The sequence below is a fragment of the Acinonyx jubatus genome, chromosome C1, assembly GCF_027475565.1.
Source record: "Acinonyx jubatus isolate Ajub_Pintada_27869175 chromosome C1, VMU_Ajub_asm_v1.0, whole genome shotgun sequence".
Classification (NCBI taxonomy): Eukaryota; Metazoa; Chordata; class Mammalia; order Carnivora; family Felidae; genus Acinonyx; species Acinonyx jubatus.
The window spans coordinates 69153781-69297959 of record NC_069381.1 but is presented as its reverse complement, the minus strand read 5'-3'; the positions used below and the strand labels follow the sequence as shown (position 1 = coordinate 69297959).

The 144179-nt window shown below is 39.2% G+C and overlaps 1 non-coding gene across 1 annotated transcript; it reads right to left on the bottom strand.

The window, feature by feature from the left end:
• Positions 1-19687: 19687 nt before the first annotated feature.
• On the bottom strand, positions 19688-19794 carry LOC113599731 (U6 spliceosomal RNA). Its single transcript, XR_003420631.1, has one exon. It is a non-coding gene; the product is annotated as a U6 spliceosomal RNA (small nuclear RNA).
• Positions 19795-144179: the final 124385 nt, after the last annotated feature.

Sequence of the window (144179 nt, the reverse complement as noted above, 5' to 3'; positions counted from 1 at the left end):
TGTTGTTTTGTTTTGTTTTGTTTGTTTGGATGTTCTTGCTTTTGGTGAGCTAAAAAAGTCGGCCTCTCTGTACTTCATAATCACTAACCTTCATTTGCCTTCTAGGGTAACACGGAACAAATCGACCTACCTTCTCCACTTGACAGCTTTCCAAATATCTGAGGAGAGTAACCACATCTTTCCTTCGCCTCCTTTTAGCCAAGTTAATCATTCCCGGTTCTTTCATTTGTTCCTCATTTGACATGGTTTCCAGATTCTGCCAGACATTTTCCCTCCCCACCGCCCATCTGGACTGCCAACTCTGAACAAACTCTAGTTTCCCAATGCTATAGAATATGGTATCAGAGACGGAACACAATTCTCCAAGGTTCCAGAGCTGACACAGAGATAGCACATGACCTAGAATTTGGTATCTATACTTCCTTTGATGGGGTTTGCTAGCTACCCCAGCTTTCTTTCGGTGAAAATTTTTTAGACATACTGTGCATCAAGCATGGCACTGGCGAGACAATAATGAACAAGACCCAGTCCTCACCCTTGAAGAATCTGTAACAGAGATCCACTCACCTATAAACATCATATGAGGTGAACACACAGCGATAGGCCCGTGGATAAGGTACAGGAGGGAGAGGTTAACAGTGACGGACTTTGCAGAGGAAGTAGTACTAAGCAGAGATTCGACTGCTGCCAAGCCAGGTCTTTCCTTCTGATTGTAGATTTTCAAGTATAGAAGTGCACTTTTTTTCTGGTAGCTGTCAAATGACAGACTGTTCACTTTTAAAGGGAGTTCAGAGCTCCAACTTCAGTGACTATGGAACTTCAACTCCACCTTCTCTAGGATGAGACCAGCACAGCCAGTGCACCTGGAATTCTGAAGAATTCTGCTAGTAGATATCATTTTGTTACTTAAAAGGCCTCTAGAACTTATACTTGACGTGATCTTTTCGCCTGGTACCAGCATCCTGTTAGGGACCCTTGGTCTTACTTCTCCAAAAGGTGATAGCAAAGGTTCAAATCTACAAAGTCAACCATGTTGTTAAGGAATACACACTTGCAGATGCCACTTTGGGAAAAAAATGTAAACATGAATTTATAGCAAAGGTCTGTCACCAAATTCTGGCTTGGTGACTTACCCCAGGAATTGGGTGGCTGTTAATAATTTTCTGCTCTCTTATCTAAAGCTGAAAGCAGGGGTGCCTGGGTGGCTCAGTCGGTTAAGCATCCGACTTTGGCTCAGGTCACGATCTCATGGTTTGTGGGTTCGAACCCCGCATTGGGCTCTGTGCTGACAGCTCAGAGTCTGGAGTCTACTTTGGATTCTGTGTCTCCCTCTCTCTCTGCCCTCTTCCACTTGCACTCTGTCCGTCTGTCTCTCTCAAAAATAAATAAACATTAAAAAAAATGTAAAGCTGGAAGCCGAGATAAAGTGTCGAAAACCAAACTTTGCATACTGAATAAAACAAAGCAGAAAGATGTGTTTAGTGCAAGGCTTCAACCTGCAAGCCAGGAAACTCAGAGCTATAGGAACAATGAGCTGGGTTGTTTCCAGATTAAGGGATTTTTGGGGGGCGGGGAGTAAATGCAGAAGTTATTTGGCTTTTCAGCTGATTGGTTTCCCAGTGGGCTTCTTTCTTATTTGGTTCAGGGCAGCTAAACAAGGGAACAAGGAAGTCCAGAGATGGCATGAATAGATTTGGCACTTAGGGCTTGACTAGTGTTCTCTGCTGATATCTGAGAAGAGTTATAAATTCCTGCAAGGTTAGGTTAGGTTTCCTTTATGCTCCTGTGTTGACCGTCTCCATTGTTCCCCTGACATACATGACTCCATTTTAGTTTGGTTCTGTAAAAGATAACCCCAACCTACCTCTATTGTGCGCCCTGCCTGAAGACAGGAATCAGTTCCGTATGCATCTTATCACCTTACTCCTATTGATTTGCAGTTTCTTTGCTTTTCCCATTAAACTCCAGCCCTTTACAGTGGCCCATTTTGTTTCTAGCTTACTTCATTGCCGCTTTTGCTGTGGCTGAGGGTGGGCACCAAGGGAGGGTTGATGAGTGATGTAGTGAAGCGGGAGGGAGGGTGGAAATGTGGGAAGCTGGACAGAGGACTTAAAATTTCCTTGAGGGTAAATACTGTGTATAAAAACATTTCTGGGGATTGAAGCCCAGTGTATGTGGCAGGAAGCAGAAAACATTTGCTTATTCTGCTTGACAAGGTCTAGCCTATGTGAGGCACCATGAGAAAAATACTGGTTGGCCACCTTTCCCACATACAGTTTACTTTGCCTTCTGTGTGTACTACTGCTGATAAAGTGTAGATGACCATAAGGATCAAACACAGGGGGATAAACAAAAACACTCAAGGAAATGCTTTATTTATGTTGCCATTTACCTCTGTAATCATGGGCATAGATCTTTCTTACATAGGTTTGAAATACAATTTCATCTTCTGTTGTTAATCTCTGAGAGATTGGAGTTTTATGGCTCTGGGCTTTAATTCTTTGGCATCAGAGGTGACCTTGACAATGCCAAGTTATAAAAATGGCTTAAATTTGTGCAACACTTTAGAGTTTAATAAAAACACGGCACAGGATAATGTTTGCACATTATGCCACTTTGAGTTAAATAGAAAGTTGCTATTTCTGTCTTACAGGAGAGGAAACTGAGGCTCAGAGGGGCTCAGAGTTGCTTCAAGGTCATCGGTGGTAAGTTACGGAGTTGTTGGTATGTGCAAGTCTTTGCATTCTGGCTCCAGAGCTTTCTCTGCTGAACAACACTGCCTCTACTTGTAGTAGTGGTTATAGTTTATAAAGTCTCAGTGCATGTCTTATTGTAAGTGATCCTCACAATGTCCCTCTAAGGGAGATTAGGCAGACATTATAAGGCATATCGCTTCCTTTGCTCAATCAATTAACAGGCTAAACTAGAAAGAATCATGCTTAATTAAAAGTCAAAGACATCTTTTGATATCCATAGTATTTTATTTGGCTTTCAAAGCTCTAAGGCTCTTTCATACCAACATTCATGCAGCATACCTACTATTTAGGGAAGTTCTATGGCTAGTATCAGTTTTTATTTGAAGAAAGAGATACTACTAAGTAAGAATTGACACTCTGTGGTTTCCAGGTAGGTCTCCTGGATGAAAGCTGGCTGGCAAAATGTAAAGTCACATTGTTAGTCTTTCTTTCTTTTCTTCCTCTTGCATGGCTACACTCTTCTATTTCTAATAACATTCAAACTCAGTCACCACCAGCAGCTTATGACTTGTCTACACTTTGAGATAGTCATTCATTACCAGAACAACGTTCTGGCTACCTGTGCATTTTTCCTGCTGTGACTGCCAGCTGCCCCCACCAAAGTTCTCTGCAGATCGGCTCCATGGGCATGTCATCCGTGCAGCTGCATGGGACATCATCCTCAGAAAGATCCCATGCTTGAGTGCTCCACTGTCACCAACTTGAAATTTTTACTAATTTTGAACAAGGGGCCCTGCATTTTCATTTTGTCCATGGCCCCACAAATTATATAGCTGGCCTTGGCTATCCCACCAAACTCACTGCAACATACACAGACATTCACATTCTTGTTCCCTTCATTTAGTTCAGAGGTGTAGACGTCTATCTAAGATACCAGAACTAGTCTTTGGCTGAAAACATTTTCTAAAATACAAGGGCTTGTGGTTATATTTTCTTTCTTATAAGAAAACAGAATTACACAGCTATCTTTTAAAAAGTTCTTACAGTAAAACTCGGGCTTCTGTTGCATAAGAAAGTGCTCTACTAAAGAGGTGTCCTGGTTGACATAGACAGAGAGAGACAGAGACAGAGAGAGAAAGAGTGCCAGATAGGGAGAGGAGTCATCTGCAGATAGTTACAAGTGAGTTTCAGACTCCTGTGCTTGGGGACTGAAAACCTCAGAAAACTGGAAAACACAGGAAATGTTGAACTTTTTCTTTTTGCTCTCTCCTTCACTCTGGTGCTGATTTCTCCATAATCCAACCCCATTGCTTTTTCTTTTCCTATTTTCTAGTTCCTCCTCAATTCCTTTTGCCCTCCTCTTTTTCTTCTCTCCTCCTTCCTCTCCATGATGCATATTCTTTTATTTGGGTTATTGACTATAAAGGTATGTCCTTTGTTCTTAATTCAAAAAACAACTGACCTGCCATATGATCTAGTAACTCCACCACTGGGTATTACCCCCAAATAAAAAAACACTAATTTGAAAAGATACACACACCCCTGTTTACTGCAGCACTATTTAAAATAGTCCAATTATGGTAGCAGCCTAAATGTCCACCAACAGATGAATGAATAAAGAAGATGTGGTACCTACATACAATAGAGTATTACTCAGTCATAAAAAGATTCAGATCTTGCCATTTGCAACAACATGGATGGATCTGGAGGGTATGACGCTAAGTGAAATAAATCAGAGAAAGACAAATACCATATGATTTCACTCATACGTGGAATTTACGGAAAGAAACAAGTGAACAAAGGGAAAAAGAGACAAACCCAGAAACCGACTTAACTATAGAATAGCTACCAGAGGGGAAGTGGGTTGGGGGTTGGGTGAAATAGGTGAAGGGGATCGAGTGCATTTATCATGATGAGTACTGAATAATGTATGGAGTTGAATCACTATATTGTACACCTGAAACTAATATAACATTGTATGTTACCTGGAATAAACATTTTAAAAAGAAAGAAAAAAAATAGAAATTTTATACATTCCCTTTTTTTTTTTTGAAGCGCAAGCTGAGGAATAAAAAGCTAAACTAGAATTACATTGGAAGGAAATACTTAAGAAGTTGACTAATTGAAGAGCCCATGATTTTGTATAAAATAATTGTTTTCTTGTCAGTTGCTCCTGGTTAGTTATCAAGTTCTCCAACCCAAATTTATTTAATGACTATATAAGCATTTTTTACTACATCAGACTGCCTTCTCATTAATGGAATTGGATTATAGAATTAATTTAAAAACCCTAAACGTAGCACATGGTTATCTAGGTTCTATAGCTAGTGAAATTTGCATCTTCCCGATCTGAGTAGGGCACAAAGAGAGGCATTAGAGTGAATAAAATGAAAACGCACGATCCCTCCCCGAAGAAATTTACGGAGTAGTTGGGGGAAAATGCACCAATAATTACAGTGCAACGTGAGAACCGGTAGTCGGGAAACGGAACCACAGTACAGGAACAGGGCCTTCAAGGATGTGAGTATCATTGAAGTCTTGAGTGAGATCGGAGAAGGCTCTTGAACAGCACAACTAGCAAACAAGGAGGGGCATGACTTTCAGCAATTTTCAAAGTTATGAAAAATAAAAAAAAATCACACACTTGAATTCTGATAGGAACTGGACTCTTCCTTTTGCTGGGAGTTTAGAAAGGTTTGATAAGCACTGTTAGTAAGATAATTTTGGGAAAGCGATGGAGGGTAGCACAGCTTTTTAGCTCGCTCCTCAGGTCTGTGACAAATATTAGTAATTAATATGATTTAGAGTAAGTTACCTAACCTTTTTTATGCCATTACTTCCTTACCTGTAAATGGGTTTATGAAGAGTATTTATCTCATGGAGAATTGCTATGAGGATTAAAGGAATTTATATGCTTAGCAGAATAAAAGTATAGTCAATATTAACATTATTATTATGTTGACAGTTTCAAAGGAGTGTTCACTCTTACAGGAATTTTCTTCATAAGCAATCAAGTCAGATACAGATTTTTTTCCCTTCATCTTTTAAAGCTGAGTGTCTGGAAGGCAAATTTGAGGACATTTTCTTAATCAGTGGCATTGATTCTCACTTTTTCAACATATCATTGCTCGTTTGTATTGAAACTTGATAGTAAATGCTAAAAAAAAACCTGTTGACCATTGGCTGGGTTACTGACAGAGTCATGGAAAGAGGGCCAATAATTAAGGAGGAACTTGGCTTCACTGGCTGGTGAATGGGGCCACGAAAAGAGTATTTTCCATGGTTCACACATGAGTGAAAAAGGTGGGCATCAGAGCCTAGGAACATTTTGTGCTTTCCAGCCACAAAACCTTGGGCAAGTCATTAAGTAGCTTTGAGCCTCTGAAAGAAAGAAAGAAAGAAAGAAAGAAAGAAAGAAAGAAAGAGGAAGGAAGGAAGGAAGGAGAAGGAGGAAGGAAGGAAGGAAGGAAGGAAGGAAGGAAGGAAAAAAAAGGAAGAAGGAAGAAGAAAGGAAAGGAAGGAAGGAAGGAAGGAAGGAAGGAAGGAAGGAAGGAAAGAAGAGAAAGAAAAGAAAGGAAGGAAGGAAAGAAGGCTACTCTGCTTTCTTCACAATATTATGTTGAGCTTTAAATGGAAAGATGTGGGGCACCTGGGTGGCTCAGTGGGTTAAGCCACCGATTCTTGATTTCAGATCAGGTTATGGTCTCACAGTTGGTGAGATTGAGCCCTGTGTAGGGCTCTGGGCTGGCAGTGCAGAGCCTGCTTGGGATTCTCTCTTTCTCTGCCTCTTCCCCTTTCTCTCTCTCTCTTTCAAAATAAATACATAAACTTAAAAAAATAAATGGAAAGGAGTGTATAAAAGTAGCATATAATTTGGCCCTAAAATTTTAAATTTTTTTTCATAAAAAACTAAACTCGTATGTGAACAGTAAAATTATGTTTACCTTTGTCTGTGTCAAGTGTTTCATTCTTCCTCCTGCTTATTTCTTAGTCATGGATAATCTAGGTGAGCGTTCTGTTACAGTGGCAGCACATTGGAATACCTCAGGGGTTTTAAGAGATGCAGATGTGTGGGCCCTACACTTAGGTACCTTGACTTACATTTTCTGAGTCCAGCTCAGTCACTAGCAATTACAGCAGAGGAGAAGGAACACAAGCTATCTTTGTGAAACATTTATGAAAGAGGCAGGGTTGGAGAATGGTTGAAGCTTTGAACTAAAGAGGAATTCACAACATGTTCTGCTTAATTTTCTAAAGCACCTTTTCAGAAGCATGACCTATGAATTAAAGCAGGTTGGTGGTGGACCTTCTCACCATGATGACTTTGCTTTGGCTTCTCTTGTTTGGCTCCTCACAGCTGTACTGAGAAAAGTTCTCATATTTTCTACATACTTAAGTTCCATAGGTGAATTCAGGGAATGCTATATTACCTACTTGTTTTGCAGGAAGTCTTTTCCAATGTCTTACCTGTTTTTTGTTTGTTTGTTTGTTTGTTTGTTTCGACTCAGAATCTCTTCATCTTCCTCTCCACAGACAAGAACTTTTGCCTTCTGGGATGTCTGTATGAAACTTTATTAATCCCCCTTGGGTGACATTCTGTAGCACACTCCACATTTCCCGTTCTTTGCAGTCTACCCTCTTCTCCCTACCTGCTAGTCAAAGGGTAGAGACCATGAAGTTTCCTCTGGGCCCAGGGCAAATAGAGAGGTAATAAATGAGCATTTTGTAAGCCCCAGTTCTGGTACCGGTGATTGTCTTCCTTTATGAGAAATCGAGAGGCCATATCTGGGTAAGGAATGGGGTCTCCTCAGAAAGTGAGTAGTCAGCAATTTATTTCTGGATTTGGATGCCCAGGAAACCGGAGAAACCTGCTTTACCAACATGATTTGTTATCTAGCATAAAGGGCATTTTTTTACGGCCCCTGGTTCCCTGTTCTGAGAGACTGGCTATAACTTTCAGGAGTATCTAGTTTGTGGCCAAACACAGGTCCATTTTGACTTATTAGGAGAAAAAGCAACTTGGGGACAAAACAAACTGCTTTTAGAAGGGAGAAGAGTTGCTTCTAGCCATAAAAGTAATCCACACTCATTGGAAAGGTTTTGGAAAATGAAAGAAGATATATAGAAGTAAAATAGACTGAATATTCACCAGCAAGAGAGACAAGAGTTGTTAGCATTTCGCTGCATTTTATAATATATTTTCTCTACGCATGTAGAATATTTTACAAAATTAGAAAATTCTAAATATGAAGTTTTGTATCCTATTTTATACTTAATTTTATCTTATTAGCATTTTCCACATCAATAAGTATCAGCTAAAATTCGCACTTTTTTTCCTTAAGTAATCTCTGCACCCACTATGGGGCTTGAACTCATGACCCCGAGATCAAGAGTCGCATGCTCTACTGACTGAGCCAGCCAGGTGTCCCTCAAAATTGCACTTTTAATGACTGTATAATATTCCACTGTGCATGCTCTTATTTTTAATAATAAAAACCTTATATTTTTAAATATTTGGGGTCTTTTTATTTAGTATAAATGAAGCCTAAAATATATCTCCATACACAAACTTTTAATGGGTTTCTCATTTTTTAAAATGGGTCCTGAAAAGAAGGACTATGCGCCCTTGGTGCATGTTCCAAGATTTCACTGGGGTGAGGTTGTTTCTGCCTCAGAACATGCAGAACATGCAGAACATGCGTTGCAATCTACCTTTGCTGAGCAAGGCACACTTTACTCGAAACCACATTTCTGGTTCATTTCCCTATAATGGATTACAAAAAACAGAAAAACCCAACCTAAGACTCCATCAGTTCTAAGATGTACCATTATGTAATACAGCAACGAGAAAGAAAGAATGCTACTGATTCAATTAGGATGCACCAATTGTAGGACGTATCTAAAATGCAAAAATGTTAATGTTTGTAAAAATGTGCAACTCAGAAAGGAATATGCCTTTCATTTTATTCTCTTTGAGAGCATTTCTTTGGACCTTTTGCAAGTGGATCAAGATGGATCTGACATCAAATTCAGGGACAATGGCTGTCTTTCTCTGATGCACTGACACAGCCTCTCTGCCTTCTCTCCGTCACTTCCCCACCCCCAACCCCTCTCCAGGACTATCCCCACCATAGCCATCATTACAGTTCTTCTGATGACCCACCTGTTGTTCTATTCTCTTCATTATGCTTCAGAATCATCTGGCTGGAATTAAGAGAGCTATCTAGGGGTGGTGGGGGGAGTAAGAGTAGAGTTTGAATATTGAGTCATTTGAAATTTTAACCTACCCATCTCTTACAACATATATGGATTACTGAGTTATTTTTGTATGACCACCATGCTAGCCAGTTTTTGCTTTTATAGGTCAATTCCTACTGTTCTAAAAACTAACTCCCAAATTTAATATCTATTCTTCCCTATTTACACCAGGAGAGAAATGCACACACACACACACACACACATAAGTTATACCACCTTCCCTCTTCTCTCTGGAGTATGTGTATGTGATGTAGATACATATGTACATATCATATATACATATACACTTCTATATATACTTGTATATGTATACTTCGTGCTTATAAGTATATATTTTATACTGTATGTATGCCTTATACTTCTTGGAAGAAAGAGGACACTCATATATATGTCCATATTGAGAAACACATATCCATACTTTATTAATCTACATATTTCATAGAAAAATGTACACATTTATCCATAGTCAGCACCGTGGAAGAGACTTTAGCTATATCCTTTTATTTTGTTTTGTAAGTGGGTCAATATCTAATACCTTTCTTTTCCCCACCAGAGTTCTGGGCTAGTTGAGATAAATAAAAGGTAGATGAAGGTAAAAATATAATTTTATTTCTAATTAAGCATTGAGCTGAAGAATGCAGTATAGACATGAGGCACAATAGGCTTACTACTAAACATAGCCCAGAATTCAAAGAACTCTGCCTTCAGTCACAGAAACACTGGACCACTACAACGTTCCGTCTCCCCCAAGAGGGGCAGAGACTTAATCCCAAAGGTACTGCATGGTGCAGAGCCGATGAGAAGATGTGCTTTCCAAGGGCGAGTCATTTCCTAAACACAGTGAGGGGGAAGGGGTGGGCCGGCCATGCCTGCTTTCTCATGCCTGCGTAACTCATCTATTACTCATGTCACTCCATGACTGTGAGGAGTGGTGCAGGAGACCAGAAGCATTAGAGAAGAAAACGCTCCTCTTGGAAGCCTGATGAGTGGGAAAGACAGATTTCTCCCCCAACACTGGATTTTATTTTAGAGGAGAAAACTGAGGCCAAGAAAATTTCATCCACTTTGTCAGAATCATGTAGCTAGTTAATGGCAGAGTGGGTCTTAACATTTTTCTTCTCCTGACTCCTACTTTCCTTTTCTTTTTCAGAGGAGAGGGAACCAATGGGCTAATTCATAATAAAAATAAAACCTAGTAATTCATTCACCTAATACTTATCGAACACCCACTGTGTGCCAGCCACTGTCTGGTCTCTGGAGATAGTGCTGAACAATTTAGAACAAGTACCTGCCTTCTTGAAATTTACCTCCTAACTGGGGAGACAGATAATAAACAACCAGCTTCAAGTAGGCCACATGGTACAAAGACAAGTGAGACAGAGTGAGAGTGACAGAGGCTACTCTTTCCAGAGAGCATCCTGGGAAGGCCTCCCCGAGGAAGTAAGATTTGAAGAGAGGAACCAGCTATAGAAATTCTGCAAAAAAAGCATTTAGGCTGAGGGGATGGCTGATGTCTTGAAGACCCACTGAGTCCCAATGTGTTGGGTTTTGAATGCGTGTTTGTGCTAATTTAAAGAGAGGAGGAAGGACAGAGAAAGTAACAATCAAATGAGTAGACACTTTGGACCCCACATGGAGGATGACTACTTTTCCCTAAGGCTAATCTTGTCAGCAGATACCAGTGATTAGAATCCTGGGTGAAACATCGCTAGAAGACCTTGCAAACTCTCCATTTTAATTCTCAGTTGAGCAGTGTTGCTCTAGGCTACTCATCTGGAAGAATGCCTTGGAATGATCTTTATTGTCCTTTGGTTCTCCCACGCTAATAAGGCAGCATGCTCTCCAAGCAGGGAATGCCATACACATTCAGGGCTAGAGTCTCTCAAAATCCTGAAGCCGGCTGTATTGCTGGTTTACTGTCATCCCTTATTAGTGAAGGTGTCACAGACCTGACTCATGTCCCGTTGGGCATTTGGTATGTTTCTAGTGAATGCTTATATTACATTGATTTTGAATCACCAGTGGTATTAAGCGGTAAACAACACAGCTTTAGAAGAAATCCTCTGAGCTTTTGGATATTAAGATATTCTTAACTTCTGCTCTGTTTTTGTTACAGCCGAGTCTCCAGTAAGTTCCAAAGGATTGTATAGCCTAGCTCATCATTAGGCTTGGGATCCATAAAACTTATGTTTCAAGCTAGTTACTACCGTCACTACAGTGTGACACGATAGGGACCCGCAGTGGTGTGAGATTTCTGGGAAACTGCACATTAAGAGCCAATCCATTCAGTTCACCTGGAAGAAAAGTCGTTGGGCAAGAAGTGGGAGGGTAGCAATGCCCAGGAACATTAACTTGCTCAGCATGGTGCTGAGCTAGTGTCTGCCAGGGGGGCTACATAATTAAGGTACATGGACTCCCCTAACTATGGGAGGGGAGGAGAGGTAATGGGGACCGGAACAGATCTGGAAAAAGCCTAGCTGTGTATGCATTAGTGTCTTTCAAAAGCACAGGTGAGGGAAATGCCTCTCAGAAGTAAGGGAAGAGAATTGAGGTGGCTAATCACATTCCTCTCTACGTTCCATCTCTCTGTGAAAAGCCAGGATAGAAAAGATGGGGAGATAAAAGTGCACTGTGAATTAACAACGAAGGAAGAGCCCTGGGTTCAGGCTGAGTGTGCCGTGGTGCCCATCGTTGTATTCTCCCCTCCCCCAGCACTCTCTAACACAGTGCCCCGCGACAATAGGAACTTGATTCTTATTTATTGAAAGAGTTAGTAAATGAGTGAATAAATGAATGAGGTATGGATTAGGTACCTCGAATCAAAGTCCAGTATGCTTTTCAGGGCCTACCTGATAAATTAGTCTTTATGTAAAAATGAATTGTATAAAGGCAGGCTATGTAAGTGAACTCCAAAGTCACATTATATTTGACAGGATGACTTTGAATGTACTAATCTCATGCCTTCAGAAAGTTTAGAGAGGACTGTGCTCATGAGGCAGAAGAATAAATATGAACCTGTTCCTAGATTTAATATGACACAGAAATATTTATACGAAGTCTTTCAATGTAAGGTTTGTTATACCACTCAATTTAATATGGGCAAAATTTTGCTATTTATACACACAATTCACTTCTGCTGAGTTTAGCAGGAACTTCAGAAGTGCCTCCAAGACCTATGTAGGTTACACAAGATCCCTGAGACAAAGAAGGCCTTATCCTCTCTGGCCAGCATATTACTTACTTGTACTCAATTATCTGGATAGGTGTACATTTATTCACATCTATCCACCCAGCCTTCATATTCTTATCTATCCATATCCATCCATGTATCTCTCTACCATTTCTCAAATTCTCCATTCCTGAATCTATCCATACATACATCCATATATCCATCCATGGATCCATCCATCCATCCATCCATCCATCCAATTCATACTTTATAAGCACATGCTATATGCCAGGTCATGTGTATTGGGAATAGACATCACAAAGACGTGGTCTTTTGTCCCAATAGCTCATTATCATTTTTGTTATGAGCTACATCTTGGGTTGACACAGCATGTTGTTTAAACTTCTATTGTACTCTAATGTGGTACACTTGCCCATTTGCACAACTACAAAATTAGCTGATTAGGACCATGATTTGTTCCGATTTTCTGATCATGTCAATGAGAAATCTGTGCATCAGGGGAAGTATACAGTTTGCCTTAAGTTCTCCCAACTGTTGATGGCAGAATAGAAACTAAGATGTAGATGTTCTTTATTATAATTCAGGGTTCCTTCTATCACCTCCTGTGCGTAGCTAAAGTGGGTGTTCACTTCCTGAACAGAATGTAGCGTCTATGGAGAGTCAGAGGTCCTGGGTCTAACTATCATTCAGGAAGACCCTGCAAGCCTAGAGACCAAAGAGTCTTCAAGAAGCCAAAAAGAGATCGGTGCTACAGCATCTTTTAATTTTTCAAAGAATATTTATGATGTGTCATTAGAAGCTTTCAAGCTTACACAAAACACTGCATTTACACATGACACCCACTTCAGTAAGAGCCTAAGGGGGGACTCATTAGCAGACAATTAGTTATTCAACTTGTTAAACATTAATTCCTCTTATGCCTCTGGTCTGCCCAGTGAAATATAACAGGGGGAAATATAGCAAACTAGAGTTACTGGTCCTTGTCAGCTGGCCTCCTTTTATTCTGTAGGTCTAAATATTGCTTTGGTATGTCCTTCCATACCCCAGGGGCTCATGGAGGAGGAGGGCCACTAAAGAGAGGGGTAATGTTTTCTTTAATTTTTTTTAAATTTATGAATGGATGCTCCTTTGCATGCAAGTACCATGGTAGTCTCAAGCTCCCACCATAGAGGACAGTCCCAGATGTCTCGGATGCTAAAGTTTTTAAGACTTTTGGCACGTGAGGCTGTTGGTACCCACTGACATAATGACCATACTATGGGAGAAAAGATGATCCAGTAGTGAAGATTTGGCAAAGGAAGTATGGAGCAGAGAAAGGGAAATGAGAGCACAGATTCTAGATCCCCAGCATCTAGGGATCTTTGGGCAGGAGAAGGGAAGAACATGTAGGGAAAAAGAGGCAGAAAGGCAGAGGACCAGAGATGCTGCGTTCCACAATGGAAAGCTTGCAGAGTCATGTCTGCAGAGGCATGGCAGCTCTTCTGAAGCATGGTGCAGGGTGAGGCTGATAGGATCCAGGCAAGGGGTCAGGGCATAGGCTACATGCCACAGGTATGGGGCAAGGCTTCAGAATCAGCAGTCCACAATGTAGCTAAATAATCAGGGAAGGTTGGGTAGAGAAAGACCACCATCTTGCAGGGCCAGAACATTTCCAGGCCTGCTCCTGGTTTCTGAGCATCCAGGTGGTCTGCAGGGCGAAGATGCACTGGTCTGAAATGGCCTATGTACTAGGTGGTAAGGACAGTGAAAGCCAGGGATTCTCAGTCTTATGAAAGAAGCCAACAGTTTGGAGACAGGACGTTGACACCAAAAAAGAAGGAGAACCAAGAAATGAAAGAACGGGGACAGCCTTGGTGATATTAGGAGGAGCCTTTACCCAAAGTCAACTGTGCCTCTAGACTCAGTTGTAAAGAATCAATGCATTCTCTCCTTCTGCTTAAGTGACTTCAGTTGTCCTTTGTAGCATTTGCAACAGAAAGTGTCCTGAACTAGCGAGTTCTGGTTTCTTCAGGTTAGGACTCGCCTTAAGCTAAATTTTAAGAAATCACTGTTGTCATTCTCTGAGCAGTTTCTGGACCAGAAGTCCAGGACATACTCACAACTCCTCTTGGTAGAGACCCTTCTTCTCATTTTATAAATAGGAACACCGAGTCTCAGAAAGGTGGTCTCTTGCCCAAGGCTACAAATCTGGCAAAATTGTAAAGCTGATTCCAACCGACTCTGAAGTTCTGGTGTTTTCCCCCCTGCCATATTGCCCCCAGCCCCATCCCCCAGGTGAGGTTAATCCCCAAGATTTCTGATGACTCTTTAAGGCTTCCATTCCACTTTCCTGCCTGCAGCACTGTTAGCTTTATTTCTCCCCTTTTCTCTACTCATCAACACATACGGTTCTCAGAATAGGCCCCCAGGATCCTTGCTCATGGCTGGGGATGGCTAACTAATTATCTGTGCATAGCATGCCAATGAGCAAAGACACCCATTATATATATATATATATATATATATATATATATATATATATATGTGTGTGTGTGTGTATCTATATATCTATATCTATCTATCTATCTGTATATGCTATTATATATACATAGAAGCTCTCTCTAGGGGCACTTGGGTGGTGGATCAGTGGGTCAAATGTTCGACTTTGGCTCAGGCCATCATCTCCTTGTTTGTGAGTTAGAGCCCGCACCAGGCTCTGTGCTGATGGCTCAGAGCCTGGAGCCTGCTTCAGATTCTGTGTCTCCCTCTCTCTCTGCCCCTCCCTCACTTATGCTCTGTCTCTCTCTAAGATAAACGAGCATTAAATTTTTTTTTTAAAAGCAGCTCTCTCTCTATATAGAAGTTGCTGCTCGGTTGATGTTGGTGATATAACTCAGGAGGGGCACATATTTTCTCTTGGAAGCATTTACTGAACCCCAAGGCATGATGCTGATGCAGGCTAGGGGCAATAGGGTCTGGAGAGGAGCCCCCTGTCTTCGCCTCTCTCTCTCCCAGCCTCATCTCAGGTAGCTGAGCCGTGCCCTGCATGCCTGTCTGCCAGCCTGCCAGGTGGGTCTTCCCTGTTAGTGCCAGCCTGCTGCTTTATGTGGCACCGTGTGACTGATTTGATGACCTGTGACCTGATTGTCCATCTGGCCACTCAAGAGTTCGCCCGGCTGTTTACCTTTTTTTGCTGTGACTGAATTTCCATTGCCTCTCTCAGCATCTGACTTGCAAACCATTCTGCTCTGTCTGTTAAATGGATGAAAAGAGAGGGTGACCTCCTGCTGCCAGTTCCGCCCTGTGCCCTCCCCGTCTTCGATCAGAATGCACCTGTGCTTCGGAGGCTTCCGCTTTCTCCTGAACTTGCCATTGCCTCCACAGCCGCCATCCCAGCTTGCCATGTGTGCGGTGCTCTGTGAAAGGAGAGACGTTTCATTTTGTACTTGGCAGGCGCTGAACTCAACTGGACAGTGAGACCCAGGAAATATGACACCATCTGCTTCCTGCCATGTTCTGGCTCCGGCACTTGATGTCAGGGCATCAGCTGTTACCTGAGTGCACTGGGTCCTGTGAAGTGAGCCATTCAGGAAACACCTTTGCTAACACTTTCCTCAACAGCACAATTTATACTGGCCAGCCTGCACTGCTGAGCATTTTTTCCTTCTTGACTCCCAAAGTAAAAATGTCTTCCTGCTTTCTAAGTTTTCCAAACAGAGTATATATGCATAATTATATAGGCACATAATAGAAATGTTTGCTTATTTGGCTATCCTTTTGTGTATGTGGACTTTTTTTCCGCTAGAGAGGTAGCTTTCTCAGATCAGTCCCTGGCTGCCTTGAAATGTATCAAGTGCTCTGTGCTTTGGTCTCCTCCCCATTCCAGGAGGTAGTGACATCCTTAACTAGTGGTTAACTGAGGATTAGGTAGTCCAAAAGGAGGATTAAGCGAACAACTGTGTCATGGAAAATAGGAGAGACTGGTTGGGCCTCCTCCATGCTGGGAGTATCTAATCCAGCTGGCAGCACTCAGGGCTATAGGAAGGAATAGGGACTGTTTCCCTCTTGCCATGGTCCCTGCAAATCTCAAATTTCCCTGAACCCCTGACCTGCTGCTCTTTAGTTCTGGAAGCTGCCAGGCAGGTGGCATGGGTGATGCATTCAAGGCTGAGTTCTTTCCTGACTCAGTGGTTGTAATCCCATTGTGGACAGACAAATCAAGCCACCTGTGCGGAATATTAAAAATGAAACAAAACGCAAAAAACAACACTGCCGATCTGTTAATGAATTTTCAGACTCAAAGTATGCCATCTGGAATAGACACGCTGGCTTCTGGAACCTGTGTTGCTTCTTTCCTCTTTCTTATGATTTTGACATGGCTTTGGTTAGCCATTTCTATTTTGATGTTTAAAGAGTGATATTATACAAAATCTGAATCTTAATTGAAAATGTATGCTTTTCTCATTTAAGTTGCTGACTCTTTGAAGAATTATAGCATTGCAAAGTTTTCCTGGTGGGGTTCCTGAGAAAATTCTTTTTGGTCACCAGATTGTTTCCTGAATTAGCTGAAGCCTCTAGGTCCTAGGTCATAAGAAAAAATGAAACAATTTGTCACAGTGTTGAGTATGACGTTAGAGAAAATGCTGTGTATGAATTGTAAGCAATGCATTGTTTTTTGTGAAAGACTAAGAGAATGGGTGGGCTGCTCATGAACATACGCTGTAGCCCTGACAGCCAGACCATTACCATGACTTTTTAAAAAAAGTTTATTTATTTTGAGCGAGAGCACATGAGATCGGGGGAGGGGCAGAGAGAGGGAGAGAATCTCAAGCAGGCTCTGCACTGTCAGTGAAGAGCCCAACGTGGAGCTCGAACTCATGAACCGTGCAATCATGACCTGAGCCAAAATCAAGAGTTGGATATCCAGCCAAGTGAGCCACCCAGGCGCCCCATTGCCGTGATTTTATAAATTTTTTTTTAATGTTTATTTATTTTTGAGACAGAGAGAGACAGAGCATGAATGGGGGAGGGCAGAGAGAGAGGGAGACACAGAATCGGAAGCAGGCTCCAGGCTCTGAGCCATCAGCCCAGAGCCCGACGTGGAGCTCGAACTCACAGACTGCGAGATCGTGACCTGAGCTGAAGTCGGACGCTTAACCGACTGAGCCACCCAGGCGACCCCCCCCCGCCCCCCGCCGCCATTACCGTGATTTTAATAAGAGTCATGGCTATACTCAGCCAGCTCCACCACCCACTGGACTTTCCTCTGGGAAGCCTGATGAAATGCACGTGAGCACCATACATTTATGTGTGAACACACACACACACACACACACACACACACACACACACAGTGTATCCATGCCATTGTTTTTACACCTGCTAGAACCTATGGACAGAACTGCTGTCTCCTCCCTGTGACCGATGAAGACAACTCAGAGCCCCTTCTGATCCATCTGCCTCTGCCAGGCTAAATTCTCCCTTTTGTGGGATGTTGAAAACCATAACCTATACTCTGGTCCTAGAGATGGCAGAGGTGGCATTAAAAATTTGCTCATGTTTTCAACTCAGAGGGTTAGATAATTATGTGGCTTGAATCATCGCATAGACTATGGTTTGCTTAATTACTAATTTCTGGTGAACCATGTTCTATTGTTTAAGATCCTATTGTTTAATATGTCCTGGCCTTTGGACATTTGTAGAAATATCTGTGTGAACAGCACGGTAGTTCTTCACTGAAAAGAAGGCAATACAGGCGTGGTCCTATGCAGCAGTGGCCACTTTGTTGGCACTAAATGATAACTACTTTGGGCATCTTAGAGGATGCCATGTTCTCTTCAAAGAGCCCACCACACACGGAGAGTAAAGGATTAGGAGTCCCATAATGGAGATCCATTAAATGTTGTAGTGTTAGAAATAATTAAGCAGCATTTTATGATAGCACCAGCAGGCTAGTCAAGTGAATAATTCTTTTCAGGGTTTGCTCTTTCTCTCCATAGGTAAAGGATTTAGATGGATTTATGACATTGGCTGAAACGAATCAGTGGATAAACGATTATAAGATTTGAATGTGGTTAAGCCAAGATTAATGCTGCCGATTCTTGAGAACATAGGAGATGACTGTCACCCAAGTAAGTGAACTTGAAGTTCAAGATGTACTGTTTCTGGCCAACAGTTCAAATTCTCTGGGCACATTGACGTGCACACACTCTCTCAACCCAAACCCAGCATTCCCGTGTCACACTGTGAAGGATGGTAAGCAAACAATAATGATAGAGGGCTTGAGATGTGGTGAATAAAGTACTCAATGTGACTAAACTGCTGCTTACTAGCATTCTCAGGTCACCAGGGTACCATTTAGGCCGGGGCCTTAACGAGGTCATTTACCTTTACCTACACCAGAACCATTACCTTAATTGCTACTCAGCCTTCATGAAAGTGTTTATGGGTAAACAGTTTTCACCAAGGGAGTTATTAACTACCCCCTGGATTACCATAGGATCAGGAATCATAAAAATAGTAGCAATTGTAGTCATAATAACCTATGTTGTGTAAGTATCTGTTATAAATGTCTTAAATTTTCACCACCACCATCACCACCCAGAGCAGCTTTAGGGTAAAGCACAGCATAAGAAACAGAGCACTGGTTATTAAAAAAACATGGATGGATAAGAGGGTCCTCCTTATTCATCAAGTCTGGAAAGCATAAAAGAACAAAAGGGCTGCCATACCTTAACCTACCTATTATCTCTATCTTTTTATACTTGTGCTGAGGAACTAGTACTAGACATGTGGATTGTTCTCACCTTAAAGAGGGGGGAAATGTGCTAAGTAAATATATTTTACATGTGTGCCCAAGGTCAAGGGAGAGCCAGAGTTTTGCAAATAGTGTCAGTTCCATCGTCATTGGCTCATTCTATGGCTACATGGCACCCAAATAAGTTGAAAGCAGATATTTCAATCCATGCCCCAGAAGTTTAAGTAAATTAAATAGGTGGGGGCTGTGGAGACCTAGCTATCTCTTTTTGTGAACTGCTTTTCCAGTCCCTTGCCATGCATCTACTTAACAGTAGATTTCCTGTAGACTGAAAAATACCTAGACTGAATTCTTGGTTGAGTCAACCTGGAAATATTTCCCACATCAGTCCTAACGTGTCTAAGCTGATGTTCCACCCATATGAACTCATAAAATCCTTTCTGCTTCTGGACCATTGTGATACGCTTCTTCTCTCTCCTTAGTTGTCTGCATTACCTACAAAATAAAACTCAGCCTGAAAGAGTTTCATTCCATACACTCTGCTTTGGACCCTTACCCTTTTCTCTAGCTGTCACTTACAACTTCCCTACACATGTAGCACTCTGGATCATTTATGCCTCACTCTGTATGCCTGCCCTACCAGAAGAAAGCAAGATAATGTAGTTAAAGAATTTCTCAAATTGATCAATAAAGAGATCGTCTTTAAATGAAACAAATGATTGTACATTTCCATACTGACTTCTTAAGTACAAATAAAAAACTTGGTATGAGCTTCTTCTTCTTCTTCTTCTTCTTCTTCTTCTTCTTTTAAATATGGAATGCTTCACGAATTTGTGTGTCATCCTTGTGCAGGGGCCATGCTAATCTTCTCTGTATCGTTCCAGTTTTAGTGTATGTGCTACCAAAGCTAGCACTGGAATGAGCTTCTGCAAGGACCCTATAGACTGAGTATGATTCTCTTTCTTGGTCAGTAGCGAACTAGATGGTTCTTCTTCCAAAGGGAGCCTTTGAAATATTTGAGGAAAACAATCATAGATCCTTCAAGTCTTTTCCTCATCAGGGTAATATTTCATGTTTCTTCAGCTGCTACTTACAGGAAATAGTTTCAAATTCCCTTCCATTCAGCTTACTTCTCAGATGAAATCCAGTTGTGTAATGCCTTTCTTAAAGAATAAACAGTATGGCACACAGACATGTCATTCCCTTGATCCGGATTCCACATTTCTAGAGTTGTCTTCTCAAATTGTTAAAAGATGTTTTTGCAGCCACATCCTATACGATTAACCCACGTTGGTCTTGCTGTCACCTAAAAAGCCTATATCTTTTAAAAACACATGCATGACTATCTTGACGCCATCCCTCCTTCATTCTGTATTTATGCAGCTGGTCTACTGAGCATAAATGAAGGCCTTCACATTTATCCCTGTTGAAATCCATCTTGTTAGTAAGCCCAACATTCTAGCTTCTCAAAGTCTTTGATGATCCTGGTTCAGTATTTCGATCCCCTAACGAGTTCTCTCAGATGAAAATTGATCTACATACCATTTTTGTACTTGGAAAAATGTTGCTGTCACAGCCTTACACTCGAATCAAAGGAGACCTGTCTCAGCCTAGGTTATGAACTAAAAACTCAACATCTACAAGAGTGAAGAGGAAGGTGATAGAGAGTGGTAAGACCAGAGTGTGTTAAGGTGTCTTAGTTCACACCTGAATCACAATAACAATATGTGGACCAACAATACCAAGTGAGCCTTGGCAACTGGTGAGTAAAAGTAGCTGTGTTTCCATGGGGTCACATTCCAGTGGCATTTAAAGTATGTCGAAACTAAGGCCAAATAGCTCCTGCTGTTTTTGACAACTCAAGCTGCAACAATGTGCAGTATATTTTTCATCTTAAGATAGTGCTCATAATACAAACTAATTAAAACAGGGCACAACAAAATCATGGACTGATTCTCCTACCACGCAAGGTTATATACCTTGCTCCTGCCCTCATGAAATTCTGCCTAACAACAAGGAGATCACAAGGAAGAACCCCCTGGAGACAACAGCCAAAACTTTCTACATTGCTAGTGGTAAATGTGGCCCAGAGAAGGGGCAGAGCAATTTGATTATGTATCACTGATTAGGTGAGTGTCCAGACACATGAACAAAGGGGTGATTTCTCAGGAAAGCAATAACTGATCCACACTGTTGTTGTTGTTGTTGTTTAATCAGACAGACACACACACACACACACACACACATACACGCACACACACTGAATGAATGAATGAATGAATGAGGAAAGGGCCTATCCAAAGTAAGCTGGGATAAACTCACTGCTGTTTTCCCAGGTAATAAAGATGGCTATCTTTGTCCAGAACAGATGCTATGAGATCATGTCTCCAAGAGATGAACTGAGAATGAATTCACTTAAATTATGATGCTTACAGAGAGGATTTTAGCTGAACATTTGTTCATATGATTTATGGCACCCTCCATCCGGTGGAGTCAATGTGAAAAAATGAAACTTAATTACAGCATACAGACAGTTTGCTTAAAAGAGAGCTAAAAGTTTGTGGGGATTTTTTTTTTATGAGACAGGAAGCTTATCCTAAAAGAAAAAAAGAAGAAAGCTTTATAAAACATTTGCAACTCATCAGAAGTGTGGGTCTGGTCCTTAGTGTTGGGGGAGGGGAGGGTTTGGGCTGTGACTCCCCCTAGCCTCTAAGCAAATTACATCCAACCCCAGGTCCTTACCCAACTCCTACTCCAACATTAGCCTCTCCAGGATTCTCTTTTACTTTAGCCTCCGCTTTCCCTTTAGGGAAGAGAGTAGTATTATTGTCCTTTCTCGTTGGCAACTCAAGTCTGGAATTTTAAATTTATAGCGAAAGAACAGTTCCGGGTTTATATGGCTCAGAGGGCGTTATTATCAAATCCAATTAAAAACATTCCTTCTGCTAATAAAAAAGCCAGCACCTTCCCTTTAAACTAGGACCCACCCTTAAGTTAATTAATGGCTGTTAGCCCCTTATTTGCTTTCAAGGGTCTCTCGGGTACCCAGCTTCTGAGGCAAAGCAGAGTCTAGTTGGTAGGTCAGTGGCTTAGTTTGATTCACATGCCTGACCCCCAACTTGTTCTACGTCTGAAGTTGAGTCTCTTAAACTCTTTATGTCTTGAGATCTCCTCCTGAGATCCCATCCAGAGAGGCCAGGTTAATGGTACTTATTTGGCAGAGTTTTTTAAGATCTACAGATGAACCTGTCTGATGAATAATACTAATGCTTAGGATACTCATCGAATGATAATTGGCCCTCTTTGGACCATTTAGGATTCAAATGCCTCCACCCAATCATTCCGTGAACAGCAGCCAGCCTCTAAGGGTTAGATTTAGCTTTTTCACTTAAATTTGCAAACTGGTACTGCTTTCATCAAGAAAGAAAATACAATAACGAAAAGATACTAGCTAACATTTGGATAGCATTTTGTATTTTCAGCATGCTTTCAGATAATACATTATGTAACTCACAAGCAAACAGCATTTTATCTTTTTCAGGCATGCGAAGACAGCAGGATTCCTGAATTCTCAAAAACTAATCATGAGCACCTCTGAGACCGACTGTTGGGTCTATTTTCAATAGATTTTGCAGTTAAAAAAGTGATCGATGATTCCATTTCCTCTCCAAGAGTCAAGTGAATTTATCAGCTTCTGATTCCTGCTTTCACCTAAAATAAGGTGCTGGTCTGGGCGTTCAAGCTCAGTTTCGGGGGGAACCCACCCAATTCATCCTCTTTTCCTTATTACTCACCTACCAGTTCTTTCTCACCGCCGTTGCTGCTCCGGTAGCTTTAATGGAGGGCAGCAGCACCGAAGAGCTGCTCTACAAATGCAGGTTTCTTCCCTGCACGGAGGAAAGAGGAACCTCTATCACTGAAGCCTCACCTACAGACAATTTATCTAACAGATTCTACTTCCTGCATGCCATTTGCCAGTATTTATCCTGTGTGTGGGCTCCCATGGAGGATCCTCATAAAGGATGGTCTTGATATAACCTAGAGTCATGTTTTTCCATCTAAATAATGAAGAGGCTTCAGTTCCCTTTCTCTTTTGTTTCCTACAGCTTAGACAAGATGTCCATAACCAGAATGGTTAATATGAAAGTTGTCCTTTTTTTTTTTTTTTTTTTTTTTTTTTGCCTAGAAAGGGGCCATATTTGTACTTTCCTTAAAAAAATTGAATTTGACAAGCATCCTTCCTTCTTTCCTTCCTTCCTCTCTCCCTCCCTCCCTCCCTCCCTCCCCCTTCACTTCCTCCCTCTTTCTTCTTTCTTAAATATCAATAGCCAGCTTTTTCTATGTCAAAGTGTCTTCCTTTAGAGATTAAAATATACAATAATAAAGTGCCTTTTATGTATAATCACTTGACAGGTAAACTGCTTTGTTTGACAATGTTTTAAATTAACAGTAACCTAAAAAGCATGCAGGACTCTCCATAAGGAAGTTTCTTTCTTCTTCTTCTTCTTCTTCATTTTTTAGTCTTCCAATTGCAAGCCATTCATTTTTACATTTCCATGTTAAAGATAGGACACTAAAAGTGCATTACCTTAATAATCAATAACTCAGTGGGAGGTCCTAATGGGGAGAATTCACTGGAAGCTACATTCCAGTTGAAGTAGCAAAGGACCACCATAGGCCTGCAGGCTATAATTAGACAACCATAAAACTAGGAGGTAAAGGGTGGCAGACTACATTAGCAGTAAAATGCTAACTTGCAAGTAATAAGTCTCGAATCTTTCATGTCTACTCGAGTGTCACTTATACTTGAACAAGGAAAATGTTATGTTAAAGAACAAATTTACATTTAGGATCCCTAAAGCTTAAGGACTGGTGAAGGTTAGTGTGGCAATGAGAAAACAAATGAATACAAATCTGCACACTTCACAATTTTCCCTCAGTGCTCTCTTCCCTCTCCCTTTCTTTTCCATCCACCCGTTTTTCATCCCCCTCTAGGGTCTGAGAAACATCACAGAATTTAAACACAGGAAACCAATATAAAAACCCTCTCATGCAAAGAAACAGTGCGGCTGACTTTACATTGTTTCTATTCATGGCTCGCTAGTTTTACATTTTCTGATCAGTGACTGCCACTGAGACCAGGAAACCAGTTTCTTCAAGAGCATCAGTGGACTGTCTGAAGGCCTTGCATTATTGATTTTCTGCTCGTAGATTCCAGTTGCTCTGTCAATCATGGGCCAGAAATACAAGATGGCAGTCAATAAGCAAAAGGACTGAGCTCCCATGAAGACAGCAAAATAATTCAAAAGATCTGATTGAAGCAGAAAATGCCAAAATCCTCAAGAGAAAAGAAATCAGATAAGCCTTTCTGGAAACGAAAGTCTATAGTACCCCCAAAGGCACATTGTTTTCGAAGGGGAAAATATTCTTGCCAAGTGAGTCTGAATCTGTCCACCAAATGAATGCATTAATGCAAACATGTGTTAGGCAACATTATAGGTGGGGATGTCATAATGAGGAATATTATTCTGCTGCCATTGGATAGAAATGTATAGGGCAAACATGAAGTTGTAAGAACATGTGCTGAGGACTGTAGTAGAGGTAAATACAAGTGGATTTGTGACTACAGAGGAAGGAGATGCGACAGCCTGGGCAAGTCAGGAAAGATCCAGGTGTGACAGTTGAATTGCATCTTGAAGAACGCTTAGGAGTTCTACAAACAAAGGGGGAGCAGAACACTGCAGGTTGAGGACTTGGCATGCGGCCATCACCCTACACTTGCTTACGTTTATTCATACAGATTAAATGAGCATATGAATTATTGAAAGAGGCATTCTTTAGACTAGAGCTATGAACTGAACACTCTCTTATGTTGGTTTTCAACTGTTTAATGATTTTTTCCCCTCGTCTTCTATGAGCTGTAATCCCACAGTGTCTATCTCATGCTTTGTGCAAAGAAGCTGCTCAATAAATATTTGTTAATGGATTGATCAGGAAGAGAAAGGCTAAGCATGAACTGAAGGAAGGCAGCAAACTATCTTTAAGGAGTTATTAAATGTCTTTAGGATCCTTTAATGTGACTAAAAATATTAAAATTACTAAATGATGAAAAGACAAATATGAAAATTCAAGAGTAAAGTATCTGCTACAAATCCAATGTTTGGATAATGGGGTTTTCTGCTTGATGGGATTTTCTGGTTAAAGAAAAGCTATCCTAAATCTTTTAAAGTTGTATTTGTTCAAGTTACTACCATACCTGCTAGATAGGGGGCTAAGGGTTCTTCCCATCGTTTCCTGAATAATCAGACTCCACTGCTCCCACCTGTCAATCTCACTCATTGGACTCCAGCCACAGTGGCTCTTGCAGAAGATGCCAAGTGTCTTCTCACTTCAGGATCTTCTTAATACGTTATTCTTTCCACCTGAAACATTTCTTCTCCTACAAGGTATGAGGGGTTTACATGCCCCGGTGAGGGCTTAGGCTCAATCTCACTGAGTTCAGCCTGTAGCACTAACTTCTAGGAGGTTGCCACTAACGTTTACAGCTGCCTAGATTGCACGGAAGCAAATGACTTGCAGGAGCTCACCTCAAATCCTCTGCAAACCTCCTCTCTGCAGTCTGGCCATGAATCTTTGCACCTGCCACTGGAGAACACCACTTTCTCCTCTTTCTCTTCTTCTCTGCCTTCCATTTATTGTCTAACTCTAAACTGGGTCCCCCCCAAAGGAAGAGGATTCTGGGAAATGTAGTTCCTCATTCTGCTAAGCAGTGAAATTGCAATAGAAGAGGCGGTGGCTAGGTTGAATTGACTACAGATAATCCAACACCCTGGCCAACTTCTACCCATCCTTCATTTTCCCAGACTATTTCCTGACCCCTAGACAAGATTATGCTCCTCTGTCATAGTATTTTTCTTATTGACACTTAACACAATTGCAATATTATGGTTATAGGTGTAACTATGGATTAAATGTTCCTCTTATCCACTAAAAGCACTCGCTCTTTGTGTTTACCTAATATCCTCTCACCCTCTGCCGCCTACTAGGCTCTCCATACACATATACTGAAGGCACGAATGAAGTACCTCACATTTCAATGATTTATACTCCTGCAGTGCCTGAAAGTCATCCTTTCTGAATGTTGTACACAGGTGATGTTTTGATATTAAAGGCAACAAGGGGAAGGGACTGGCTTAAATCAATGATTGAAGGATAAACTTGGGAACTGTTTTAAAGGTTAATAGTAGGGGGGACAATTTGGCATTCTCTATCATAAGTTTTTAAAATATGTCTGTCCTTTGACCTAGAAATTCTAAGAATGTATTCTAATGACATTTTAGGCTGTGAAAGAGATTGATGTATAAAGATTATTCATTCCATTATTCATTGCAGCCTCTGGAAAGCGTTGTCCTTACTCTGTGTTTATACTTCAACACCTCCCACTCGCTTCTTAAACCACTATTGTATGGCTTCGGTCCCCATAAACCCACTGAAAAAGTCTGTCTGATGCCAGTAATGACCCTCTTCTCATCAAGAAACCCAATGGATATTTATAGTTTGTATCTTACTTGACTTCTCAGAATACTTGGCCTGTGGATAGTTTTCTCCCTTTTAAACATCCTCTCCCTCTGGCTTCTAGTACTTGACTACTCTTCTGTCTTCCTGGCCACCCTTTCTCAATCTCAATCTCTGCTTTGTGTTTTTGCTCTGGGTTTTCATCCCTTTCTGCTCTCTCTGGGCAAATCCATTCTTTCCTGGTATTTCCATTACCTCTCACATGCAGAAAAATCTCAAGTCTATCGCTAGACTGAAAGGATTTAATACATGCAATTGGCTATTGGATATCTCAATTCGGCATGCGAAACTCAATTTACTTTAAACTGAATATACCTGGGGCACCTGAGCGGCTCAGTCAGTTAAGCACCCAACTCTTGTTTTCGGCTCAGGTCATGATCTCATGGTTTGTGGGTCTGAGCCCCAAGTCAGTGCCCTGTTAGCGCAGGGCCTGCTTGGGATCTCTGTCTCTCTCCCTCTCTCTACCCCTTCCCCACTCTGTCTCTCTCTCTCTCAAAATAAATAAATAAACTTAAAAAAACCAAACTGATTATGTCATCATTCCCAGCAAATGTGCTTCATCCAATTACTTATTCAGCCCAAAGTAAGTAAGTAAGTGTGTGTGTGTGTGTGTGTGTGTGTGTGTGTGTGTCTGCGTGTCTGTGCATACGCTGTGGAAATGGAGATGAAGGGTCTTTTTACTTACTTTCAGGTAGGCAAGTGAATGAGCAGCAGGGCATAAGTAGTCCATGATTATTCTTTTTAATCTAGTTCTGTTTTCTTCACAGTTAGTAAATTCATTCCGGATTTGGTCAATATAGTACCATCAAGCTCTAATCTAGAGTGTTTTGGGTTTTAGACTCCTCCTCTTTTTGTGAATATTTTAAGACATTTTAGATAAGACGAAGAAAGCTTGGTACCTTTCAAACCAGAATCTATAAGCTTCACCTTTAATGGCTGCATAATTCCATCATATGGGAATATCAGTTTATTTAACCATTCTCCTATTGGTATATTCTGATAAAAAATGAGTTCAGAAGCATTCTAGTGAAGCAGCCCAGGTTAGTTAGGCTGCAGTGAGGGTAGGCTTCATTATATACTAATGTTCACATGAGTCTGAAGATATTTAGAGTTTGATTTGAAAAAGGAATTTCTAGCAGGAGTATATTCACCAGTATTTCTGTGTTCCTTTAAAAGAGATCTGCTTCAATATTCTGAAATAATCTGTCAGAAATAAAATAGAACACCATCTTTACGAGCTTGGGGGATTATTGTGTGCTCTATGCAAGAAGGGCTTCATACTTTACATAATTATGGGAATGTTTGGCTCTGCCTTGGTTGAAGATTACAGAAGGATAGTTTTCAAGATATTTTTGCCTTATCGACATTTCATAAGTCAATTCAAATATGAATAAATCTCTGGAAGCTTGAAGAGAGAAGGAAGATGGCAGCTTACTTTCCAGAGGAATATGACTTTAGTTTGATTCATCTGAATAATAAGTGAAGTTTTAGGGTGATTTTTAGTATGGTCAAATAGCTGTACATCTAGCTATTCCATGGCTTGCCTTTATGTCGACTGAGAAAACACCAACATATATGCATAAGGTTTAAAGTGACACCAAGCTCTTGCTTGCCCCCACTATCTCTCCTTAATGCCCACATTTGCCTCTCAGCAAACTTTTTCTGGCTTCTTATAGTAACTTAATCAAGTAGCGTGTAAATAATAAAAGTTTATTCTGTCACCCAGGCTAAGTATTTGTTATAAAGTACATAAAGGTACAAAATATCGACATTCTTCAAGGAGAAAATAATGTTACTGAGAATGCATGAAAGAGGTGGAATATAACTTAAATACATTGGCAATCCTAAGCTGACGATGGAAAGACTGAAAGACTTGGCAGAATAAATGCTGCAATAGTGGCCGCGTGAACTGAATGATTCAAGATGTTCTGTTGTTATACCACAGGGTGGGACTGGAAAAGGAGTGGGAGTTGGAGCAAGTTATCTTGGAAATTTAAGTCAGAACTGACCTGAGAGCAGAATGGCTCGTGTTGAAAGACAATGAGTTTCCTATTACTAAAGTCATTGCTGGATAGGCACTGATTGATGCTGTTATGGAAGGGGTTCAGGAGTGAGACAGGAAGCTGGACGGGGGAACTTTAAGATCCATTGTGACTCTGAGAGTCTATGCACTGCTTACAAAGCAGAGATCATGGGACTTCCTAGCAATTAGATAGTGTATTTTACAGTTAATGCAGAACTAAGACATTGTTTTAATAGACTTGAGTGAAGCATTTCTGTTACTCTAGAAGTAACAGGTTGTGAAACTGTCATTACATGCATTTTTTTTTTCTGGGATATTATCTCCTGGCTTTACCAGATTTTCAAAGTTTCTACACTCCCAAACACATTCTGACCACAGCAAGAGAAGGTTCAGCTTAAAAGCATTTACGCCCACCCCTCATTTTGTTTCAGCGAGTGGAACTTCAGGTCTGCTAGTGGGAAAGAAGAACAGAAAGGAAGTTGTGAGACCTGGCAGTGTTAGGGAGTGGGGGTGGTGGTGGTGGAGACCTGGAGGGGGTATGACTTTTTTTTTTTTTTTTTTTGCATTGGCTCAAAACTGAAATCATCTTCCTTCCTCAGGGCAGCTCCCTTTCCATTTCCACAAATTGTACCACTGCACAATTTGTACGGTGTAATGTCAGGGTTCTCCAAAGAAACAGAATAAAAGAAGATATGCATATTTATGTTTATATATGTGCATACACATATGTATACACACATATATATGTATATGTACATATATACACATATATATTATAAGTGTTTATGTATGTATATATATCCTTGAAATACATCTCTTACATATAGTAAGTACCTCTTACATAATTGGCTCATGTGATTTTGGGAATTGGCAAGCACAAAATGTGTAGGTCGAGCTGGCAGGTTGGAAACTTGGAAGGCATTGATGCTGTAGTCTTGAGGCAGAATTTCTTCTCCTCCGGGAAACCTCAGTTTTTGTCGTGCTCTTCAACTGCTCAGATGAGGCCCACACATTTCATTGAGGCTAACCTCCTTAATTTAAAGTCAACTGATTGTAGATGTTAAACACACTTACAAAATACTGTCATAGCAACACTGGGATTAGTGTTTGATGAAATAACTCGGGTGCTGCAGCCAAGCTAAGCTGACACATAAAGTTAAGCATCACAGCCACTATGCTACTATCTTCAAGGCCAAAAAATTTAAAGTGATCATTCTTTGTCATGAAATTTCATTGTGCTTTTATCTTAGGAAGGAACACGAGAAAAATTAGTTTTTAGTGGAGGTGGAATGCGGTGAATGGAATACCAAGAAAACACACAGAGCCTCTTTCACAGTTGTGTCTAGTGTTGGCTTTGGTAAATGGAGTTAGCAGTTGCTAAGCTATTTGCGCCTCTTCCCAAGAAGTAGCAATAGATGTACTCTTATTCATTTTATTTTGTCTTTGTGGGATGGACGGCTTAGATTACACATACAATTTCTGGTTGAGTGATGTAATCCCACTCTAACCCACTACGCTGTCCGGAGAAATAGCAGATATTAACAAAAACCCGTTAATTTTGCACCTGTAATATATCACACGAACATCACAATAATAGCTGCAGCAGTCGGTTGTCGCTGCATATCAAACAATTGCAAAACCACTTATTTTCACTGGTGTGTGTCTGAACCTGCCTGAGTTTGGCTGTAGGTTCTGGGTTCACTTCACATGTAGTCTGTTACTACTGGGCCATCTGAGACACATCCATTTCACAGTTCCAGCAGAACAGCAATGCAGGAAGGTGGAAACGGGGATGCCTCTGAATGCCTGGGCTTGGAGCCTACATACTGTCACCCCCACCCACATTTTATTGACAAAAAAAGTCACACCACTGGGCTGAGGAAGTGCATTCTGTCTCTAGTGGGAAAAACTGCAAAGTTACAGGGTGAAGATCATGGATCCAGGGAGAGGTGAAAAGTTGGGCCATTAATTTCATCTATTAAATTTGTGATAGGGTCCTCGTTTTCTATGGTTTCTTTGATAAATTACCACAAACAGTGGCTTAAAACAACAGAAGTATGTTCTGTCACAACTCTTCAGGCCAGAAGTCTGAAATTAGGTCTGGGGTGAGATTAAGATGTCCTAAGAATGTGCTCCCCTTGGGGGCTCTAGGGGAGAATCCATTCGCTATCTCTTCCAGCTTTTGGTGGCTGCTGGCATTCTGTGACTTACGGCTGCTTTGCTCCAATCTCTGCCTCCATGATCACATTGCCTCTTCCTCTTCTGTGTATGTGAAGTCTCCCTCTGCCTCTCTCTTTAAGGATACATGTGATTGCATTTAGGGCCTATTTGGATAATTTAGGAGACTTCTCTCCATCTCAAGATCCTTAACTTAATCATATCATTTGCATATAAAGTAATATTCAAGTGTGCAGGATCTAAGGCCTGATATCTTTGCAGGATATTTTTCAGCTTATCATGGATAGGAATAGCATCCATAGAAAGCTCACCACATATAAGATACTAATCTAAGCTTTTACATATGTTAACTCACTTAATTCTCAAAACGACCTTTGATGTTGTTTTAGTTATTATCCCCACTTTCTAGATGAGAAAAAGAAGGCAAAGAGAAGAAAAACAACAACTTGCCCAAGTAGAAGAACCAGGATTGGAGCCCTCTGGCTCCAGAGTCTCCCTTAAGCACTACACTCTACTGCTTTTCAACTTTGCTTGTAAATCCACAGAAATACAGATGGGAACTGTAGCCTCTAACACTGGGACTTTTAGCGCTGAGCTTTCCATATCATTAAGTGTTTTGGTTTCTCATACTGGGAAATACGGAATGAGCTTCTTAGGAGTTCAGGGAGTGACAAAAAGAATGCCGTGGATGCTGTCAGCAGTTGTTCCAGAACTATTGGACTGGGAGCAGTAACCGAATTCCTAGGTGATATTCCAGTGGCCAAGTGCTTAGCAGAGCTCCTCAGTTTAGAACATTTCTGCTTTGTAAATGCTTTGTTTCTTCTCTTCGAGATTACTGAGATTGTGATGAATGTCTGTCAGAGTTTGTGTTCTTGCTTCCTTCAGAATGCTGAATCCAACGAGGCTTAATATGCACAATTTCATAGGAAGCAAAATTGAGGGGGGATGATGGTTCAGTTATTTTGAACCAGTCATTCAACAGAATGATGTGCTTCTTAAACACACAGGCATTTTTCGGGATGGAAATGCTGAGTTTTCGTAGCTTAGCTTCTGATCTACCCTCCACAAGGGATACATTAGTTTCATATACCAGTGTGTTTCCTATCTTGGTTTAAATATTCACAAAATCTAATTTATTATATTACAAAGAACCCTAACATTTCGTAAGAAAAGGTGAATCTGACCAGATGTGGTGTGAGCCAAGTAGGGATTTTTCTACTGTTTATGCTTTACAAGGACTTTCCTCCCTTCACTCTTTAACTGACATGTTTTTGAAGGTCATTAATTGGCACATCGTTTAATAATTTGTCCCCAATCAATCAAAAATGTTTTATATGTAGGTAGATATTTATTTCCAAATGGCTCTCTTGGCTCTTTAGGTATGCTAAAGATTGTTCTACTACACATTAAAAGCCACTATTATTTTCTCCAAGAGTAAACACATTTAGATCCATGAGCTTTAAATAGATTCCAAACTTATCAAAACTACATCCTTAAGTCTGCCAAAATGGCTGAATGGCAAAAAACAATTCTCACTTAGGCTTCTGGAAGTTGAGACAAAAATCAGTTTCTAAGGTTTATTATAAACAGTAAACTCAGAGCAAGACTTTTCCTTCAATTTTTCAGTTTCTGTCATTTGTAGAGAGCTATCATTTGGATCAATCCTAAAGAGAAGACAGAAGATCAAGGCTAATAATTGAATATCTGCCATAAATGGAAGTGCCAAAAATTAAACAAGGTGCACGAATCAGGGAAGCAGAGGGGGTTTTATATCTACCTCTTCCCTGAATATTACTGTAGGCACAGAGGAAAAGCATCTAAAATACTAGGAGGTTTGGGATGTTTGTGTGCAGTGGATGGTAATGTATAGGAATTTCAGAAGGAACATGAACCCTCAAGATGATGGTGATACATCAACATGAAGCTCGTTCCCATGTCAGATGTGAGCACTCACTCTCCTCCCTTACTGGAAGGATCTCAAGTCAGGTAGTCACATGGTTCTAACCCTACTTCAATCAGATCTCCACTCAAAGAGTTCTTTGAGGTATGGACAATCCTATGAAAAGTAGCAACTCCTGCCACCCTTGTCTTCTTCCCTTCTTCCCTTGTCTTCACCCTTGTCTCTGTTTATTTTTTCTTCTTGATATTTATTACTACTTCACTTTATTACTACTTCACTTTATTATAAAGCTTGTGCATATTAAGCTAACAAGCATATTAATAGCTTGTGCATATTAAGCTAACAAGCTGGTGGTTAGCTTGTTTATTTTCTGTCCCCATCCCATGCCACACACACACCTGGAATAGTGCCTGGCACAGAGTGGGTGCCCAGGATCTATCTGCTGTTCCTGGTTCCTGTTGAACGGTCATCCTACATACACTTCAGTTATAGACACACTCTATCTACTTGTTTGCTTTTAATGGAGTGCTTATGCACACTTTGGAATTCAGAAAAATTCATTTGAAATATTCCCCCAAATTCAAAAGCAATGAACCAGGGGGCATAAGATGTGAGAGGTCATTTTATAGATAATGAAAATGAAGCTCCAAGAGGAAAAATGAATAGTTCAAGGTCACAAGGTAAAGAATTGGGAAGTTTTGAGGTTTTATCCTACTGACAAGCTAGCAAATTAGCCTTCCGTACTGTCATGGATGCCGGCAGAGGCGTGGCATTCCTGGGTTGGAAGCAAAGGACTTTATTCTCTTGGCCTAGCAAACTTCACGGACATTACATTTGCATCATTTCTCCTTGTTCTCTCTACCTGCCCACCAGCCTCATGGGAGTGAAGTGGAAAGTGCCCAAGTGGATGTTACATGTACACACAGTGGGTTTGTGTCACAGCTGAGGAGCCCTGAGCTTAAAGATTTATATCTTTTATAATAAGCAGTAAGCAAAGCTGACCCTTGTTTCAGAAGAGTCACTACCTCTATCATTCAATGCTGTATAACATACATGAGAAGATACAGGGAGTTCATACTGCTGTTCATAAGACATGAAGAAACGCTAGAGATCCATGGGGAATTGTCTCCCAACATAAGCTAGTTAGTAAGAACAATGGGGAGTCATGTTCTCTTTAAAAAAAAATTTTTTTTTAACATTTATTTATTTTTGAGAACAGAGAACAATCAGGGGAGGGGCAGAGAGAGGGAGACATGGAATCTGAAGCAAGTGCCAGGCTCTGAACTGTCATCACAGAGCCTGATGTGGGGCTCGAACCCACAAACCGTGAGATCATTACCTGAGCTGAAGTCGGACGCCCAACCAACTGAGCCACCCAGGCGCCCCTAACTCTTAATTTAATCATTTCTTTATTAAATTACACACAATCTGTATGGCACTTAGCACATTGCCTGGCATAGTAAATACTCAATAAAAGAGCACTTTTCTCACTTCCCAAACTGCCTTTTCATCTTTGGGTTATATATACATTTCTGCTTTATTTCTGATTATGTGTATCATAGATATTGGGATCGGCTTGACTTTGTAAAAAGATACACTTAAAAAAAAAGAACCAGCCATAATCTCAGCAACATTGAACTCTATTCTGAACATCTCAATACAAGAAGCCCACTATAAGCAATCAGTAAACAAATTTAGATACATCCCGAATGTTTCATACCTTGTAAACATAATAAATACGTGGGATCTTAGAGTGGGGACCTTAAAGATCACCTCTCCCAACTTGCCCTTTCCCCAGATTTGCCCATTTTCTAGTGAGGGAACAAGCTGAAGGTCTGGACAGCTTGTCCACAGACATATTGAGTTAATAGCAGAGTGGGGAATGTAAGAGTCTTGGTGTAATAGCATGCCTGTAACAATAACTTGAGTCTTATCTTCTCATACTGCTTTTTAAAAGGGCATTCACAGTATGAATGGTCTGAGTTAATTGCCTCTTTAAGTACTTATTCAGGATAGTGAGGGGCTGCCCAGTTCTGAAGGTGATGAACTTGGGATATATTGCAAAAGAAGCCAGTGGCTGCATTAAGAGTACAGATTAAATGCTATGAAAAATCTTAAGAGTATCAATTAATCAGTACTTATCTACTGAGTAGGAGACACTACATCATAGCAGATGTAAACTCGAGTCGGATGTGGGTGTGAATTCCTATTTTATTTACCTCTTTAAAGTTATTTAACACTGCTTTGCCTCAGATCCTTCATATACAGTCTGAACATAATAACTTTCTTAGATGATTAAATGATAAAGGCATACATACTATTTAGCATAGTACAAATATAGCAAGCAGTCAGTAGTATTAGGATAACTTACATATTTTGTACCCTAGATTTTATAAATCATTTGGAATGGGAATTATCTGTTGCTCCTTTAGATTCTTTTGCCAGCCTTCTCCACTCTGCTTTGTGCACTTGGAGAAAGAGCCATATGGGCCACCTCAATAAAAACCTTGGGTTCAAGTCGATGGGGAGCCCTGGCAGGGATTAGAGAAAGTAAGTTCCCACTGTGTCTCACTGTGAAGTCACTGAGAACCTTAACTTCCATCAGACTGCCCTCTCCATATTACCTTCTGTACTGCGGGCGTTCTGGCAACTGTTCTCACCTCCTTGCTCATCACCTACTAATACCAGCCACGGGTAATGCATTGTCTCTTGTGGCCTCCTAATACGTTGCTCTGGCTTTAATAAAGAATCCCTTTGTTCAATATTTCTCAAATTATCTGAATGTGAATGTGCCCTTTAATTTTTGCTGATTCATCATCTCCCCATTTGATCTTTACAACAACTCCATCAGTTGAGCATTATTTTCATTTAATATAGGAAGGTACTAAGGCTCAGGCAAGTTAAACTAATTTCCCAATGTCAATTGACTATTAAACGACAATGTCAAGACCAGAATCTAGTTTTTCTGGCTCCAACGTTCATGGTCATTCCAATGTGCCATGTTGATATGCATCTATTGCATTCCCTAGATTATATTCCTTAAGGGCAGGACCAGGGTTTATTACTTTTTTTAAAGTTTATTTACTTTTGAAAGAGAGTGGGGGGTATGATGGGCAGGAAGAGAGTGAGAGAGAATCCCAAGCAGGCCCCTCATGGTCAGGGCAGAGCCTAATGAACTGTGAGATCATGACTTGAGCCGAAATCAAGAGTCAGAGGCTTAACTGACTAAGCCACCCAGGTGCTCCTAATAATCTTAGTATGTATTCCCACTTCTTTCCAAGTACATAGTTTATACTCACTATATACTTTAAGAATGTCTATCAAATATAATTTAAAGGTTATTTTGGGGGGAGGTGTATGCTACTTAATCAACATTACAGTTCATATAGTTTGAACATATTGTTTTATTATACGATAATAATCTTATTACTCATTGACTGCCGAAAAATAGCACACAGTTGATGAGGGAATGTTGTTGGTGGGTGGTAGGAGAAAGAGGAGGATGACTTCACAGTAAGCCTGGGGAGTTTTCTGGTTGAATTCCTCAGTTTTTTTCCTGGGTTTGGCTCTGAAATGTAAAGAGCTCTGGGACTCCGGCTGCAGATGAAAGAGAGGTGGATTTTTGTTTTGAAAGAAGCTGAGAGGGGTGGGTGTGTTTTTCTGTGTTTGAGTTTAGTTCTTTTCCTGCATTACAGAATCTGATTTCCTACAGAAAAGTTCAGCATCTGTTTTGGGATTGATGAATGGCTTTGAGCTGTTAATTTAATTGCTTCCTAGTAAGACACTAATGACCTTTTTTGTTCCACTAAATACTAGTGTGTTTAGTTATAAATTAACCATAACTAAACACTTGGAGCTCTAATACTTACAATTCATATCGCTCAGGTTTAAGTTGTAGCTACTAGAGTTAGAGACAACCATGGTCTGTGGGTTTTGCTTCCAAAATCTCTAGTTGGTGGGAAGGCCACTGACTTGCTCACAATAGCAAATTTAGGGGAATTCACTGCAATATGAGTAGACAAAGGAGAAGAAAAGAGATAAATACCCCAACACATTTCTAAGTCTAAGAAATCCCATTTGACGTCCTCAGACCAGGAGTTGGAGGGTGGAGTTTGAATCTTTCCAATCCCAGTTACCTGAGAATTACTTGTTCTCTGGTAGCCGCAACCATGGGGTAGGGGAAAGGGAGTTGAGCTAAAAGCTGACTCTCATATTTACTTATTGATCACCAGGTTTCAAATGTTCTTTCCAGAGTGAGGACATCTTTATATATTTCATGGGAATAAATATTAATTCGGCACTTTTCCAGGTCTTCTGTCATGGTCACTGAGTGTTGATTTGATTGGTAATTGAAATTAGGGCATTGCAACTCCCACTGGACTTTAATCAGCTTCCTCTTGGAATACTGCCAAGTAAGATCTTTCCCTGAAGGGCCTCAACTAAACAAGGAGGCCACGGAAGGTTCGAGTCTGCCTCTAGCAACTGGAGTAATGCAATTGCTCGGGACGTCTGTATCATCAAGAGATTTATTTCCTGCCTCCTTTGAAATAGCACTTTCTCACCAACTAGGAATTCTCCCCAAGCTCCAAGATAAATATTTTTGGAAACGTAATGATATTTGATTTTCTCAAAACGGAGACAAAGATAAGGTGCATGTTCGGGAAGGAAATAGGCAGGAATCTCAGTCCCCACTCCTAGCTGAGGCATATTTAGTTTCCAAAATGGAGCAGTTGAAAGAAATTCAGAACAAACTGTAGCTTAAGTCAAAGGGTTTCACTGCCCCTTCATTCCCTCCTTCATCTCCAGGACGTAGGGAGGGCTGCTGCATGGAATGTGGACCTCCCAGATATGGAGCTGATTTTATGTCAAAGCTGGTATGAGAAACCAAGGGACACTTTCACCAGAAGGAGCAAGCATTCTTTAAAATTGAAGGTTTGTGTGGTGTGTTAAGAGAAAGAGGGAATAAGCGAGTAGCATGTGAGCAATCTTTTTCTCTTTTTAAATCACCCTTACCTCCAAAGTAAAAACATTTTATTCAGCATTTCAATTATCATATTATGCTTTAGGTAAAGTGATACCTTACTACTGAGATAAATTTGAAGCCTTTTAAAGGAAGCCTATGAGGATTGATAGCGTTAAACCTCAGGCTCCCTATCTATTCAGCTATTAGAAAAGAATACATAACCACATTTTTGAAGGAGTGATTTAAATTTTACATTTTTCTGGAAAGATGTGTTTCTAAGCTTAGAATTCACTCATAGCTCTTCATGTTAAGCACAGCCATGCAGTTCATATTAAGGATGGCTTTTAACGTCTCTCCAGGTAAAACTCTACATTGAACATGTGAATCAGTAGCATCGGGTCCATCAGCAAATATTGTTAGTTCAACCGTCTAATCAATCTAGAATTAAACTGCTTCTCACCACCGTGCTGCTATCATTCTGGTCTGAACCACTGTAACCTCTTAAAATCACTTCCTGGCTGGACTCCCTGGTTCCAACTCTGATTCCTTTTAGTCTCTTCTCAACTCACATCCGTTTTTACCAAAATAGAAGATTACCCTTTTGCTCAAAGCCTTCCAAGAGCTTCCCACACCACTCAGAGTAAAAGCCAAAGTTTTATGCTGGCTTTCAAGGTCCTACATGATCTGCTTCCTAGCCTACCCTGTTCTCTTCCATCTCATACTGGGTTCCGTGCAGCTCCTCTGGTCTCCTTGCTAGTCATCAAATGTGTCAGGAAAATCTCAGCCTTAGTTACGTCCTTTCAGAAACACTCTTTCCAAGGTGCTCTCTCCCTCTCTCCCCCCACCCCTTCTTTCTCATGTCTTTCAACTCTACTTAAATGTCACTTTCTTAGTGTGGTCTTTCGTTACTATTCGATTAAAAATTGCAACCCTCCCCTTGGCTGCTTCTATTTCCTTTGCCTGATTTAAATTTTTCTTAAGATTGCTACTCAATACAAACAAACTTTTGTTTATAGTCTGCCTTTCCCAGTGAGAAGATAAGTTCTATGAGGGCGTGCTTCCAACATTGTGGGGTTCATAGTAGGCATTCAGAAATATTTTTGAATGGGTGAGTAAGACACTATATTTTTATTCTTTGCAATCCTGCTAAAGATTCTGACTCCAAGCCCACTTCTGATCACCAACACAATTCCAATGTGTGTGTAGGGGGGGTGACCACACCAATTGCCAACAACAGCTGGGTGTCCTGAAATTCAACTAAATTCTGACACTATCTACTGGAAGATAGCATGAGATTCTGCAGGTTAAGGACTCAGTCCCTCAAGACTGCTCCAACCCCCCCAACCGTCCATGTCCACACCAGATGAAAGAGGGGAAAACATGGGGAAAGGTTATGGAGCCTTCCATGCCTTTTCCAGGCATGCCAGTCTTCTTGAATCTCCATGTGTTCACCAACCTGGAGGCTCTCTAAACCCCCTCCTTTTGCGTTTCTACTGGGGGTTCCATTACATAGGCCTGGTTGATTAAATCATTGGCCCTCGGTGATTGATTCAAACTCCAGATCCTCTCCACTCCCTGGAGGTCAGGTGGGTGAAATTGAAAGTTCCAACCCTTTAATCATGTGGGTGGTTTCTTGGCAACCAGCCCCCATCCTTAGGTATTTTCCAAAAGTCACCTCATTAATACAACAAAAGACACTTTTATCTCTCTTATCACTTAAGAAAATTCCAAGTTTTAGGAACTCTGTGCCAGAAACAGGGTTGAAGATTAAATGTATATTTCTTAGTATAAAACACAATATCACACCTGTAAAGTGTTCTCAAGGTCTAGTCTAAAGAGGGATACAAAAATACAAGGTGCGTGGGTATGTAATAATAGCCCAACAGAGCAATTCTCCAATAACAAGCACCCACCTGCCCAATACATACTAGGATCAAGCAATACCAGAGTTTTTAACAATATTACATTTTCCAGTATATAATTGGATTCTTGAGTGTCTCGTCATCTTAGCTCCTATCTCAGCAAATTATGATATCTCAGGACAAACCACAAATCCAACTCCAGGTGCATTAAAGACTAATCTAGATATTTCACTGAAGATTTCTTAGAAACACTGAAGAATATAACATTTTATGTTGGAAAAAAAAAAAAACCTTCCTAAAAAAGTACTGCTTAACTGCGGCGCCTGGTGTCTCAGTCAGTTAAGCATCTGACTTCAGCTCAGATCATGATTTCATGGACCATGAGTTCGAGCCCCACATCAGTGTCTGTGCTGATAGCTCAGAGCCTGGAGCCTACTTTGGATTCTGTGTCTCCCTCTCTTTCTGCTCCTCCCCTACTCACGCTCTCTCTCTGTCTCTCTCTCTCAAAAATAAACAAACATTAAAAAAAAAAAAGTACTGCTTAACTATCTTCTCTTTCCAAGACTTCATTCTAGGGCTTTCCATACACTCTCTTGTCTCTCTCTCTTATTTTATGGTCCCCAGCAACTTCTTAAGATAATTTGGAGCCATGACAATACCTAGATCAAATCCCCTTGGCCAGATTCTGGTATTAATCACGCCATTATTGTCCAATATTTCTTCATTCATACATATAAAGTATAGTTCCCTGATTAAAACTTGTCTATTGCCCAGAGTATATAGTATAAACTTAAAAAAATGTTTATTTATTTATTTATTTATTTTGAGAGACAGAGAGAGTGAGAGAGGGGCAGAGAGAGAGAAGATCCCAAGCAGGCTCTGTGCTGTCAGCACAGCACCCGACAAGGGGCTTGATTTTACCAATTTTGAGATCATGACCTGAGCCAAAATCAAGAGTTGGATGCTTAACTGACCAAGCCACCCAGGCACTGCTGTGGTACAAACTTTTTAATTTTTTTTTTTAACGTGTATTTATTTTTGAGACAGGGAGAGACAGAGCATGAACAGGGGAGGGCCAGAGAGAGAGGGAGACACAGAATCTGAAACAGGCTCCAGGCTCTGAGCGGTCAGCACAGAGCCCGACGTGGGGCTAGAACTCACGGACCGCGAGATCATGACCTGAGCCGAAGTCGGCCGCTTAACCGACTGAGCCACCCAGGCACGCCGGTACAAACTTTTTATAGCAATCTTGACATTGCAATCTCTTGACGCTGCTAAACTTGCCAAATTTATCTCTAGCAGGACTCCTCCCAATTTAAGCTCCAGTCATACTGGATTCATTCCATTCTGCAAATATGGCCTTTCATATTTCTTAGCCTTTGTTCAGTTCCTTCCATGTGTAATAACCTCACTTCTCATCCTTCTAAAGGATTTAAATGTTTATTTATTTCGTGTGTGAGAGAGAGATCGCATGAGGGAGGGGCAGAGAGAAAGGGAGAGAGAGAGAATCCCAAGCAGACTCCATGCTATCATCACAGAGTCCTACACAGGGCTCGATCTCACAAACAGTGAGATCAGGACCTGAGCTGAAATCCAGAGTTGGACTCTTAAATGACTGAGCCACCCAGGTGCCGCTGAAGGATTTTTTTTCTCTAATTTTTAATGGTTATTTATTTTTGGGAGACAGAGAGACAGAGAGAGACACACAGAATCTGAAGCAGGCTCCAGGCTCTGACCCATCAGCACAGAGCCTGATGTGGGGCTCAAACCCACGAACCGTGGGATCATGACCTAGGCTGAAGTTGATGCTCAACCGACTGAGCCACCCAGGCTCATGTGGATTTAAGTGGAGAAACACCTCACCTATGAATTTTGTTGTCATCTTTCACAGGTAGAATTGGTCCTACTGTCCTCTTCACTCTTCCTCAAATACACAAAGCCTACTCCTACGACATTTGCATGTGCTATTACTTCTGCCTGGAATACATTTTTGCTCACTTAGCCACATGGCTTACTCCCATATTTTCTTCAAGATCTTTGCTAAATATTATTGTACTAGGAAATTGTTCTTCACTGGATTTATAAAAAAGAGCTAAGCCTACCCTGATCCTTACTTTGGCACTATCCATTCTCCTACCATGCTTTATCTTTTCCACAAAGCACGAATATCTGTATGGTATACATGTACTTGTTCATTTATTCTCTTTCTTCCTCCACTAGAATGTATGCTCTATAAGGCAGATTATTTAAATGTTCTCTTCACTGTTATTTTCCCATAATTCAGTACACAATGTTAGGCGTAGGTGCTCAATAAATATTTGGTGAATTAACTGATGAATCAATGTTTAACTGTCTCTCTTACAACATGGTCTATAGACTCTGTGAGGACAGTTACTAGGTGCATTTTATTCACAATTATACTACATAATGTTTGTTTAATGACTGGATAGATAAATAAAGGTATTTTATCTTGAGTATTAAGCACAAAGTTTGCCACACTGCAAACATTTTTATGCCTATATGAGGAAAGACTCTTCTGGGTAAAGAGAACATCAAATTCAAAGATCAATGGTACCTGTACACTTCACATATTCTAGGAATAGTAGTGTCAGGGTGGATGGAGAAAATTGAGAATAGTAGGAGCTGAGCTTTAATTGAAGTATATCACTTAGAACATTGTAGGGGATTTTAAAGAGCTTAAATTTTTTTAAAAAATAAAAAGACACTGGAGGAATTTGAGTACAAGAGTTACATAATATGGCTGAAAATTTTAATAGGACATTTTTTACTTGTTATTTTAGGATAGTAGATAAATAGATTGCAAGTGGGAGAAGGGAGGTCAATTATAAGACTACTGAAATAGTCTTTGGGAGATCATGGTGGTTTGTACCCATCATTATTTGGTAGCCATAGAGATGGTAAACAATGGTAAGATTCTGGATACATTTTAATGGTAAATCCAATAATAATTTCTGATGGATTGGATATGGAAGTAAAAGAAAAAAAGTTTATGTTAATTATGGCTTATGGACTTCCACTTCTGAATAACATGGAATAACAGACTAGATTTATATTCTCACGTGAAACAACCAAAGGAAAAAAAAATAAAATATATGAGACAACAGTTTTCAAGACCCTGGGTATACCAGGCAATGAAAGATGATCTATGAGGGAAGGAAGACATGAAGTGAGCCCAATACTTGTCCACGGTTAGTAGCTTACTTTTCAGGTTGTGGTACAGGGAGGGAGAACCCAGGATAATCCCAGAAAACTTATTTAGCTGAAATGGAGCTCGAAGTCTGGGGACATCAAGGTGGTTAGAGTTTGCAGGACAGAATAATGCAGAAGAGAGAATGAGAAGGAGAGGAAGAAGGAGAAAGAGAGAGATAGAGAGAGAGATCTGGAGAATTGCAGAGGGTTCCTCTTGATTACTCATCAGAATATTGATTAGTACAAGTATGCATGCATGTGAAGAAACTACCTGAGGGGCTGGGGAAAGAATCTTCCAAAGGGATCAGAGATAACAGTATCCAGTATTCACAAAAGACTAGGGGCAGCCAACCTGAAAAACATCATAATTCATGGGGCAGTGGGTAGAACCCAAAAGTCTTGCCTCAGTATTTGGGAATAATTAGCCCTCAATTAAATGCTACTCTGGTATCACTTAAGAAATCTTAAAAGCAAGACCTAAAAGTATTAAACTCTTTCAAGTAAATTAACTGCATTTAGAACAAGGCTTAAGAATATTTATAGAAATACAAAAACAAGGTAAAATTACAATTTCTAACATTAATAAAAGATTATCAAATATGAAAGAAACAGAAAAGTATGACCTTTAATGAGGACAAAACTCAATCAGCCAAAACTCACCCAAAACCGACACAGGTGTTAGAATTATGGATGAGGATATTAAAACAGCTATTATAATTGCATCCCATTTGTTCAAAAAGTTAAATAGAAACATAGAAGATATGAAATGGATCTAAATGTAATCTCAAGAGAGGGGTGCCTGGGTGACTCAGTCGGTTAAGCCACCATTCAGCTCAGGTCATGATCTCACAGTTCATGCGTTGGAGCCCCTCATCGGGCTCTGTGCTGACAGCTCAGAGCTTGGATCCTGCTTCAGATTCTGTGTCTCCTTCTCTCTCTGCCCCAACCCTGCTCTGTCTCTCTGTCTCTCTCTTTCTCAAAAATAAATAAACATTAAAAAAGTAAATGTAATGTTAAGAGGGAAAAAAAACTACAATGTCTGATGTCGAGATGAAAAATATCCTGTGTATTATTAGCAGATTATATCAACTTTCTCAACCTTTCTTATTAACACCCTCAAGGAACTTTTTGGATATTCCCCCCACCCTAAAACCTCCATCTCCCATGACATTTATAATCACACATATACTGTAAAAGACATTTTTACCTCCCAAGAACTAAATTTTGCCTTCTTGGAGAGACAGTCCCTCCATTGAAAATGCATGGATTTAATATTGCCAATGGAAAGATGAATGAAATTGAAGGCATATCAACAGAAACTATCCAAAATGAAATACACAGAAAGAAATAATTTTTTAAAAAATGAAAAGAGCATCAATGAGCTATGGGACAACTTCAAATGACACAGTGTATATACAATTGAAGTGCTTAAAAGACAGGAGGAAAGAGGGAGACAGAATGAAAATGTTTGAAGAAATAATGGCTGAAAATTTCCACATTTAATGAAAATTGTAAAGCCAAAGATCAAAGAAGCTTCTTAAACCCCAAGTAAAAGAAACATGAAGAAAACTACACAAGGAAACATCATGATCAAATTGCTCAAAGCAAAAGATAAAACAGACCCGTATAGCAGCTGTGAGGAGGCACATTAAAAACAGAGGAACAAAGATAAAGATGACAGCAGATTTCTCAGTGGAACAATGCAGTAAGAAGGCAGTGGAGCAACATTTAAGGAATGTTGAACGTGGGGCGCCTGGGTGGCTCAGTCAGGTAAGCATCCAACCTCAGCTCAGGTCATAATCTCCTGGTTCGTGGGTTCAAGCCCCGTGTAGGGCTCTGTGCGGACAGCTCAGAGCCTGGAGCCTGCTTCAGATTCTGTGTCTCCCTCTCTCTCTGCCCCTCCCTCACTCATGCTCTGTCTCTGTCTCTGTCTCTCAAAATAAATAAATAAACAAAAAAATAAAAATAAAGAACACTGAAAGAAAAAAATATATGAATTTAAGTTAATCCATCCAGTGCAAATATCTTTTTACCAAATAAAGTAAAATAAAGATTGTTTTCATATATACAACAACTAAAAAGTCTCTTCAACAAATGGCATTGGGAAAGCTAGATATCCACTACGTAAGAATGAAGTTCAACCTTTCCTGTATTCGTTTCCTAGTGCTATCATAAGAAAATATCACAGACTGGGTGGCTCAAATGATAGAAATGTTTTTCTTATAGTTCTGGTAGCTAGAAGTCCAAGATGAAGGTGTGGGCAGGTTTGGTTTCTCCTGAGTCCTCTCTCATTGGTTTGTAAGTGGCAGTCTTTTCTCTGTGTCCTTCCATGCCCTGTACTCTGCTTGTGCACTCTGGTATCTCTTTTCATAAAGACACCAGTCCTACTGGATTAGGGCCCCACCTTATGACCTCATGTAACTTCAGTTACCACCTTACAGGCCCTATATCTCCAAATACAGTCACATTGGGGGTCATGAGTTCAATATATGAATTTGAGGAGGATGAAGTCAGTGTATAACACTTACTTTAAACCACTCATAAAAACTAAGTCAAAATTTACTAACAACCAAAAGGTAAGGCCTAAAACTACAAACCTCCCAGAGGAAAACATAGAGGAAAAGCTTCATGATTTGGATTTGGCGATAATTTCTTGGATATGACACCTGAAGTACAGACACTAAACGCAAAAATGGACAAATGAGACACATCAAACTTAAAAACTTTTGTGCATCAAAGAAAATAATCAGTAGAGTAAAAAGGCAACCTATGGAATGGAAGAAAATATTTGCAAACCATATGTCTGATAAGAAGTTAATATCCAGAATATATGAAGAATTCCTACAACTCAACAACAATAACAAAAATCAACTAACTTGTTTTTAAAATGGGCAAAGGATGGGGCGCCTGGGTGGCTCAGTTGGTTAAACTTCTGACTTCGGCTCAGGTCATGATCTCTCAGTTCACGGGTTTGAGCCCCGCATCGAGCTCTCTGCTATCAGTGCGGAGCCTGCTTCAGATCCTCTGATCCCCTCTCTGTTGCCCCTTCCCAACTCACTGTCCAAAGAAGATATACAAATGAATGACAAGTGAATGAAACAATATCCAATATTACTAATCATTACAGAAACGCAAATCAAAAACCACAATGAGATATAACGTCCCGTCCATTAGGATGGTCATTATAAAAATGAGAAAGGGGCACGTGGGTAGCTCAGCTGGTTAAGCATCTGATTCTATGAGATCTAGCCCCACGTGGGGCTCTGAGCTGACACATGGAGCCTGCTTGGGATTCTCTTTCTCCCTCTCTCTCTGCCCCTTCCCTGCACACTCTCTCTCTCTCTCTCTCAAAATGAACAAGTATTTTTTAAAGATGAGAAAATAACAAGTGTTGGGGAAGATTTGGAGAAATTAGCACCCTTTCATATTGTTGGTAGAATGCAAAATGGTGCAACTACTATGGTAACCAATATGAAAGTTTCTCAAAAAATTAAAAGTAAAGCTACTATAGGATCTAACAATTCCATTTCTGGGTATATGTCTACATAATTGAAATCAGGAACTCAGATTACACACCCATGTTCTTTGTAGCATTATTTACAATAGCTAAGAGGTAGAAACAACTGAATGCTTATTATGGATAAATGAGTTTCAAAAATGTGGCATATAAATACAATGGAATATTATTCATCTTTAAAAACAAAAACAATCCATCATATCTTATCGCATGACTGAACCTTGGGGACATTATGTTAAGTGAAATAAGCCTGTCACAAAAAGAAATATATTAGGATTTCACTTATATGAGGTATCTAGTCAAACTCATAGAAGCAGATAAAATGGTGATTGCCAAGGGCGAGGAAATGGGGAGTTGCTATTCAATCAGTAACAAAGTTTCAGTTTTGCAAGATGAAATAGTTCTGGAGATCTGTTGCACAAAAATGTAAATAACACTGAACATTACTGAACTTAAGATGATAAAGAAATAAAGAGACAAATAATAACCTGAGAGAAGTCTTTGTCAGTAGGCTCGGGAATTCTTTGCTGATAGACTCACACTATAAGAAATGTTGAGGAACTGCTTCATGCAGAAGGAATAAAAGACAACAGATGGAAATGTGAATTGACACAAAGGAATAAAAAATTTTAAATTTCTTTAAAAGATTATTGTTTTGTCCTAAAGAAAATCAGTATTTTAGTTAGAAACAAGAACCAAATTATAATTATTTTCAAATGTATTATATGCTATACTATATAATTTTCATTTTATAAAGTTTATAAATTTCAAAGAAAATTCAAAATATAAAAAAGCAAAAGGAATGTCACCCATTATTTCATGATTGATATAACAAGAATGTTAACATGTTAACACTGGTAAAAGAATGTTATGACATTTTATTCCTTTCAGTAATTTTTCTATGCATTTTTGTGTTGCAATTTTTATATCTAATTTTAGTGCTGTATTTTAGTTTTTAGAGCTTATGAAGATATTTCTTTTAAATTAATTATGTCATGGTAAGAACACTAACATGAGCTCTACCCTCTTAACCATTTTTTAAAATGTTTTTCTTTATTTTTGAGAGAGAGAGAGACAGAGAGACAGAGACAGAGAGCAAGCTGGGGAGGAGCAGAGAGAGAGCAAGACACAGAATCTGAAGTAGGCTCCAGGCTCTGAGTTGTCAGCACAGAATCCCACGCGGGGTTTGAACTCAAGAATCGTGAGATCACGACCTGAATTGATGTCAGATGCTTAACCAACGGAGCCACCCAGGCGCCCCACCTCTAAACAAATTTTAAGTGCACAATACAGTATTATTAACTATAAGCACAACCCTGTATAGCAGATCTCTAGAACTTACTTATTTTGCATAACTGAAACTTTAAACCAGTTGAATACCCACTCTTCATGGTCAAAAAGAGAAGCAATCAAAATAGAAATTAGAAACTACTTAAAGTAGGTGAAAATAAAAGCACAACATATCAGAATTTGTGGAATGCCACTAGAAGACTACTTGGAGAGAGAAACTGATAGCACTAAATACATCAGAAAGTGAAAGTGGTCTCAAATCCATGATCTCCGCTCCCATCTCAAGAACTAGAAAACAACAACAACAAAGTAAGCAGAAGAAAGAAAATACTTATCAGAGCAAAAACAAGCAAAAGAATTAGAAAACAAAAACAGTCACTGAAACCAAAGGTTATTCTTAGAGAAAAAGCAATAAAACTGATAAACCTTTTCCTAAATTAATACAGAAAAAAGGAATAGTTTCAAATTATAATATCACAAATGAGACAGGTGACATCATTAAAGATTCTATAGATATTACAATTATTATAAAGAAACATCATGATTGATTTTACACCCAAAAACACCACAATTGAGAGGAAAGTGACAAAATTCTTGAAAGACACAAACTTTCAAAGTTTGTTCAGGAATAATGAAATGATCTAAGTATCTCTATATCTGTTTAGAAATTGAATTTATAGTTAAAAACCTTTCCACAAAGAAAAGTCCAAAGAGATAAGGCTTCAGTAGTGAATTCTACAAATTATTTAAGAAAGGAATTATACTAGTACTACACAAATTTTTTCAGAAAATTGAAGAGAAGGTGCACCTGCGTGACTCAGTTAAGTGACTTTGGCTCAGGTCATGATCTCACGGTTCGTGGGTTCGAGCCCCGCGTCGGGCTCTGTGCTGACAGCTCAGAGCCTGAAGCCTGCTTCGGATTCTGTGTCTCCCTCTCTCTCTGCTCCTCCCCTGCTCGTGCTCTGTCTCTCTCAAAAATAAATAAACATTAAAAAAATTAAAAAGAAGAAAATTGAAGAAGGGACATTACTTCTCAATTAATTCTATGAAGCCAGCATTATCTTAATACCAAACCAGATAAAGATGTCATAAAAAGGAAAACTACAAACCAATATCTTTTATAGATGCTAAAATTCTATAAGATTTAAGCAAAATGACTCCAATAATAAAGGATAATACATTATGACTAAGTGGATTTATCTGAGGCATGCAACATTGATTTAACAATAGAAGATCAATATATGTAGTTCACCACATTAACAAACTAAAAAAGAAAAAAAATACAATCCTCTAAATAGATGCAGAAAAGCATTTGACAAAAATCCAACATCAATACCTGATAAAAATTCTTAACAAACTAGGAATAGAAGGGTACTTCCATAACCTGATTAAAAGACATTTACCAAAAACTAGGCTACATCATACTTACTAGTTGAAGACTGGATGTTTTCCCTTATGATCAAAAACAAAACAAGAATGGCTATAATTGCTACATCCATTTAATATGTGCCAGAGAGTTTGGCCAGTGATTTAAGGTAAGAAAGAGATTAAAACAGGCATATTGAAAAAGAAGAAGCAAAACTGACTTTGAGGACAACATAATCATCTATGTAGAAAATCAAATGAAATCTACAAAAAACCTACTTGAAAACCAAGTTTAACAAGATTACAAGATATAAGATTAATATATGAAATTAATTTTGCTTCTATATAGTAGCAATAAGCAATAAGAAATTAAAATCAAAAACTTTTAAAGTGTATTTATTTTTGAGAGAGAGAGAGAGTGGGAGAGTGCACACGAGCAGGGGAAAAGCAGAGAGAGAGGGAGACAGAATCCAAAGCAGGTTCCAGGCTCTGAGACCTCAGGGGTCTCCAATCAACGACACCCATCTTCTCAGGAGGCCCTGCCCCAAATTTTGCCCTTAAAAATCCTCACTTGCAGGCCATCAGGAAGTTTGGAACTTTTGAGCATTATCTCCCCTTTCTCTTGGAGGACACGCCAACAAATCACCTATCTTCAAAGCAAAAGCTCAGTGTCAGTTTATTGGATTGTTGGGCATCAAATGGATGGACTGTCCTTCAGTTCAGTTACAAAACCAAGAAACAACTCAAATGGCCATTAATGAAGAAGGGGCAGAAAAATTAGTGTATATGGATACAGTGGACTACTACTCAGAAAAACAAACAAACAAACAAACAACCCAAACTAGTGATAAATGCAAAGGCGCAAATGAATCTCAAATTAATTGTGTGGATTGAAAGAAAACAAAGAAGAAAAAGTACATACTGTATGACTGAGATGGAGGAGACTATGGGTAGGTAGAGTAGCTTTGGAGGAAGATCAAGAGTTCAGTTTTGGATAAGTTATTTGTTAGATATCTCAGTGAGATCCAACCAGGCAGGAGAAAATATTAAGTCTGAAGTTCAAGGATGAGTATGGTCTGGAGATAAATAGTGACCGCACAAATAATATTTAACGCCTTGGTAGGCATTCAATAGGTATTTGTGATTGCCTTAGGAAACTCATTCTTAAGTCATCCAACATTTACTGACCATCTACTAAATTTACTACGTAAAATTGAGGAGTGATACATAATGGCTCTATTATGTAACATATACTGTTATATAAGTGGTTTGTGCATGATATTTTCTTTATTTTCAGTGAGAATAACTTTTTTCCTCTCTCTCTCTCTTTCTCTCTCTCTCCCTCTCTCTCCCTCCTTCCTTCCTTCCTTCCTTCCTTCCTTCCATAACGTGGCTTTGTCTGTTTTGAATGTGTATTAAAAGCTCCCTAGGACTGTGCTTGCTAAGGGAGCTGAGTGTCTATCTAAGAGCTTTCTTTAGTAAGTGGAGTTTGAAAGCCAGTCTTTAAAAGTCCATGCTAATGACCTAGTAATTGTTTTAATGGATTTTCAATGAAGTGTGAAGTTCTCTGCTGACTTTTCAACAAAGTGTAAAGAATGGTAAAGTATGTGAGAGAGTTATTCTCATTCCTGTGAATTTGTCTCTATCTGTTTACAGAATCAAGAAACATCCCCAAGTACAGCTTTGGTTACTCTATCAATACAAATCTGCTTTGGGAGTGTGAGCATTCAAGCAGCCTTTCTCTGTTAGGTTTAGCAGGTGGAATGGGGTGAGGCGGTTGCCCTCACATGCACCTTCATTCTTTTTGAATAAAGAAAAGACTTCAGCATCTGATAGCTTTGAGAACGGGGGCTCTAAAGAGGCCAGCCTGGGTTCCTGGCAGCTATCTTGCTCAAGACTTTACCTTGCCCCTCACCTGGAAGGGAATAGATGCTTCTCTAGGCTTTCTCACTTTTCGTTTTTAATATATTTTTTCTAGAGGCCAAGAAGTTCCAAATGTGGCTTCCGGTCCCTATGAAAGAACTTTTCCATGTAATTGACGTTAGTGCTTTCATTTAGTTTTACTGCTGTGCTAAGCTATTCTGCAGTGATCCTTTACACCAGCCCAGAAATGATTCAGGGCAAGAAAACTTCCCTCACAATGCTGAAGGCATAGGGAATGCATATTTTGTGTATTGTGAAACCTGTTTTCTTCTGCCGTTGGTGGCATCTAATAGATTTGGAGGGCATGGAATGGTCAAATGTTGTTTTTTGTTTGAATCCCTAAGGCTTGGAGCCTATGCCCTCTATGTTGGCTCTTTAGTAGAAATACTACTAAGAATACACAGAGGCCACTGACAATGCTACTGTACGGTGAAATTCAGCCCAGGGCAAGGCAGTTGTGCCTTAGGCCCTTGTCAATAAGTTTTAAGGGGTTATTATGAATGAATCAGTCTCATAGATCTGAACTACATTGAGGTTCTTAGTGTTGCAGTGAATTAACAGAGTGTGACTGCCTTAGGTTGAGTTCCTTGGAAACAGACCCTGAAGCAGAGATTTGTATATAACAGGTTTATTGGGGTGCACTCTCAGGAACTGCACAAATCAGAAAATGAGGAGACTAGGAATGGCTGGGGGGAGAAGTTGAGCTGGGGCTTAGCTGCAATAGCTTAGTTCATCCCACGGGGGAGCCCTGGATCTGGAGTCTTGCAGAGTTTTTCCAATTTGAGGCAAGATAGTAGGACTTTGTACTTTCCTATTAGTCAATCACTGGATGCCCTTGGGAGAGAACTTAACCTTAGGGTGGTGTGTGTGTGGGGGGTATCCCTTTGGCAGAGGGCAATTCTTGGATTTGGACACAGAACTTAGTCGATGTGCCTAGTGGATGGAAGAATGAATACCTCAATCCTGAAGGGGAGATCTGGGTTGGATATCACAGCACTGTTCACACAATTAATAACGTAGGACAAGACTAGATTAGCTATATTTTTGACGACGGTAGAATTTTATTTTGCTTTGAATTCATGTCAGCTATTTGTACTAATAATAACAAAAATAAATTATTGAGAGCATACTTTACACTAATCCACTTCCACATACTGTAGTTTTTGTTTTTGTTTTTATCCTTATAGCAACCCTTGAAATAGATATCATATTATCATTTTTCTTAGAAAGTATTTTTTTTCAAGGAGATGAATTGCCCAATGTCATACAGTTAGTATCTGATTCACATCACATGTTCTTTTCAAGTTACACTGTTGTCTCTGTACAGCCATATTGAACATTTTGTGTGTCCCAAATTTATCTTGCTTCTCCTTGCTTCTTTGCATTTGCATGGTGTTCACCAGTTAAACTGGGATGCTGTGCCTTGTGTGTCTGCCCATCATTCACCTGTCAAGGCTCATTCTAAAGATGATTTCCCCTGTGAGGCCTTCCTGGACTTCCTCATAAACAGTTACTCTCTCTTCATCTGTGATCTCAGAACACTTTGTACATGGCATTCAATAGGTGATTAACACATGTTCATAAACTGGAGGCATGGGCTCATATTTTCAGTCATGTTGCTTTACTTGGAACTTTGCATGTTGCATTTTTTTCAACCTTCATGGAACAAACTTTGATTTTTTTTAATTTTTAAAGTTTATTTATGTATTTATGTTGAGAGAGAGAAAGGGAGAGAGTAAGCGAGCACTGTGAACAGGGGAGAGGCAGAGAGAGAGGGAGAGAGAGAATCCCAAGCAGGCTCTGTGCTGTGAGCGCAGAGTCCGATGCGGGGCTAGAACCCACAAACCATAAGATTGTAACATGAGCCGAAATCAAGAGTCAGACGCTCAACCGATTGAGCCATCCAGATACCCCAACCTTTTGACTTTTTATGAAGGCTTTGTGCTGATAAACGGGTCAGGATCTGGAAGATTTCTTCCATCAAACCAAGTATGGATGTGAAGTAAAGATATATGTTGGAAAGTGCCTTTTTGCTCCAATTTGGCTCTCACTTTTCCACGTGCTTTGTGGGGGCTGTCATGAGTGATGCAGTGTAGACATAGTCATAGAGTGAGTGCCACCTGCTCGGCAACTCTTGTGTTGAGCCTAACACAAGTCCTGTTGTGTTCCTGGCACCCTCTTATATATGTCCTATCTATGTTTCACTAAACTGGCTTCTTCTGATGACAAATCTCTTTCTAAACTGAAATTACATATCTATTTATGTCTTGTATCGCACTGCAGTGCTATTCACTCTAGTAAAAGGGTGATTCTAAGTGGATCTATTAGAATAATTAAATGCAGATCTCCTAAGTGACAATTTACAACCCAGGAGTGGCTTAAGTATTGGGAGGGAGAGGCTGGTCTCACATGTCTTACTGCATTTCTTACCACTGACCATACAAAACAAATGGAACTAAATCATTATTAATGCTAAACCTTAAATATTTCTTCTAGTCATTTCTCTCCCTTTTAGGTGCCTATGCTCAGAAATACAGTGTACCTTAAATATTAATCCAGCTTTGTTATTTAATCAAAAAGCTTCTGTGTTCTCTTCTTACTTTACATTAGCCTTTTGTGAGGCATAATATCAAAAGCACCAAAAGACTACATAATTTATATCTACATCTTCTTTTTTTCTCTTTCAATCCCCCATTTTTATGGACAAGTGATACTTTTGGGACTCCTTGGAGACTCTCTATCATTAAATCATTCCCCCAGGTCAGCCTTCCTTTTACCAGTCAATAGTACAATAAATCAGTATTCTCAAGGTTTGTAGAAGATGTTGAAGATCTCTCTCAGAAATCCAAAGATTATACTATTTTTCCAAAAGTTTTAAATTGCAGTTCTTTAGCCCTTTAAAGCATCAAATCCTTATCTTCAAAGTATTGTCCCAGTTTTCCTCTTGGTTAGTTTTGCTTTAGGATCCAAATTGTCTTTGTTTTCCTGTTTGTTTTAGTCATTAACCCTGCCTTACCTTACCCTTAGCATGTGTCTATGTCTTTTAATGCATTGCCTGCAAAATGTTTGGTAAATGTAGCCACATTCACTTATTCAAGAAAAGTTGATTTGGGGCCACTGTCCTGTCTAAAATGTTAGAAATGATAGGACCTTTAAAGGATCTTATCAGGGTTGCCTACACTCACAAGGGCTCTGCTCTGCTTTAAGTGTTTTGGCATAAGTCAGGGAATGAAAGCAAAATGTGGCATGGCAACTACCTGTGAACTGGAGAAAACAAGTGTGGAAACAGATGAGCACTCAGATAGTCAAGGGCATAGAATGGTGGGGAGACAGAGAGATGAGGTATCTAACTGCACCTGCTGAGGGTCCATAGGCTTCTCCTGGAGGATCTGATATCTAAGCTAAATCTTGAAGGGAAACACAGATTTCTCCAAGTGAAGAAGGAATGGAAAGATATAGCAGGCAGAGAAAACAGCCTAAGTACAAGTATGGTGACTTCAAATATGGTGTAGTTGGAATTACAAATAATTCAACATTGCTAGAGTGAACAGGAACAGGCAGAAACTGGGGTTAGGGTGGGTGGGGAGTCATGGCTCTGGAGGGGGGCAGAAGCCAGACCATAGCAAACTTTCTGTGCCGTGACAAGTGGCTTGGTTTTTGTTCTACAGGCAACAGGGAGATGAGAGAGCTTTAGCAAAGGAGGAATTAGATTTGCGTTTCAGGTCCCTTTCTGGGGTGAGGAGAACACATTTGATGAGAGTGAGTTCCAGGGCAGGGAAACCAGTGTGGAAGTGTCTGCAGCTGCCCAAACAAGGCGTGAGAATGGCTGAGATGTGAGTAGAGGTAGTAGAGATGGGAAGGAAGAGACCGGTTTGAAAAGTCTTTAGGAAATACTCTTGTCTGTGGCATGCGAGTGGATTGGCCATCCAGTCATCCATCTGTGGTGGTTCTCATGGTGAGAAAGGCATTGTCCTTTCCCAAAATGATGCCCAACACCTCAGTGCACTGTCAATACATTAGGCATCTGATTCCGTAGGGGTAATGCTCACGAGGCACCAAATTTCCTGCAGTGGGTCTGATGCATTACTCACAAGTTTTCTTTTTTTCTTCTTGAATATCTGAAGCTTAATCCCAGTGAGGAGAGCTGTCATTTTCTTCCCAGACAGGAAGCTGAGCTGTCTTTTCGAATACCCCGGGGCTTTCTGAACTCACAAACCTTTCATTATAAGCACTTGTCTAACTTACAGGGAAGTTACACAGTGTTCTCACCATGCACTACGCTTAAGATGCAGTTCGCATGTCTGTAGTTCTACCCTTGGTGCATGGGCCCCTCAAAGTAAGCTGCCTCTGCAGAGGTCAAAGGAATTGTTCTTTGAATTTGGGAGGTGGGTCTCAGTGCTGGTGGTTGTTGTCTATGCCTAAGACTGCTGGTAGACATGCTATAGAAACTTAGAAATCTATAGAAACTTAATATAGTTGCCAGAAGAAAAAAATGCCCAACATTTAAAAAATTAATTCGTTTATGAATTGAAGTATTTATTAAGAATCTACTCCACGATCTGGTGCTATATTAGGTATTGACTGATTTACTCTTCCTCTGGGATTAGATAGCTGGCAGGGCTGGGAGATGGGTCATGAGAGGCTGGTGAACAGGAATGGGTAACTACCCAGGATAGCCCTAAGGAGGAGTAGCAGGTTGGGGAGATCTAAACCAGAGTCCTGGAGCAGAAGCCAAAGGTCAGGGACCAGCAGGTCCACATGCAAGTGTGAACTCACTCCAAGGGGGAAGAAGAAACATGGAGATGTGAACACAGCCAAAAGGTGGGACCAAACAGGGATGGCTCCAAGTGGCAGCAGGTTAAGAATGAGAGCGAAGGGTCTGGGGACATTGCTATAAGTGCAGGTGGCAGGGAGAGGGTCACTGTATGAGAGGTGAGGCACTATGGGTGGATGCTTCCTACTGGGTTAAAAAGCACAGTTTTGTGGCAGACGTGACTTTAGAGGAGCAAGAGAAGGGCTCTTAAGAAATTACTGTCTGCTTGTGGCAGATGAGACTAAAGCAAATGGAAACAAGCAGTGACAGAGCGCAAAGAGCAGCCAATCGAGTGCACTATTGTGTGTTGGAGGGGCCTCGAGGAAGAGTTCATGGTGGGCCAAATTCATAGGAGTTTGGTGGATGAAGTAGAGGTTAAGTTGGACAATTATCCTGCTCCAAAACCTTGTTGTTTTTATTTTTCAATTTTTTAATGTTTGTTAATTTTTGAGAAAGAGAGACAGAGCTCTAGAGAGAGAGGGGCAGAGAGAGAGGGAGACACAGAATTGGAAGCAGGCTCCAGGCTCTGAGCTGTCCGCACAGAGCCCGACGCGGGGCTCGAACTCACAAACCATGAGATCATGGACCTGTGCCGAAGTTGGACGCTTAACCGACTGAGCCACCCAGGCGCCCCAAAAACCTTATTGTTTTTAAAGCCAAACTCACCAAATCTCTCCTGACTCCACATTATTCACACTCCTGGTGTCAACCTCTACCTGTGACATTATGCTTCAATCTTCTGCTCAGGAGCGACGTCCTTCATGAAAGCCCACTTGGATATCACTGAATCCACATCAACTGCCCTCCTTAGAGCTTGTAGCCACCTCCTCCTGGCTGATAAGTAGCTTGAATAATTGCCTTTGATAGATCATGAGTTCCACAAAAGAGTTATTACTCACTCTTGATCTCTCTGGACATCTAGTCCAACAGATGATGGACAACACTTCCCTTGGGCCCTATAGATCTCTACCAACTATCACCCCACCATCCTCTTTCTTATTCCCACAATTAAAAAAACGTTCATCTTTCATTTCTCTTGAATCTGCCCTTTTGCTCCAGGCACACCTTTCCAGCTTCCACCCCCCGCACACGTTTAATTACTTCCAAACCATCTTTGCTTGATTTTCTCACCTGTACTTCCCTTTCCTCCTTCCTCCTTCTTCCTCCTGCCATCAGCTTCTTCTTTTCCACTTCTTGTTCATCCATTTTTCTGATCAAATAGTTAAAGCAAACGGAATAGTATAAAGCAAACGGAAACAAGCAGTGACAGAGGGCAAAGAGCAGCCAATCGAGTGCCCTATTGTGTGTTGGAGGGGCCTCAAGGAAGAGTTCATTGTGGACCAAATTATAAGTTATAAGTGCCTACTTTGAGCTGGAAACTGTGTTACTGGAGGCATGACAGACGCTATGATGCAACTCCTGTTCTCCAAATGTTCACGGTCTGGCTCATTTGTGTTTTCTCCCTATTTGAGTTTAAAAAAATATTAAACATGGCCATTCACATTTACTTCACAGTTTGCAATAAACTTTCAGACTTTGTTTCTTGTATAATTTTCTTTTCTTTTTCTTTTTTTTTTTTTTACAAATTTTAAATGAAATTGATGATTTATTTGTTAATCTAATTGCTCTCAGAGTTCAACATTGGTGGAGATAGACACTGGAGTTCAGCGTGGACCAGACACACATGATTATCCACAACAGTGCCATTACCATGTAGAACTGCCTCTTGTTCCAACCTGTGTAATTCAATACAATTTAAATCAATCCCATTAAACTAACATTTACTCATAATTGGCAACATCGTAGGCACTTGGAGTGTCAGGAAGAATGATGCTCAGACCCTGACCTCTAGCAAACTCAAGTAGTCTTTTTTCCCCCTCCTTCTATGACATTTTTTTTTTGTCCTATTTCTTTATGATCCTGGAGGGATGTAGGCAAGACATCAATTATCTCTTCTTTTTTAAAGAAAAATTGGTTGACATGTTTTTCTCTTTTGTCAACAGAACCCTTTCAGTCTTAAGCATGTCCTTTCTCTGGCATCTGGCACATTTGATCACCCTATATCGGTCCCAGCTCCCCACGGAGAACCGTGAGAGGACCACAAAAGCCATTTTATTTGTTTCAACTCAGTTGTGTTCTTATAACTCACCTTCCAGTTGGACACACATTATAAAAAACGAAAAACAAAGAAAGTAAGCGTCTGAACAGGCTTCTCAGAAGAATAACACTCTTGAAAGCCAGCTGATTTGTTCTACCTCTTAATTCTCTGCATGATGGAAACAAGTGCCTAAGTGATGTAGCGTTGACATGATTTCTCTCTGAATGTACAGAATGGCACCTTCATTCTTCTGAATATGGGCTCCACCTCAGGGGGTGCATTCACACTGAGATGTCTGATCGGCTGCAAAACTTCTCCTCAGATATTAGAGCAGCAGCAGCAGGTCCAGGGGTGTGCCCAGGTTTATGAAAATGAACCCGTGGATGCCCCAAGAAGGGGAACATAAATTCAGCAGCCCTTTTAGCTTGTAACACTAAGAAAAAATTTCATGTTCTGTGCTAGCAATGAGAACAAGAGGGAGAAAGAGCTTAAAGAAGTAAAAAAGGGAGGGGACGAGCTCTTTTCATCTAAGTTACAGAAAAGTCACATATTTTATATATACATTCCAGCAACAATACAGATATGCAAAAGCATTTGTTTGTTTCTTTTAACTTCCTAGAAGCTTCAACTATAATGATCTGTTTCAAGATCTTTCCCAGCCATGAAATGATGAACTGGTAGAGTGAGGGGCCCGGAGCAAAGTGCAGGACTAAAAGCCTAGGAAGTTTTTATTAAATGACTCATAAATACCAGGGAGAAAATTACAGTAGTAACTATAAGCTCATTTTAATTAAAGTGAACCTTGTGTTTTTTTCCTGATGTGGGACTGTATTCTTACTCCGTCACTACAGAGTCTGGTTAATTCCACCACTCAAGCATTGATGGGCTGGATGACTTTTCCTGCTTAGCCATGGAAGTGCTGTGACCTCAGCTGTGCTTTTTAAGCTCTCTTAGCATTTTTTTTCCATCTGCAAAGTGGAAAGGGATGTTGCAGATGTCGTATGAGCAATGCTTAAATAGCAAAAGTCTTTGAGGAGAGGGATATAGGAGTAATGATGTAAGTTTATGTCTTCTTCTATGCTTTCTGCCCTGGCCAGTCCTCTGTTGTCACAAACTCTCTTGAGCTGACTTTGGGGCTCCTGCTCCCTTTTGTATAAACCTTCACACAGTGGGGCCTGCTTGGGTGGAATGGGCCTGTGACAAATAGGGACATTAGAGGCACTTGAAAAAACACACTGGAAACACATTATGTACCTTTTACATCCAACAGTAGGCAGAATAATGCCCTTTCACTCCCCAGGATGTCCACATCTAATTCCTGGAACTTGTGAATGTTGTTATCTCACATGGCAAAGGGGATTTTGCAGATGTAGTTAAGGATTTTATTGAGATAGGAGATTATCCTAGATTATCTGGGAAAGCCCAATCTAACTACAAGGTTCTTCTAAGTAACAGTGGGGGAGGTAGGAGAGTAGGTATCAGAGTCAGAGGGAGATGTGAAGATGCTGTGTTGTTGACTTCAAACATGGAGGAAGGACCTACAAGCCAAAGACTGTAAGTGGCTTACAGGTATTGGAAAAAGCAGGGAGTGGATTCTCCCCAACAGCCTCCAGAAGGAACCGGCCCTGCCAACACCTTGATTTTAGCCCAGTGACACCCATGTCAGACTCTGACCTCCTCCTGAACTGTAAGATTATGATGAATTTGTGAGGTTTGAGGCTACTATGTGGCCATTTGTTACACACCAATAGGAAACCAATATACATCCCGAGCTGATTATTTCATCATTGGAAAAAAGGGCATTGGAGTGAAAAAGTCCTCCATCAGCTTTTTCCTTTACAGGTAGTCTACTACTGCAGGAGGACCAGAGCTGTTGAGAATGGACTGAACGATGTAGCCTTACCCAAGTGCCTAGTGTATGGAGATAATCTGGCTTAATTTTATTCATCTCTAACGTAGCTAAGGCGGGAAGTAGTGATAAGGTTGACAGATGTGAAATACGACATAATAGGCTTTTGCTACTGTGCCCTAGATTCCCTGATAAGGTTGTGATGTCAGAGGCTTGGGGATATGGAATGACTCTCCTTCTGTAAATGTGCATAGACCCCAAAAGTTAAACCAGGCCCTTGCTATTCTTGTCAACAGGTCACATAGATTATGTGCCTTTCCTAAAGACTCAGTCTTAGGAACTATTGCAGAAAATAGGTCACCTTATATAATTTTTTGTGCTTTAATATGTTATTTTTATGGTTCTATGATTTCTATGGGGATCCATTTATTCTATTCATTCAGGGAGATACTCAACAATTGTCTGCTAATTACAATTCTTTGATGCACATTTTCTTGAGAAGAAGTAAATAACAAGCTCAGCAAGGGCAAGTCTATGCAGGTACCCACCAGAAAGAATCCAACAATTCTGACATTGTCACCAAATGCACTGGAAGTTTACTTAATGTTATCCACAAGGCCTAATCTTATCAAAAGAACCCACTGAAGGAATGGGTGGGGCGGGGGAAGGGCTGAACTGAAGTTTGGGATTTGGGTGATTCAGTAGAATCGCATGAGTTCACCCTTTACTCACTCTCTGAATGTAGAAAGAGGTACATTCAGATCAGATAAAGGGAAATATCGTCTCATGCTGCCTCACTGCCTGCCAAGTTAGAGTCAAGATAGCAAATTTGAGAATTCTCACAGGCCTGGAAAAGCTGGTGGCTGTTGATGACAACTGCAGGGAACAGAGGAGGTGGCATGGTGAGGGGGGCTCTGGAGATGAGGTGCCCACTTTGCTGCTGAGACTGGTATTGCTGGCTGAGCAAACCCTGTGTTTGAGGCTGTGGTTATGAGGTATGAATGGACAACAGGGCACTGATGTCCCCATGAAGGGAAACAAAATGAAGAATTATCCAGAGGTCTGACTCTACAGGAATTCTATGGTTCCCCAACCTCTTTAAAAAAAAGATTATTTTCGGAGTCTATTTGTTTCACTGCTGGATATCAGGGAGCAAGATGTAAAGGCTATTTGTCAACTCTCAGGCAGAGAAATCACTAATTCATTTCTTTCTGAGGTCAGGGAACATGGTCTCCTTTTATCAAAAGAAAATTACTTCACAGAGAATGTACTGTCATTATAAGGAGGCCAGGAATTAAGCAGCACTGAATTTGCAAGCCGCTCATTTGCTTCTGTTCTTTAATTGAATTTTGAGCTGGGGCTTACTTGCTAGCTTTCTGCCTAGGAGTGTAGGACTAGCTTCCTATATGATCATAGGGAGTCACTAAGTAACTTTCATTTGTAATGAAAGTGCACATATCAACAACACATGCACACTCACACACACCTCTGTTTTCACAGGTCACTTTTGTCTTGAAGGTTGAACCTAAATTCAATCCATGCAGTGAATATATGCTATGTGCCAGGTACCGTGATGAATGCAGGGGAAAAAGAAAGACATGGTTCATGTCTTCATGAGCCAACAATCCTTTCAGTAAGAAAAGAACTGGGAATAAGAAAGCATTCATTCATTTAACCATTCACTCAACTAATATGTACTGAAGGCTTGTTGCTGACCAGATTGTGTCCTTCCCAAATGCATATGTTGAAGCTTTAACTTCTAACATGATATTTGGAGATAGAGCCTTTAGGGAGGTAATTCGTGTTCAATGAGGTCGTAAGAGTGAGGTCCTCATTCAATAGAACTGGTATCCTTATAAGAAGAGGAAGAGATACCAGAGAGCTCTCTCTGTCCATGCATACATGAAGAAAAGACCACATGAGGGACACAGTGAGAAGCAAGGAAGAAAAGCCTCACCAGAAACCAACAATGACAGCAAGAGAATGTTGGACTTGTAGCCACCAGAGCTATGAGAAAATAAATTTCTGCTGCTTAAGCCCCACAGCCTGTTGTATACTGCTATGGCAGCCTGAGCACCCTGACAAAGGACCTATCACATGCCAGGCATGAGAAGAGTGGGGAGAGTACAGCATTGAACACAACATGCACAGTTTCTGTTCTCAAGGGATTTCTTTCTAGTGGAAGACGGTTAAGTGTAATGAATGCTATAAGAGCAGATGTAGAGTTACCTATGGAGAACTCCAGGAAGGAATCTGACTGATTTAGGAGTCAGGAAAAGTCTGCATTAAGTGATTTTCTTGACCTCAAGAGTTAAGTTCAAAGATGGTGGAGGATGGGTTTAGGGAAGTTCGGTGTAGATAATGGAGACAGTCTGTGTGAGAGACTGCTTGCTGGCAGGAGAGGCCATGGCTAGTCTGAGATACTGGAATGAGCCCAGCATGGCAGAGCTTAGCTGGCCATGGAGACGGACAGGCATAGGTCAGATCACACACTCCTGAGGCCACGTTCTGAAATGTGTACTTGAATCCAAGAGCTCAGGAAGGATTCTAAACAAGAGAAAGGAATTAAACTGGAGTATTATGGGTAAACTCTAGGGGTGGGTAAGCAAGTCAGGAAAAATAAAGCCCTCAGATCCTAATGATTATGACAGTCTGGAGCATTGCTTCTCAAGGTCGGATGGAGTATGTGGAAAAGGTGATTTTGTGGAGAAATAGTCATTTGTATATGCCTAGAAGGATCAATCCCTTGGGCATATTTTGTAATTGTTCTTTCTGCAGCCTGCCAGGAAGAAAGTGCCTAAATTATTTCAAAGAAGGGTACTTCAGGTGTTTGTGGTTTTAAGGCCATCAAATGCCACATCAACCATACCCAAACCGACTATTCAAAATACAACGTGTTGAAAGACATGTATAACTGAATCATTCACTTAGAAATGTCTTTCTTTACTTGTCGGCTGTAGAAATGGTTGGAACTGATAAATGGTCTGCTAGAGAATTTCATTTGTTGGAGGGAGATGTTAGCAATTACACTCTTCTGACAGGGTTCAGGCCCACACCTCAGAGAAAGCTTCACCAACAATCGAAGGTGTTGATGGGATGGTGATCAGTTATGGTGAAACCTGGATGTTATTGCTAAGTAGTCACACATTCAGCACGAATGTCATTCTCCACTCCAGTGAGGAGCTGAAAGGAGGTTAGAAAAGGCTGGGATTTGGAATTATAGCTATAGGAAAGGGTGAGTGTGGGAAGAAGAAGAAGGGGAAAACACATTAGGGTGCCAGACCCTTGGAAGGGTTTGTGTAATTAGTTCCTCATTCCCCCCATATAGCTAAGCCATCCCAAGCTAAGCACATGAAACATTCTTCTTAATGCCCTATGAGTTCCACCAGAGTGACTTTCTGGAATCGAGTCAGACAGTTCTATGATTTCCCTGACTTATTTTTCTTTTTCTGGTGGATTCTGTTCCCTTAGTTGCTACTTCGCCTTGCTTCATCCACCACATAGCACATCAGAGAGTCTTTTATACAATTCCTGTAAGACTTGAAAACCCTGAACTTTGTAGTCATAGCATTTCCCTCAATTGTTGATATTATGTTTGCTTATTTCTTTTTCTTTCTCTGGAATGCCCAGCTGGGCTTGGACTGAATTCTCCTTTCTGATCTGTAGCATGGAGTTTTCTATACATGCATTCTCCAGTGGGCCCTCTCTGGTTATCAGTGGGAACTCTGCCCAGACAATAAGAGCAGAGCATGTCCTAGAAGGCTACATGAAGGCAGGAGACAGGTTTGCCCTTGGACTGAAGAAAACAGTAAATTACCATGAATAATTCTAGCTCTTGTCTGTAATGTTTGGCCCACTAACATGGGGGATAGTTAGAAAACCTGGTATCTTGAAAACTGAATATTCTTTAAATGCAAAACGGACGACATTGCTAAATAAAGAGAGAAATGGCAGAAGAATTGTTTCAAGGTGAATTTGTCATTAATCAGCATAATATTTAGACAACCTCTCTTTCATTCCTTTCTCTCACTGGCCTAGTTTTAATTATGCCATGTGAAAAATGTACTTGGTCTTTACAGCCATAAATTAAGTTGCTTCTTGTAACTGCTTCTAAATTTCGGGGGTAAAAGAGTTGTGCTGGTCTTTGATCATGTACTGCAAAAACGTCAAAAGACCACAAGAAAAATAGGCAAGGTGAAAGGTTCAATTTTAGCAAATTTCTTTTTCTTTCTTTCTTTCTTTCTTTCTTTCTTTCGTTCGTGGCTTCTTCAGTCACAAATTGATTAGGTAGTTACATTAAATTAAGATTAACATAAAACTCTCCCAACCATTCTATTGGGTTTCAATGTTTCCTTTTGGTTTTCTATACCTATGTGTGCAGAAACCTGTTGAGCTTATTCAAGTTGCTTTTTCCTCAATTCCCAAGCTGACACTCCAGAACTATGGGTCACTGGCACTTTGATTTTGGAAGGAGCCTTGTTTTATTTGTGTACTGTGAATGACAGCTTTTTGCTCTTTCCTTAATGGTGGATTACATTTTCTTTGCTCCTTACACTTTCAGGAGATCCCCTTCTCCCAGCCAACATTCCTTAACGCCTTTGTCTTGAGCATGCATAAAACATTTTCTTTGAAGCAAAGTTCTTACTTAGCCAAACCAAACTGGTTTGGGCTTACAAAAGAGGCTGGGCTTGAAAACCACCAAGGATGGGAATTATAATTGCAGTTCTTTCCCAAGCCAAGAAGCTAGTAGGCTAGCTAATCTTAAGTGCTTCACTCTGACCTCCTAGTGTGTGCAAAGCACTGAAACTGTAGCTGTACATACTTTATCTCCTTTATCCTCACAACAATTTTAGAAGTTGGGAGGTGAGCACTGTTTTACATTTTATAGTTAAGGAAACTGAGCATCAGAGATGCTCAAGGGAAGTCTGTAAGTGGGACACAGATGGGATTTCAGCAGGCTTGGCAGCCTGTGCTCTTCCCGCCCTGCCTAACTGCCGGCCAGGCTAGTGTAAGGGACCTGTCCTTGAGTCTGTGCTGACCAGCAGTTGGGGGGACGAAGGAGACTCCAGCTTGGGACCAGTGGGAGGCAAACTTGTACTCAGATTACAGGGTCAGGCTAATGTTCAAAGAGTTACTAATCTCTGTACCTCAGGTTTTTTATCCGTAAAATGGGAAGAATAATAGCATCTACTCACCGGGCTGTTGTTAAGACTGAATGATCCATGTAAACTGTTTAGCACCTTGTTGGTCCCAGAGAAAACTGTAAGCAACTCTTATTTTCTTTCTCTGCCTCTCTCCCTTCCTCCTTTCTTTCCAACATCAATCATTCACTGAGTATTTACTCAATATTTATTCATTATTTTAGATATGGAGTCAGCAGATGTGAATATAAATGAGTCCTTGAAAATCAAAGATCTTAAACTCTTAAGTTTGGTGGGGACAATAAACAATGAAACAACAGGACACACACTATTGTAAAAACTTGAGTGATAAACTAATGGCAGGACAGATTTTCCCAGATGGAGAGACAGAAGAGAAGGTTATTTGGAGTGGAAAAAACAGCACATGCAGAAACACATGGCAAGTGGCTCGATGTGGTGACAGGTGTGAAGAATGTGGTCAGGAGTGATGGAAGGTGAGGCAGAAAGGTAAAGTGTAGGCAGTGAAGGGCCCCCCACACCTTATGTGGGGTAATTATTTTATGTCCATGGCAGAAGGTGTGTAATTCTTACTACATGTAAGTCACTGTGCTATGTTGGTTATTAGTATCAGCTCACTTAATTCTCATAATGAGGTGGAGAAACCGAGATGCAGTTCAAATCACTACTTAGTCTCCGTACTTAGTAGTTGGCAGAACTGGGATTTGAACCCAGACAGTTTGGCTCTGGAGCTCTCGTTTTGACCATCTTGCTCAGCTGCTTTGCAAGTATGCATCTAATCCTTAGAAAATGGGACCCTATGCGACTAATCTTAGGCAGACCTGGTATGTGATTTTGTTTTTAACCTTTATAGGAAGATTGTTTTGGTGGCATAGCAGAGTGAATTGGAGGGGAGAGACTAAGAGCAGGCAGATTAGTTAGGAGGGTATAATAACCTAGGACGAAAATGATAAGGGCCAGGCCTGTCACATTGGGTGATAAGTTTGAGGGTCAGTTTGGAGGCATGATTGTGGGGAGGTGGGGAGGGGAAGGAGGAGAGAGAAGCTGAAGGGCACTCTGGTTTCCAACTTGGGTGTTTGGAAAAATGGTAGAATGAACCATTAATGCTCAAGAATCAGTCATGTGGAAAGGGAGGAATTAAGTAAAAAAAAAAAGAAAATTCTTCTAAATCCAGGAAATATAAAATGCATCATTAGATAAGAGTAATTATATGGTTTCTCAGAATGCCAGTTCGAACCTCCTCCCAAACACTCACAGAGTTGATAGGAAGAATGAACGAGAATGTATATATATCACAAAATGGAAAACAAAGGCCAACAGAAACTAGAGAAACTTGTTTGGAAATATTTCTCTCTTAGCATGAAAATGAAACCATTTGTGGCATTTCAACATAGCAAGAAGGGGGGTAGGCGGCAAACAGGGTGAGCACAAGAAGGAGGGTTGGCCAAATAGAAGCAGGGCTGAGAAGCTGTATAACCATTGCCTATGTGCAGCATGGCCTCCTTACTGATAGTTATTACCTTGCAGGACCAGCAAGGAGAAGGAAAAGCAGCCAATGAAACCACCACAAAAGCTGATTTTGTTGGTCTTAGTCCCTGTTCTCTTCTCCCTCCTGGATTCTATCATTATCCTTCTCTCTCCAACTGCAAAAGTGTATCTTCTTCTATTAAAACTCATAGTGGGGCTGATGCCTTCATTGTTATGTCAGGAGGTAGGAGAACCTTATAGGGGATGCTCTGAAACTTGGGGCAGAGAGGAATCTGGACTATCAGAGAACGGTATACAATCACTCAAGAGCTCTTGGCATAGGTATAGCCCCCCAAAGCTCACTGCTTTTTGCCTTTCTACTTCGCATGTCCACAAAGCTGTCTTAGACAATCGTGGAAAAGCCTTGAAACTTTGCAGACCATTCGGACTACAGATTGGAATATAGTTGCAAAGAAGTAGATTTACTGTGCCTGAATGCAAAACCAATCAACTCAGAATGACAATTTCATATAGGATGTCATTAATGTTACCAGCTGCATGGCTTTCTCTGAATGCCGGCAGCAGAGGAAAAAACCCACCTCCACAGCCATTGGCTCTCCTCTTTTCCACTTAGACAGCTATTGTACTGCCAAGGCAAATGTGAAACAGGCTCCCACAATAACAGCAATTTCCCCAATGCCCTGTTAATTTTCAGTAAACCAAAATAAAATGTGTTATTATTTATTAAGAATATGCACTACATACGGTTTCCAGATGATAAGTATTTCAGTAAAGTACCACACTGAGAACAATTTGAGTTGGCTTGCAAGCTGTAACCTTGGACTAATGGGTATAGCCCAGGGTCAGAATTGTCACTTTTATGGAGTTAATTCAACGTTCATGGTTTACAGACTATGATATAGGACCAGTGAAAAGTTTTTCCGTCCCTAGTATCAGCTGCATTATCCATATAATTTTACGTAAAAGAGTAGCGTCCCGTATATCATTATTTATTCATAATGACATTCACTAAACAACTGCATGGCACAGGATGATAGTGTAGTCTGGGGTATAGGATATGGAGCACAGGTTCCAAACACTGGGTCTGAGACAACTCCCTTCAATTATGTTAACTTTAGAAACACAAAATCAAAAAACATAATTTCACAGTTGCGGGAGAGTGTGTCATTATTTCACAACGAGAATACAAAAATGTGAATGATCCCAGGTTTGGGGAATTTTATGGGCTCCCTTGCGGGCAGTTTAATACATTAGAAACCTTCTCTATTCCACCGGCCCCTGATTCTCCACCTGGGGGCCCCTGATCCAACCTCTGGCTTCTAGAACCTTCCACACTGTGAGGAGAGGATGACTACAAGCAGCCAGGACTCTGGCGGTCCCGGGGCACCCCCTGGATCTGGCCCTTGCCAAACTCCTGACATAGTCTCCTGTCTCAGCTTCATTTCTTCTCTGGGCTTCCAGGTTCTCACAGCTGGGTCTGTGATTTCCTGACCTAATACTGCCTGGGCTGTGGAGCGCTTGGCCTCAGTTCCTGCTCTCCCTGCTGGCCTTGCTGCTAGATGTTTGCTCACGCCAGACCTAGGTCTGGCGCCCTGTGAAGAGTCTGGGCTATGTCACCACCTCCCGTCCTGAGGTCAAACCTTTCTTGTTCTCACGGCTTCAGGTCATTAATTAGAATTCCATTTTGGTTCTGGCTATTTGCCTTGAAGAAAAGGAACTTACAGTGCTTTTTAAAAATTATACATGAAATACATATTCATTTAGGAAAATCATAAAATCCTCTCGAAAATTACACCAACTCCCACTGCCATTAACATTTTGAGGTTTATTCAGAATAAGATTTCTTTCTCTGCACATACATACAAAAACTTACTTGTCTTACAAAAATGAGATTTTATATACATGTGCACGTTTTCTTTTCTTGCATAAACAGTTCAATATGAAAACTGTACTCCACAACATTATTTTTAATGGCTGCTTAGTATTCTAATTTACTTCAAATAAATTTTGAAAACCCAAAATGCAAGAAGAATGCATTGTTCCACATCCTTTGCTTTTATTACCTCATCTAGTTTTTTGTTTCCATTTCTGTCGTCTGAATGAAGCCTCATGCTGGGTCTCTGTGACCCCCAAGAGGAATCACTGTCCTTCTAAGGCAATGAATAGAAGAATCACTTCTGGCACTTGTTTGAAGTTTATTTTCCCAGGTCCTATCCACAGGTTTTTCATTCAGTGATTTGGAGTGGGGTTCTGGAGTTTTAAGAGCACCTGAAATGATCTTGCTTTAGCATTCTTCACATCACACTGTAAGAAACACTGCTGGAGGGGAGCCACGCTCCCTGGTGCCCCTCGGCCACTGCACCTGGTAACCCTCTGCTTAGAGCCCCACTCCCCACATGGTGCCTGGGTAGCTCCTTCTCATCTCTATGGCTTAGTTCTCAATTCACCACACCCAGCAAGCTTTTCCTGGGCTGATCAGGCAGTTATTTTCTCCCTTCTGTGTGTGTGCTTGATATCCATTGCATACCTCTATTTTTATACCTGCCACGTCTCTCACTAGACTCTGGGCTTCCTGACGGTCATGACCCTGTCTGTCTGTCCGGGGTATGTGCCCAAGGCAGGCCTGTGTCCCACATAGAGTAGCTGCCCCAGGGATGCTTGTTGCATGAAAGGAGGAAAGGAAGGAAGAAAGACAGGAGGGAACGAGAGACAGAGGGAAAGGGAGGGAGGAAGGAAGGAAAAGAGGGAAGGGAGAATGAAGGAGGGAGGGAGGAAGGATGGACAGAAGAAGGGAAGGAGAACCACTTTATTGTGAGGAATCAGGGAAAGCTTCCTTTAGGGGTTTCTATTTGAGCTAAGCCTTAAAAATAGGTGTCCTTTGCTGAGCGGTAGCTTCTTTACATTACAGTGGCTCCCTGAAACCTCCCAACAGCTCCTATCATTATAGTCGTGCATTTTACAATTTCCAGAGTCACTCCCGAGTTCGTGGAGATCAAGTATCTTGTTTAAGGCCTCAGTGCTTTAAAAGCAAAGGATTTGAACCAACATGATCTATGGGGCCAGAGAGAATGGAGTTAGGAGAAAAGATCCTCTCAGGTGCATGGAGCACAAGGAAAGACATGGAGTAAGGAAGGATGACTTGTGTCCTGGGGTAATGGTATCACAGAGTAACTCAGTGATATCAGTTATCACAGATAACTCAGTTTACCTTGAATGTTGGGTAGATAGATACGCAGAAGGGTAGGATTTGGGGCTGGCAAGGTGGTTCAGAGCTGAAGTACTGAGTTTATTTCACCAGACTTTGGGGAGTCATGACATTATTCTCAGTAAGAAAGTGTGTGCTCAAAGCTTGAGGCAGTGTGCTCATTAGATTGGAAGGGAAATACACAGAGTGTGAGGGGAGGTCAGTTAGGAGCTCACTGCAAAGGTCCAAGTGGGAAGTATGAGCACCTGATGTAGGGCAGGGGCAGTGAGAGTGACTGAGACATTTTAGACCTAGGACATAAAAACTTCAGTAACCTACATATACAAACAAGTTTGGAAAAATCAGCCCAAGTTAGTTCTAGGTTTCCAGTTTGCAAAATGTATGTACCTTGAACAGAAGTAGGGTGCAGAGGGGCACCTGGGTGGCTTTGTCAGTTAAGCATCTGCCTCTTGGTTTTGGCTCAGCTCATGATCTTTTGGTTCATGAGATTGAGCCCTGTGTCAGGATGTGCACGGATAGCGTGCAGCCTGCTTGGGATTCTCTGTCTCCCTCTCCCTCTCTCAAAATAGAGAAATAAACATTAAAAAAAGAAGTGGGGTGCAGAACTGCTGTGAGCGCTCTGTGTGGGAGGGGGCAGTGTGAGAAACTACATTTTGGACCTGGTGAGTTTGAGGCGGCAGAGGAACTGCTACAGACAGAGATACACAGCAGGTAGTCGGGGAAGAGGGTGTCAGAGGAATTAAGACAGACTGGACAATCGCCACGAGAAAGATGTAGAAGAGCCAGTGACGTTGTAAAATATGCCAGCAGGTAGACGGGGGAGAGTGAAGAGGAACCAGTGTCACGCAGGGAAGCAGGGTGAAGGAAAAGGTGAAAGACATACAGACGTGATTTAATGACGCCTTGCTCCTGGGTGTGACCATGGAAGAAGTGAAAATAGGTATCTCATAGGTATGAGTCTCAGAGATTCCTTTTTGCATTGTTAGAAGTTTTTGCCTTTTTAAAAAAATTTTTTTTAATGTTTTTATTTATTTTTGAGACAGGGAGAGACAGAGCATGAACAGGGGAGGGTCAGAGAGAGGGAGACACAGAATCTGAAACAGGCTCCAGGCTCTGAGCTGTCAGCACAGAGCCTGATGCGGGGCTCGAACTCACGGACCGCGAGATCGTGACCCGAGCCGAAGTCGGCCGCTTAACCGACTGAGCCACCCAGGCACCCCTAGTTTTTGCCTTTTAATAAGGCTAGATACTCTTGACCCTGAATTCTATATCCAAGGAATAACTTTCCAAAGGCAGAATCTCAGGTAACTAACAAGCTAGTGGGGAATGTTGTTTAGGGTCCAAGGATCCTATGAGCACACATAATAATAGTTACCATTTATTGCACTTGTGTTAAATGAGCTAACTCATTTAATGCTGACAAAATATCCCTATGGGGTAAATATTATCATTCACTCCATTTTAGAGTTGAGGACAGAGAGGCACAGAGAGGTTCAATAATTTGCCTAAGGTCACACAGCTGGTAAATGCGCACTCAGAATTTAAACAGCTGGCCTCCGCTGCCTGCATGCTTCACTCTTACACTGCTGTTCTTTTCATCTGGATACCATAGCTTTCTTACTCATCTAGAGTGAGCACAAACCCAGTGCTGCTATCCCTCAGAACAGCTTCTCTCTTGTCTTCCATTAGCTTTTTATTTTTCACAGGTGTAGACAGGTGGGACATCGGTGGAGAGAGGCCTGGGATGTCCACTCCCTAGCCTGGCATCTCTTCTTGAGTCACTGCCATGGTATTCCTTTGGAGTCGGCTACAATCTAAGATGTGCTGGATGGGATAGCTATATTCTCATTTTCTTTGGTCTGGTGCAGAAGACATGGGAAGCCTCAATCCCACGTGCGTATCGTGTGTGTGTGTGTGTGTCCATGCGCACAACATGTGTCAGCTTTGCCTCTGAGTGGGACGAAAATACAGAAAGAATGGATTCACGATTCATCCAAAATATTTTTCACTTGATGCGCAGCTCTCAGGAGTGATGATCATTTTACATGAGCATTGATAGTTTCTTATCTGCACGTGGAATATATATATAAAGAACCATTGTTCTCTTGAGCTGTGCCTCAGTGAGAGGGAAGAAACTGCAGCTTCAATGCATAATTGAAACGTACGTATCAATGTACAACTGGAAGCCAGCTTACACTTTTCTGACATCCTCTACTTCAAGAAAACAGCCCTCTGACACACGACTAAAACATTTCACTGTGGCAGAATCGACGGACACCCCCTACAGGTAGCTGATGGGTCACGTGATTGGTAGATGAAAGGAACAGGAAACCTCCTGTAGCTGTTGGAGGAGGTGGTGGGGACGCTTTCATCTCTCCCTTGTCGCAGGTCTACTTTGTTGGAGCTGAGCATGCTCTCACCTGCCTGCCCCCAGAACACAATCGCATTCCGGAGGCTCCACTTTAATGCTGCCAGGTGGCTTCTCTCTTCTTCAGCATGTACTTGGTGCTCTTCTTGAAATTAAACGGTGACCTCTCACTTATCTTCAGGTCTAACTCTGGGCCGGCTCTGATCCTGCCCCAAAGCTTGTCTCCTGATTCATGTAACCAACAATCAGAGCTCATCAATAGTGAGAAGGAGGCCTTTGCTCTTCTGTACTTGTCATCAAAGCCAAAGGAACTCACTTTCCTCGGGGCAACATCTGGCTAGAATTTATATGGCGGGCATGGAAATATTCTTTGCTAGATATTATGATTTCTTTGCTTTGGCATCGCTGAAAATGGCATGCTGCCACCATCAGAAACTAACCATGTCATTTTCTTCATGTCAACAAGCTTCTTGCCAATAATGATTTCCTGTCATTCCTTCCCTGTTGATGAAGGGGCGGCTGCTCCCTTGGCAGTGTACTTCAGGGAACAAAAAAATTAAATCTAGCTGGGCAGCTCTTGAGGTAGGGAGCTCCTATGCTGGAGGAAATGATGTCTTTAGGACTCATGCTACTCTGACAACTACAGTATGTAGTTGTCATGCCTCCTGCTGCCTTACCTGCACCTCCTTCTGTAATCACCCACGACCGCTCTGCTCCCAGCCACTACTGAAATGCTATTTTGGCTCAGTTGCTATTCTCATTGTCCTTTCCCTCTTTTCCTTACTGTTATTGGCTCTCTCCTTCCCAATGCTCTCTCCTTTTTGCTTTGGAGCCCTTTGATTTTTCTTTTTAGTTTGTCCTTGTTTCTATTCTACTTCTTATTCCTTTAGCCTCCTATCATGTGCTATGTAGACCTTCAAGTATCCTGTCCTTGGGACTTCTCTTCTCTACTTACACTGAAAGGTGATCCATACTCATCGCTTTACATATCAACTTGGTGATACTTAAACCCTTAACATTTCTACAAGTCTTGATAAGTTCCCTAAAGGAAATCCTTCATACCCTGCCATTTTCTACTTGTGGCATCCATATTCAATTCTTTTAACTGAACTTTTTGCGCTCTTATCTCTAAGTCTTTATTTTTTATTTTAATTTTTTTTAACGTTTATTTATTTTTGAGACAGAGAGCGACAGAGCATGAACAGGGGAGGGTCAGAGAGAGAGGGAGACACAGAATCGGAAACAGGCTCCAGGCTCTGAGCGGTCAGCACAGAGCCCTACGCGGGGCTCAAACTCACGGACCGCGAGATCGTGACCTGAGTTGAAGTCGGACGCTCAACCGACTGAGCCACACAGGCGCCCCTCTCTAAGTCTTTAAAAATGATCCTTATGCGGCTATTTCTTTCTTTCTGTTTTTAAGGTCTTAGCTATTGCCTTCGAGAAAGAGTCTGAAGATTTAGCCTTTTACATGTACCACATCATACCTATACACTCTTCTCCCTAGTCTTCCAAAGTTATTTTGTAATTTGGGATAAATGAATATTCAGCATTTATGTTTGCCCATGAAAATGCTACTTATAGTGGAGATTTATAATACCTTATGATTATTTTGAGAGGCAGCATGTAGTAATTGTTAGGAGAACAGCTTCTAGAGCCCAGTTGCCTGGATTCAAATTCCAGAAATGGTACTCTCAGGGTCAGCTCAGGTATGTTCCTTAATATCTCCATGTCTCAATTTCTTCAAACGTAGAATGAGGGAATCATAGTACTTACAACATCAGATTTTTGTGATGATTAATACTGAATTAGTTAATAAATAAAAACTTAATAAATATAAAGAGTTAACACAATTCCTGTCATATAATAAGCACTAACATGTTAGGAATTTTTGTTTTTATTATTATTACCTTTCCCTGCGCAACTTTTTATTTTTCTTGGGATTAATAACAATGATAATAACAACTATAATAATTTCTATTCTTATTTGCATAGTTTTCCACATACTTATGGCTAATTTATCTCTAATCTCTCCTCAGTAAATCTCTTCTCAATTATATTCAAATGCATTTGGTGATATATTAATTGCATCTTTATGAAGTTTTTCCTGGAGTCTTTGTCTGCACTAGTCCATTCTGGACAACGTTTGAGCTGCTGCAGATTTGTTCTCTCTCTCTTGCTCTTCACAGTCCCCTTGAAGAGTTCATTTATTTGGTCACCTGTTTCCTAGGTCATTTTCCCCCCTCTGACTTGGTTTATCTCCTCATTTAGTAGACTGTATCTTCCTGAGAACAGATTAAAGTAAAAAAAATTTTTTTTTTTTTTAGATACTGCATGTCTGAAAATGTCTCTATTCTAACTTCACACTAACTGGCTAGCTAGAGAGTTCTAGGTTGGAATCATGTCCTCGCAGAATTTGGGAGGCATTACATCATTGTCTTTAGCTTCCATGTTGCTGTCGAAAAGTTCTATGCTGTTGTAATTTTGATTCTTTGTATGTATACAGTCATTTTCTCTGGAGACTTTTAGAACCTTCTTATCTTCCAGTGTTCTGGAATTTCATGATGTACTTTCATGTAGATCTGCGTCCATCTATTATGCTGAACACTTGATGGGCCTTTAGTTTGGAAAAATCACTTGAATTATTTCTCTGATGATTTCTTCTCCATTTTCTCATTTTTGCTGTTGTTTGTTTTGTTTTGTTTGTTTTAAACAGAATATTATTTGGATTTGGAATGGTCCTCTCAGTTTTACACCTTTACTTTCCTATTGTTCATCTTTTTGTCTTTTTGATCAACACTCTGTAAGAATTAGTCAAATTTTATTCCAATGCGTCTACTTTTTAAGTTTCTTCTAGGGGCACCTGGGTGGCTCAGTTGGTTAAAGGTCTGACTTTGGCTCAGGTCATGATCTCATGGTTCATGAGTTTGAGCCTCACATCAAGCTGTCAGCACAGAGCCCGCTTTGGATCCTCTGTCCCCTCTTCTCTCTGTCCCTCATGCTCTCTCTCTCTCAAAAATAAACAGTACAAAAATTACAAATTTCTTCTATTTTATTTTTAATTTACAGGATTTTTTTGGTTTCTGAATATTTTTTTCCCAAGAAAGTGCCTTGCTTTTATTTCATTGATGCAATGTCTTTTTTTTTTTTTAATTTTGAGGATTTTAATTTTAAAAGTTTTTCTATTGCAATATTGTCTGTTTTGTTCAAGTCTTTTAAATTTTCACTTGGTTTCACATCCATCTTTTCTTTTGGAGGCTTTCTTTAAAGGTCTGGTGACCCTTGGATGTTGGCTTTCATTTGGGAGGGAGATACTGAGAATCTCATAAGAAAGTCTGTCTTGGGTGGGGCTTTTCCAAGATATGATTCAAGCTGGACCATTAAATTATACAAGTCCTAAGGTCAGTATCTGTAGGTCTTTATCCTGGGTGGGTCAAATTCCCCAGAGAAGGATCTGATTTTCTACTTATGAAATATAATCCCTCTTTCCAGATGGAAGGACTCTAGTTGAACACTTATTTTGAAAACTTCCATTTAATTTTAGTGCTGCACTTGGTTTTAGCTCTGTGCCCAGCCTTCAACTGTGCCTGGTTATCTACTAGCTCAAAGAACTTCCATTTTACCTAGTCAGAGAACGTCCAGTCTTCTGTTGGGTGGGGGAAGGACAGCTACCCACTTAGTAGGGGAGGATTTCTGAAAATCTGTTTCTTAGAAGGGCTTGATTTTAGTTCCACCTCCTACATTCACAGGAATCTGGTACCAAGAACTCCTGAGTCTTTTGCGACTTCTGTGGTGTCGAGTAGGCTGTTTCTCAGCCTTTCCTTGGCTTAGGTTTTAGTTTTCTCAGGCCTGTCAATTGCTACTCACCCCTCTGCTTTGTGCCTTGCAATATTTTGTTGCTTTTTCTTTAATTTGGATTTCTGCCTTTAAAAAACACTATTACCATCATTTTAGTAAGACTTGAGTGTGCAGAGGGTAATATGTAAGGCAGTATTAATGAAGACAGATTTTCAACAAATGAACACATATATCACTACAAATTATAAGAAGAACTGTAAAGAAATATAGTAAGATGAGTTGAGACAACAGTAAAGAGGGACCTAATTTGGACTGGTGCTTCATGGCATGGCTCTCTGAGAAGCTAATACTTTAGCCAAGACCTGAAGACAAATGGGAGTTAGTCAAAGAGTATAGGGAAAAGCTGGGGTGCCTGGGTGGCTCAGTCGGTTGAGTGCCAACCTCAGCTCAGGTCATGATCTTGCAGTCTGTAAGTTCAAGCCCCACGTCGGGCACTGTGTTGACAGTTCAGAGCCTGAAGCCTACTTCGGATCCTGTTCCTCCCTCTCTCTCTCTGCCCCTCCCCCAGAGAGGCAAATCGCACTCTGTCTCTCATTCTCTCAAAAATAAAATAAACAAAAAAAAAAAAAAAAAGGAAAAAAAGTATAGGGAAAAGGATTCCTTGCAAAGGAGCAGCCTTGAGATGATAGAATAGTCAGGACCTGGGCTACAAGTGATAGAGGCCTGAGCTTAAGCTAAAAAAAGGGGGTGGGGTGGGGAATTAATTAGTACATATAACTGGGAAGTCTAAGATGGAGAGATAGTGGGCTTGGCTGGATCCAGGGATTTATATGAGATCTCAGGTCTCTGTCTCTCTGTCTAGTTCTGCTTGACTCCATTGGCCTCATTCTCTGAGAGACTTCCTTCATTTGGTAGCAAGTTGGTTACTAGCAATCACAAGGTTACGTCATCGTTATGGCTCCTGACCCACAGAAAAAGAGGAAGGTTTTTCTCACATCTTTTTTTTCTAACTAGCATCCATATACAGTGTCTCAACGTTTCTTGGAATAATCACAAGAATGGAGTTCTGTGTTTGACCGGACATGGGCCCAATTCTATAGGCAGAAAGTAACTTGATTCATGCAAAATACTGGGATATTTGCTATCAAAATAACAGTAAGAGATAAAATTATAGAGATTTAAAGCATGGTCTTGTGAGTGATGTTAAGCATTTGGCATTTATACTAACTGAAATGAGAAGAGGTTGATGGATTGTAATCAAGGAGTAGCGTAAGTGCTATTGGTGTTAATTCAATCCACACTAAACCACGTTCCCTTTCCCATCCCCTTACCTGTATCAGAAGCACTACCGTTTCCTACTGCCTTAGCTTTACATTTTAGACTCATCTTTGAAACCTCTCAAGTTTATCACTCATGTAAAATTAGTCACTAAGCCCAAGAGGCTTCTCGTTCCTGAAGTCTCTTGGATTTATCCTTGCTCTTGCTTCATGTACATTGTCATACTGTCTCAGGCTCTTATCAACTTGGACTTGGTTTTTGTGATAGTCTCCTAACTGGCTTCTCTTCTATTTTGCCCCTGCTTCTAAGTCATCACACATGGCACTGTCACATTGTTCTTTTGAAAATACCACTATCTTCACGTCACTCCTCTACCCAGTAGCCTATGATGCTTTCTTATCATTTAATGAATCAAACCCAAATGCTTCAGTCCAGCATCCAGAGCCTTCTATCATCTGGCCCTGCTGTGCCTACCTAGCCTTATCTTCCCATTTTCCTTCCACCACAATAAGACTACTTAGGGCCCTGACTCCCCAGCTCCTCACCTCCAGAGGTGGGAGAAAGATAGACAGTTATCAATTGCTTTTCAGCCAGAAGAGGGCAGAGGTGGGAGGAGGGAGAGGAGGAAGGGAGAATGTGAGCGATTCTAATGAGTCACAGCTGCATTAGATAAAGAAAGGCTGTGGATGTAAGTGTGACTACCCTGAACTTGATGGTGTGGCTGAGCTAGCCTCTGAGCAGCATGGGCAGACGACAGTGCCAAGGAGAAATCTCAAAGTTTGTGTTTTCAAGGTGAGGCTTTGACTGGATGGAGGATGTTTGCTCAGGCAAGTCTTTCCAGATCGTATTAGCCACTCCCTCTGACAAAATGTGTGGGCCTAGCTCACAGGTTTCTGGGAAATTGTCCAGACTTTTCAGGGTCAGTTGGTGCTGCAGAGCAATGATGGATTATCCAGAGAGGTGTGAATAGTGTCAGGAAACATGACCAACCCTGGTGGGAACTCATTACTTATTTTTGCTTAAGTAGCTTTTTGGCGGGGGTTTGGCATAGTGTTTGGAATTTGCAGAAGTAAAGTGCAATTACAATGGGAAGGGGATCTGCCAACTGAAAAAAAAAAAAACGTTTGGAGGGAATTTGGGTAAAAGTTTGTATCTGAACCCTAAGAGGAAACAACAGACAAAAAAGTTGAAGAAGTCAGCACAGAATAACTATTATCAGTACCTGGGACTGATTTGGTTAACTCCTTACAACAGTTATTAATCACCAAATGACATGGATAGACATAATTGGTTCACATTTTATAATAATTTCTATAAGACTTGAACTGAAGTGTAAAAGAGTTTACCCTAGATGTTAAGGATTGGAGGAGTTTTATTCATCCAAGAGAACATTTCCAGTGAACATGATACAAGGACATAGTAATTCTGTGGTAAGAAGAATAATGGTTCCCCAAAGATGTCCACACCCTAATTGCTGTAACCTATGAATATGTTGGCTTGCACGGCAAAAAGAGCTTTAGAGATGCTATTCAAGCTACAGACCTTGAGATGGGGAGAGTAGCCTGTATTATCCAGGTGGGCTCAATCTAATCACCTGATTCTTTAAAATCAGAGAACCATTTCCAGCTGGGGCTGGTCAGCTGGAACTGTGATTATAGAGTAAGGGTTAGAGAAAGGCAACTTGCTGGCTGTGAAGATGCAGGAGGGGCTCATGAGCCAAGGAGTGTGGGAGGCCTCTACAGGCTGAAGAAAGCAAGAGAATAGATGATCCCCTAGAGCCTCCAGAAAGAAACACAGCCTTGCCAACCCTCGGTTTTGGCTCAGAGAGATCTGTGTTGAACTTCTGACCTACAAAACTGTAAGAGAATACATTTATGTTGTCTGAAACCACAAAATTTGTGGTGATTTGTGATGGCAGCCACGGATACTGCTATTAAGGCAAATCATTTAGTAAATGAATGAATGAAATTAGTCTAAAGAATTTGTAAGAAAATCATGTAAACAGGCTTCTTTTGTTTGGACTGGTACTTCAATGTGCTTTTTATTAGTGATTCATTTTTTAAAAGTTTGTTTATTTATTTTAAGAGAGAGCAAGTGCAGGAGGGGCTGAGAGAGAGAGAGAGAGAGAGAGAGAGAGAGAGAGAGAAGGAAAGAAAGAATCCCAAGTAGGCTGTCAGTATGGAGCCCAATGTGGGGGCTCGTATGAACTGTGAGATCACGACCTGAGCTGAATTCAAGAGTCAGACACTTAACTGACTGAGCCACCTAGGGGCCCCTAGTGATTCATTTTTAAACTTACTTGTTGAGCACTTACTCTGTACTTTCCTTTTTGAACTAAATTCTCACAATGATGACATCATTAGTATTAGTCGATGATGTAATCTTTCCATAGTCACACAGTAAGTGGAGAAGTTGAGTTTTGAATCTGGAAGCTGTAGAGCTTACTGTTGTTTAGTTACCACGATGGTGGTTCCCACATTTAGCTGCATATTAAAATCACCTGCAGAGGTTTTACAAATCCCAATGTCCAGATCACGTCAATTAAATCTGAATGTTCAAGTTTAGAGCCAGGCAGCAGTATTTTTTAAAGATCTCCTGTGATTCCAATGTGCAGTGAGTTTTGGGAACCACTGCATTTGGTTGTGCTCTCTCTCAAACTACAGTGTAACCTGCTGATTCCAACTCATGGAGAAAATTAAAACTGTTTGTTTAAAACTACGATCTAGATGATCTTGAACTGTAAATTGGTGGTTTTATCATTGTGAGTACAACGACTGTTGGATAAAAGGGCAGTTGTTAGTTAATCCAAAAGACTACAGTAGAATTGATTTTGCATGTAGACACAATTTGGATTGTCAGTCAAAATAATGGAAGGCCAAGAGTGGGGAAACCTTTTCCAAAATCAGACAAGGAGGAGAGAGAAACAAAGATCTTTATCTGGTATCTAGAGCCAGAGAGAATGAAGAGCTGCCAGATGAGATCGGCAGTCAAACTGCCTGTCTGGACATTTGTCACCAGTTTTGTTAAAAGTCTGTGCCTTTATGTGTCTTTAGCATCAGTCAGAAGCAGCTCCGCTCTCCCATTAAGATTGGCACCATGCCTATGAGTTTACATGTCCTCTCTGTTGCCATCACTTGGCTTCCTTGTGCCACACCGGATAGCTTCTCTAGGGTCGCCAATCTCCATCAGCAGGACAACATCCCCCTTCTGGTCAGGGAACAGACTGTCAATCGGGCACTGATGGAAGTTTGGCTGCAATCCTCTGGCTGTCATGGTGGCAGATGACAGTTCCTCCCTTTAAATGCCATTTCCATAAGGTACAGCACCCAACTCCCCCTTGGTCAGGACAGGCTCGCTCTGTTTCTTAATCTGCTGCAAAACTTCTTAAACTTTCTCAATTAGTTTTGCAAACAGAAATTGGTTCCGCAGGTTTCAACTGGAAACAGGTGTTGACAGTGTTGTCCAAATCTTTGATTCAGGTTCTCCTCTCCCCTTTGCCAGTCTTTCCATGAGAGTAATGAGCAGGCCTGTGTTGGATGTAGCAGATGCACCTCTCCACATGGGCCAGAGCTTTTGCTTCAAATCACACAGATGACAGTCATAAATTAAAGTGCACTTCTGTCTCACTGGTAGTAATTGCAGACCCCAGTACATCATCTTTGTATATGCTAAGCCATAAACTTGCTTCGGCCAGAATTACTTCAGGATACCTAATTGAACACAAGGCAGTCTTTTTGGCCTAAGTATTCCCAACTGGCTATATGCTCTTTGTAATTTCACCAGAATGTTGCCAACACTCTACTCCAGTGTGGGCTGTGTAGATGTGGAAGGAAAAGAACTAAATCAAAAGGATGAAAGAAGCAACTTTACAAATTTTGCATGATTGGCATTACTGGTTTTCTCTTGGATTTATCCATGTCAGTAAATATTACAAGTTATAATTTGGCTTTATTTTTATTGATCCTTATTTACTTTCTAGCTTTTTTAATTGGTCAAGAAAGGAGTCTGGAGTTCAGAGAAATTACTCCCAATGAGATTACAGTCTAACTGGAATAGAGACCTTATTACTTATTTGAAGGATTTGTATAGTATAAATAGGCAGACATAACAGTCAAGAAATAATCTTGGGGCAATTGCATAAAACTCTATTTTCTCATCACACAATGTTGCCCTGAAACATTTTTTAAAAATCACCGAGAATTGAGATCTTTCATAAATCATAAATTCCTTAATACAAAATTCCTTAAACTAGGGAAAAGCAGTACTGTTTTCTGAGAATTCCCTTCTACATTTTCCTTGTTTCCTTGTTTTCCTTGTTTCCTTTCAAATTTCTGTTTTCTCAAAACTGATTTATATTTTACACAGTTGCTAAGTGCTATTGTATGCTTTGCATTTTTTAAAGAGTTATATCGTTTTTCTCTTCCTTGGAGATGACTTTGACACAGCTTATAGACAACCATACACACACACACACACACACACACACAAATAAATTTATCAGCCAATATCCGTAAATGACTAAAGTCCTGAAGAAACTATTGAAAATTAAACTTGGTTATAGTACAATGGTATCTGCAATGTATTGGCTACTTATCCATGTTTATAAATAGGACACAAAGAGCTTAATTTTATCATAATTGAAGAGCAATTTTGAGAAAGTCATGTAATTTAATGGTTTAACTGTCTTTTATTGCCGTATGTAAATGGACTAAATATCAGCAGTAAATGTTGAACACAATCTAATGCACTACAATTTCTTTGGAACACAATTTAAATTTCAAATTATGTTTAATGCTTTTGTACATATCACAGGTCTCTTTTTTAAAGCTAATCACATGGAATTGATTTATTTGAGGAAACTGGCATTTAGGAAAAATAGAGAAGTAGAGTGGGTCATTTGGAAATCCGACCAAATATGTTTTAAAAAGTGTGTCATTTATTTTTAAATAATCTTTTCCTTCCATTACTTTGAACCTTACCAGTATCTTCCTGTGTTACATATTTAGATTTCTGAATAAGACAACTTTTCCCAATCGCATTGTGTTACTTGGCCTCAAACATTTCCTTTTTCTTTTGTATAGGTTGGCCTAGAGGGGGATGTTGATGCATAAGACACAATGTATGTATAGGTTAGGCCACTTTTTCTCTTCAAAATGGTTCACTAACTGGCACCCTTTGATTCTGTTCTTGGTGTTGTCTTCAGGACCAACACATGTTTCTGTATGAAATAATGTTCAGTGAAAGAAGGGAGAAAATGCTGTTCTCTTTGTACCCCATCTGATTTCAGAATGTTCCAATTAAGGTACAGACATGAAGGTCAGATAAAGAGGTTAAAAAGTAAAAAGTTCTTTTGGGAGGCAGAGTTAAAAGACTCTGATGAGATTTTAAGATGGCAGTGTTAGGAAAAAAGCCAGGCTGTCTAACCTGCATTTTCATGGACTGCCATCAACAATGGAGAAACTACCCTAAAGCAGACTCATTCATGAAATTTATAAATCTTAGAAGGAGAGTCCTTAAAGTATATTGTGCACACAATGATATACATTGAACTCATGAAATTTTATTTTGTAAAAAGTTAAGTTCTGCGCTCACAAGAGGACTGCAAACAAAACTGAGAAAATATGGAACAAGTGTGCTTTTAGGTTAAAAAGAAATCCACAAATCTACCATAATAAAATCATTAAAATTTTCCAGCACCTAATTATTAATGCTCTAATGGGAAAAGTCTTGTTTTTCCTCTTTTACTTTCTTGGGGTGAAGCTTTTTTTTACTGTCCATCAACTTCTCCAACGTCCAGGTTGGCTGGTTAAATGAACAGGTCTCATTCATTCATCTGTGAATTCATCCTTATGGTGTGCCAGACTTTAAGGATTTAATGGTGGATCAAACAGTACTAGAATTCAAAGGCTTACGAGAAGGACAGATAATAAACACATATATAATTATAATAAATTCCTAAATCGAGACTGGAAGGCTTGAGTAAGAAGGGACTTGCTCCTTTCTGTTGGTTCCTGGTTCCTGTCAAGATGAACCCGGCTCCTTGAGGTTGGCTTGGTGGCAGCAATCAGTAGCCAAATGGCTCCAATTTGCCATTTTTCCAATATTCACAGAACAAGCCTAATCTTCCCCTACCAGCATCTTTCCTCAGAGGACTGACTCTAGCTCTGTTTGCCCTCTCTGCCAAGCTTCTGGGTTTTAATAACACCAGTCTCTTCCCTTTGTTCCCCAGCCCTGGGTATGCTTGTTGCTTCCTGTATTTCCACCTCTGTGATGCTTTGGTGTCCCCATTTGCCTGATTTTCAGTTCTCTAGTTCTCCAATACCCAATTAACAACCTTTGTATTAAATTCTCTCTGTTAAAATAGTTTGTATGAAATGTGACCGAAATCTGTCCTGTCATACAGTTGTCAAAACTCCACCATTAATCATATGTATACCTTTTTTTCCCCCTAAAGACCTAACATAGGTCAAATGAATAAACCAGACACTGTGGTGGGCTTTGGGAAATTAATACTGAGTTTATAAGTTAATGGAACAGATGGTAATATAAACAATTGGCTATGAAACAATTCAAGAACTGTAGGTACAAAAGGTGTTTTTGAGGCCATGCCTGCCTGAAGGTAAAGACAACTGGACAGATAGTGGAAAACATATTACTCCTAACCTAGCTTTACTTATAAACTTTATCCATTAAACTAGGCTCTCTTCTGGCTTCAGGTGGGTGAAGCCCAAAAACAAATATTAGGGGCATCTGGGTGGTTCAGTAGGTTAAGCATTTGACTTTGGCTCAGGTCATTACTTCACAGTTTGTGAATTCCACCCCCCATCAGGCTCTGTGCCAACAGTTCAGAGCCTGGAGCCTATTTCGGATTTTGTGTCTCTGTCTCTCTCTGCACCTCCCCCGCTCATGCTCCATCTCTCTCTCTCTCTCTCTCTCTCTCAAAAATCAATAAACATTAAAAAAGTTTTTAAAAACTTGGTTTAAAAAGACCCGAATATTAAATCCTAACCAAAAAACAGGAGCAGTATTGTAAATAGGAAATGAAACAGATAAGTGAACCTGACACATTTAAAGAGAGTTGGGACAGCAACCTAAATGATCGTTGGAGATTCATATCAACTTTGTTATGCTTTGGTGTATGGACATTTTGGAATAGTTGAAAACCCTTTTGGTCACCCCAACACTGCTGGTCTGCATGGATGGCCCATTTTTGCTGCGGCATTGGAATCTTCAGCATTAGTATTTAGGTAACTGGGTCTATACTCTATTTTAGAGTTTTGAGTTCAGTGCTAGTTCCTGGCCCCTTATAGTTAGTCTTACTTGGTCACAACTAATTGGAGAAGCTCTCTGATGCCATCTTCATAGGAATATCCCAGTATCACTTTATGCTTAATATATAGTAAAATATCAGTTGGTAATAAGCGCTATTAAATAAAGCAGCATGAGGGTGGTATTTTAAATAGAATGCTTAGCAAAGGTCTGATTGATGAGGGGCCAGGTGGGTAGAGTCTTAAATTAGATGCAGAGGCAAGCCATTAGATCAAGTGAAAGAATATTCCAGGTAGACGGAAGAGCAAATGCAAAGGCCTGAAGTGGACATAGTTTGGGCCTATTTGAGAAAATGCAAGCTGAAGTGGAGCTGAAGTGGAATGAATGAGGAATCAGTGACAGGAGAGGATACTAAAAAGGTAGGCAGAGATAGGTGACATAGGACATTGCAGGTTGTCATAAGAACTTTGGATATTCTTGTCAGTGTGGTAAGAAGCAACTGGTGAGTTTCAAGCAGGGAAGTAATATGATCTGACATATTTTAAAAGGACAACCTGACTTCTGTGTGGGACGAACCATTGGCCCCTCAAGACCAGATAGAATGTCATTGTTGTGGCATTCCCTACAGGGACAATGATGGCTTGCAATAAAGCTGTTGAGAAGTGGTTGGACCTGAGAAACATTTGATGTTCAGATGGCTGACTTTGCTGATGGTTTATATGTGAGGCCCAAGAAAAACTGAACAAGTGATTGAACAATGTGCCAATTACTAAGATGAAGAAATCTGTTGGGGGAGCAGAATATCTAGGTATGTTGTGCAGGGGAACCATATGTTGTGCTTGAGATGCTTATCCGTTATTCAAGTGAAAATGTCATTAGGCTGTTACATGTTCAAGCTGAATGCTCAGTGGGGAGTTCGGGCTAGAGATGTAAATGTAGATACCAGTAGGAGATTCTGCAGGTCATGTGATTAGACAAATCTGTCTAATCTCCATCTAGGAGATGGGTATATAGAGAGAAGAAAGATGATGAAGACAGACTCCTGGAGCACTCTAACATTTAGAAGTCAGGAAGAAGAGGGTTCAGCAATAGAGATGGAAAGGAGGGTTAAAAGAGCAGTTTTTTTTTTTTAATGGTACATAACCATATGCATAATTTTATACTTAGGAAAATGATTTGGAAAAGGGGGAAATTGATGATGCAGAAGAAATAAGTAAAAAATTTAAGGACAAAGTCCCTCAGTAGATAGACGGGAATAAAATGTAGTATAAATATGTAGTTGGTGGGGGGGGGGGCCACTGGGGTGGCTCAGTTGGTTAAGTGTCTGACTCTTGGTTTTGGCTCAGGTCATGAACTCACTGTTCCTGAGTTCAGGCCCTCCTGTTAGCACAGGGCCTGCTTGGGATCTTCTGTCTCCCTCTCTCTCTGACCCTCCCCCACTTGTTCTTTATCTCTGTCCCTCAAAAATAAATAAATAAACATTAAAAATAAATAAGTAAATAGGTAGGGGATTGCCTTTGGAAGGGTATGGACAGTTAATCCATTATAACATGATGGACAGAGGAGTGTATGAGCACAGATGTACGTAGGTCAACACATTTCGAGGTGGGAGGAGGACACAGAACTAAGATCACAAAAACACCCCAGGAAGACATGTGTTTCTATTTTTTGTTATGGGGGTGGTGGTTAAGGGTTCATAGTTTCAAATGAGCATGGGGGTGGGGGGAGAAATGCCACATACTGTCAGAAAATTTATCTCTCTTCTATGAAGAAAGATTTCCACAAAGGATTTATTTGTACATTGTTAGGAAGAGTTAAATAGCCCATGCCTTAGAGGAGGGATCATCCCATTGCAGACATGTTTGGTGAGTCAGTGTTAAACAGGCGCCGGAGCTGGCAGCACACCAGTGGTGGGGGGAGTGAGTGTCATCTGTGTTGGGTGCAGCAACTGCAGAAAACATAAAAACAATAATGAAACTCACTCGGTTTTCATTATACCCATGTGCTGGCAATTCTAGACATCAGTAACAAAACACTTCTCTCAAAAAAAAATTCTTTTTGGTTAAGTTCTAGGCAATTATAATGGTGACTTTTAATAATGTATATGTAAGCTTCAAATTAGCACGTGTTTACTACTTGTCCTTTAATAAACATTGTTTTGTATGTGGAAGTTAATTTGGAAAGCTCCCAGTTATACAGTCTGTTCTCCTACATATGGATTCAGCTGTGCTTGTTTGGAGAAGTTTGTTGAGGATTTGGAATGTTCAGGCACAATTTGTGTTGTTCTATTCCTATAGCACTACCTGTTCCTGTATTTTAAACAGTGGATTTGAAATAAATGGTGATAAAGTACTTGTAAAAACAGGAAAACAACGTGAATTGCTTCAATTCTATCCTCCTGTGTGACCCTTTGGATTTTTAAATTTGTCTTTAAAATGTGCAGTGTGAACTGCAAAGTTTTTCACTGGGAGGCAAACTTTACTTCATAGATGAATTTTTTTACTGTGCTTGAACAATACTTCAAAATCCAATTTAACTCTTTACAATGGTTTTAAAACTAAATAACAAAAAATGCAGTGTTATATCAGGGGTACAATTTAGTACTTACTTAAATTGTATTTTTTACGGATGTCTCCATTTTATTAAAATCTACTCATTAGTTACTGGACAATTGCTTACATAACTTATACATGATGTTTGATAAAAGACTGTCTCCAATTCTTTTCTGAACATTATTTGTTTCATTTCTTGATGATTCCCGAAACTAATTTTGTCATGGAAAGGAGGGGGTGTTATAAGAAAGACCTGCTCTGGGTGTCATATATGCTAGATTTGCCATTAAGTGGAGCGTTTCCATTAATAGAACAGAGATGCATGTTTTTCTCATTATGGGGTATAGCTCCCACGGAAGATTTAGGATCAAGTTGCTCAAAGTACTTCAAATTTTTGGTGGAGAGCGCAGAATACTTGTATTTGGAAAACTAGGTAGTAGAGATTCATTGGCAGCATAGTTGTTTTGGTTTGTTGTGGGACGTATTGCAGCGAGTTTTATGTCTAGCACCCTGACTGTCAAAGGCCAGGAGCTTAAACAGAGAGACCATCTTCAGAATCACGCAGACCCGTGTTTGATTCCAAGTTCTATCTCTTCCAAGCTGTGTAGTCCTGAGCGACTTAATTTCTTTAAGCCTAAGTTTCCTCTCCTATCAACATGTAAATAAAATACAAATATATCTCAGAGGATTGTGGAAATTGAATGTTCTGCTAAGTGGAAGCACTTAGCTGATGCTCCGCCCATAGGACACGAAAATGAAATGTTTCCTCTTCCTCTACTTCTTTTAAATACTCCGTTCAGTCATGACTTCATTCTTTGCATAAGTTTTCACTAGCTGGACAATCCTTGTATTTTGTGCTGATTTTTAAGCACTAAGGAGGTTTGAAGTACATTTGCTAATAAGTTGTGATATGTGACATCAGTTTCTTAATGTCTTTGTTAAAGTTTCCACACATTATTTATTGTCAGACTTAGAAATAAAATAAATAAATGGGAAGCATTGATTTTTTTTTTACTGTATCAAACATGTATATAGCTGTCAATTATAAATGGGATCTTTCAGCCTCAAGACTGGAGGTCTGGGGAAGGCATGGGGAGTGCAGAGTGCAGGGGTAGGTGGTAAGTGGGGATTAAACAAAAGTCAATCCATTGTAACAATTTTATATCACTCGCTTCCCAGGGAAGATTTGTATTGGTGGCCCTGAAGCAGAGAGCTCTGTATCCCATTACCAGCCAATGAGTCATTCAGTCTCCCACAGATCCAAATAAAGTTTTACAGAATACCCTATGGCATGCCTTTCAAAATATATGAATGCCATAAAATATATCACTTATTTTACCATATGAACTGACTCTGTCCCTTTTTCACCATTTGGGATAGCAATCTCACCATGTGTTTTTGGCTCTTAGGTTATCATCAGATATATTGGAGTTCTCTGAGCTTTTCCATTCTTAGTCCCCATAGTATTTTCAGGAGTTTTATAACTTGGTTGTAAAAATTCACTCTAAACTGAAACTTGGCAAACAATATATTAATCTGGGAAGTTAATTTCGTTTATAAAGTCCAGAATCTGTTTAGCCCCTCTTTTGAGTTTTCAGAGACCTTGGAAAAACAAAGTGAGCAATTAAAGTTTTTTTTTGTATCCTAAAAAAATATAATTGCATTTTTTCCAAAATCCCCTCAACCCTATTTTTACAGGTGAACAGCTTATATTTTGGACTGAGTTCTGATATATTTTGAATCAGATTTTTTTTTTGGCACAGTGAAATAGAGTAATTAAAAAAGGAAATAGGCTGAGCTTACCCTTTACATCACTGGAATAATAAAATATATTTAGAAAGTGGAGCCTTTCTGAATTTGCAAAAAAAGAGTAAGATGTTAATATCATTGGATGTTCAGGAACCTACAAATAAATCAGTAAGAAGTATCACTTAAAATACACAATGCACCCTCAATCTTGTAAGAATTACTAAGAGATGCTAAAACTTCTGTTTGCAGTTGATTTGCAGGACTTTGGGAATGACTTTGCCACCAGACAGTGCCAGCAAGTGTGATTTAGACTTGCACATCCTCTTAGTGCCTTACCATGTCCTCCCTTTCACTGGGATAAAGCTCTGGGATGAACTGACCCAACAAGCTGACAGACTAAGTGGAACCCCACACTAATCACCTTCTCACCACAAAGACAGGACCAGGGACAAAAGAAGCTCAACAAAGACAAAGAACAAAACAAAGAAGCATTTAAATTTTTTTTTTCAACGTTTATTTATTTTTGGGACAGAGAGAGACAGAGCATGAATGGGGGAGGGGCAGAGAGCGAGGGAGACACAGAATCGGAAACAGGCTCCAGGCTCTGAGCCATCAGCCCAGAGCCTGACGCGGGGCTCGAACTCACGGATCGCGAGATCGTGACACAAAGGAGCATTTAAAATGAGGCCTTACCAGCTTCAAAATACTTCCAGATATATTTTACTGAGAGAAGGCAAACGAGGGTTCAACCATGTTCTCTGGAATTGGGCAGACCTGATGGCTACTAGTTCTGTGGTCACGGGACGATAACTTAATCTTTGCAAGTTTCACTTTGCTTATTCCTTAAAGTAGAAATAATAATGGTACATACTTCTTTGGGTTCTAGTAAGGCTTAAAATAGGAAAATATACATAATGCAATTAACCAAATGATTAGCAAGCAGTAATTAATCAATATTAGCCTCTGTTATTGTGAATACTCTTTAATTTTTTGGTTGATTTTATGAAGTTGATTTCATTATCATCACCATCTACAGGTGAAAAATATTTAGGTTCAAAATAGGTTTTAACTTGTGCAAGATCTCAGCTGGGTAAATATCCTTACCTTGGTCTCAAATCTGTTTCTTGACAATAAGCTTAGTACATCTTCTTCTGGTAACTGTAGTGCATATTTGATGAAGACTTTCTTACTCAAAAAGTCGGATAAGTAATTGTTTCATAGAGAACACAAACATTTTTTTTATATTGAAAAGTACTTAATTTTTTTTAATGCACAGGTATCAATGTGTTGTTTACTGGGTAGAGTTTCAGGGTCCCTGAAGTTTTTTTTTTATTAAATTATATTAACCATGAACTAAAACTGTAGGTAATGGATTCGATGTATCTGGTATCGTCTGTTGTGTTAATAGCACCTGGAGTTCCCAGTGGACCAGATGGTTTAGAGTGAAATGGTCATAACAGTTTAATAGCTTATTGATTTCTGTATTCATGGAATTCATTTAGTAATGTAGGTCTTGTTCCACCTACAGTGATCACAAAGGCTGTAACATATAGCTGGTTCCATCTACATAACTAAGTAGGGTAATCTTTGAGGAGGAAGGAGAGTCAGGGAAGGTTTTTATTTTTAATATAAAGTTAATCTGGACTTATTTAAAACAAAAGAAGAATGAAGCTGGGTTCATCAGATTAGTGGTAGATGAAGTGGGATGTACTAGTGTGCCCAGACCCCTCTTCGAGACCGATCATATATTCTTGTAGAGTCCAGTACCTCTCCCTGCAATGATTCTTAGATGAAAGGAGCTGCTTTCCCCCATATTTCCCCCCCTTCCTGGAAGGAATGTTGTGTCTTGAAGGCCTGGCCCTTTTGCCTCTAATTTGAGATAACTTTGACGTGCCACCCAGCGTCAGAGCTCCTGTAGGATTGGGTGAAGCCCTTGGTGCAAAAGCAATATAGTTCAACTTGTCCCTCTGCCCAGCCCAACCTACTTCCCTCACTTCCTTACAAGTGATGTTCCACTCAGTGCTCCCAGTAAACCTCCTAGATGCAGATCTCCATCTGGGGGTCTGGTGCCTGGGAATCCCAACCTAAAGTTGTGGCTTGTATGCTCAAAAGAGCTAAGGAGGCTCATCAGAAGTCCCGAGGAGAAAGAGCATCTTTACAGTGACAGAGAAAGTGAGAGGAAGAGTCAGAGAAAAGACAAAGCGGATGGATGAATTTGAGTAGGGGCTATGGAGTGCCATTTAGAGAGGCAGAAAAAAAAAAAAAAACAGACTGGATAAGATGTTTTAGAAAAGCTGGGCCTGTATCACCATAATGTTTTTTAATATGATAGATCAGAGCTCAGTATGACACTGGGCTAAGTGTCAATATATTCAATATACTCCTTGCGTGGCAGCTTGGTGAACACAAAAGTGGAGGTCAGACAGCTATAGGTCTGGGCCTTAGGAATGGTCACACAAGTGACTTTTACAGTGATGCCCAGATAGGCAATGTGATCCCTGTGTGAGGTGTGGCAATTAGTAAAACTCTCTTTTGTAGCAGTTAGGGCCATACAATGCTCACATTGCAGTGATGAGCCTACATACCAGGCAAAGACATGGGGTCAATCTTTATACCGCACAGGGCAGAGTTAAGTGGCAATTAAAAAGAAGCCAGAAAGAAAGAGCAAGGGAGGGGTCCCAGTCTCAGACTAAATGAGGTAAAGGACCAAAAGAAGAGTCGAGGCACCAAGCACGGGGTAGGGATCCAGAAACTGGAGCAAAATCAAGTCCAGTGCCTGGCAAATTCAGCCAGAATAACTGGATTCTGAGTCTGCGAGAGCTGGACTAGAGTGATTTTAATTCAGTCTATGTGCTGATATCTCCCAAATCTCTATGTTCAGCCCCAGTCACTTTCTTTTTAATCTCTAGACTCACGCACGTCTACACTGGACATCTTCATGGGAGTGCTCTGTCAGAAATTCATGTTAAAGATGTACAAAACATTTTCTTGTCCAAACTTTACCATCCAGTTCCCACCCTTGGTTAACTATATTACTACTTCCTGGTTACACCATTTGTTCCTGTCAACATTATACAAGAATTGAACATAGCCTCATGGAAAAGGTCTGGATGAGCAAACTTTGGATTCTAGTGTAGGACTTTAGGAGTAGAGGGAGATATGGGAGTTTCTAGTTTGTCTCCGGTCCATTCCCAGACCTCCTACTTTGGTTCCCAGTCCCAAGACCATGATCCACTGTTATCACAGTCTCCACATCAATACAGAGTGTATGTCGGTGCCCCCTAGTATCTGGATTTGACCCTCAAACCCTCAGGACCATAGTAGGTGAGGTGTCTGTGTCTTCGGTCCTCTGTTTTGATAAGTTCCATGAATTAGTTCTGCTTTGATATGTTTGATCACAAAAAACTAAGGGGAAAGTGCCAGAGGAAAAATGCGTTGTATTTATTGAACCTCTGACTACTCAAAAATCATGTGATGTTGTCTTTGAATAGCACAATGTTTAACACAGTGGAATTAAAGATAATGCAAGTAGTGGATCACTTGGCAATTGCTTCCTTAGCTTTCATACTGGATGAGAGTCACCATTTATCAGTGTTTCCCAACTGATTAAGTTGAAGGGCAGTGTTGATGGCACGGAGACTCCTTAGCCTGTCACTCTGCCAGGAAGAATGTTGAGCACAAGACAAACCAGAGTTCCCAGTGGGCTAAACTTGAGAAGTGGCTCAAGGTTATCTTTTATGTATTCATTTATTTGCTAAATACCTATCAACTTCTCTGTGCCTTTGGTGACTCTACCTATTTTGAATCTTTTCTCCTATATCTTCTCAAGTACTCACTGTTCTTGTTTCTTTTTCTCTACTGCCAACAAAACCTTCTCTTAGCTTTTTTTCACCCAAACTTTAGAAGCAATTAAGATGTTACCTTACTGTGGCAAACTTGTAATTAATTTTGCAATCCAAAATCTCAAGGTAAAAACTGAATTATGTATCAATTATTGTGAACTCAGGAAATTTGGGCCTTCCCAATCTCCCTGAAATCACATTATCTAACTGATCCATTCAGTAGACTGGCCTTAGGCCCCCATGCCCAAGGACATAGGCAAACCAGAAGTGGAGTACTATAGTAAGCAATGTGTCGGATGAGACTAGCAAAGAAATTCTCACCGAACAGGTGGCTATGTAGAGCACGGTAGCATGATTTTTGGTGTTTGAAAGAGCAGACTTTGAGGCTCAGGTGTGAACCTGGTTGTGGAGGTTCTGCCTGGTCCCTAGTCTGTCCCTTTCCCCTTTCTCCTTAAAATCCAACCATCCTGTATTTTCCCTACTTCCCCAAACTCATAAATTCTTTCTGACTCAGGGACTTTTGCATATGCCACTTTCTCTGTTTGGACTATTCTTTCTCCTACTCAGAAATGGCCATTGAATGGCTATGGGGAAGACAGACTTCACATTTAAAATGCTCCACAAGACCTACATAACTCATTTTAACCTCAAGAAGTATGAGTGTATGTATTTGCATTTATTGATTTGTATGCCATATGAGAATAGCTTTGATGGTGACTATTATCTCCTTATAACCCTTGGCTGCATGTGGACTGAATACACCCATTTGGATCCATGTGGGACAAACATCTACTTAGGTCTCCTCTAGTAAGTGGAGACAAGTTCGGTTTTTATCAGTGTTTACAGTCTCTTCACTTAGTACAGACATAAACTGTAGATCCCAAAATGATGGAGTTTGGTTTGTCATACCATGGAATTAATATTAACCAAAGCTGATGAATAAAAAGGGTGACATCTCTAGAATAGTTAAAATCTTTAAAATGCTCTTCCCAAGGATTCTGTATTCCATATTGTATTTTTTCTGCAGGGAACATCATTGGTTTTCGACAATGCTGCTCTGTAATAATGTGCAGTGCAACAATAAATTTCTTTAAGTGTGTGACTAAAAGCTGCCCGAAAGGCTTTGTAGTCATTCAACCCATCATTCTTCATAAACTTCCGCATTGCAATTCCATTTGTTTCTTGGTTATTTTGTACAGTTTCCCTTTAGTGAATGTCTGTCGACTTCTTTGCATCTGGATCCAATTAGAGACCACTCTTTATGTGAATCTAATTATCTGTCCCTACATGTGCTCAGCAGAGACACAATTATTAATAAGAGTTTGAACGTGGCTTTCCATGTTCAAATTGCTTTGTCCTTTTATTAGGCAATCCTCAATAACTTGAATTCCAGCCTTAATCCTGACTCTGGCTTTTAGACATTGAGAAAACTGGGGCACCAGCAAGTAGAGTGAATTTGTTCTTAGAAGTGGGTCATATAGGGTGCAGTCAAACAGGGCTGACTTGACTCCTCTGTGATATAATTTCAGGGGTACAAGGGAGGACCTTTGTTCCAAAATGTTCTCTGCCTCGAAAACATTTTTCTTTGCCTTGATGGTTTAATCAGTTCTTGCTGCTCTGCTACTCTCTCCCCCTCTAATATCAAAAAGGGTGGTAGATTTAAGCTTATGTGTTGCTGTGGGTTTTTGCTAAATTTTGACTGCCATGTTTCTATCTTCTCTTTTTATTTTTAAAAATTTTTAATGTTTATTTATTTGTTGAGAGACAGAGAGAGACAGTGAGAGTGGGGGAGGGGCAGAAAGAGAGGGAGACACCAAATCCAAATCCAAAGCAGGCTCTAGGCTTTGAGCTGTCAGCACAGAGCCTAACTCTGGGCTTGAACTCAGGAGCCATGAGATCATGACCTGAGCTGAAGTCAGACCCTTGCTTAACTGGCTGAGCCACCCAGGCACCCCAGTATCTTCTCTTTTTATTAACAAAACTCACATTTCCTTTTGGAGAATTACTCCTTTTACGATCCTGTGCGTGGCAGGGGTGCTGGTCCACACTCACCTCCAGAAGTGGCACATGGGACTTAACGCTGGCCATTTAATATTCCTTGTGTTCGTCATAGGGATTGGTTTAGTAATGAGCTATTCTAGTGAGAAAAAGTCAAGTCTTGAGTCTTGGGGAACAGCTACCAGAAAACAACATTGAGCTTCAAAATACATACACTAAGGTACTAGAGCCACTTGTTTTCTTTCCAGTACAAGGTGAGTGATATCAGAGAATGCAGCCAACCCAGAGGAAGCACAGCTGCAAGAAGAGAGAGAGAGACCAGGTCTTGGTGCCATTATTTGAACTCCCGGATTGATCCAAACCCAATGTTACAGTACCATTTAAAAAAAAAATATGGGAATCAAAATATTCCACTTATGCTTAAGATTTAGCTTAGGTTACTATTGATTGCAATGGAAGGACTCTTAATTGACACATTGATTATTCATATTCTAATTTTCATTTTTTTTAAACTTATATTTGAAACCAGAGAATTGAAGGAAAAAGTAAGATAGTAATGGATGTACAAGCATACGTGGAAATAAATCCAGTGATGAGAAAAAGGGGGAGAATGGAAAGCCCTGAGGTTCAGATTTAAAGCTTAAAGTCTAAGGCTTTTGATTTTGTGCGGGGACCAATTAGATTAATCTCTACTTCTAACTTCTGACAAGTGCAACTATTTGTAAATGCAGAAGACACAAGAGAATAAATAACAAAGAGTGTTGCAAAGTATTTATTATGGGCTGAATTGTGTCCTCCCAAATTCATATGTTGAAGTCCTAACCCTCAGTACCTCAGAATGTGACATTTAAAGAGGTAATTAAGTTGAGTCCCTTAGGGTAGGCCCTAATCAAATCTGACTAGTGTCCTTATAAGAGAAGGAAATTTGGATGTATGAAGAGACTCCAGGGATATGCACGCACAAAGAAAAGACCAGGTGAGGACAAAGCAAAGAGGCGGCCATCTGCAAGCCAAGAAGAGAGACCTCAGAAGAAACCAAACCTGCTGATACCGTGATCTTGGGCTTCCAGACTTCACAGCATTGTTTAAGCAGCCAGTCTGTGGTATTTTGTTATGGCAGCCCTAGCAAACAAATACAGGATGAATCTCCTGTTTCTTGTTCCCTTCAGAAGTAGACTTTAAATTCAAGAGTAAATGCATTTTTTTTTGGTAGGGTTTGCCGATTATGTAAAAAGGTGCATCAATTATGTGAAAGGACAGGAGTAATTGTAGTAGAGTGGGCATTCCCAAATAGAAGACAAAATTCTGGAATGCATAATGTTTACAGTCATTTGGGTACATAAGCCATTTGCACGTGTAAAACAACCAAAAAATAGGCATAAATCAAGAAATGGTAAATGAGTAACATAAACATGACTACTCTGGGGATGCTCAGGAAGGGGGGGAGGATTATTTTGAACTGGAAAGGCTGGAAAATTTTTGTTAGAGAGGTGCCATTTGAGTCTGAATCAAAAGAAGTTTTAGTTAAGAACAAAAAGAAGAGATTCTGGGCAAGGAAATTTTTCACCAAAATAAGAAAGTACACAAGATGTTTGGGGAGTAGGAATAAACCAGTGAGGCTAGAATAGAGAGTTTCTATAGAGAGTAGCAGAAAAAATAAGCATAGGAAAAGAGTGTAGAGAATTTGTCAGATACATTAATTTGGATTTTTTTCTTAAAGGCAAAAAAAAAAAAAATGGGAAGCCATTGATGGTTTTTCAGCAAGAAAGTGCTGATAAAAGGTCTGTTTGTTGAAGACTTCTCTTGGCATCCCAAAGGAGGGTGTTAGAAGGAATTCAAGGTGAGAGACTGGGGGCAGGAGATAGGCAGTGTTGGCTGTGGTCTACCTAGGAGATTGGGGTCGATGAAAGTTCCTCTTAACTCTCACCTAGAAATATGTGCCCAAGTGTAACTTTTAGTTTGATTTGCCTCAGGCAATGTGAACAGCATATTAACCCTTTCTAAACATATTCTAGATTCTCTTTTAAATGCTAAGTAAGTCCTTGTTCAGCTAACTTGTACATGAGACTTGGCAAACCCTAATAATAATATACTTTCTTGAAATAAGATCTTTATATTCTTCTGTTACTAATTCCCTCTGGTGCCCTTGCATAAAATGCATGAAATCTCCTCATTATTGCTTAAATGCCCTTGCCGATATAAAACTATTTATTTCATTGTGGGAATTTTCCTTCAAACACCTGTTCTTTTTTTTTTTTTTTAATCTGCAAATTCTCTTTAGTTCAAGGTTATCCTCCCCCTCCCCTTTTTTTGGTAACAAGTATTCAGCCCACTGAATCAGTTTTCTCAGAGTCCACTGAGGAATGTACTGATCTGCTTTCTCTTTCCAGATGTGGTTTAATTGTTTAACATAAAGACATATGCTGAGATTTAGGAAGAACTCCCTCCAGAACTCAGTATTATCATTATGTGCCAATTTAAAACCATCAATGATCAACCAGAGATCTTTTCTGCCCTTCAATTAAAACATACTAGATGGGCAGGATATGGTAAACCAGATGCAATAATTAAGAGAATAGTTTAACTGTTCATATTGCACATTGCTGTTTGCTACAGCATGACCATTAAACAAAAAGTAAAGCCAAGAAGGGTTGTATGGCCTCATAAAAATTCCATTTGGCTTGGAAATACAGTACCATTTTACATTAATGTTAAACACTCCAAGAGATAATTACACAGTCATGAGTCAACTGTGTCAAATAATTAAATACAGGAAATGGATCAATGAAAAAAAAGTACCCCTCCTTGACTTCGACCCTTTCCAAACAAATTAAAGAAAAAAATATTCGCAATCCATATAAAAGAATTGTCTTTGGAAGGCTGATCCCTTGGGAACTGCAGGTGGCAACAGGAAAAAGATATTAATTAGTATTACATTCCACATACACAGAAACCATTTCCTCTGGCAGCTCCAAGATTCTGCAACAAGATCAATTATCTAGGAAGAGTAATTATTTGGCAAAACCATTAAGTGGTATCAAAGGGTTGCATAGCATTTATTAAGTTGTATGGTGAGATAAGTTATTACTTTCTATTTAGGTGATTATGGTAAGTTATTCCATGAAAATCTAATGGAATCCTTTCTGATTATACAGTATATAACAGGATAATTCTGCAACTAATTATTTCTGAAGATAATCATATTGCCAAATATTCCATTTCTGAGTACTTATCTTGAAAATATTCATTACTTTACTTTGAAAATTTCCTTCCTTCCCTCTTTTTTTTCCCTCAATTTCTTTCTTCCTTTGCAGAATAAAGATATCTTTTTGCTATCTAGTTTGTTAATGACAAACTACTCTGTTTTGGAGTGGATTGTGGAAGTTTAAGCACATTTGTGGCATTTCTCTTATGAGGGACAGAGGTATCTAACTTCTCTTTGATAGCAGGTAGTTAAGCCCATTAAAATCGCTTTTCTGTGGGGTTTTTAAAGGTCCCTGAAATGAGAGTAGCTCAGAATTCCCTTGTCTCCAATTAAGTTGTTGAGGAAAAAGGTAACCAGGGTTCTCCTAAGAGCCTGATGTTCAGGGCAAGAACTAGCTGTTAACTTAATGAACCAATCAAAGGAATTTATAAAAAGGTGGCAAGCATGGGGGAACCAGAAAAGCAACTGGAAAGGGAATTAATCAGTTACTTGAAAATCAAAAAAGTGAATTAAATCAAATCTACTGAACTTCTAAGAAGTGACAATTTCATTTGAATTGAATTTGACCTTAGTTTTTGAGGATTTTATAATAAAGAATTATGTACTCAGCTCCTGTTGGCTTTCTACCAGGGAGTTAAATCCCAAACCTTAAGGGTTAGAAAAGTCCTTTTCACCTCAATTATGTGTGATTCATACATTAATATTTGTACTGTCTGTAGACTTCCATTGTTGTCTTTTATAGAAGGAACATTTTAATCTAGATCAGCAACTCAACCATGGTAATGAGCCAGTTGGAGGAGAGCCCAGAATTGTGCATGATGAAGAGACACTCCTATTAGGAACCTTCCAAGTTAGGGTAATAGGTAGTGTGATCCAATGATGAGTTATACATAATGTAGAGTCCCATTCTTATAATACAATTCCATAGAAGCCAACTGGACTATACTCAAGAGAGTGTGGGTTTTCCTAAGGCACTGTGATAGTTTCTGGGAAAGATTACAAATTTATAGCATGACACCATAGCTGGGGTCAGTTGCTATTAAGTAGTATCATGAAAAGGCCATCTTGTTGGAGAATAAAATGAAAACCAACCATGATTTCCTTCTATTCTTTGGTTCAGTTGATTACCCTTCACAGTAGACATATGGTTGCCCAGTCATCCTTCCATAGTGATTCTGCTAGTCCACATGGCCAGAATGGGCCTCACATGTCTCTAGGGGTGGGCACAGGACCCAAGTCAGGTCAATCAGAATCCTCCTAGGGCTTCTCTGAGTTCTTGGTAAGACCTGCTTACTATTTTTCAGTGAACTTGAGCTGTAAGGATGCTGCAGACATCTTGCTGCTACATAAAGAGAACCGGATGGAGAAAGGAGTCTAGCAGAAAATAAAGCAAGCAAAAAGGAAAGGAATAGGAAACATGAGCCTGATGACACTTAACTCTAGAATCATGTTTGAATCCAGCTCAGCTTTTCAACTTTTAGTTTTAAAAAAAAAAAATTTTAATGTTTATTTTTGAGAGAGACAGAGAGAGACAGAGCATGAGCAGGGGAGGGGCAGAGAGAGAGGGAGACACAGAATCCAAAGCAGGCTCCAGGCTCTAAGCTGTCAGCACAGAGCCTGACGTGGGGCTTGAACCCACGAGCTGTGAGATCATGACCTGAGCTGAAGTCAGATGCTTAACTGATTGAACCACTCAGGCACCCCTCAACTTTCTAGTTTTTTGAGCCAATTACTTTCCTTTTTCAGTTAGGTTTTTGTCATATACATCCTAAAGGATTCTAAAACAATTTTCAAACAAGGAACATTAATAATAGTGTTTGAGACAGGGTTATCTGTTTCTAGCTTTAAGGGATAAAAAATGACTTTGGACTATTTCAAAGATTTCCAGTGACTACTAACTGCTAGTTGGGTGACGGATTCAGATTGTAGACCATTCTAGAATATGTATCTCCCCAGAGATTTTGGTTATGTATACCTGGAGTAGCACCAGCTCAGCTCTACTAATGAGCTCCCCAGATCTAGACAACGGTACTGATAATTGACAGACTGAGAAAGAATAATTGTATCATGGTATTATATTTACTGTAAAGATGGGGCAGTGTGACCAGTTCAAAGACCCTTTAAAACACAGACAGGATTATGGTGATTAACACCATGGTAGAGGATTTTCCTGAATGATCTCCCCACTATTTCATTAGAATGCTAGTGTACAGAGTTTTAAATGAGTTTAGAATCTTTTCATCCTAACTTCTATGTGGTGCATTAATTTACCCCATTATATCCCTATTAAGATATCATTTAGCTTTTGCTTGAACACCTCTATCAATATTTATAATCTCCAAAGAGCTCTCATTCCAGTTTGGGAAGGTTTTATTAGTTGGAAAGCTTGCCCTCGTACTGAACAGATTTTTATTGCTGCTTAACTTTAACCTATTATACTAACCTGAAGATTTACAGAATGAGTCAACTCTCTCTTTCATACGATACGTGTTTAAGTATTTGAGGACCTCTAGCAGGGCTTGACAGCTTTCTTCCTTTGGGGTATTTTTTGGTCAGTTTTTCAAGCATGACACTAATGCCATAGCTTTCCCAAATGTTTCCATCCTGGTAGCTGTTTTCTGAATGTGCTCCAATGTATTAATTCTTCTTAAGAAGTATGCTTAGAAACAAATAGTACCCTTGCGATGAAATCTTAAAGCAGAGAAAGAAATTCTAATATCTTCCCTGGTTCTGGACATCAGACTTCAATTTATGCAATTTAAGATAACTTATTAACTTGTTTTGGCATCTCCATGACAGACTTGATTTGTTTTGAATTGTACTTCACTGAGGCTAATTGCTGAAGCACTGTTAGATCCTTCACTGTGGTTGTCCCTTTAAGAAGTTTTTGATACAATTAGGTCTAGTAGGCTTGTCAGTGACTCCCTCAATAGCACTCTAGGTTACTAGAAACCATCTGAAGTTTTACAAGTCATTGGTCACAGAAAAGAGTGACCCTATCATTTATCATCCAAATTGTAGCTCTTTTGAGTGTGTAAGAGTAATTATTAATAATTACTCTGGTGTAAATATGAATCGACCCAGCCAAACAGGGATTATGGTTCCCCTAACTGTAGGGGAATTAGAACTAATATTTACGCCTGCTTTAATCTAAAGGAGACTGAAATCAAACTTACCAGTTTGAAACTTTTGTTAACCACTACTAAAAATCTCAGTAGTATTACTTTATTTACTTAACCGTGGTTCATTATTTTAGTAGAACTGTTTGAGATTTTTTTTCAGTTATGCTCCTTCACTATGGGTGAGTTTAAAGGATGCTTTCTTTGACCCAGATTTCCAGGTTGGCTAACCTTCTCTCCTTCAGAGCAGTATATGCTCTAAACCAGAATCTCCAGTTTCCAGCAAGCTTTTCCAGACATCCCCATTTCCTCCCCTTGGTGCCCCCTCCAGTTATCTCATGGAGTGTTGTTTCCTCCCCTGTGAAATAGTCTGGCCAGTTGAGGTCACTTGGCAAACATTTAATTAGCAACCATCAGTTGAATGCTGTGTGTCTGGGCTCCACCCATGGTCTCCAAGCTCAAGATCTGAAGAATTCCAAATCCTCCTAAAATCCCCTTTGAGTGTAACAAGGAAGAGCCTGTGGGCTGAAAGCCAACTTGTCCTCACCTCAACTCAGTGCTCATCATCCGCTTGGGAACAGGCAGTTTTAAAACAAAACAAACAAAAAGCACAATCCAACCCTTTCTCTAAATAAACTTTGTAGAGTATCAGATTGAAACAAAATCTTTTGTGCTTTTTTTTTTTTTTTTTTTTTTTGCATTTTACCCTTCCTCTCTCGGTGCTGCATATGGGCTGTTTCCTGCCTTGTAGTCAGAGCCAGACTTCAGGCTTGTGTGAAATTTCAGAGGTTAAAAAGAGACATGCTTCTGGGTGGAGTTGAGGGTTAGGGAAGGGAAGTGGAGAGTTGGGAAGGCTTTGAAGTCAGATTTTTGTCTTCTCCCTTCTGCTTGGTGTTTTGCAGCAGTGTTTTACTAATTGTAAATATCTTCTGAAAACTTGTTTGTAAGAAGTAAGCTAGATTTGCAGGTCACTTTCAAATTTGAATTCATACAAAATGTTACATAAAAATGGAATTTATTCCACACCGTGGAAGGGAATATCCTGTTTCTGCTTCTCTTCTTTGGCACCTCAGAGCGATGTCCGAAGACATCAAGGAAAGCACATGATCTACATAATCTTCTCAAATCCTATTTCTGAGGTTACAGAGATGCATACCACAAAAGACTAAAATTTGAACATTAATGCCTTTACTTTAAAAACCATAGACTTTCTATTAAAGAATCTTAGTAACGGGAAGACGAACTCAAAATTATTTACTTGTTGTTTGATTTAAGTGCACCAAATGCTTAAGAGCTCCTAACCTCATGTATAAAGTACAAATGATGCAGTAAAACTCGAGCCAGAAGTCAGTCCACTCTGCATGAAGCCAGATCCGAGAGATTTAATCTTATCTATATTTCTCCAAAAGTGAACACACTGGAACTAAATCTGGGTTTTCGGGAAGTCATTAAAAAAAAAAAAAAGGCAAAAATCATAGCAACACATTCAGCATGGTAACACTGTCTCTCTGGCTCCGATCCCAGGTCATGTTTTCCTGAATGCCCAGTTTGCAGGAAAGCTTCTGCTGTATCTGCTGTATCTGTTACATCATCCATATATGCCTCCTTTGATACAAGCAATGCTAAATGCTCCTACCCCCACTAGGGGTGCTGCCATTATTTCACATGGGCAAAGCTGTTCCTAAGAGATATATTTTATAGAAGAGATGAAATGGTTTTTTCACATTCTAAACACAGACTGTCTTTGATGGTCAGAAAATAGCCAAGAAATGTCCCATATCTCACCTGAGAAAGCTGTCTTGGTAAGTTACACAGAGCCTCAAGTTCAAAATATTAATGGGATGGGGTCAGCAGAGAATTAGTATGCTAACTCCCATATTCAACCTCTCCACAGTCCTATATACACATATAAGGGGAATATGTATAGACTTGAAAAATGTTTGGCTGCTTTTGGACAGATTCCATGAAGCACTTCATAACTCAACTAGATTTTAAGGAGTCCACACCTCATGGGTAATAATTAATATATTTTCTGAATTAGACCACTTGAGCCCTCTGAATGATGAATTTAAACATATCAAAGTTTAAAATACATTTTAGTTTCTCAATTTTGGCAGTTTTTTCCCATTTCTTTATTACTATTCTGTGATTGTAGAAGTATAGTCAGTTGGTATAGAAAAAAATTATCATTCCAGAATATAGAGTATTGAATAATTAACAGAAAAACACATTTACAGCTCTTTTGCCTGTTTTGTTTTTTCTTTTAGGAAGTTCATCTGCTTGCTTATTACTTTATTTCTAAATAAAAGAGCATGGGATTCAGTATATAGTGCAAGAATTTGCAAATAAAAAACAGGCAGAGCAATTTTATCTATTCAGAATTGTGATTATTAGCTAAGATAATGGATATGAAAGTATTTTGTAGACATTAAGCAATACATTAACATCTATTATTTCATTCACCAAACACTTATTTAAGGCATATTATATTCCAGGACTAGTATTCAATGATGCTTATAAAACTATGAACAACACAAAGTTTTGCCATGAAGAAGCTTATATCCTATTGAGGGAGAAGTGTTCCATCATCATCATCATTGGTATTTACATTGGTATTTACTCCATGAGCACTGGGAACTAGGCTCATTTCTCAGCCCAAAGAAAAAGTCATGAAGAAGCCAAGTCTCTACCCTCTTTGAATTTAGAAAGACAGTAAATAAGGAAATTAATATACATTTTTAGATAGTGATAAAAATTATGAAGAAAATAATGCAGGATAAGGGGTTAAAGTAATAGATGACTATTTTTGAAGGGAAGGACTCTTCAAAGAGATAATACATGAGTTGGGACCATGCTTTTGAAGAAGAAGCCATGCAAAGATCTAGGATCTGTGAAATGGCCTCTAAGGGAAGAGGGAAACCAAAAGATTGTGTTGAATTGGAAACTAAGTGAAGAAGGAAGGAGAGGTCAACTCACAATGATATTAACAGGCTGATTAAAATTAGGAGTGAGAATTGAGCCTTATCTGGCTAAAATGGAAGTCAATGGTGGCCTGTTAAGAGTGGTTTGGGCAAATTTCTGGGAAAAACCCTGACTGGAGTAATTTAAAGAAAGATTGGTTGTAAGGAGGTAGAGCAACCAAATACAGACACAATTCTAGAAAATGTGCTTAAAATAAGAGAGAGAGACTGTATAGTACCTACCAAGGGACATAGAATCAATCCAAAGTTTTTGAAAATTCTATTTAAAAAAAGTGTTTTTTAATGTCTATTTTTGAGAGACACAGAGGGACAGAGTGCAAGCAGGGGAACGGCAAAGAGAGAGAGAGAGACAGACAGACCGAATCTGAAGCAGGCTCCAGTCTCTGAGCTGTCAGCCCAGAGCCCAATGCAGGGTCGAACTCACAAACTGTGAGATCATGACCTGAGCTGAGGTCAGATGCTCAACCGACTGAGCCACCCATTGCCCCATTTTTGAAGATTCTTGTCAGTGGTTCTTAAGCTTTTTGGTTTTAGAGTGTCTTTAAATATAATTTATATAGTTACTGTTATTTAGTGTATTAGAAGTTAAAATGTAGACATATTTAATATATTTGTTAATTTATTCAAAAATAACAATAAGCTATCACATGTTAACATAACACATTTTTAATAAAAATAACTATATTTTCCAAAGCAAACAAACAGCCAAGTTTTTACATAATTTTACAAATCTGTTTAATGTGTGACATAATAGAAAAAAAGATAGGTTCTCATATCTGCCTCTGCATTCAATTTATTATAATATATTGCTTTGGTTAAGTATATGAAGAAAATCAGGCCTCATGCAGATATGCATTTTAATAGGATTTTCTGATCATTGTGAGTGTATCATGTAGCCTGTCCTTAAAGGCTGAAAGTGAAAAATGCAAATAATGTCTTTGTAACTTTATGAAAATAATTTTGACTTCACGGACACCTGAAAGGGTCCTGGGACTCTCAGGGGTTGCTAGACAACACTTAGAGAACCACTGAATGTATTTTATATCCAATAACACCCGAATTTTGTTTTGTATGAAATATTGTTAGGGTAACAAAAAGTGAAAAAAACAACAGTGGCAGAGAATATGTGAAAGCTGAAATTCCTTTTCTTCCAAAAGAACACTGACTATGGTATTATATAGAGTCTTGTAGGGTATACCAGTTATGAGATTTACTGTTTGGCAGTCTCCCCAGGTGCTAACTAAAAATGACATAACTTAAGTGGTGACTGTTCTCCCCCACCCCAGCTTTATTAGGGTATAATTGACAAATATAGATTATATGTATTTAAGGTATACAACCTGATGTTTTGATATACCTATACCTATAGATTGTGAAATGATCACCACAATCAAACTATTCAAAATATCCAGCACCTCACACAGTTACCTTTGTGTGTGTGTGTGCGTGTGTGTGTGTGTGTGTGTGTGTGTGGTGACAGTATTTAGGATCCATCCTCTTAGCAAATTTCAAGTACACAATAGAAGACTGTTAACTATAGTCACTGTAGGTGGTGGCTGTTCTTAAAAGAGTATTTCTGATGACTAGTGCTTTCCTATGATTTGTAATAGCTTTTAGAAATTGTTATTTGTCCTTTTCTTTCAGCTATGAATTATTTTGGGGTGATAGATGGATATGTGCTAAAATGCATTAATTTTAATGTGTTTCTTTATTTTTCATGTCATAAAATTAGAGATGGAAGAGACCTCATGAGTTGGGCAGTCCATCACTCTGGCATAACATCATGGTTCTTTCTACAAAGGCTTTGTCTGGCTCAGTTTTAAATGGAAAAGGCAATTACACTCCTATTAGTTCCCTTGGGAGACTATTCCATTTACTGATAGATCTCCATTTTGAAATGTTGCCCAACATCCAGCCATGTTGGATGAAATACTATTAATCCTAGAATGGATAAGCCCCATGTGGTACTCTCTACTGGAGAACTTCACCCACATTACTCCTGCGGTAAATGTTCTAGCATGCAAGCAATCTGGTCTGTGAACTGTGCAACCCAACTGGTTATTGCATGTACACTGGCTTGTAAATTCTCTCCTGTTGAATCATCTGATAAAGAATTTATGATGTAGTTGTAAGACTTCTGCAAGGGCATTCATTGGACAGTCACTGGAGATTGTCATACACAGAAAATGGGTGAAAGGGTGGTAAGAAAACTTTCATACACAAAAAGGAATGAAGTGTTATTGTGTCATTCTACATATTAATCAAACAATAGCCTCAAGTGATTTTTTTAGAGTCACCCTAGAAAAATGACTGCCATCTGAATAAGTGAATAAACATCTCAGGTATTTGTAGTAATGATGATGAGATAATTTCATAAACTTTTGGAAGATGAAATATACAATTCTATTTCCATACAAGAAAGTCAGGATGTAAATCTCCAGGGGCACGTTTTTAAAGAGAATAATTTTTTATGCCTTGGGGCTATTTATATGGCTTATTTAAACATTATTTTCTGAAAGCATAAAATTTGAATTCCTGATTTCTTCATGCTTAGCTGATTGGGTGATGGTTTGGGAGACATTATGCTGTCTCCTTTATCTTGCATTTAAAAATTTATTTCCACTTACTCTTATAAATCTAGATTATTTTGTCTTCACTTTGAAAGCCATTTCAACAAATCTCTTGATGTAGTCCAGTAAACATTCTCATGTAAAATGATCTTTCAGTTATTCTTTAAGAGTCAGATTCCTCCTCATCCCCTCCCCTTAATGACATAACTTTACGATTTGCTCAAGAAGAGGAAAAAGCAACACACCAGAAATGGAATTATGCTTATTCTATTATTCTAGTGCCTAGCATGTGGACAGAATGTGGTTGTTTTTTATTAATATAGAACTTTTTCTTCCCCCCTTCCTCCCTTCCAGCTAGCTGCATGGTTTCAGTTGGATTTTGTTGTTGTTTTGTCTTTAAAAGAGACTGTTTGGATGAGTCAGTGAAGCAATAATGAAAAACAAGAGCCTGGAAGTTCCCTCTCAGCCCTCCCAGACAACACAAAGCAAGGCAAGTGCTCCACATGATGTTTTGGAAAGAAATCCAGCTCTTAAGATCTCTGTTAAATGTACAAAAATAAAACAAAAACAAACAAAAGAACCTAAAGGCCCTTCCGTGGCTGCTAAAAGGATCTTTATTCAATCTGGAAAGGCAAATGACTTATTATTCTTTTAGAAATAGTGCTTTATAGTCTTTCAGATTTGTTTCATAAAATTTATGGGAAAGCCAATGCCAATACTCAGTGACTCCATTATATACATACAAACATTTATACTCTTTATCAGGAAATGAATTAACAGGAAGAGAAGGTAAGATTACTAAACTCTTAGAGGAATATCCAGATTCTCTTTGCTATTTCAAATAGTTTTCAACTCTTGGGCATATTCTTAGCTCTATGAATTCATTTAGGAAACAAGAAATAAGGGGAAAATAAATTTAACTGAAACCTTAAACTGGTATATATGCATGTGTGTGTGTGTGTGTGCGCGCGCACGTGTGTTTATATACTAATTCTCAGTTTACAAATATGAATGACAACATAATTTCTCTTCGCAAATACAAAATGGGCAGTCTCCACTCATAGATCTGCATAGAAAAATGACTAATCATTTCAGACTCTAGTCTGTAGGTGACCTTAAGTGTCTTAGGTCTCTGCTACAGAAATTCAGCATTCTACTCACCTGAGATTTCTCACCGATTTCCACAATATTATGGAAAGTCATTATGCCAAATGTGATACTCTAGAAAGCAGTCATTCTCTTATGGACTTGGGAATACCAAGAGAAACCCCAAAGCTCTTCAGTGGAGCTAAAAGAGGCCACATGCCACATATTTAGCGTCACTCATTTGTTCATTCATTCACTCCTGCAACAACTATTTACTTTTTATATACAAGGTGCTGTAGGGAGGGTAAATATGAATTGTGATTTTCTCTTTATGACCAATTATACATAAAAATCATGTAATTCCTGCCTCCTGTCTTCCTTGAGTATGCCAAAAACTGCAAAGAAATTAATAAGAATGAGAACCAATTTTTGGTGATGGCGATTCAAAGGCCACCGGTACATTATGAAAGAATATTTTTCAATATGGTAATGAGGGGACAGACTGAAGGAGAATAAGTTAAAATAAAGCTGAGGCTGGGGTATAGTAATACAGCTGAGAGACTTTTTGAAATAAAAGTAAGAAGAGTATTTGGGCCAGAAAATATGACAAGGTTAAAGGAAATGCTTTTCCTCTCTACTAAATAAATCAGATTTGATATGCATTCAGTCAAAGAGGGGAAAATAATAATAGTGGAGACAAATATCTGGAAGATGCTGTTGCTGGGAATGGTAGTAGTGATGTATATATATTGTGAGATAATACAAATGTTCCCCATGTTTCCCACCCCCACCCCTGGGGATGCTCCTCTGTGAGCAGGGCACCATCACTAGGTGGTAGACACCCCATGGGGGTGGGGGTCTGCAAAGCCCTTACAACCATCAGAAGGCCAACTACTTGTCTCTTGGTTTGTATAGCTATCTCTGTGAATTTCAGAATAGGCTGCTGGCTATCCTATACTGTAGCTAGACCACGGGGCTTGGTTTTTAGAAACTATACCAACTAGCAAGTTACTTAAATTCTCTATGCTCTGGGAATACTGAATGTAAAATAGGGATATTAGTAACAATCTTCATAGTTTGCTGGGATGACAATTAGATCCATTAATATACATAAATGTATTAATAATATACATGAATATACACAAAGCACCCTAGAAGAGCTCCTGGCACATAATAAGTACACCAACTGTACCACTGGTATCTTTCCATCAGCCATATCACCAGTAGGTATATTCAAATGATTTACCAACACTCTGTAGCATTTATATTCCTGAGAATGTGGCTTTCAGACAAATTCTGGTATAATCCACTACCATTCTAGAATAATAGTTTGTTAAACGGGGCTCATAATATACTCAAATAATTCATGCACTTCAACAGTTAGTACATGAATTCCCTTTTCACCAAAAGGCTCTAGTTTTTCTAAGTTTGAATTTCTCTAAAATTCAACTTTTATCACGGAATTTATTTTTCAACACTAAAATCATCTCCACGATTATATAAAAATGCTTTAAAATCCCCTCTTTAAAAGAACTACTTTTTAAAATATTATTTTACTATAATATTTTATTTTAATTTCATTTTATTAGAGAGAGAGAGAGAGAGAGAGAGAGAGACAGAAAGCATGAGCAGGGAGAGTGGCAGAGGAAGAGAGAGAGAATCCTAAATAGACTCCATGCTCTGCCACACAGAGCCCGATGCAGGGCTCGATTTCACGACCCTCGGGTCATGACTTGAGCTGAAATCAGCTCAACTGACTAAACCACACAGGTGCTCCTAAAAGAACTCTTTTTGACACCACATTCCCCCTCTAGCTACCACCCCATTTCTTTCTTTTTCTTATAGAAACTCCTTGAAAGAATTATTTATGCTGTCTCGGATTCCTCTCCTTTTCTCTAATGAACTGGATCCAACAAGACTTGCACCGCTACTGTCCACTGAAACTATTCTTTTCAAGATTACCTAAGAGCTCCATGCAGGGTGACCCACTGGTGAATCTCCCCATCACCTTACTTGACCTATTGGTAGCATGAGACTAGCAGCAGTTTACTCGCTCCTTCTGAATCAGTCTTTTCCTGTTAGCTTCCTTTACCTTGCAAGCTTCTGGTGTTCCTCCTGTTTCTCAAACTTCTTAATCTCCTTTGTTAAGTCCTTCTCATCATCCCAATATTTTCAGTGTGAGATGCCCCAGGGCACAGTCCCCAGAACTCTTTTCTAGGTGCATCGTTTTACTGTAAACTCATCTGGTCTCATGGGTTTAAGTGCTGTTTATATCCTCATGATTCTGAAATTTACCTTCAGGATCCAGACATCTCCTTTGAACTACAGGCTTCTCTAGCTCCCACCCAACTTTTTTCATTTGATTGGCTAATAGCAATCTCAACTGAACATGCTCTAAACCAAACTCCTGATCTTCCTTGCAAAAGTGGTCCTCCCACTGTGTTTTCCATTAAGTTCATTGCAACCCTCCATTTTTGGGTTCTCAGGCCCCAAACTTTATATCCATCCTTGCATCTCATCCCCCACCCCCCTACTCTCATCTAGTCCATCAACAAATTCTATTGTCTTTACCTTCAAAGTATATTTGAATCATATCATTTCTCACCACTTCCACCACTACCACTTTGGTCTATGTCATCATCCCCTCTCTGGATTATTGCAATGCTTCCTAACTGTTCTCTTGGATGACATGCTTGTCTCCTGTGCTATTCTCTACCAGAGATACTGTTGCTTCTCCACTCCTGGGTATTTCATCTTACTCAAAGTCCTTTATCAAAGTCCTCAGCAAATACTTTGTCCACGTTCAAAATACTGCATGGTACTTAAAAAATGGTTAAACAGAAGATCCAGGGACATAACACTTTTTCCTCTTCTGTTCTTATGCCACGTTACTTCACTTCATCTTAACAGAGATACTTCATGGCTGTTACAAACTCTTCTGCTACATCTCAGTCTTTGGCACTGATGATGGGGTGAGAGTGAAAGAGAAATGCAAATAAGAGAGGCTGAGATAAGTACAGGCAATAAAATAATACAAGTACCTGTTAATGAAAAAGCATCCTTGCGCTTGTGTTCTCAAGACATAGCCTAAAACAAGGTAACTGCTGCCTAATGGTCACTTAGGCATGTTTCTTTCACGTTCTGTTACACAATCTTGGTAGTTAACACACTGGCCTTTAAAAAGATCATTGGCTAAATGTAATCATTGTTTTTAGGGAAAATCAAATAGTATTAAGTTTACACCAACAAATCTGATTTATAAATATCTTTTCAAATAAGAATTTTCAAGCCCTTCTCTGTAGTGATAGGAGAAAGGCAGGAGACAGATGGCTGAGAACACACAAACTGAAGTAGGGCTGTTGAGGGCATAAAAGCTCGAAACAGAAACAGACTATTTGTTAACATCCCATAAGAGTGCTGGAAAATGATTGTGATTGTTTTCTGTAAATACAGGAGACCCTTTCTCCCATTTATCTTCTTAAAATAAGTTTGTACAAATCATTTTCTCCTTCAATCTGGCATACTCTAAGCTTATGCTGGGAGTAATTTAACAGAGATTATAAAAAATTGTTGCTGGGTTACTGTATCTGAAAATTTGTATAGTGTTACTGACAGTAAGAACTTTTGTCCAAGGATTTCAAATGACAAAAGCAGCAACAGAAAATCATCTTTACTGGGCACACACTCTATGCCAAAGATAAGGATAGAAGATTTGAGAACATTATCTCATTCTGTCCAGGCTCAGGGCATGTTCATACCTGCCAGCAGCCCTTCTAAATTTCTTCTCGTCATCTATCCCTCTAGCACTCTCAACAGTGACTTCAGAACTTTCTACTCTGCTCAGACTTCTGACCTTGTCATCTTTCCTCACTCTTGGGAAATGACTTTGCCTTCTACAGCGCACAGAAAACAGAAATCACAAAAGGGAAGTGTCTCAAGTTTCTTCCACCAAGCTAACTAACTTGAGCACACCCAAATCTCCTTTTTCTGTTCTTTTCTAACATGAACACTCTCCAATATCTGCTGGTTCCAAAACAACAATATTAAGACATGCTTAGATGGTCTTCTATCTTAAAACAACAAATGGACATGTAAATAATCAAACTCTCCTATCTCTCATCTATATCTCTTTATTCCCCTTCAGAACCAAACTTTTCTACTAATGGCCTCCACGTATTCACCTTTCTTCTTGAGGCCATGACTCTGTTTTCCCCAAGGTCTCCCTTCTTTGACCTCCTAATTGCTAAGTCCAGTGGTTCTTCTCTGTTCTTGTCTCCCTTGACTTCTCAGTGTCACTGATCCCTTTCTTCTTGAGGTGTTCTCTTGCACTGACTTCCACAACTATACGTTTTCCTGATTGTCCTATAAACATCCCTTCTCATTCTCCTTTGTGTAACTTTTTCCTCTGCCCAGTTTGATGCTACATTGCTATTTCCTGGAGTTCTGGCCTAGAGCTTCTCTGTTCACTATATGTATCCCCTGGCAATCTCACTTGAGCAACGAGTTTACAATATTGATGCTTTGCCCTTCTCCTTTTATTACTATAAAAATTGATGTTCAGGGAACCCGAACTCCTATACATTTCGTGAATGTTTCTGGATGCCTTGTTTGTGGAGAGTAGAATTAATATTTCCTTCTCATTATAGGAACAAAAGTAGCATTTTCTTGGATGAGTTCTGATTTTGAGGACTCTCCCCAATTATTCTATATCACCTTTCTTTAGGTCTTATTTCAGCTTCACAATTCACGTCTCCTTTCTTGGGGCAGGTTAGCATCAATGATTTCACCCTCTACCTCCTTCTTGCACTCTGTGTAGATTACAGCAATGAGTATGTTTCCAGCCACAGATTTGCTAAACAATGTGGTAGACAACTTGTCTTGATGGATTTACAGAAGCATGAACAGAGATTCTCTTTAAGGAGGATGTATTCAGATATTTGACACAATAAAAATGGGGACCCTGTGTGATCAGAACAGATGGGATAGGGTGTGTGAACAGTGGCTCTATAGTTTGAAATGAGTTGTGATTTAACCTATAGGCACAAATACATAAACTTGGTCTGAATTTTGGAAGATGAATGAATTTCTTGACAAGATGTTACATACTGATAATAGCTTTGTAATAGAAATACTAAATTAGCAAAGTTTATTAGTGGCCCTCAATATATCCACCTAGCATGAAGAGTTTCAATAGGCCACCAGGTAGAGAAATCACTCATATGATTGAGTTTTCTTTCTGCAAAATTTTGTCACAAGGGGCACCTTGATATGGATTAAAAAGCTATTGAAATAGAAATAAATGATCTTTTGAGTACATCATAAACACATAGGTCATGTCGTCCGAATATAGGCTTACATTTTTCACACATTACCATATGTTCTTCACACATTGTATACCGCTTATTCGGAATCTTGGCCACCACTCAATTCTGCTCACACCTGCCTTCAAGTACACGAATATATGTTTTTTATTTTTATGTACAGCATATTATGTAGGCAAACCAATATCCCCTCTTTCAAAGAGATTTATTCACTTGGGGAAGGCCTACCTTCCACTCACTGTGCATGCATAACTCAAATGAAAGCTAAGGTGGGTTATGTTTTTATGTCTTGGGAAGAATAAACTTCTTAAATGCTTTACAAGGCTTTTATTTTGGCACTGGGACAGGACCACCTTGTGTTCTCCAACTCTCTCAAATAGGAAATTGTCGGTTCATTTTGGTTTCTGAAGGCACTTTTTTTTAAACAGCAAAGAGAGGTAATCTCAGCATTGTGATGTGTTAAACACCACAGCATATTGAAGCTAATGAGCATGTTTTAAATAGAGGCCACTAGTAGCAAGAAGATCCTTAAATGAGGAGGAAAAAAAAATGTCTAGTTCAGAGCCCAGAGCTGTTGTGTTGTTAGGAGCCAATAACATCTGGTGTTTCAAAAATATATTCAAAATGATAATATGTGAGGGAAGTAGCTGAGTTTTGTAAAAGAGGAAGTTGAAAGTGCTTCTATTGTGCAGCAAGTGAACCTTAGATGAAAAGGCCCACTGGGGTGGAGAGAAAGGTAAGTTTTCCACATGGCTGTGCATTTTTTAATAAATAAACTAAGATCATTTATTCTTCCTGTGTCCCAATAGCCACCTCTCTGCCATCTTGCAGTTCAATTTACAGAGCCTCTGTGACATGTTATTTTTATCTTCGTAGTGCAAACATATAGTAGCACAAGGCAGCAACAGAAATGCAAAATCACAGCTTTTCTAATCCAGATACTTAGAGTTAAAACGTGTCTGGGGCTTGCTTTTGTTAAAGCCACACTATATGTTTGGCCAGCAGCAGGAGGCATTATCACATCAGAGCCAGAAGAGGCTGCCGGTCTTCCGACTTCTTAGATGTCCCTTCTATCTGAGCCAAATAATTCCTCCCCTCTGAAGCCACCCTTTCCATTGCGATCACATCGTCTGCACAAAGACAGTAGGGTAAGTGTCTCGCATTAGAAGGTAAATTAACTTTCTTTTATTTTACATCTGCAATGAGGCTAGATGGGTTCCGGCCCTTCATTATTTTGAAATTGTTATAAGCTGAATTTACAAGACATCAGCATAACCCATACATTTGGTCAAATAGATCAATAGAGTAGTCGGATAAAAAGCAAAAAAAAAAAAAAATTATCATTCAATCCATTATTTTCAACCGCCAGAAGAGTCCAACCTCAGCATCCAGTAATCCCGTGTAAACAGGTCCACTGAGTTTTCACCTTCCACCTGAAATCTGCCACCCTAAGGAGAAAGGGCTCTTGTAACATTCTTACACATCAGCCAAGGACAGCTCAGTGTCACTCCAAGGCAGCCCTATATGGGCTGCATCATTTACGGCCATCTTGCACAGATATATAGATAGCTTTTTTCACTGCACAAATATCAGCACAGCTCCAACCAAATTAATCTTTCAGATGACACTGTCTCTGGCTCTGAAGCCTGTAACTTACAGACTGTAAGAGGTACCCATGGAAAATGAGGAGACATTAGTTTATTTAACTTACTGCAAAGATTGGAGCATACTTTCTTTTTAATGACATAAGTGTGTGTGCTAGGATTCCTGGCTACATGAGCATTAAATTCCTTTTATAATTATGCTTTTTATGTAATCATGCTGGGACACAGCTCAAAATATTTGGATTCACACATGATGTAGAAAAGGGAGTTTCTACACAAAGAAATACTCTAATTATATACAATGCCTGTCTCAGATAGGTGGCATGAAAGGCAGTGGAAAGAAGCTATTGCTTGCATTCTCAGGATTTACTGTACCCATCGGTCTATTTCATCATGAAACTTCTTTGTGCCCAGACCATTAGGTAAAGAAAAAAAAATACATATTTCAAAGTGTGTGCCAGATGGTTGAAAGGGCATCCTTTACCAAATAAATCTTAGATCAAAACTCTTGTCAATGCTTGGCTCATTGAACTGTGATTTTAAGATAGGCAGAAGGGTGTGTGTTCCTCTAAAATGACCTTTGGCCCAAATGACCAGGCCTATAAGGACAGATCCTGACTGCCAAGTTCCTATCTAGCACTTGGCTTAGTCATTTCGTCTTCCTTCTGGTGACATCCCCCCCTGCCCCCCACCCCAATTAAGCAAGCTGCTTTAGAGTAAAGTAAGACTTGCTCCTGCAAGGAGTTGGTGATACTTTTTTGCTATTCTTATATATTTTCTGGGCCACACTCTGAAATACTCTTTTGAGGTAAGAACGGAGTCTTGCCCATTCCCATTTCTGTTTTTTGTCTGGTACTTCAATCATGTAACAAATATTTACTAAATATCTATTACATGCTAGGTATCAACTACTAAGAGAACAATGATGATTTTTATTTGCATTTCCTTGACGATTAGTGATGTTGAGCATCTTTTTATGTGTCTGTTGGCCATCTGTATGTCTTCTTTGGAAAAATGCCTATTTAGGTCCTCTGCCTATTTTTAATTGGATTCTTTAATTTTTTGGTATTGGATTATAGGAGTTCTTTATGTATTTTGGATTTTAACCCCTTACTGGACATTAGGGTTCACATTTAATACGATAAATTCTAGGGGTGTGGACAACTGTATAATGACATGTATCAATCATTATAATATCACACGGAATATTTTCACCTAAAAATACTCCATGTTCTGCCTATCCATCTGTCCCCACAATCTGACCTCTGATACTTAGTGATCTTTTATTGTTTCTTTAGTTTTTCCTTTTCTACAGTGTCATACTGTTGAAATCATACTGTATGTAGTTTTTTTCAGATTCGCCTCTTTCATTTAGTAACGTACATTTAAGTTTCCTCCAGTCTTTTCATGGCTTGATAGCTCATTTCTTTTTATCTTGAATAATATTCCATTGTCTGAATGTACTACAGTTTATTTACCCATTTAACTATTGTAGGACATCTTGGTTGCTTCCAAGTTTTGGCAATTATGAATACAGCTGCTGTAAATATTCACGTCCAGGTTTTTGTGTTGACATAAGTTTTCAACTCCTTTGGGTAAATACCAAGGACCACAACTGCTGAACTGTATGGTAAGATTATGTTTAATGTTATAAGAATCCACCAGTCACTCATGTGATTAGATTGGGCCCACCTGGAAAATCCAGAATAATCTCTCCATCTCCAAGTCTGTAAGCTTGATTGCATCTGTAGAATCCCTTTTGCCATATAAGGTAACATTCACAGGTTTTTGGGCATAAAGCCTGGACATAATGGGGGCTATTATTCACCTATCACAACGACATTTACTTCCCTGTGTCTCAGCTTCTTTATCTGTGCAATGGGACTAACAGCTCTCATTTGTGTTGTTGGGAAGATCCACTCACTGCCTTATTATATCAACGGACAAGATCTTTAAAGTGATATACAATATATTTGCCAGTATATTGTAATACTTGTAATATACTTGCTAGACCTTCTTACTTGACCTTGGGGCCTCCAGCAGAGGAGGACCCAACTCTCAATAAATATTTGTTGAGTGACAGCTTGAATAATTATTACTATTATTATCTTTTATCTGGGCAGATCTCATTTTTGTGGGACTTTAGGTTATACAATTTATAGCAGCCTCTTTAAAAAACAGAATATGAAGTTACAAGTGTACAATTAGGTATAGGTCCTTCAAATGAGCCTGTGCAAACGAGGAGCCCTGAGATCTGAAATTTAAACTTCCTTTCTCCCCTCAGATCTACCTCTGCCTCTAGTCTTTACTGTTTTGTTTGTTTGTTTGTTTACCCTTTTACTTTCTTGTTTCACACTGTCCCCCAGACTCAGTCCTAGACTTCATTCCTGGTTTTGTTTGTTTGTTTGTTTTTTGGTGTTACCTATCTCCACTTAAAACCCCATGCCTCTGATTTCCTGCTGTCTCTGTCTTTCTGTGATGATAACAATGTAAGAAACAAATGCGCAATTCATGTATTTAACATAAATTCATTGAATACCCTCCACATGCCAGGAACTGGACTTAAAGCTGAGGGCACTATGATGACACCGTATGTCATATTTCACAAGGTGCCTGGTTCTGACTGAGTGAAGGATAGCAGAGGGTCCCAGGCAGGGATTTACCTAAAGTAGCCTGAAGAAAACAGCTGGAACAGAATTAGCACCATTTTTAAGAAGCTAGTCTCAAAACCCAACTGGAAGAGGATATACAAAAATGGGAAGGAAGAATATATTTAAAAGCTGAAGAGTATATTTAAAGGCAAGCCAGGCCTTGTACATGTGAGGAAAGGGTACAGGAGCCCACATCAGAATTCAGATGCTGAGGCCCCTAGGACACAAGGTGAATCTAGGCCACATGGTGTGTGGGTGTGGTGCTTAAAAAGAACATCATAGGGTAACATGCCAATTCTAAAGTTGCTCTTTATCAATTCACCTTGAAATCTTAATTTGGCATCAAAACCTCTTTCCAGAGATTTTTTCCATCAATCTTTTTTTTTTTCTCATGTCAAGACAAACTTAGGTTATTAATCTCTCATAGACATTGTGATGTTTGACATATATTGTATTACTGGAATAAATGGAATTATTAATAGAAATTCCAGGGAACTTGAAGGCTCCTGGGAGACATTTAAAATCAAGGAGACAGGATTATTTTATTTTCTGGAAAGCCTTTTAATAAAGTCACAGAGAGCACACACCCTATAACCTTGGCTGTATCTAATACCACACATTTTGTGTTTAGTATATGCTGGCACATAATATACATTTGTTTGTTAAATAATTGTGTGGGGTATTATGTACATGAGGCATTTTCACATGTTTTATATTGTTTTTTTTCCTATAAAAACTCTGAAAGTTAGGGAAAGTGGCATTTCTTATTCTATTTGGAGTTTGTTCTTGCCATCATTGATTTACTCTCTAAATTCCTGATACTATCTATTTTGTTCCAAAAGCTGTGCTATGATCTAAGGATACTAAGACAAATAGATCATAATCTCTGCCTTTTAGAAATTTCCAGCCTCATGGGGGAACAGACCATCAAATAGAAGAATGTTATGTGTCTGGTGAAACAGACCATAGAGAAGGACAGGCTACCTTCCTAAAGAGTCAGAAGAGAACTTCCTAAAGGCTGAAATTTTGTAGCTGTGCCTATAAGGTGAGTGGGAATTTCCAGGCAGATAGAATTAGTGGGAGGAAATAATTACTTAATTGAGGTGAACAGGAAATGGGGTTGAGGAAATGGGGTTATGTGAGGTCATACAGATGAGGGTTTTCAAATAGTATAGGTGTTTGGAGGAACAGGAGAGGGTGGCTATTATCAGGTGATCAGGTCATAAAGCCTGAGGCGTTGCAGTTATAACAGATCTTTCAACACTGGATTTAAATCGTTTGCTTCCACCACTGGACTGCGTCCTAACTAGATTGTTTGGCATCATGTCCCTGAGACTCAATGTCTGCCATACTGTGGGCATTCAAGTACTACTATGGGAGAATTAAAAAAAAATGAGTGGATGAATACCACATTGCTTCTGAACTTATCTGAAGTGTCTTTTCTACTTTGGGGCACTGTGGATAGACTCATTCTATTTCTTTGTTTTATTCTTTCTTATTATGTCCTCTCCTTCCCATTCTCTTTCAAGTGCTTGCTCTCTCTCTCTCTCTCTCTCCCACACACACACACACACACACACACACACACACACACAGCTAACCGTGTCCATTCTCACTGACAAATTCTTTATACTTCTCAAGTATAAGTGCATTCTGGAACTTTCAAATGCATTCTGAATTAGTCAACAGTTTTGTAGTCAGCTCTGGATATGTGAGTAGGGGAAAAAGTTTATGTAAGATGTCCTATTACAGAATAAATTTGTAGCCAGAACACCACCACGGAACTTTAGGGAGCAACAGTTTACATTTTTCTTTTTTTTCTCCTAAATGACAACTTTGAACAACTTCAAAGCACCCATTAAAAACGGACTATATTTCAATAATGATCTCGTCTCTGCTTCTTCTCAACTAAAGTAGAAGTGCTGAGGAAGAAACATAACATCTCCTCATTGGTTTCCTCTCCTCAGAGCTATTTTTCCACTTGGCCAAAGCAAAAAAAGAAACATCTACACATGGATATCATACTAGTCCTGTTGACTATTGAATTTGATTAAAAGCTGGAAGTTTTCTACATGTTGAAGAAAATGTGAAATAACACTTCTTTTGAAATTTTTCTGGTTGTGACTTATTTAATGCAATAGTTAATTGGTCAGGTGGTTTTCAGTAAGTTATTTTAGTTACCATGTACGATCTATATACCCTTTTCATAGAAAGAAGACACGCCAAATAGCATTTGAGCACATTTTTGAATGTAGATTTGACAAGTTTTATGCCTATTTTCTCCCTTCACTACTTTGTTCATGCTACTTCTTGATCTGACTTCTCCAGATAGTGTCCTTTTCGTTCAGCCTTCCTCCAGCCATACTTCACTGTCTTATATTCCATTCCCTCATAGTTTTGCTCTCTATGGAATGATAGAATTCAATCTGTAAACCAAACCACGTTTTGGAATAATAGCATACGAACATGTTAACTCTCCACCTGAAAACCCTGAGTCATGGCTATCACAGTGGGAATTTTATGTACTACCTGGCCAGAGAAGAGTGCTTTTTCTGTTTAGCTACAGAGAAAGTATTCTCTCTCTCTCCAGGTAATGCATACATGAAAAGAAGAGAAGTTGACTATGGCCTCAAGTTTTAGGGCCAGACGGAGATGCGTAGGATGATTTCAGATTCTAGAGCTTCGAATTAAATGTTCTCTTTTGCATCCTGATGAATGCAAATTTCTTTTCCTTACTCTAAAAGACACATTAGATCTGAGAAAATACCTGTGACCCTGAGACATTGCCATATTTCTAACGACATTTTAGCTTACATAGACCTTCTGAAAAGACTCCTTTACAATGATCTTTCCAGCTGCTTTAGCTACAGAAAAAAAATAGATGAATCACTTTACTAACAAGGGTATTTCCTTAACAGCATGGATTGAGTGGATGGGGTGGAGGGAGGTGGCAATGAAAAAAGAAACTTGATTGCTTCTGTTTGAAATAACTATCTGATTAAAACAACAGCAACAGTAACACCACCAGCAAAGAGGAAAATATGCTCTACCACCAAAAAAACACAACAATTTTCACTCTGGATGGACCATTTCCTTTGAAATGAAAAGTAAAAATGAAGCAGTTACACCATGGGTGTCCCTAGCACAAGACGTATCCAACCTATAACTTCTGATTACTCAGAAATTCACAGAAAGTAAATCCAGATAGGATTAAGAAAGCCCCCAGGGACTAACAAGTGAGAGAATATTTATTTGTCTGTACCAAATAGTTGACTGAATAATGAATAACTATTAGCTTAAGTTGCAATAAACACAGTTATTTAACTGAGATCTAACAGTTTACATTTTTCTTTTTTTCTCCTAAGCAGCCTCTGAACAGCATCTTCAGAGTACCTCACAAAGAGGATGACTATGGTCCTTATATCTGAATAGCAGCATTGTTTTCAGCAATTTTTGGATCCTTCCTTTTGTTCCCTAAGATGATGCTTGTTAGAATATGAGAACAGACCCTCACAAAAATCTTTTCCTTGTTTAGACAAGAGTTAAGGTTGGCTTTGTCTAAAAATATCTGTCTTCTACAAGAAAGTGACACTTTTAGACAGAGAAGACCAGGTTCTAATCGAGAATTGGGCCTCCTGATCACTTATCTTCACTGTCCTCTCCACCTATATCTTTTGGCACTGAATATATTAATATTAAAGTTTATCAAGTTATATTAATTGATACATTTAAATACCTGTTTGTTTGTTTATGTAGGATATCCCATTATAGAATAAATTTGTAGCCAGAAAACCACCATGGAATTTTAGGGAGCAATTCTTTAAAAGGCGGTGGGGAATGGACAAGGTGTTCTGGAATCATTGAAATTTTTTATGTATACAAGAGAAGGAGGCGGACAAGGATGCTTATTTTGCACAGAGAATGGAGTATAAAAGGAATATTTGTGCACAAGGATCTTGGATAGTAGCTTTATGTGGAGTAAGAAGGCAGAGCTTGTAGCCCCAGTGTGATGAAGGGGTTATAATTGTATCTTTTGAGTTTTTAGGTGTATCTAAGATAATAGTTTGCAATATTAATCTAGAATCTTTTTCTCTCTAAATCACTCCTTTTTCCTCCCATCCAATTCAGGGGAGGTGTGTGAAAAATACAGAAAAATACAGCTTACTAAGGCTGTTGGGTTTTTTGTTCATCTGTTTGTTTTTCAAAAGCCCCAGAAAGGAGAGAAAATTGGCAGGTCGACGAAGTATCTTGGTCAGAAGCAGCAGGTAAGCTGGACCCAGCCCCTTAAGACTGGAGAGATGTGTCTTAGCCTGGATACAGAAAACAAGATAACATTTATAAGCCCTGTGTGGGAGGGACCAAGTCCTCAGCCATCAATAGTAAGGATTAGCAGTGGCAAAATCTCTGAGAGGAAATAGCTGTGTGTGGTATTTGAGAAGACAGCATCTATGCATAAGGTCAGAGAAGAGTTCCATGTCCCAAGTGCACCTGAAAGAATAAGTGAGCCACATATACAATGGAGTATTACTCAGCAATCAAAAAGAATGGAATCTTGCCATTTGCAACTACGTGGATGGAACTGGAGGGTATTAGGCTAAGTGAAATTAGTCAGAGAAAGACAAAAATCATATGACTTCACTCATATGAGGACTTTAAGAGACAAAACACATGAACATAAGGGAAGGGAAACAAAATTAATATAAAAACAGGGAGGGGGACAGAACAGAAAAGACTCATAAATATGGAGAACAAACTGAGGGTTACAGGAGGGGTTGTGGGAGGGGAGATGGGCTAAATGGTAAGGGGCACTAAGGAATCTACTCCTGAAATCATTGTTGCACTATATGCTAACTAATTTGGATATAAATTTTAAAAAATAAAATTAAAAAAATAAATAAATAAAAGAGAATTCTTTGTAGATGACTATCCAAAATAAGTAAATTTGTACTTTGATTAAAAAAAAGCAAAGCTACTCTTTCTTACAAGTGAATACATTCATTAATAGAATCACAAATGTATCCATGTTCGGATTAAATTTGCTCTTTTCTACATTTAAAAAAGAAAAGAAAAGAAAAGAAAAGAAAAGAAAAGAAAAGAAAAGAAAAGAAAAGAAAAGAAAAAGAACAAGTGAGCCAGGAGGCCAGAAGGCATTATGTGGATTGGGGCTGAGGGCATCTGAGTGGCTATCTATGTGGACAAATGCTTAAAGATTGGAGAGATCCAACTCTTGAATTCCAGGGCACTCTCAGAGCCCCACAAGGAGATAGAAAATTATGAATAGGACTGAGTTTAAGTTTCCTACTACCTCTGTGGGAAACATGGGTGTTCAAATAAAAATTGAGTTTTATAAAGTATAGAATTGTGTATTTCTTGCTAATTGAATTTGTGGGATGAGCTTCGTACATGTTAATAGGGCTAAAGAGGATAAACACCCTAATACTGGAATGATGATACAGCAGTTGGGGCTGCAAAGGGGCAAAAGGAAAGGAAAAAAATCATTATCCATATTGGGTGGCAGGTAGGTACCTGAGCCATCTTGTCCTGGTGCTCTGAAGCCAGGGAACACCCTGAACTGCCTATGCAGTAGACTGAAAGGATTGAGTATTAAATGCTTCCATCAATGCAGGAAGCCCAAGTGTAGCCCTGAGGGCACAAGATCAGTGCACTTCCCTGAAATCAGCTGGGTAACACTTAGACCAGTGAGACAATCACAGCAGGACCTGTATTGATTGCAGGATACAAGGAAGTGGTTATTGGAGAGACTGTAGGCTGGGGTGTAGAAGTCTGTAATATCCTCTTTTTAGTGCGTGTAAGCCACGATGATTATGAACAATCCAGGAGAGTGAGGAACACTAAGGTAGAGAAACTACTTGCCTAGAAGGCAAGTAATACTTGATCTATAGATGGGAATATAGACATGTCTGCACTAAAATTTTGCACAGCAATTCATATAGGAATGATCTATATAAAGTGATTGTCTTAAATAAATCTGTTCCACATTGCAATGCTAATCCTCTGAATGTCAGAGGATTTATTTGGGTTAATTGGTATTTAATAATTTCATGTAGCAGATACAAATTTAGTTCATGTCAAGGTTGTTTGGTTTGTTGAATCAAGTAGAAGAGTGGGTTAAGAGTATTAGGTTGGAGTCTGGGCTCCAACTTTTAGGAATCATAGAATCTTGGATATGATCTGTCTGACTGTAAAATGAAAAAAAAAAAAAAAACAAAAACCAAGTCTAAGGCAGAGGGAAAACTGGGAATGAAGTGGAAACAATATTTCATATCTGCTTTTAAAAAAGGCTTTATATTTTTAAGTGTTTTATTTATTTTTGAAAGACTGTGAGCTGGGGAAAGACAGGAGAGAGAGAGGCGGGGGCAGGGGGGGCGGGGACAGAGGATCTGAAGCGGGCTTTTTGCTGACAGCAGTGAGCCCAATGTGGGGCTCCAGCTTAGGAATCATGAGATCATGACCTAACCCAAATGCATAGCCTTCCCCATTGTCAACATCACTCATCAAATGGTACATTTATTACCAAAGACAAACATATACTGACACATCATAATCACCATAAATCCATAGATTACATTCGAGTTTACTCTTGGTGTTGTACATTCTATGCTTTTCGACAAATACATAATGACGTATCCATCATTATAATATCGTACAGAATATTTGCCCTAGAATCTTCTCTGTGCTCTGCCTATTCATCCCCCACCATAATCCCTGGTCTTTTTTTACTGTCTCCATAGTTTTGCCTTTTCCAGAATGTCATATAGTTGGAATCATACAGTATTTAGACATTTCAGACTGGCTTCTTTCACTTAGTAATATGTATTTAAGGTTCAACTATCTTTTCATGACTTCATAGCTCATTTCTTTTAGCACTCAATAATAATCCATCATCTCAATATACCACAGTTTACTCATCCATTCACCTACTAAAGGATGTATTGATTGTTTCCAAATTTTGGCAATTATGAATAAAGTTAATATTAACATTTGTATGCAAGATTCTGTGTGGACATAAATTTTCAACTTCTTTGGGAGTTGAAATCACTAAAAAATGTGATTGCTATATTATATGTGAGTGTGTTTAGTTTTGAGAAAAAATGCCCAACTATCTTCCCAAATGTCTGTACCATTTTGAATTCTCAATATATATATGAGATTTCCTGTTCCACATCATTGTTAGTATTTGGTGTTGTTAGTGGTCTAGATTTTGGCTATTCTCAAGATATGTGGTAGAATTTTACTTGCTTTAATTTGCATTTCCCTGATAACTTATGAGGTAGATCGCCTTTTATTTGCTTATTTGACATTTCTGTATATTATTTTGGTGAGATGCCACTTGGTTGTAATTGATAATTCTTTTTCTACTTTTTGTGGATTAGATTCTATTGAGGATTTTTGCATCTATATTCATGAGAGATATTGGTCTACAGTTTTATTTTCTTATAATGCCTTTGTCTTATTTTGGTGTTAGGGTATTGCTGACCTCAGAGGATGAGTTAATAAGTATTTCCTCTGCTTTAATCCTCTAAAAGAGATTGTAGAGAATTGAAATCACTTCTTCCTTAAATATTTGGACCTGGTGCTTTCTGATTTGGAAGGTTATTAATTTCTGCTTCAGTTTCTTTAACATATATAGGTTCATTCAGATCATTTATTTCTTCTTATGTGAGTTTTGGTATATTGTGTCTTTCAAGGAATTGGTGCATTTAGTCTAAGTTATCAAATTTGTGGGCATAGAGTGTTCATAGTATTCCCTTACTATCTTTTTAATCTTTGTGGAATTTGTAGTAATGTCCACACTTTCATTTTTTATATTAGTAATTTGTGTTCCTTCTTTTTCTTTGTCTGGTTAGACACTGATTTTAATGATCTTTTCAAAGAACTAACATTTGGTTGTATTGATTTTCTCTATTTCCTCTTTTTAAATTTTATTGATTTCTGCTCTAATTATTATTTCTTTTCTTCTGCTTAATTTGCTCTTCTTTTTCTTGTTTTAACTTAGATTATTGATTTTGGATCTTTCTTCTTTTCTAATACATACATTCAACACTATAAATTTCTCTGTACCACTTTTGCTGCATCCCACAAATTTTGGTAAGTTGTTTTCATTTACTCCAAAATATTTTTAAATTTTTACTGAGATTTTTTTCTTTGACCCATGTATTATATTTAAAAGTATGTTGTTTAATTTCTATGTATTTTGGGATTTTCCAATTATCTTTCTGTTACTGATTTCTAGTTTAATTCTTTTGTGGTTTGAGCGCAGACATCGGATACTTTCCGTTTTTTTATTTTTTATGTTGGTTTATATTTGAGAGAGAGAGAGAGAGAGAGAGAGAGAACATGAGTAAGGGAGGGGCAGAGAGAGAAAGAGAGGGAGACACAATCAGAAGCAGGCTCTAGGCTCTGAGTTGTCAGCACAGAGCCCGACATGGGCTTTGAACTCACAAACTGTGGGATCATGAACGGAGTCGAAGTCGGATGCTCAACCAACTCAGCCACCCAGGCGGCCCTCTGTTCTTTTAAATTTAAGGTATTTTTATGGCCCCAAATGTGGTCTCTCTTGGTGAATGTTTCATGTGAGCTTGAGAAAAATGTACACTCTGTTGCTGTTAGATGTAGTTGTTCATAGATATCAATTATACCTAGTTGCTCAATGCTGTTGTTGAATTCAACTATATTTGTACTGATTTTCTGCCTTCTCGATCTGTCCATGTCTGAGAAGGGGGGTATTGAAGTCCCCAACTATGGTAATGAGTTCATCTATTCCTCCTTGCAGTTCTATCACTTTTTGCCTTATGTAGTTTGAGGCTGTGTGATTAAGTGCTCTTATGCTAAGGACTGTTGTATCTTTTGGGAAAATTGACCCCTTGTCATTATGTAATGCCCTTTATCATCCCTGATAATTTCCTTACTTTGAAATCTGCTCTGTCTGAAATTGACATAGCTAACTCCTGCTTTCTTTTGATTAATGTTAGCATGGCATATATTTTTCCACCCATTTACTTTTAATTGATATGTGTCTTTATATTTAAATTGGATTTCTTGTAAACAACATCTAACTGGGTCTTGTGTTTTGATCCAGTCTGACAATCTCTTTTTTTTATTTATTACATTTTTTGTTAATGTTTATTCATTTTTCAGAGAGAGAGAGAGAGAGAGAGAGAGAGTGAGAGAGACAGAACATGAGGTGGGGGAGGGGCAGAGGGAGAGGGAGACACAGAATCCAAAGCAGCTCCAGACTCCCAGCTATTAGCACAGAGCCTGACACTGTACTTGAACGCACAAACTGTGAGATCCTGATGTGAGCCAAAGTTGGATGCTCAACTGACTGAGCCAACCAGGCATCCTGGCAATCTCTTTTAATTGGTGCCTTAGACCACTGATGTTGAAAGTAATTATTGATATAGTTGGATTAATATCTACCATATTTGTTAGTGTTTTCTATTTGTTACCCTTATTCTTTGTCTTCCAATTTTTTTTCTGCTGTTTGTGGTTTTAATTGAGCATCTTATGGTTCTCTTTTTCCTCCTTTCTTAGCGTATTAGTTATACTTCTTGTTAGAATGCAACTATTGACAATTTTACAATGCAATGGGCTGGAGAAGACATTATACTAGGGAGAATAAAGGAGTCAGAAGTAATATTTTGGTAACACAAAACCTGAATTTGTGTACTAATAGAGAATTTGCAGAGTTCGTAGGACCTGGTAATTAACTGGATATGAAGTTCAGAGTGAGAGGGTATGTAGTCACTGAAGCCAATGGTTTTGGTCTTGACAAATGGATAGATGCTGAAGCAGTCAACACAGATAGGTAACAATGGTAGAAGACAATGCTGAATTTATGGCGTGTGTTGAAGATTCAGATGGCAACATCTAATTTTGCAATTTAGCAAACACTTGTTGAGCTTATTTTGAGCCAGGCAATGGCTAGGTCCTAGTCTGAGAAGTCACAGCCTCCACCCTTACACAGCTAAACTATGTAGTGGAAAGATTATAAATGTGATACAGATTGAGAAGATGATTTATACATAGGTGCTAGACAAGACCATAGGAATTGATTTCTTTATCTAGTAGAAAAAGTATTCTGCTATTGCTCTAAAATAAAGTCTAACTCGGAGTTTCTTTATATAGGCAAATAGTGCTTTGGATTCAGAAAGAATGGATTGCAATATTGTGATTCTGAAAGCTTCATGCTGATATATGTATATGCTTCACACTGATATATTTTTAAAAAGGGGGAAAATAAAAGGCAAATAGTTAAAAGAATTATTATAATTTCTTTGTTTAGGATGATGTAGAATAGTAAAACTCATAGGGCATCGTGACTTGCTATGTATTAATGGATTCTTCCCTGCTAATGTTAGTACAACTTCAATGGCAGAGAAAAGAAAAATAAATATAGTTTCTTCTCTTGATGTTATTTGCCTAGTTTGTAAATAGTAATATTTTTTTGTGTCCTGGAGAAAAAACAATGGCTGAATTGTGTTTTGAAGCTCAGGGGAAAACACTAAACATATGTTTCAAGCATTGCTTAAGTTTTGGGGTGTGTGTGTGTGTGTGTGTGTGTGTGTGTGTGTATACAATATTTTAATACAATTTAGGTATCAGTAATCTTCTTTTTTCTTTAAAGGAAGGCAACATAGGGCTCTGCCATGATAATGTACCACACTTTCCTCAGCTTTCTGCGTAAATCTTGTGAGCCTTTATTTGTATAATTGAAATAATACTGTTTTTGAATCACTTAATCATCTTTTTTAAAGAGCGTTTTGTGTCCTGGTTTATGATAATTGAAGAGATATGGGCTACCTGCCAATATGAATTACATACTCTTATAGCTTTTAACACTGTGGTGATTTTTAAAAAATTTTTTGGGCTATAATATATCTTAAATTATCCATTTCTAATATTACATATACTTACAAATTTCACTCCAAACCAAATGATCTCTTTAAGTATATTTACAGCTGTGACATTTTAATATATAGCATTTCTCCCTGATTTATAATTTTTGTTATTTCTTCAGTAAATCAATATTGGTAAGTATACACAGAGCTTCTATGTAGAATAACATACTTTAGGCTTAAAGTTCAGGTCTGCTGGGGGGTTTATTCACATGGGAACAAAAACTCTGATTTACCCACACTTTCAATAAACCCTCCAGCAGGTTGCTGCTTCCTTGCCTTTGGTGAGTAGGCACAGCTATGATGAAGTCCCCAAATGGTTTACACTGGCAAAGAAACTCTTTTCAAAGAACCCAATGGGACCTTACACTTGGCAGCTGAGAATCCTGTAGGACTTGGGACCCTAAAGCTTTATTCCTTCTCTGTGTTGCTCCTTCCTCTTGGAGGATAAAAATAACCTTACCCACATTAAAGAGATTTGTATTTTTTATGTATGGTGGTGTTTTTCTGAGAGTCACATCCTTGTTACCTATGTGGCAACAACATGCAACTTACTTTTTGCCAAAATTCTAGGTAAGCACCGGATATACAGTGCTGTGGAAGGCACTAAATCAGTAAATACTCAAAAACCAGGAGCATAATGGGATTGTAGTGCTTCTCAAACTTTTGGTATTGACTTCTTTACAGTTTAAAAAAAATCATTGAAGTCTTCAAAGACATTATTATTATTATTATCATTATTATTTTCTGTATGCAGATCATACCTATCTACATTGGAAAAAAGCTGGGAACGTTTTGAAAATTATTCATTAATATATTTAAAATAACAATAATAGGTTCATTACAAGTTAAGTATAATGCCCTAAAAACCAAAAAAGTGTATCAATAAGGAATATGCTTCAAAAAATTTAGCAACCTAGAGATTATCTGTGAGCTTAATAATAATAAGAGTTTTGGTGAACTAATGGGAGTTAAGGTCTGATTACAGTTGGATTATAAGAAAAACTGGATAGATTGAGTCTAGACTCCCCTTTTCAGTTCTTTTTTCCTTTTTGCAGAGACTAGAAAAAATAGAGTGATAAGTGATAGGAAGAGTGAGTCCAGTAACAGGTAGGATTTTAGTTTGGTTTTAGCTTTTTTTAATCTTTATGTTTAAAAATGTTTATTTATTTATTTTTGAGAGAGAGAGAGAGAGAGAGAGAGAGAGTGGGAGAGAGAGAAACTCAAGTGGGGGAGGGGCAGAGAGAGAGGGAGATAGACGATCTGAAGCAGTATCCAGGCTCCGAGCTGTCAGCACAGAGGCCAACATAGGGCTTGAAACCCATGAACCCTGAGATCATGACCTGAACCGAAGTCCGATGCTTAACTGACTGAGCTACCCAGGTGCTCCAGTTTTAGCCTTTTGAGGTAGGAGAATTAATAGCATCCTTATCTGCTAAGACACGCAAAATAAATGGACTGATGCCTTTGAATGGGTAATAGGGCTTGGTATCTAGTATACATGTGGAAGGATTGGCTCTAGAAAGACTGCAGAAAATTCATCTTTGAAAACAGTCAGAAGGGCAGAGTGAGTATAGATGCCAGTGGGTGGAGGGGATTGGGAGGGTCCACTGGGGACCCAGAAGGGGTCTGAGCAAGTTCTCTCTCAGTGAAGGAAGAAGAAAGGTGAGCTGAGAATGACAATGGAGAAGCAGGTATTTGAGGTTTTTTTTTTAAAAAAAGGAGGTTCAGAAGAGTCACCTAAGAGTAGACTGGGAATGAACTAGAACTAAGAATCCTAAGGATAGCTCCCCGGACCAGCACCAGCATCACGCAGGAACTTGTTAAAAGTAAAAATCCTCAGGGCTTACTTCAGGCCCATTGAATGAGGAGCTCTGGGGGTGACCAGCAAGTCTTCCAGGGGTTCTGATGCACACTGAAGTTTGCGAGTCACTGGATGGATAGTTACTGCATGCATTTTGGGTCACCCCAACTACTCTGAATGTGGAACACATGCAAAGTGAGACCAGTTAGTGTATTTCTCCAGCCAAAGTCAGATAATATTTATGGGATAAGAAAATAGTTGGATTTACAGGTTGTGGTCACTATTTTATAAAAGATTAAATGATGGGTCCGTAAAAATTACAGTAATAAAGATTTTTATGGGTTGAATTGTGTTCTCCTCCAACATTTGTATGTCAAAGGTCCTAACTCCAAGTACCTCAGAATGTGACTGTATTTGGACACAGGACCTTTAAAGAGGTAATTAAGGTTATGACTGGTGTCTTTAGAAGGAAAGGAGATTAGGATACAGAAAAGCATGAAAGGAAGATCATGTGAAAACACAAGAGATTATAGGGCCATCTCTAAGGCAAGGGGAGAAGCCTCAGAGAAACCAACCCTACCAACACCTTCATCTTGGACTTCCAGACTCCAGAACTTTGAGACCATAAATTTTTGTTATTTAAACCACCCAGTATGCGGTACTTTATTATGATTGTCCTAACAAATGAATACAGAGATACCAGAAAAAGTTTCTAAACACTTATGATAAAAAGGGCTGACTTCACTTATGAGATCAGTACTTTGGCCAACTGACTTACTCTAAGTGTCTTTATTCCTTTCTTAAAGGGGGATGATAGTGGCATCCACCTCAATGGTCCAGTGTGAGGACTGAGATCATTCAGGTAAAGCCTTAGCTCAGTCCCTAACCCATGAGGTCCTTGGAAATGTTAGCATGAAAAAAATGGCATCACCTCAAATGAACATGTGTGCTCGGCCAGGGCAGCTCTCCCCCGTGAGTCCACAGTTAGCACTCAAACTGCAGTCTCCGGGGGAATCAGGCTCTGTAGCTGTCGATTTGAGGTGTGTGTTCCCGAACCTCGTGGCACTGCCCTTTTATTCTTCTCTGGGATTGATTTCTGAAGCAGCCCTAAAGGCCACAAAGCAGGGTTGGGACTCCTGGATTGATTTTCTGTGTTGACACAGCAGGCCAGGCCCTGTCTGGTTTATAAACTGATTCTATATTATTTCCAGGTCTCTTATGAAACTGAGCCAGGAAAATCACTGTGGCAAGATTGTTGGATTTTCTCGTGTGATTTTGTTGAGGGGGCTGTGGAGGCAGGGGAGGGGCACGAGAGGTGACTGAGAGCAATTCATTTTCTCCTCCCAATTTTGTATTTAGCCATTTCAAAATGTCATCACACTGAGAAAATACTGTTTAATTGGCGATATGATAGCTTCTTATATAAGACCCAGTCTAGGCTCAGGATGCTACTTACTGTGATTATCACTTCCAAGTGTGATGCTTTGTGGTATTTTTCCTCCACAAGCAGTTATTTGCTGGTAATGGATTTCTGTAAGCCAAATTATATCCCCCCTTTAAGGATCATTTCGACTGTGTATCTACAACACCCTTTTCAGAAAGGGCTAATTATTATTGACAGGGATGATAGACAGATTCTCCCTGTTCTGGGCAATTAAATAACCTTTTGTCCCAGTTTACTTTGTACAGATCTGTTGTCGAACCAGCATCCTGGATTTGTGTTTAAACTACAATAAAAAAAAATGTGGGAAGTCTCAGTTTGCGCAAAGTCCAGTGCTCCTGTAATTTTAAAGCCTTTTTAAATTTCTGCAAGTATGCTGTTTGTGGATTCCATAGCCTGTTCTTAGGGTCACTCAATATAAAATATCTCAAGTGCCATATTTGTCCATTAAGGCAGAGAAACAAACCAGTGGCTTATGGTTGAATCAGTCTTACATATTTATTTATTTTAATTTTTTTTAAAGTTTATTTCTTTTGAGAAAGGAGGAGAGAGAAAACAAGCAGAGGAGGGACAGAGAGAGAGGGGGACAGAGGATCCAAAGTGGGCTCTGTGCTGACAGCAGAGAGTCCAATGTGGGGCTCGAAACCACGAACTGTGAGATTACTACCTGAGCCAAAGTCAGACGCTTAACTGAGTGAGCCACCCAGATGCCCAATAGTCTTACATATTTAAGAGCTTGGTTCATTTAACAGGTTTTAGTGTTTTTCTTTTGGTTATGTAAGACTTTGACTTAATAAGAATCCTAATCCAATATGATATATCTTACATTTATTCAAAAATTTTCCCACAATAGTACTGGAATTTTAATTTTATTTATAGTATTTTCTGCAGTGAGTAATATAGTGCTTCTATATCCATAAATCTATTTATATATTCCTTTTTGATGTAAGGCGAACATTTACATTGTTTTACCCTGCCCCACCCCGCCCCCGCCCCCCGCCCCCTGCTCAATAATTATTTCCATACCTTTCTATTTCTCCCTGACTTGAAATGTCTTCTTGGGGTGCCTGGATGGCTCAGTCGGTTGAGCGTCGGACTTCAGCTCAGGTCATGATCTCATGGTTCATGAGTTTGAGCCCCGCATCGGGCTCTGTGCTGACAGCTCAGAGCCTGGAGCCTGCTTCGGATTCTGTGTCTCCCTCTCTCTCTGCCCCTCCCCAGTTCATGCTCTGTCTCTCTCTGTCCCAAAAATAAATAAACGTTAAAAAAAAAATTTAAAAAAAAAATTTAAAAATGTCTTCTTTATTATGTAGTACTTTCGTGTTTATGCTAAGTAATATCTATCAGATATGTGTTCCGTGATTTTTAGGCTTATTCTTTTATCACTACCATTCTGTGACTGGAACTTTAGAGTACACTTTCATATATGGTAAGGATAGTCCTCATCCATTACTCTTCTCTATCAAAACACATTATTTACTCATATCTATCATTTCAAATAAAATTTTAACATTGTAAATATATACATAATACATACTTTTAATTATAAAAAATATTCAATGTGGAAATATATCAGGCAAAAAAGTAAAAAGCCCCCTTTTCAATCCCACACTAAATTTAAACATTCAATTCCATGAGTGTACTTCTAGATCTTTTATAATTATTTGCATATATGTGTTTTCAAAAGTTTGTTTTTACTTGAAGTGTACTAATATATACACATACTTTTTCAATACATACCTGTGGAACATCCACATTTAGTAGGTACTGGGACATGTCAGTCACCAAGGCAAGCAGAGATCACTGGGCTTGTGAAGCTTACATCGTAGTGGAGAAAAACACACAATTAACAACATAAGATTAAAATCATTTGGGGCGCCTGGGTGGCTCAGTCAGTTAAGGGTCCGATTCTTGATTTAATCTCAGGTCATGATCTCACAGTCGTGGGATCGAGCCCCGCATTGGGCTTGCAATGGGTGTGGAGCCTGCTAAGATTCTCTCTCCCCCTCTACCTCCACCCCTCCCTGTCCTCCCTCTCTCTCTCTCTCAAAAAAAAATCATTTAATGTCTTAGAATATGGTAAATGCTATGGAAAAGCAGAGGAGAGTTAAGGAGTGAGAACTTCTTGTGTGTATAGTGATGAGGAGTGTTGCAACATTAATAAAATGGTCAAGCAGCTCCATGGAGAGTATCATTTGAGTAAGACTTGTTGGGGGCATTCAAAAATTTGGTTTTAATGCTTAACATATCTTGAGGATTTTTCTTGTCAAGACACAAAGATCCCTTCATTCTTTCAACTGCTCTTTAATATCCTATATCACTTTAATGCTTCTTTCTTGGAAATTAATGAAGTATAGAAGATGTTAAAAAACACAGTTTTTAACATTTATTTACTAGTCACAGAAACATTTATTTTACTAGTCAAATTAATAATATGCATTATGTTCTAACGGTATTGAAATATCTACAAATAATTTGCCAGGCATTAGGCATTAATCAGCATCTCAAAAAATTAAAAAACAAAAATAAATAAACAAAAAATTAAAATGAGTACATTCAGGTTATATCTTTAAACCCAATGCAATAAATTAAAAGACTGAACAATAAAATAATAGCCAACTAAATATATTCACATAGATATTTTAGAAAACCTATAACTGTTATAATTTGTTCTTGACACATAGCTGTTATAATTCTTTGTTGGTTTCTAAGAACAATTTTGATGATCAAAATTCATATTAGAAACTCCTTTAAAATCAGTGAGCACACTGTTCATCAATTCCTATGAGATACAATAAAAGCAATTATTTGGAGTTAATTTTAGAAAAACCAAAACACTTATTTGAAAATGACATAGTTTAAAATAAAGTATTATACTCAAAGTCTATCAACAGAATAAGCAAAATTCAAGTAAAATAGAAGATTTTTTAAAGAAAAAATAATACATTGAACAGTGTTCAAAATATATATAGTTATTTGAAAAGACCCATCCTAACTTACTTTGTAAGTCACTTGAGGGAAAGAAGATAAGCAGATATAATTACAAATAAGAAGAAATTTTTTTTCAACAGAAAAGAATGGCATATGTATATGTAAAATAATACATATACTTTTAAAATGTAGACTCCAAAGTGCCTAGTTTCTATAAAAATATAAATTACTAACACCGAGTCAAGATGAGCAGATAATATTAACAGAACAATTCCAATAAAATAAGCAAAATACAGTCAAAGATATTTCCTTAAAAAAGGACACTAAAAAAGCCTCCAATTTTAATATGGCTAATTATAGTCAAATTCCCCACTTATTCTCCCAAATATGGAAACGAAACCAGAAAAATAAGAAACAAAAATGCAAAATCATTTTTGTTGTTTTTGCTCTTGTTGTTGTTGTTAAAACAAGCAAATTACTATATTCTTGAACAACAAAATAGGAGGAACAACAACAAAATTGGCTGCCCCAATCAGTAAACTTGTAACAGTAGTGGAGAAAGATGCAGGAAAAGAACGTCCATGATGTCAGAGCTTGGAAAATATGGTAAAACATGCTTTTCTATCCTAAGAGGTACACTCCATTGCAAATACATTAGTTGTTTTTTGTTTTTTGTTTTTTTTTCTTTACAACAACGGGACCAGGGCCTACGGACTGTCAGCAGGAACTTTCATGGGGTTGGTTCTGAGGAGAAGAAGAGAAAAGCTGCATGGAGAATTTTAACAGACAAACTGCATTCATTGGTAGCAGGATGTCGGTGGGGTAGGGGTTGTAAGGAAACTGCATTGTGATCAGCTCGGCAGAACTGATTTTGGCAGACTAGGGAGACGCAAGGCTGAAAGACATATCATTTTGTCTTTCTAGGCTGGAACATGACTCTGTCCGCTCTGTACGTATTCTGAAAAGAGCTGATCCTGGATTTTTAGTCAAAATGAAAAAGATGAGTTAAAAAAATAGCTAGTGTAGTATTTATGCAAGATACTATTAAAAAAAAGCAGGAAGAGAACATAAAAAACAAAGGCAGATATGCAACACTCTGTAAAACAAAACCGTTTTTCATAGAACAGCAAAAGTTGTTACTAAATACATCATATGAGATTGAAATATGACTGAAAGCAACTGTTTTCATAAAACAAAAGCACAAAGAAGATCTACAAGAGTTTAGGAAAGACATGGAAAAAGTATCGAAAGAAATTCGAGCTTGCAAGGCTTAGAAAAGAAATAGATTATAAATAATAAGTAATCACACCAAACAAGACGAAATAGAAGTAGCACAAACATGCATACAAAAAGTAGACACTACTGAAATCACAATGAATAATACCAAATGATGCAGATGATGTGAGTGATACAAAGCAAGCAAATCAAATGGAAATGAGCAAGAGTTTAAAAGGGTTAGAGAGAAAATCATAATAAAAGAAAAAAAAATCATATCCCCTCAAAAACAACTGAAAGCATGAAACTGAAAATGCATTTTAAAATATAACTCAAGAAAATTTCCTTAAACCAAAGAAAACTTACATTTGCGTTTTAAAAGGACATATTAGATCTCAGAAAAGATCAACACAGATTAGGCCACACAGCATGTTTTATTATAGTTACTGGATTTGAAAGACAATGATAGGCTCACCAACCAGGAAAAAAGTTAAAGTCCTCCAGGAGAAAACATGAGGGCAGCCTCATTAGCTCCACGGTGACATAAAATGCTAGTTAGTAGAAACAATGACCATAACCTCTAAAGAAAAGAAAATGTGTTCCCTAAGGTTTCTACCCAGAAAAACTGTTATAAAAAGCGATCAGAAAACTTTTGCTTATCACAGTGACAAAGATCAACCAGTCTGATAACATGGTATATGTGGGCAAGAGTGTAGAAACACAGGGGTTCTTATACATAGCAGGTGGGACAATCCAATGGTATAATTTCTAAGGAGAACAGTATGACAAGATGTACTAAAATCATACATAGTACTCTTTGAATCAGCAACTCCACTTGATTTTTTCTTACAGAAATAATGCATAAAAGTGCAAGGATATAAGTACAAGAACTTTCATGTAATATTTTGGTTATAGAAAATGACTGGAAGCAAACTAAATCACTACCATTAGACGAATATTTAAATGCATTATTACATACCAAAAAGAATATTTGGACAAGGTAAATGCATTTCCATTGTAAAAGGCCAGATGGCAACATTTTTTGATCAAGGAATGGGCCTTTCTGTTTCCTGGCTGTGTAGTCAGACTCTTAAAGGTCATGATAATTGGGAAGAAAGCTATTGTAAGCATCTCCCTCCACTTTATTTTAAATGCCTTCCCTAAGCCGTGCTGCCTTCCCCTAGGCACCCTCATATTCTTTCTACCTTTTGACCATGAAAGCTCTATATTAAGAAAGACTATGATGAATTCATTCTCTTTAAAGCATAAATGTCGCATAAAGTAATTGCATGACTGGGGGGGGACTGCATGATTTGCTGTTTGAGAGAAGACAACATTTAAGCCAAAAGAATATGTAATTTCAGTCTCCATGTCAGCTTGCCTGTTGATGTAGTTCGTGGGTGGTGGTTGGGAATCTAGCCCTCTCCAATACTGTGCTCCGCTAGATTGTAATCCTGGCCTTGCCCAGAAAACACACATTTGCATACATTGGGAGAGAGAGTTTTCCTCTTTTTGAAGTTCGTGAGGTTGTTCATCCTCTCCCTTGGGCATCTGTGTAGAGAGTTTGTTTATTTGTTTGTTTTATGTCCCCTCTGCCACATTAGTGTGCCATTGCTGCATTCAACAAATGGCTAGGGAATTCAATATAGATTTTTTTAAGTTCAATATTTTATGTGCAAATCGTGTATAAGCATTCTCCTGAGCATTATGAAGAACATTGGGGATTTTGCCTAAGCTCTTTCCAGAGCTTAAGATTTACTGGTACCCTTCCCACCATATTGTCTCAAATGTCCTCTTTTACTTTCTCCATGCCTGCTTTTTCCTAAAAGACCAGCTACTTTTGTACCTCATCCACAAAGCCTGTATTACCTCTCCAAACACAGGAATCTCTCTTCTCTGAACTCATAACCCTCATTGAATAGGTCTATAGTGTGATACTCTAGCAGACAGTAGCTTATGTGCCATCTGCCTCTCTGGTGTGACTGGTTGATGTTTCAGGGTTAGTATTTTATGAATATGCTTCTTTCATTACAATATGTTGTGTTCAAGAATTTTTTTTCATTGAATGAAGCGATGTCATTCCACACACAAAAGTCTTATAAGCACTATCAGCACAATATTATATTAACACATTTAATTCTTTTTAAACAATAGATAATTAACATAACTCAGTGCTTGCTAACAGGAAGCCACACTGTCCCATCATGCTCGCACTGAGAAATTACTAGCTTTGTGACACTTCATCAAGTTTTTCAAGACGGAGTAAAATGGGGAAATCTCACTTGTGCTTCCTTGCCAGAGAGGCAGGCGTTCCTGATTCCCAGAATAGAGTCTGCTCCATTCCTGTCATTGGTTGGGTGGTCCCTCCTCTCCTGACTGTTGTCTTTAGCAGCAGATTGGCTTCATTCACTGACTTTCAAAGTCCGGAAGGCATGTTCAGAAACCTTCTACTTCCTAAGGGGTGGATGGACTAGACCATATGTTTTGCTCTTAGTGTTATACTTCTCTCTTTTTTTCCCCCTTATGTCAAAGTCTTCCCCCTGTGGTTTTGTTGGCAAGAACAGTGGCTCTTCCATTCTCTCTCTCTCTCTCTCTCTCTCTCTCTCTCTTTTTTTTTTTTACCAACACCAAGACCACATTTCCAGTGACACCTGCTAGAATGCTATTCACTGGTTATGCATTTGAGATTTACTATTTTGTGTGTTGACTTGCCAACTAGATTTTAAGCATTTACATGTAGCTAACACACCTTCGTATCCTCCCTCGGCCCTGCCCAAACTTTCAGCACCTACCACAGAGCTGTTGCTTGTCGATTAGTATCTATATTATCAAGAGATGACATGTAGTCCATGCTTTCAGGGAAGGGTAGGAAGAATGGCTCAAGTATTTTGTTACTGCTCTCCCGTAACTGTCTACCTTTCCACACTTAAGTTTTTAAAGTGATGTTGACAAATGTCATTTCTGGTAGCTGATCAACTTATGGTGAATGAACACAAGCATTCTGGGGAGAAAATATGCCAGGAAGCAGTCCAGATTCTTCTCCCCTCTGGACTCAGATCCCTTGCAGAATTGGGCAGAGTTGTTATTTTATCTAACCTATCCCGAAAAAGAAGTTAAAGCTATGTTTACAATGTCCCAAACACCCATTGATCTAGAACTCACATCCCTTTTACAAATCAAATCTGCTAGTAAATCATTCTCTCCTGACATATCAAACAGGGTGATTTCCAAAATTCACATTAGTCATAATTTATCAGATAGGATCTATGTCTCAAAAGACTTTACTAGATCTGTATTTTGTAAAAACAATATACAGAAATGGCATGTTTTTTTAAATTTAGAATAAAATTAAACCATGATTTCATTTTATAGATCAACAGGTCATTCTTAGTAAGTTAGTAACTTTTTTTTAATTGTTTTTGTTTTTTTGCTGTTGAGATGATTTAATACAAAACTCAGTTCATCTCTATGATTCCCAGGCCAAGTGGAAATCTCACTGGATTTGAAAATTATGGATGATTTTTTTTCAGTTCATGGAAAATTTGGCAAAATAAGATTAAAATAAGATACACGGGAGTGAATTCTGTGCACAGTCCTGAAGCTTGTTTAATACTACATATATACAGCTCTTATTCTCAGAGGATAGCTTAGAAATGTAAGAAAGTGAGACCTACAAACCTCTTTTTAAAAGAATACTGTACCTGCCTTACAACTGTATCCTCCTGGAGGAAGATTATTTATTGAAATAATTGTAGAAGTTGACAATTTTTTTTCCCGAGAAAGTTAGAAAAGTTTCCTTTGTGTTTTATTCATAGAAGAGGCAGTCAGAGAAAAAGGTCTCCGTTGACCTAGATTTCCTGTTTTCCTGTATGCCAATAATTCAAAGAACCCAAATTTATGCATCTGACACCATCTCATCATAAATAACAATATTCCTGCATATATAGTATAGTGCTCTTCAAGATGTGCAAATCATTTCACACACATTTTCTCATTAATCCTCCCATGTTATTATCCCCAAATTTCAGGGATGTGGAAATTGAGATGGAGAGAAGTGGAGTTACTTACCCAAAAATATGTACTATGCTAAATAAAGAGCTTGGGAATGAATTTCCGGACTGCTCTTTGTACTAGATGTCAGTTCTGCCCTTCCTCACAGCATCATTGAAATGTTTTCCTGCATAAAGTACCACATGTTTTAAATAACTGAGGATATATTTTTAAGCCAATTAAACACCTATCTAATTTATTTACAGTAGCCACAATGTCTCATTTGGGAGATCAATACCTCACCAATACTGAGCCATGAAGCATAAATTCTTTTGGTTAAAAGCAAACTGCTTCCCTTATCGATTTATAGAACTTGGCTGTTAGCATCATGGCCCTGCCGTCTTTCCCATTGGAATGAGCATGGATAATTTATTTTGCCAAGGGCAAGATTTATACACATGAACCATTTTTATTCCAATAATGAATGTATTACTTTCCCTCAAATATACAGTGAAAAATTACTATGAAGTCATTACTCAGGTTCAGTTGCTGATGGGCCTGGGGATGAAGAAATAGTCCTTTCAAGTTTCCCTCTCTCTCTCTCTCTGTCTTGAAACCCTGTTCTCCCATAGGTGTGGGAGATACACCTGTAAGCTCTTCTGAGGAGAAGCCTCATTGCAGCTTCTGAGGAGATGCCTTACTTAATCTCCATTTGACCCTATTATTTGGAGTAATTGGAAGGTTAGAAAGTACACTTTGTGGACTCCTTTGCAGCTAAGTGAATCACTTATATGCACTTGAATAAGATTCAGAAGCCAGAAGTTTGGCATGGGCCATTTTCTTACGGATGTAGAGGTGACAGGTAAATTCTGACAGTTGTGAGGAATCAACACGACATAGTCATGGAATAGTCATCAGGGACCCTGGTGGGAGGAGGCTGTGGTGGCCACAGTTACAAGACTGGCAGTAGTTGCTGTGTGTCATTTGGGTTTCATGTGTAGTGGTAGGACCTTAAAACTGAAAGTTCAAGAGCAGACCACCGACATCGATTCCTCCAGCCCTTCCAAAGATTTTGTAAGCACGTACTTCCCTGCATGAAATCACTTTCTGCTTGATATGCTTTTAGTGGTTTTGGAACCTGACTGAGGCTACAGTTGTTCTCCCACTTGTTTTAAGTGCTGAGGAACAAGATAATTGAGGGTTGGGTCACCACAGAGTGAAAGGTCAAGCATATTTGGGTCCAAATACTGGTTTTAACAATTCGTAACTCTGAAACTTTGGTTCTATATTTTAATCTTAAAAGTGAATCTAAGAATACCAACTTTATAAGAGTTTTGTGAATATTATAAGTAATAAGATGTATACATTACTGATTCAATCAGGCCAATTTGGTTTTAATAATAATTTAATTTAATAAATTATTAATAATTTAATTAAGTAATATTTTAAAAAAACCTTTTACTAAAACTGGCTTAAATAATAAGGACATTTATCATCTCAAATAATTGCAAGTTAACATATATAATTCCTGGGGCTCCTCCTGCCCCAGGAATTATAGATGTTATGTAACTCAATAATATCAAAATGGTTCAGTGATGTAAATAGGCCAATGGTTGTTTTTTAGAGTCAAATTTTACTGAGCCACAATCATGCTACTCTGGTGATTTCTGCACTAGAGTGGCCAAGTTGAATAGTTGCCATGGGAACCATGGGCTATCAGGTCAGCAAAGCTAAAGTATTTACTATTTGGCCCTTTGCAGAAAGTTCTTCACCCCTTAATATAAACAGTGACACTGTTGTCCTCAGCAGTAATTTCATCCCAAGGGTAGATCATTTCATGCCCACAAAATGGCTGCCAACAGTAAAGGGAGGGCGGGTAAGAGATTGACAGAAAAAACTATCTCCTTCAGGCATAGCACATTCTGTCCCTTAAGTTTAATTGGATCAAATTATGTGACAGTTACTCCTGGACCAGTAACTGTTGTTAGGAGACCTGGTGGGCATGAATTCATTTACATTAAACAGAATGCTACTTTGGAGCTACTGATGGTCTGCTTATGTGAAAAATTTGCAGGCCTATAAGGAAGAGGAAATGTTTGTTCAGCAACACACATTATTTACCACAAGCACTTGACAAAGTACCTGAAAACATCAGAAGTACTCAATATTTGTTCATCCCTTTGCCCCGCAATGCTGGGGCCTGCTCAGGTAGAGTAAAATGAGCACTGGGCTAGGAGTTGGGAGACATGGAATTTCATATGGACTCAAGCTAAGATTAGCTTGTGACCTTGGAGGAAAAAAAGCACTTAGCTTTAATCTTTTCACTGGTACATAAAGGGCTGTGGATTAGACAATACCTAAGGACCATTCTGGGCATTAAATGAAAAGTATTCATTAAAAGACCTGTAATTATATAATGCATTAAAGTTTTCAAGTTGATTTCCATATGCATTAGTAGGAAGTTTGTTGCAGTAATAGAAGGGAGAATATCCACAAGTTTTAAGATTAGAATGCATGTTTACTTTTTGATAGATGCACATCTTTACTGGGGCTTAATGTCAAGGAGAGGTGGGAGATGAACCCTCCTACAGAATAATTCATTCACTCATACAACACATATTATTCAATGTCTACTATGTGCCAGACTGAGCTAAATAGAGAAGAGGCCTTGATCTCATAAAGTCTACATTCAAATGGGAGATGAAGAATAGTCAGTAACCACATTAAAACACACACACACACACACACACACACACACACACACACATACACACACACACACTCTCCAGATAGTGATAATATGCTATGAAAACAAGAAAGCAGTGAATATGATAATAAATGAGTGTGGCTGTTACCAAATGTCAGGGGGTCAAGGTAGACTTCTTCGAGAGGCTGTTAAGATGTGAATAGGTAAAGCCAGAGGAAGAGCATGCCTTTCCTTTTTATATATTTTGTCTCATTTTTAGATTCTATTGATATGACTGTAATTTTCCATTTCTCTCCTAAAAATGTTCTCTGTTGGGAAGTTCTTACAAGTCTTCCCTTGGGAAAACCTTCTGTGTTGGAAGAAGGAAGGTTGGGGAAGGAAAATTTTTTAAAGAAATTTTTGATTTATTTCAGAATTCTAGAGCTATGTCTTCTGAGATTGAAAAATTCTTCTTCAATAATTAGAAAAGTTAAACTCACGTTTTCTAATTTTGGAAATATATTTTAGGCAATAGAAACTGAAGCACCCAGAGACCTACAGCAATATCTTTCTATTCCAGTCACATTGCATGATGAGGCAGAGAGACAACACCTCAAATTTACCCACTCTTGGGTAACATAATTTCTCAAGCTTCAGAAAAAAGGCACAAAATCCTTCAAGAGGCAGCAGAAGTATCTTTCTTGGAGTCTAAACTGAAAATGGCTTCCTTCTGAGTAGACAATGCTTCACGTTATCTCCACCTCTCCCCCCACCCTCCAACAGGAATTGATGCTGAACTGCTAAATTGATCCTTGTTCACTAAAGCAAGGGTCTTATATTACATATAGTGATCCCTCATTCATGCTTCCCACTCTTGTATCGCTAAAACCTTATTTCCACTTTTGAATATGTTTTTCAAAGCAGCTTAAAGCATTTAGACATTTGAATATATTTTTAAGTGACACTTACCAAAAAAAAAGTGTTAATCTGGGAAATACAAAGCAATGTGGGAAAGAATAATTCTACTTCCAGGCAAAATGATGCAGTTAATGTTTGTAATGATTGGTTTGCAGGGATACTGTAAAAATCAGTTTTTTCTTATCTGTGGCTGAGTCCACATGGTGAAAAAGCAAATGATTATTTCAATTAATTTGGTGACTCCCTTTCCTGCCCCAGAAAAAAAGTTATCCTGTTTTGTACTGCTACTCCCATGACAAAATTCTGAAAATATCACTTAATCCCTATTGTGTAAATGATTAAGTTGGTTTGAGGTCATGAAAGCCAAAAAATGTTGAAGATAAAAATACACAAGATTAAATCGATTGGAAACCACATAAATACATATATGTATGTAAATAATATAAATAATAATTAATAATAATAATAATGAAGAAGAAGAAGAAGAAGAAGAAGAAGAAGATATCTTGCATGTTTGCAATACACCAGACTCTACCACTATGCAAAGAATCATTCATGTAGATAAGTTCTTTAGAGATTCTAAATCCAGACCCTAAATAGTGCCCTCCCCACCTAGGTGACTTCAACAATCTCCATACTGGCCGGGGGAAAAGGCAAAGAGATGGTAGGTAGGTAGATACGTCTGTAGAGAATGATTATAACTAACCCATTTTAGAGTTAAGAAAACAGAGGCTTAAAGAGATTCTAAGTAACTCCCCCAAAGTCACATAATTCATAAGTGAAGTTTCAAGCTCAAGTCTTCATAACACCAAGCTCCCTCCATTATAGTAGGATACCTGCACTGCTATGCTTTTGTATCTCCTATTATGTCTAGGACATATGGAGCCCACACAATTATTTGCTGATTGAATGAAATAATGGCAATACACACAAAATTTCAATGAAATCATTATATCGTCCTTTTGATTTCCAATCCTTAATTATTTTCACTCTAAGGGAGTTACAGTCTCGATTGGGTTTGGCTTGTTTTTTAGTTTATTTATTTACTGTTTGTTTTTTGAACTGCTGAATAATAAATATTTTAGGCTTTTCAGGCCATACATCTCTGTCATAACTCCCTGCCCTTGTAGCGCAAAAATAGTTATAGATGATAGCAAATGAATGGACATAGCTATGTTGCGATAAAGCTTTATTTGTAAAAACAGGGCTGGCCTGTGGGTCTAGTTTGCTGGCCGTTGGTCTAGATATTAAAACTATTCCACTTTCTATTGAGTACTTTCTCCAAGTATGATTCCTGTGGCTTGCAGCACTCATTTTCTGTATCCAGGTAGGCAGGGCTAACTTGGGTTTGGAATGGCCTTGTATATACCCTTCCTTGTATTTATGACTGTCCCTCTTATGGTCGCTAGTGAAAATTATGGGCAGTGATTACAAATTAATAACTACAAAGGACTGAAATTTGCTCTTAGGACCATTTACTTGGTGTTGTTCTTTTTAAGAAAGTATGGAATAGGAGAAATCCTTACCTTCATTTTAAAATAATGACCTTTTATTAAATTTTAATTTTCCAAGCTGGTCTGACTTCATTC